Raw genomic sequence first — 144,179 nt, 5'->3', positions numbered from 1 at the left:
CTTCATAGAACTTGCCCAAGTTAAACTTATACATGTGATTGTGTGATCACAATCTGTCTCTTCCATTGGAGCATAATCTCTTTTTAGGAAGGACCTGGATCTTTGTTTGCTCCTAAGGTTTCTGTGTGTCAAGCACAGAGCTTGTAGATGGTCAGTATTCAACAGGTACTAGTTGAATAAATAAATTGATCAATGAAGGAATGGATGAAGCCTACTTCCTCTTTTAGATGATAACTGTCTCTTTCACTTTTCTATTTATCAACTTTTAGATGCTTTCCATTCTGTCCTATGAAATCTCTTCCTTCCTGGCTTCCTTGAATTCCATTGTTCATCCTAAGAATCCTACAATCCTGGTGGTTAACAAGCCAGGGTTTATAGAGACATTCCTCAAGTGCTTGTTCTCAAGAGAGGGGACCAGTCTGCTTTTGTAACAATGTGTAATTGTCAAGAGCCTCAAGGAAAGAGAAAAACACAGCAGATGGAATTTAGAGCAATGTTCCCTTAGTGTTGCTTTCTGGGTATCAGGGGAAACACTGGTGACATGTCTGTTTTTAAATTCTCTTAGAAAGTTCCATGGCCAACTTCCCATTGACTTTTTGCTATATCTCACTACCTTATACTATTTAGATGAATGAAGATTTTTAAAAATTCTTGTTTATTTAATTAACCGAATCCCACTTGTTGCCATATAGATTGTTGAGGGTTCAGGGCCCAGAAGCAATGTGATGAGGAAAGGCTAACACTGGTGCAGAGAAAGTGTTTTGAGCCTAAAAGCTTTGAGAAAGTTGAAGGTACTGTGGCCTGGGCAGAGGGTCTTTATCAAACGATAGGAAGTTCAAAGGCACAAGGGGTCTGGCTTAAATCTAGGGCTGACTCTCTCTGCTGGACGAGGAAGTAGAGTTCAAATGAGAGCCTGCTTGGCGGAAGGGGATCTTCCTTACTGATCCAGGAAGGGGACCTTCCTGATCCAGGAATCAAATACAGGTCTTTTGCATTGCAGGCAGATTCTTGACTGTCTGAGCCGCCAGGGAAGCCAAAATTATTGGCTGGGATCTACTAAATTTGAAACAGTGTTCTAGGCCCTTTGAATGTAGCAGTGGATGACATGGTAAAGTTCCCCCTTAAGGAGCATGCCAGGGTGTATCTGTGTGTGTGTGTGTGTGTGTGTGTGTGTGTGTGTGCACACGCATGTCTGTGCACATACCCAACCCTGGTATTTGCAGCTCTCTAAATCTGCACCTGAAACATGGATTCTCATCTGGATTTCTGCACCCTTACCTTCCATATGTCAGAATAGCATGGTGTTTGGGACAAGCACGAGGCCAGGCATGAGAAGAGCTGGTATCCATCCTATGTTCTGTATGGCCCAGCTGGGTCACCTTGGGACCTATACGTCACCTCTCTGAGCCCCAGCTTCCTCTTTTATGAAACAGAAGGGTTGGAACAATGGCCTACAGCTGTAGAATTCTATAGATACATTTACTGTGTGTCTGACTGTGTACGGATCTTCCCTGTAGCTCAGATGGTAAAGAATCTGCCTGCCATGCAGGAGACCTGGGTTCGATCCCTGGGTCAGGAAGATCCTCTGAAGAAGGGAATGGCAATCCACTCCAGTATTCTTGCCTGGAGAATCCCCAGGACAGAGAAGCCTGGTGGGCTACAGTTTGTGTGGTCACAAAGAGTCGGACACGACAGAGCGACTAACACTGCTACTGCTGCTGACTATGTGCTGGGTGCCTTCGTGGTGTCTCACTGGAGTTCATTCTCTTGTTTATTTCTCTGCAAATTTGATGTCCTTGATTTATAGATGAGGAAACTGAAGCCAGAGAAGTGGAGTTACTTGCTTAAAGTCACTTAGCAAATTAGTGTCAGAGTCAGGATTAGACCCATTAGACTGGACTATCCATTCAGTGCTCTTTGTCATCAGCACAGCTGACCCTGCTCCATCTTGCGGCCCTCACCCCGTCGTTACATCTGTTCCTCACCCCACTCCTGTGCCTGCCGTCATCAGGGACCGCAAGGTGGGTGGCAATGGAGGGAGCCAGAAGGTAGAAGTGGAGGGAAATCCCATCAGGATTGGCTACAAGACTCTTAGAGCCATCCTGTTTTTAATACCTGTCCCTGCAGCTTATTCCATGCTGGTACCAGTGAGTCAGAGAATCAAGGGGAAAGGAGAGCCCAAGTCGGAACTCTGAGCAAGTGGAAACAGGATTTCATGTAAGCGAATCTGACACTCAGTGATAGGCATAATAGTTTGAACTGCGGTGCTGTTAAAGACTCTTGAGAGTCCCTTGGACTGCAAGGAGGTCAAACCAGCAATCCCAAAGGAAATCAACCCTGAATATTCACTGGAAGGACTGATGCTGAAGCTGAAGCACCAGTACTTTGGCCACCTGATGTGAAGAACTGACTCATTGGAAAAGACCTTGATGCTGGGAAAGATTGAAGGCAGGAGAAGGGGCCGACAGAAGATGAGATAGTTGGATGGCATCACTGACTCAATGGACATGAGTTTGAGTGAGCTCCAGCAGAGAGTGAAAGACAGGGAAGCTGATGTGCTGCAGTCCATGGGGTCCAAAGAGTCAAACAAAACTTAGTGACTGAACAACAACATGGCAATGAAGAGCAAATAGTCAATTGTTACATAAGTAGGATTAGGATTGGCTTTTAAAGTTCAAGCTAAGCACTGGTCTTTTTAGAAAAAGATTTGGCTACAATTGGAAACTTTTTACATTCAGTTTCCTCTTTCAAGTTCCTCTCATGCTAGCTCTCACCTCTCCTGATTGTGTGTTCTTGGGCAGTGATTCCTTCAGTCCACTGTTGTGCAGTTTCATTACCTCTAAAATGGGCACAATAAACAACTTCCTGGGGTTCTGGTCAAGATTAGATATTATTTATGTAAACACTTGGTAAACAGCAAAGTGCCAGACAAATGTTTGTTACCTTGATGGACATTATGCCATCCTAGCTGCTGGGAATATAAGAAAGAGGACACATGCCTGGCCTGTAAATTGCTATTTTCTTGATGCCCTTGTGGTTGTGGCTGGGTGGATGACTTGAGTGTTCTAGGATCAGGGCCCCCAACCTTCAGGATCTAATGCCTGATGATCTGAGGTGCACCTGATGTAACAATAATAGAAATAAAGTACACAACACATGTAATGTGCTTGAATCATCCTGAAACCATCCCCCCTGCCCCAGTCCATGGAAAAATTGTCTTCCACGAATTGAATCCTAGTGCCAAAAAAGGTTGGGGACCACTGTCTAGGTACTGCAGGTCACCTAGTTTCCTGTTTCTCTCACCCCCAACCCCCTTGTTTAATGTTACGCAAAGAGCATACCGAGTTGATTTAAGGGAATATCTTCTTTTCTCCCATGCAAAACTCCAGTCTCCTAGTGTAGATTTTCCTAACAGCATATTTGTCAGTAACTGAGGGCTTAGAAGAGAAGCACAACCTGAGTGGATGCTGGTGTGGGCTGCTGACTGGGAGATGCCCCCAGGGTGGCCTGGCTCAGGGCAGAATAGGAGCCAGGAACCTTAACTACCTCCACCCAGGTGTAAGGGGTGAGTGTGGCAGAGACGGGCCGTTGGCCACTCATAGCAACCTCACTTCTTCCGTTATTCAGAGAGAGCTGGGTCTGAGCTGAGCACATGACCGCCAAGCTCTGTTACACCTCGGTGATAGCTGTGCAAATGAGTTCTGTGGTGTGAGCAGAAGTGATGCTGGGTGCAGTTTCTGGGTTGTGCCCTTAAAGGGACCAGGTCTTTACTCAGTCTCCCCCTCTTTCTCTAGGCTGGAAGCCTGACGTCACAGCTGGAGTAACAGTGGGAACTTGGACTGTAAGACCGAAACTGCCTGCGGAGAATGGCAGATCAAAAGAGCCAGTGTTCCCAACACCACAGGGCCAATGTGATTAGTAATGAAGTACTTACCCATAGTCTGTCACACGAGGGAGAGATATGTTCTAATTTGCTTAAGCCTCTGTTATTTTAGCATTTGCCATAGTAACTGTCTCTTAATCCAGTGAGAAAGGGTATTCTGTGCCCTGGTGAAGAGAGACACCTCCATACACCATGGGAACCAGTTGATGAGGTTGTTGTAATTTCATGGAATGAGCTCAGATGCTGACACTGAAAGGCTACTTTGGCATTGCCATGTGATAATTTTTCGGGATGTTGTAAACCTCTGTATCTGTTTCCTCATCAGTAAAAATAATAACAGACAAAATGGTATCGCTTTCTCATGTTTTAAATTGAGCCCCATGGCTTGCTTTAGGTGCCACACATTGTCTGGATTACGTAAAGCTAAGAGGTCTTAGGTAAACATAATAAGATTATACATCTATAAGCTTTACTATTTGATTTTTCCTGCTCTAACTTCTTGTTTACTTTAGCTACTTATGGGCCTTGTCCCTCTCTGAGGCTTTGAATGCCCCCAAACAGCAATCCCCAATCTTTTTGGCACCACGAACTGGTTTTGTGGAAGATAATTTTTCCACGGACCAGTGTAGGGTGGGAGGTGGTTTAGGGATGATTCAAATGCATTAAATTTAGTGTGCACTTTACTTCTATTATTATTACATCAGCTTCACTTCAAATCATTAAGCATTAGATCCCATAAGTTGGGAACCTAGTTCAAAACTGAGCACATAATAGATACTTAATGAATGTATTGAAGACATAGCTTATCTCTAAGTGGTAATACTTTTATCCACAGAGTGACATTTTATCTTGATTTAAAAATTTTTTACTGTTAACATACATAACAAAATTGACCATTTTTATCATTTTAAGTGTACAGTTCAGTGACTTTAAATCCATTCACACTGTGTAACCATCACCACTATCCATTTCCAGAATTTCTCCACCCTTCTAAATAGAAACTAAATGCCCACTAAACAATCACCCCTCATTTCTCCCCTCCTCCAAGCCCCTGGGGAACTACTCTACTTTCTGTCTCTCTGATATTGCCTATTCTGGGTACCCCATGCAAGAGAGGTCATGCATCATTTGTCCTTTTGTGTCTGGCTTATTTCACTCAGCATAGTTATCTCAAAGTTCATCAGTGATATAGCACATGTCAGAATCGCATTCCTTTTTAAAGCTGAGTAATATTCTATTGCACGTAGATGCCGCATTGTGTTTATCCACTGATATGCTTTGGTTGCTTCCACACAAGTGGACCACTTTGCCTGTTGTGAATAATACTGCTTGAACATGGGTGTGCAAGTCTTAATTTAATGGGTTTTTTTTTTTTTTTTTTGGCTGTGCTGAGTGTTCGTTGCTGCTCGTGGGCTTTCTCTAGTCATGGAGAGCAGGCTTCTCATTGTGGTGGCCCCTCTTGTAGGGAGCTCAGGCTCTAGGTACGAGGGTTTCACTGGTTGTGCTGTGCAGGCATATGGCATCTTCCCGGGCCAGGGATTGAACCTGTGTCCCCTGTATTGTGCATGGATTCTTAACCACTGGACCACCAGGGAAGTCCCTTAATTTGATGTTAAAGCAACAGTTTGGACTTCACATCTGGAGTGAACACCCATGTTTCCCTGGGGTGGGACAGCACTGGGATCGGCTCCAGTGTTTTTTGTTGGAGGCTTGCTTGGGATATTGACAGAGTCTTGTGGATGCCTAGACACAACATCTCATCCCTGGCACAGCTGTGAGAATGTTCACAGAGTGCAGCCATCTCCTCACTTTGTATGGAAGGATTCTGAGGGATAGAGGAAACACAGGGAGGGTGACATTAGCGTGGATGGGCACAAAACGTGTTGGCGCAAGTGAATCTGTCCCTGTCCACTCCGGGGTATGACGTGTCCAAACTGATCTCGGAGGACTGGATGAAGCGGGCAGTGGGTTTGATTTATTGAAGAGTCAGAGGTTGGTGTCCAAGCTCGAGGTCAGCCTTTTGTATCCTGGAATGGTAAGTGCTGCATGTGTTTGGTTGATAATCCTTTGGTGGTTGGCTTGCTGGTGTAGAAGCAGAAACTCATGACCCTGAAGCCGTGTGACGGCAGAAGAATGCCTGGGGAAGGCGGCCATTACTCTGGTTCCTGAGAAATGCCATCAAGAGGATTCTTACTTAGGTCACAGGGCTCCAAAGACACAACTCCCCAGGCCTGCAGGTTTTATACCAGCTGCCAGCGAATTCTCTAATCCGTGTCAACAGAGAAAGCACTGCAGGGCCCTGGAGTCTCTCGTGTTGATCCTGGTGTCTGTGAGATCAGATTCCGGGATGATGGGATTTTAAATGTCTCTGAGTCTCAGACAGAGTCAACTGAGGACAGAACAAGCAGGTGTTCTTGTATGACCTTGGTTTTGGGATCTGTCTCTTTGGGTTTCAGTCATTCGGTAAAAATTCAGATCCTTTTATGTGTCGTGGTTGTAAAATGTGTTTATTGCTTGTGAGACTGTGTAAAAGGCCTAATAAGATACACTAAGAAAAATAAGAATGTTGGCCTATTAGGAAAAAAAGGACTTAATTTTCATTTTTTTGGTTAACTGTAGAAATACAAGAGTTTATGGAACATTATAGCTCCAAACCCAGTGCCTGGGCTGCAGTTTTGTTTTGCTTGCTGGGTTTCTAAAAAATTAATTAGCTCTTTTTCTTTTTAAAATTATAGTTTATGTACAGTATTATGTAAGTTAACAGGAGTAGAATATGGTGATTCACAATTTTTAAAGGTTATACTCCATTTATAGTTATTAAAAAATATTGGTTATATTCTCCATGTTGTACAATATGTCCTTGTAGCTTATTTTGTACCTAACGGTTTGTAACCCTTAATCCCTTACTCCTACATTGCCCCCCCCACCCCTTGCCTCTCTCATATTTCTCATTTAAAAAAAAATTTTTTTATTTGGCTGCATCTGGTCTTACTTGCAGCATGGGGCTTCTCTCTAGTTGGGGCGTGCAGGCTTAGTTGCCTTGTGGCATATGGGATCTTAGTTCCCCAACCAGGTTTCAAACCCACATCCCCTGCATTAGATTCTTAAACACTGGACCAGAAGGAAAGTAACCCCCCCACCCACACACACACCTTTCTTTTTTAGTTGCAAAAGAAATATGTGAATATTGCCTTAGCCTAGGAAACAAGAGCTTAAAGAAAAGCTTAAGTGCCTCTGGTTCGTTGGGAGGTACAATGCCAAGGTGGCCGGAATGAGGGAATCGGATTGTGGAGCCTGGAAGGAATGGGGAACAGATATAAGGCGGTGTGTTACTACTCAGAGACACAGAAGGTGGCTACCGCTTCACAGACGGGTCTAGCCAGTTTCTCAGCCCCAAGTGGTAGCTCTGGACGAGATGTGCAGAAACATCACACTCTGGAGCAGTCCCTTGGGGGATGAATGAGGAATAAATGTATTTGTTGACACTTTCCCTTTTCCTGTCCTACACGGTGAAGTTCACCTTCAGGACATTATTTCTCCTCATCCCCAGATTGCTTCCCTCTGACCCTTAGCAGCTGCAGAGAAGTGAGACCCCAGTGGGTGGTACTTCATCTGAAGCGGTGGGAGGAGCCAGCGATGCTGGCCCTTTAGTTCACCTGGGGAACCAGCGTGTCACAAGGGCAGCAGGTGAGTGGGGCAAAGCACCAGAGATCTGGGAGAGAGATGAAGCCGGAGGATTCCAGGCAGCCCCTACGATGTATCAATACAGACACGGTAAACACCAAAGCAATACTAAAGAGGATGCAATAAATAGGTTTCCCTTCCATTGCAGACCTTCAAGTCACTGTCTGTAGTTTGCACCAACATCCTGTGTGTACAACCTTCATCTGTGTTGATGAGATTGTACCAGAATAAGATTTTGCTGCTTATAGCAAACCTTCCAAATATGTGGCTTAAGGGAGATACAGGTTTATTGTTCTCTGTCTTATAAACATCGGAGGAAGCTGAGAAGGTAGGAAGAAGGCAGACGGGCAGTGGCTTCCTAGTGAGCACTTCCACTGTGCTGAGCATGGCTTCTGTCCTCAGAATTGCTTTACATTTTCAAAATAGTTAGTGGAGCTCCAGCCGTTTCCAGGCCAAAAGGAAAAAATAAAGAACAAAAAGATGTGCTCTCCCAGCAGAGTGAGTCTCATTTAAGCAGTTTTCTCAGAGGCCCTGCCTTACGGTGTCCACATATCTCAGTGGCCATCCTTAGCTGCAGTAGAGGCTGAGAAATAAGGCCTTTTGGCAGGAACCCTGCAGCCCGGAATAAAATCATGTTTCATTTAGTGAGAATGAAGGAAAGAGTGAGAACTGGGTGAACTTCTGGCAGCTTCATTTTACACAAATTCAGCACCTTGCATGTAAAAATTTAATGCATCTTGTAAGCTTACTTCCTTGATTTGAATACCTGTATTGCATTCTATTGTGTAGAAATACTAAAATTTATGTAACATGTCCTCAGTGGCTAGATATTTAAAGTTACTTCCCATATTTTAGCTATTAAAAACAGTGTATATATACATATATATTTACTCATTATTTGAATCTATGTCCCCAGGATAGATGTACAAATGAGGAATGGCTGAGTTAAAAGGGTAACTGTATATTACATTTTACCATATATTGTCACATAGCTTTCTATAGTGTTGGCATTAAGTTCCCTTCTACCCAACAGTGAGTGAGTGCTTATTGCCTTTCAGATAAGCACTGTGAAAATAATACAGATAATGTATCATTAACCTTTATGACTTCCTCCAACTTGATAGGTAAAAATGGTATCCTATCAATTTAAATTTTATTCATTGTGACATTAACTTTTTAAGTGATAGTGTAAATTGTCATTTCTATCTACTTCCTTGTCCTAAAGTAGTTTAGATCATAAATACCATGAGTGGGTATTTGTATTACTCTTAAGATTCACAAAGAAAGATTTACATTTTCAAAAAACAAAGATTTACATTTTCAATTTGCAACCCATTCTAGTGGATTAAAAATTTTTGCATATTAAAAAAATAACAGCTTTATTGATATATAGTTCATATATGACAAAAATTCACTCCTTTAAAATGTACAATTCATTTTAGGGTTTTGGTAGAGTCACAGAGTTGTGCAACCACTTCTATGATCTAATATCAGATTTTCTCCATCCCCAAAAGAAACCCTGGACCCTTATGGATACTAAGGGAGAAAAGGGAGGTGGACTAGATTAGGAAATTGGGATTGGCATATACACACTATTGATACTGTGTGTAAAATAAATAACTCATGAGAACCTACTGTCTAGCACAAGGAACTCAGTGCTCTGTGGTGACCTAAATGGGAAGGACATTAAGAAGCGAGGGGATATGTATACGCCTACAGCTGATTCACCTTGCTGTTCAGCAGAAATTAACACAACGTTGTGAAGCAACTATACTCCAACAAAATTAAAATAAAAAAAGGAACCCCGGACCCCTTAAGTCCCTCCTCACCCCTTACCACCCACAGTCACTCATCTGTTTTCTGTTTCTGTAGATTGGGCTGTTTGTCTATTCTGGACACTTGGTGTAAGTGGAATAATACAGTATGTGGGTTTTTGTGACTCGATACTTTCACCAGGCATAAGTGTTCTCAAAGTTCACCCATGATGGAGTATGCGTCATGCTTTATTTTTTCTAAAATATACATAATACTTATTTTAACCATTTGTACATGTACAATTGTATTAAATACATTCATAGCATATTTAATGCATTCATGACTATCTATACCCTAGACTTTTTCATCATCTCTAATGTCAGTTCTGTAGCTGTTAAACAGTAACAGTAACACCTATTTTTTACCTCCCCCAGTGACTGGTAACCTCTGTTCTACTTTCTGTCTCTCTGAATTGCTTATTTTAGGTACCCCATATAAATAGAATCATGCTGTAGTTGTCCTTTTCTGTCTATTTCACTAAGCATGATTTTTCAAAGTTCATCCTTCTTTTTAAAATTTATTTATTTTTAATTAAAAGTTAATTGCTTCACAATATTATGTTGGTTTCTGCCATACATCAACATGAATCAGCCATAGGTATACATATGTCCGCTCCTTCTTGAACCTCCCTCCCACCCACCATCATCCTTTTGTAGCATATATCAAAATTCTTTTCCTTTCTGTGGCTGAATAGCATCCCTTGTGTGTATATAACACAGTTTGTCCATGGATCTGTTGTTAGACACTGAGATTGTTTCACCTTTTGGCTATTGTGGATAGTGCTGTTATGAACATTGGTTTAAAGATGCCTGTTTGAGTTCCTGCTTTCAGTCCTTTCGGATATATACCTAGCAGTGGAGTTATGCTTTACTGTCTTTCCTTTATTTCTTTCTTTACTTTCTTTTCTTTCTTAGACACCAGAAACTGTTTTCCACAGTGGCCACACCATTTTATATTCCCATAAGCAGTTCACAAAGGTTTTAACCTCTCCACATTCTCACCAACGTTTGTTATTTTCCATTAAAAAATTACAGCCATTCTAATAAGCAGAGGTGTGAATTGAGGTGTGTATTTTCCTAATGACTTAATGATTTGAGTATCTTTTCATGTGCTTATTGGTCGCTTGTGTATCTTCTTTGAAGAAGTGTTCAGATCTATTGCACATTTTTAAATTGGGATATTTGTTTTTTAGCTGTTGAGTTGTAACTGTTCTTTATCTTTGTAGATAGAAGCCATTTGCAAGCTGTATGATTTGTAAATATTTTCTCCCATTCTGTTTTTTTCTAACTTTCTCGATTGGTGTCCTTGAAGAATTAAAATTTTAAATTTTGATGAAGTCCAAGTTATTTTTTCTTTTGTTGCTTGTGATATCATATTTAAGAAACCATTGATTGCTTCATCTACGATCATTAAAATTTATTGTGTTCTATTATAAAAATTTATAGTTTTTGATCTTATAATTTGTCTCTAATTTGTTTTGAGTAAATTTTTATATATGATGTGAGGTTGGGGTGAAACATTCTAAAAAACCATTTTTATAAAAGAAGTTTTTCATTACACTTAAATGGGATATATCCTCTTTTAGTTTTAGCTCATCTTCCTTCAACAGAGTTCTTCACTCACATTTTCAACTAATACTTATTGAGCAACTGCTTTGTGTCAGGCCCCAGTATAAGAATGCAAAGGGGAATAAGGACTAGTTTCTATTTCCAATGAACTAACAGCGGAGAGGGAACACAGATGAGGCAACCAACAGTTAGTGGATGCTATGGCAACAGGAGGGGCGCTTAATTCATCTTGAAAAGGTTCAGGGGATGTTTCTTTGAAGAAATAATGATGGACTTGAGCATTGGAGAATGAGGTCAAGTTTGTCAGGTGGAAAACTGCCAAGGGAGAGAGATGACATTCCAGGTGGAATCGAAGCACATGCAAAGAAAGTCTTGGCGCCCATGAGGAACTGTGGTGTGTGTGTAGGCATGAACATGAGGTTACTGTTGTGTGAAATACCGTATTAGGGGTCTCTGTTACAATTCTGCCAGCAAAAATAGGAAGCTGAGTAGACTTCGTTCCTGGAGACCTTTACTATTATACAGTTTTGAGTGAAGTGAAGTCGCTCAGTCGTGTCCGACTCTTTGCGACCCCATGGACTGTAGCCTACCAGGATCCTCAGTCCATGGGATTTTCCAGGCAAGAATACTGGAGTGGGGTGCCATTTCCTTCTCTGGGTGATCATTCCGACCCAGGGGTCAAACCCAGGTCTCCTGCTTTGTAGGCAGATGCTTTACCCTCTGAGCTACCAGGGAAGCCCCAGTTATGAGAGGCTCAACTAAATCAGAGACAATGGATATCAAGCAAGAGGTAGATTCAAGGAATATTTCAGAATGTTAAATTAATGAGAGTTGATGGTAGATGAGGTTTGGCCAATCAATGAAAAGGAAGAGAGGCCCAGGATTATAGCTTTGGGGAACCTGGGGATGTACAGGGTATAGTTAATTCACTGAAATGATGAATTTAGTTAGGGACCTAAATATGGTTTGTAAACATCTACATATTTGAGCTTCCCCAGAGGTGCTAGTGTTAAAGAATCTGCCTGCCAATGCAGGAGACCTATGAGATGTGGGTTTGGAAATATCCGCTGGAGAAGGGAATGGCAGCCTACTCCAATATTCTTGCCTGGAGAATCCCATGGACAGAGGAGCCTAGCAGGCTATAGTCCGTAGGGCTGCAAAGAGTTGGACACAACTACAGCAACTTAGCATGCATGTACTACATTTTGAAGTAAACTTGGGTCAGGTTCAAAACTTTCAGAAGGCATCAAAGAAGCTTATGTGTTCTACTCTTCCTACAAAGCCCTATTCAATTTCTTCCATTTGAACTCCTGAATAAGGAGTTTCTTATACTATTTCTTATGCTAACACATTGCTGGATCACACTTGCGTGTGTTCCTTTCCTTTCCTCCCTCCCTTCATCTTTCCCTAATTCCCTTCAGTTTGTTGTTTGTTGTTCAGTCACTAAGTCCTGTCTCTGCATCCCCATGGACTGCAACACACCAGGCTTCCCTGTTCTTCACTATCTTCTGGAGTTTGCTCAAACCCATGTCCATTGAGTCGATGATGCCATCCGACCAACTCATCCTCTGTTGTCCCCTTCTCCTCCTGCCCTCAGTATTTCCCAGCATCAGGGTCTTTTCCAGTTTGTCGGGTCTTTTCCAGTTTGTCAACTCTTCGCATCAGGTGACCGAAGTGTTGTAGCTTCAGCATCAGTCCTTCCAATGAATATTCAGGGTTGATTTCCTTTGGGATCGACTGGTTTGATCTCCTTGCAGTCCAAGGGACGCCCAAGAGTCTTCTCCAGCACCACAGTTCGAAGGCATCAAATGTGTGCTATTGCAATGGGGAAGGAAAGAGAAAATGCAGAACTTCCCAGCACTGCTTTTTCACTCCCTGGGTTGTGGTTCCTCTGTTTATTGGCTAGCTTGCCAGATCCCAGTGGATACAAAGGAATTTGCTTTCCTGCTGGTTCCCCTGGTTAGAGCGCCACATGGAACAAGCAGATGCCTCATAAGGAGGAAAAGCTGTTGTTCGAATAGGAAATGTGGATAATTGGCATGCTTCCTTCATCTGCCAACGCTGCCCTGAAAACAAGCCTTCACAGAGTGCAGCTCTTCCGCAGTGCAGCTGTGGCTCCCAGCACGCAGAGTCTGTTCTTTGGGAACTAGAAACACATTGATCAGAGCTGTAAGAACTGATGGCTAAAAACAGTCTAATTGCATATGTCATCTGACAGTTCACTCGGCGGGGCTGTCAGGGTGATGATGGAGGTTTTTGCTGCAGGTTTTGCTTTCTGTGACCCCAGTGTTCAATGGCAAGATTACAGACCCCTGGGCTTCATCCTCAGGCCCAAGAAACCCAGGGGAGCAGGAGTGTCAGTGCATGTCCATCTCATGCAAGCTGTTTGGGGCCGGGGAGGGAAATTTAATTTTGTATTTTCCACAGCACTTTAGCAGCATTCTTTCAGGAGAAAAGGTAATTCACGTCATTCACCCAAGTGTTTTCTGGGAGGAGGACTGACTCCCTCTTTTCTGGGAGGATGACTGACTCCCTCTTTTCTGGCTCACCCTCAGGTGAGCTTGCTGGGCTTGAAACTGGCCATTGGGCGACCACTTTCCCAGGAACTCTAGAGAGAGTGGACACATGACTGCCTTCTCCTTGGTGTCAAGGGAGGTCTGAGGGGCCAGCTGATGAGGGGAGAGCCTGCTTTACTTTTGGGCCTGGGACAAACACTGACATTGATAGCTGCCCAGGAGCCTGAGGGGCTTCCCAGGAGGCTCAGTGTAAAGAATCCGCCTGCCAATGTGGGAGAGGTGGGTTCATCCCTGGGTTGGGACTGTCCCCTGGAGGAGGAAATGGCAACCCACCCCAGTGTTCCTGCCTGGGAAATCCCTTGATGGAGGAGCCTGGTGGGCTGCAGTTCATGAGGTTGCAAAGAGACACGACTGAGCAACAGAGCACCGCCTCTCGGGATAGGCCTGTTGCCTGAGTAAAGAACCCCGGAGAGGCTCGGGTATTATAGAGCCAGGTCGTAGGTGATGTCGTTGAGGCTGAAAGTAGCTTATCTAAACTGAGCCAGGCAGAATTCCAGTTCGGATTTGCGCCCAGAGCCCATATTATTCACCTTGAACAGCTCTGCTCCATAGAGAGACAGGCCAATGCAACGGGTTTGTATAACCCAGCCTGTGTCATTGCCTTCAAGGAGTTTCCCATCTGGCTGCTTTAGCATGGGGAGTCGGCCTTCGAAGCACAGCCTGCCTCAGGGCTGTGGTGCTAGTGGGCTGGGGAGGAGCCAACCCTGAGAGAGGCTGTGCTGATGGGGGGCTTCTTGGAGGAAGCTGACCTCACTGTGGACTTGGCTGAAGAGAGGGAATTCCAGGGTGGTGGGTGCTGTGAGCTGATGGCTGGAACCCTGTTTAGGAATGAGCGACTTACTCTCTCAGCTGTTGGGTGTGCTATATGAACATGGCCCTCAGTTGATGCCCACTAGTGATTGCCTCAGCTGAAGAGGACTGTGTCACTCACTGACTCACGGGCCCATCTCCTTCCAGGGGAAGTCCAGGCCCAGTGACTGACCATGGCTGGGTGATAGGCCTGGTCGTTTTCCCCAGCTTGCGACAACTCAGAAGGTTAGCTCAGCCCTCAAGCTCTCTGTAGGGTCAGCCGAGCTCCTCCTTGGGGCTACAGCAGAGCTCAGTCTTTCTCTTTCCTGCTCCCCTTCCCTCATCCTTCCCCAAGTGATTTGTCTCCATTGGCTTCTTGGAGAACCTCACTTGTGACATCTGGTTTCAGATGATAACTCGTAGCTCTGACTGCAGCTGAGTCTACATGATTCTGACCATTCCCTGGGTGTTGTGTGGTGAGAGGGCAGAGATCAGTGTGGAATGGGGATGGATTAGTTAGTAGCCCCCAGTGGTACTAGTAGTAAAGAACCTGCCTGCCGATGTAAAAATGTAAGAGACAGAGGTTTGATCCCTGGGTTGGGAAGATCCCCTGGAGGAGGGCATGGCAACCCAGCCCAGTATTCTTCTCTGGAGAATCCCATGGACAGAGGAGCCTGATGGGTTACAGTCCATAGGTTTGCAAAGAGTCGGACACGACTGAAGTGACTAACCACACATACAAGAGTCCACCAGTGTATGGTCTTACAGGACTTGGGTCTGTCCCCCGCCACCACCTTGTAACCACCCCCTTAAAATTCTTGTCTGGGAGGAACATGTTCTTTAATGCAGGTTGGGTCAGAGCTGAGTGTGTGTGTGTACTTGTATGCGGGTGTGGTGGGGCAGTGGCTGGCAGTGGTGCCCAGAGGGCTGGAGGAAGCACCATCTTCTAAATGCCTTTGTGGCTGCCTGGAGAGAGGAGCAGAGCGTGGAGAGGCAAGTTGGAAGGGGAGTAGCTGAGTACGAGGTCCACCACTGAGTGGGAAGGGGAATTAAATCTGGGAGGGACACTTAAGTAGTCTCAGTGTTTCTAACCTGCACCCACTTTTGATGGATCTGTAGAGATACCTTATTCAAAAGGATCACTTATGTGTATGCAGGACACAGAGCCCAGTGCCTGCAAATCTCCAAGCAGGGGAGTTCCATTAGGATTGATTTTCTGTAGTCAGGATAATGAAAGCAGCTTTGTGCATAAAAAATTCTAATTTGTAGACCTGAGACTCCCCATTGGAAGTGCTATCTTAGCATTGAGCACAGTAGCCTGAGGCTGTCGATGCAAACCTGGAACATCTGTTTGGCAGCTCCCATCGTGCACGCCAGTGACAGGAGGGTGCACACCTGACAAAATCTCTGGGCTGCCTCATTTGCCTGTGACTGTATACACACACACGTACACACACAGACACTTGGCTTGTCTATAGCCGTACACACACCCATATACACACACTCAGTCTCCAGTGAGTTTTCTGGGGGCTCTCTGGTCAAGTTCTCATGGAATTGTCCAGCTGGAAGATCAAGACCCAGAAGGGAACTGGATCCCATCATGGGGGACTGTACCCTTCTCTGATAATGCTTCTAACCCGAGAACCTTGAATCTGAAAGGGTCTGACCTGGCTTCGTGAATGCATGAGGGCCTATTTCCTTGTTTCTTCTAGTCTTTAAGGCAGCAAAAGAGCTGGTGTACATTCTTTAAGGAGGTCACAGGCTCAGAGCTAAGTCTGAGAAAGCATTGGCTTCGTGTCTCAGGCAAGTCCTAGCAGCAGCAATAGACAGGGCAGGCTGTGGGAAGAGAGACTGGTTTGGATACTCTGTGATCCATCTGACCAACCAGTGGTCACGAGGAGCCGAGCTGGTGGCAGTGGAACTGGGAAAGAGGGGATCATCTGAGACACACAGGAGGCAGGGTGTGTGGGCGGTAGCTGTGGGGCCAGCAGACAGAAGTCCGGTGTCAGCCTTGGGGGAAGGATGGCTGATAAAGCCATGAAAAGGAACTAGGAAATCAGTTCTCACAAACCTATGAGACAGGCTTCAAAAATAGATCTGGTTTCAAATTCTAGCTCTGTTGCTATAATACTAGCTGTGTGGGAGCCATTGCATAGACAAGTCACCTCGTGGAGACTGATTTGTTTTTTAGTAAAGGAATGGTTTCTTTCAAAAACATGTATTTACTTATTTAGCTAGCTAGCTGTTTCAGGTCTTAGCTACAGCACGTGGGATCTTTGATCTTCATTGTGGCATATGGGATCTTTAACTGTGGTATGTGGGTTCTAGTTCTCTGACTGGGGATGGAACCTGGGCCCCCTGCATTGGGAGCTTGGAATCTTAGCTACTGGACCACCAGGGAAGTCCCTGTTGTTTTTTAATTGTAAAATCTAGGATAACAATAATAACTTCATAGGATTTTTTTTTTTTTTTTGCAAAGAATACTCTGAGTAAGAAAATATCAGGAAGCGTTTACAGTAGGTCAGCACACATCACACTCAGATGGGACTGATTGGATAGGGTCTGATTAGCACAATTGATGATGATGTAGTGGGGAGACATCTTTCAGAGGACAGTTTTAGTTGAGCTGCTCAGGGAAGGGACGACTCAGGGAGGACTCAAGGGTTTACACCAGGGTTTCTTCAGGCCTTTCCTTTGATGTTTACAAAGTTCAACTTTCCCAAGTACAGAGATGAACTGATTTAGGAAACATTCTCTTATTTTGCAGAGTCGATACAAATTGCAAACATGAATACTGTTGATAATCTCTTGCATACTCACATAGTTCAGTTTAGTTCAATTGCTCAGTTGTGTCTGACTCTTTGCGACCCTATGAACCGCAGAACACCAGGCCTCCCTCTCTGTCACCAACTCTAGGAGTCCACCTAAACTCATGTCCATTGAGTCGGTGATGCCATCTAACCATCTCATCCTCTGTTGTCTCCTCCTCCTCCTGCCCTCAATCCTTCCCAGCATCAGGATCTTTTCAAATGAGTCAGCTCTTCGTATCAGGTGGCCAAAGTACTGGAGTTTCAGCTTCAGCATCAGTCCTACTAACGAACACCCAGGACTGATCTCCTTTAGGATGAACTGGTTGGATCTCTTTGCAGTCCAAGGGACTCTCAAGGGTCTTCTCCAACACCACAGTTCAAAAGCATCAATTCTTTGCCGCTCAGCTTTCTTTATAGTCCAACTCTCACATCCATACATGACTACTGGGAAAACCATAGCCTTAACAAGATGGACCTTTGTTGACAAAGTAATGTCTCTACTTTTTAATATGCTGTCTAGGTTGGTCATAACTTTCCTTACTTACATAAAGTTGCAATTTTTTTATTACCATTATAAGAACAGTCCAGATTTTCATTCAGCTATTTATTGAGGTATCATTGACACATAATGTTAGTTTCAGGTGTACAATGTCATGATTTGATGTTTATCTGAACTGTGGAATCATCACCATAATGTGTCTAGTTAGCATTCATCACCATTAACAGTTACCATGTTGTTTTCTTTTGAGAACTTTTAAGGTTTACCCCTTACAACTTTCAAATATATGAGACAGTATTCTTAACTGTGTTGACCATGCTGTACATAATAGTCCCTATGACTTACTTTATCACTGGAAATTTGTGCTTTTTGACCCACTTCACTCATTTTGCCTACTATTCCTCTGCCCCCCACATCTGGCAACCACCTATCTGGAAAAGGTCAGTTTTCATTCCAATCCTAAAGAATGCTCAAACTACCACACAATTGCACTCATCTCACATGCTAGTAAAGTAATGCTCAAAATTTTCCAAGCCAGGCTTCAGCAATAAGTGAACCATGAAGTGAACTTCCAGATGTTCAAGCTGGTCTTAGAAAAGGCAGAGGAACCAGAGATCAAATTGCCAACATCCGCTGGATCATTGAAAAAGCAAGAGAGTTCCAGAAAAACATCTATTTCTGCTTTATTGACTATGCCAAGGCCTTTGACTGTGTGGATCACAATAAACTGTGGAAAATTCTGAAAGAGATGGGAATACCAGACCACCTGACCTGCCTCTTGAGAAACCCGAATGCAGGTCAGGAAGCAACAGTTAGAACTGGACACGGACCAACAGACTGGTTCCAAATAGGAAAAGGAGTATGTCAAGGCTGTATATTGTCACCCTGCTTGTTTAACTTATATGCAGAGTACATAATGAGAAACGCTGGGCTGGAAGAAGCACAAACTGGAATCAAGATTGCCGGGAGAAATATCAATAACCTCAGATATGCAGATGACATCACCCTTATGGCAGAAAGTGAAAAGGAACTAAAAAGCCTCTTGATGAAAGTAAAAGAGGAGAGTGAAAAAGTTGGCTTAAAGCTCAACATTCAGAAAATTGAGATCGTGGCATCTGGTCCCATCACTTCATGGGAAATAGATGGGGAAACAGTGGAAGCAGTGTCAGACTATTTTTTTGGGCTCCAAAATCACTGCAGATGGTGACTGGAGCCATGAAATTAAAAGACGCTTACTCCTTGGAAGGAAAGTTATGACCAACCTAGATAGCACATTAAAAAGCAGAGACGTTACTTTGCCAACAAAGGTCCGTCTAGTCAAGGCTATGGTTTTTCCAGTGGTCATGTATGGATGTGAGAGTTGGATTGTGAAGAAAGCTGAACACTGAAAAATTGATGCTTTTGAACTGTTGTGTTGGAGAAGACTCTTGAGAGTCCCTTGGACTGCAAGGAGATCCAACCGTTCCATCCTAGGGGAGATGAATCCTGGGTGTTCATTGGAAGGACTGATGCTGAAGCTGAAACTCCAATACTTTGGCCACCTCATGTGAAGAGTTGACTCATTGGAAAAGACCCTGATACTGGGAGGGATTGGGGGTAGGAGGAGAAGGGGACAACAGAGAATGAGATGGCTGGATGGCATCACCAACTCGATGGACATGAGTTTGAGTAAACTCTGGGAGCTGGTGATAGACAGGGAGGCCTGGTGTGCTATGGTTCACGGGGTTGCAAAGAGTCAGACACGACTGAGCGACTGAACTCAACTTAACTGATTTGGTCTATTTCTATGAGGTTTTTGTTTTTGTGTTTAAGATTCCACATATAAGTGAGAGCATTTGGTATTTGTCTTTGACTTATTTCACTGAGCATAATGCCCTCAAGGTCTATCCATGTGGTTGCAAATAGTGAGATTTCGTTCTTTTATATGGATGAATAATATTCCACTGTGTGTATATGTATATAGATACCACATTTCTTTATCCATTCATCCATTGGTAGACACTTAATTTCCATGTCTTGGCTATTGTAAACAATGCTGCACTTAACCTAAGGATACATATATCTTCTTGAATTAGTGTTTTTGTTTTCTTTGAATAAATACCTAGAAGTGGAATTGTTGGATCATATGGTGGTTTTAAGATTTACTCCTCACAACTTTCAAATATATGAGACAGTATTCTTAACTATAGTCACCATGTTGTACATAATAGTCCCCATGACTTATTTACTTCATAACTGGAAATTTGTGCTTTTTGAGACCCTTCCCTCATTTTACCTACTCTTCACTCCTCTATTTGGAAAAGTTTGAGAAAGATTGATATTAACCTTTCTCTGAAGGTTTGATAGCATTCCCTTGTGAAGCTGTCTGTTCCTGGACTTTTGTTTGTTGAAAAGTTTTTCATTACAGATTCAATCTTGTTACTAAGAATCAGTGTAATCAAATTTTTGAACTGTATGTGATTCAGTCTTGGTAGGTTGTATTTTCTAGGAATTTATCCATTTCTTCTAGGGTGTCAAATTTGTTGGCGTGATTTTCATAGTTGGCATATAAATTTCATCCTTTGTATTTCTGTGGTATCAGTCAAACTCTTCTTTCATTCTTGATTTTAAGTCCTCTTTCTTGGTGAATCTAGCTAAAGCTTTGTCAACTTTATCTTTTCATATATGCCAGGTTGAAATTATTTTGTGTTACCATTTAATAGTAACTGAGATTTTTTTTAATGGGAGTTAAATGATAATGAAAACTTACTGTTTACTTAACTAGAAAGTTCAACAGTATTATTAAGGATCCAAGAAATTGTTGGTTTTTGTTCTTAAACTTGTTGCTTCATGTTTACAATATGGTTGCCATAGCATAAAGCATCACATCTACATTCAAGACTGAACAAAAGGGAATGTTGCCGCACCACTGAGCTTTGTTCTCTGTATCTTTTTTTTTTTTTTTTTTTTAATCTAGGAAGCAAGCATTTTCCAGAAAAGTCAGCAGAGTTTCATTGGCCAGAATTAGATCACATGGTCACCTCCAGGGGTTAAAAAAGACAAAAAAGGAAAAACTTGGCAAAGAGGAGCAAGATTACCTGATAATCACTCCCTACATTAGTGGGGAGATTTTCAAGCAGCTGAGATTTTGGAATAAGATTTTTGGCAACTAAAACTTCTGGTTTATCCAGTGAGTTATTTAACTGTAGATTGGTAGATAATCTCATGGTTAAGTAGGTAGCCTTTCTGTTTTCTAGGGCATAAGAGAAATGAAAGATTTTTTTTGCCTTTTTGGTTTCCTAGGGGCTACAGAAGCTTTAATTCCCTTTCATTTTTTTAAAAATTTCAATAAATAGTAGATCTCTCTAGGTAATGACTAAAAATGACTGGTGGACTTCAATATTGGACTTTGTTGTTGCTTTTTAAATTTATCTGAGTGCAGCAGTGGGCTCAGTTGCACAGGAAGCTGGAACAACAGGAAGGAGGACAAAGAAGCCAATTCCACCCCGTGCAGGAAGGGGCTTGTGCAGTAGTGATTAGCAGCTGCCCCTTTACTGCCTTCGGGCCTAATGGCAAAGCCTAGGCTCCTCCTTGTAAAGAAAACCTTTCTTGACCCTTCATGGAAGACAACTTAAGCATTCAGAGATAGTTACAATAGTTTATCAAGTTCCTTGTTATAAAATGAATTTAAAAATTGTGCATTTGATGTGATATTCAGGGACCTCAGACTCAGTGATAAAACAAGTTATTAGAGTAACTTCAGAAACCCCTGTATTAAAAAAAACCCCAATTGGTGAAATGAATGACAAAGTAGCAATTTTTTTGAAGAAAGGAAAATTTCACATATCTCAAAAAAATCTTCTGAAGATGGATAGTGGGGATGGATGTACAGTGTGAATGTACTTAATGCTACTAAATTGTATACTTAAATATGTCTAAAATGGTAAATTTATATATAAATTTATATATAATTTAAATATATATAATTTTGCTGCAATAGAAAAATCTCAATGTAGTTTTGTTGAGGGACTTGCTCTAATGAATAGGTAGAATAATTTGTGAGTGTATGTGTGTTAGTCACTCAGTCATGTGCAACTCTGTGACCCCGCGGACTGTAATCCGCCAGGCTCCTCTGTCCATGAAATTCTCCAGGCAAGAATACTGAAGTGGGTAGCCATTCCCTTCTCCAGGGGATCTGCCCAACCCAGGAATCGAACCCACATCTCTTGCACAGTGGGCAGATTGTTTACTGTCTGAGCCACCACCAGGGAAGCCCTGAATAATCTGTAAAGAGAAGAGCAAACAGTTGCGTATCAGTGGGAGTCTTCTCTTTACACTCAGTTGGTAACTTGCTTACACAGTGTTCTCTTGCACTTTGGACCTCTATACCCAATACCATCCTCTCCATTGGGCGCATCTTACCAGCACCTCAGGTCTCAAACAAGTACTCAGTTGCTCTATCTTGAAACCTGGGTGTCATTCTTGTTTTTTTTTTTTTTTGGTAGAAATTTGCTAAGGGAATATTTATTAAGAACATACTTCCACTTTTGTCCATTTGTATTCTACTATACCACTATTTTTTCTCAGTTTTACATCATTTTAATGTTTTTTAATTCACATATTTAAGGTACATAATTTGATGAGTTTGGACATTGGTGTATACTGGGGTTATTCCTGAATCCAACTTTTCCCTTACCCTCCACACCCAATCAAACACCACTTCCAGTTAATTCTGTCTCCTTGGTGTTGCTCTGATCTGTCCAGTTCTCTTCACCTCCACAGTTGCCACTCTAAGGTATATAAGGAATCAGGAACTCTTCTCTTCTAAGGAGCTCCTAGCATTCATTCTGCCATCACTTATCCTAAATGTCTGAAAAACATTCAGTGTGTTCAGATACAAATTGTTTTGTTGTGGTAAGACCATTTAAGATCTTCCCTCTTAATAGATTTTAAGTGTAAGATAAAGTATTGCTATCTCCAGGCAAAATGTTGTACAGCAGATTGTCTAGAACATCTTTGTGTGTGTGATCATATTGTATTTTTTAAAAGAATATTTTTAATTGAAGGATAATTGCTTTACAATATTGTCTTGGTTTCTGCCATATATCAACATGCATCAGCTATAGGTATACATTACATATGTACCCTCCCTCCCACCTCCCACTCTACTCCACACCTCTAGATTGTCACACAGTTGGGGTTTGAGTTTCCTGAGTCATTCAGCTATCCATTTTACATATGGCAGTGTATATGTTTTCATGCTACTCTCTCCATTTGTCCTACCCTCTGCTTCCTCTCCTGCGTCCATTCTGACGGTCTGTTCTGAATGTCTGCATCTCCACTGCTGCCCTGCCAATAGATTCATCGGTACCTAGAAGGTCTTGTTTTACTGAAACTTCATACCTGTTGATTAGGAATCGTTTTCTTAACCAGGATAGATAATCTATTGGCTTTCTTGGAGCCATCATCAAATTGCTTGGCAATTTTTACAAAGGCACTCAGCCCTAATTTTTGCCAAATGAAAATGATTGATATCTAAGCTTCTAAAACTATTGAAAACTTCTTACTCTTCCACAAAATATTCACACTGCTAATTTAGCATAGTAATATTAACACTGTAAGACCCCTCAAAAAAAACAATCGGGGGAGGTCATATCCTCACGGCAAGTTGCGGAAGATGGCTACCTTATATTAGTGAGTGATTTGACCAAGCGGGCAGGTTATTTCAGTTTTATTAATTCACTCATTAATCTTACTGAACATATGTGTATACCAGGTACCATTGGGGTAGAGACATGGGACAAATACCCCACCAATGAGGAGCACACAGCCTTGTAGTGGAGACAGATTTGAAAACCAGATGATTTAGGCAGTGAAGTGCTAACAATCAAGCAAGGTGGTCTGGAGACACAGGAGTGACATTGTGTGGAGCCTGGGAAGGCTTCCCAGATCTGGAACGTAAAGAAGATCTGGATTTGAGATCCAGAGCTGCCTGCAAATCAAGCCCTTTCCCCGTTTCAGCTAAGAATGTAATCAATGTGGCAGGCACTGGATTTTTAAAAATCTCCTTATTTTAATTTGCATTTCCCTGGCTGTCAGTCAGGTTGAGCACCTTTTTACATTGTGTAAAATGTAAAATTGTAAAATACAATGTGTATTTTCTATGTATTATCTATTTTTACCATTTGTGAGAAATCTTAATGTTGAAAGTAAACTCTGTGACAGATAGAGGACTTGTCTGATGCTGATTGTAGGATGGATTTTGTAAGTCCTATACTCATCTCCTGACAAAAATTAGGATCAGGATGTTTTCCTAACCATCCCCCTCACTGCTTCCTGCCAGTATCTGCCTTCTCTCTGATAACTACACTTCCTCTTCTAGCCTGGTGGCTGCTGAAGAAGGTCAGCTGGACACGATGAAATCTGTACGTGCATACACTGTCGTTGTCTTTAACTGCACATTTTCTGCTTCTTTCAAAATGAGGGGAGAAGGTCTACACAGATGGGCAGAGGGAGTATGTGTAGGCTTGCAAATGTGAGCGCTGTCTGACAAAATGCATTTTTGAGTGTGCAAGTCTTAGAAAATGAGGTCCAATTTCATATCTGGTTTGTGAGAAATATCTATAGATAAAATACTGTATGGATTTTTAGAATGCTCTCATTCATGAATTAGAAAGTGCACTGCCTTCAACCTCAGAAGTCAGTGTTTCATTCCAGTTAATCCTGAGGACTCAACCATCCTGTGGTCTTCTTGCCTGATGGCAGCCAGAAGGACTGTGTCTGGTGCTCTCACCTCTCGATGGCCAGAGGGCAAAGCTGCTGAGATGTAGGGGAAGGAAAGTCCAGGACTTGGGAGTCAAAGGCTCTTGGGTGGGAGTCTTGGCTCTGCTCTCTATCAGCTGTGTTTTGTTAAACAATTCTCTTCAACCCTCTGGACCTTGGTTTTCTTATGTGCAAAATGTGGAGCACTTTGTAGGTTGCAGAGTTAGTTTAAGGGTCAAATAACATGATTGCTGGGGCTTGCCTAGTGGCTAGTGGTAAAGAATCCACCTGCCAGTGTAGGGGATGTGGGTTCTATCCCTGGATCAGGAAGATCCCCTGGAGAAGGGGATGGCAACCCACTCCAGTATTCTTGCCTGGAGAATCCCATGGACAGAGGAGCCATAGGGTCGCAAAGAGTCGGACATGACTGAGTGACTGAACAAGGGCAATATAATTGCATTACACGTTAAGTATGCAGGTATTCTTTTTCATTCTTCTTTCTTCTCTTGAGGACACCATACACTTAGCCAAGCAAAGGGCTTTGGCGGTGGTTGGTGCTTGATACTTGTGTACTGCTTGATCCATACAGCAGTTGTTCTCAAAGTATAGTCTCCTGGCCAGCAACATCCTACCACTTGTCAGACATGCAAAAACCTGGACCTACTCCATCAGAAACTGTTGTGGGCTCAGCAGTGTTTGACTAATGCGCATTAAAATTTGAGAACCATTGGAAGTCTCCTGCCTGCCGTGGTCATTACAGTACGAGATTTGGGAAAAAGGAAAAAATAGTGTGTGTGCTTTAATAATACAAAAGCTATTTAAAGTCCCAGAAGGGGACTTCCATCTAATGTCAGATTGTCTTTAAAATAGTGAATTAAATGTTACAAGCAGGAGTGCTGTTTCCTGTTACCATTTGGAGGAAAGCACCCAGGTTTAGCTTAATGCAGGATTTGAGATAAGCTCTCTGGACTTGGATGATCACTTAACTGGAGCAGATAACTTCTTGCCCTCTTTTCTGTTCTTTTTCTTATAAATATTAATGACAGAACTTATAAACTAATGGTTGCTACACTAACTACTCAGCTCTGGGAGATGCAACATGGTATTTTGCCATGCTGTTATTTCTAATTAAATATATTTTAATTTAAAGGCACAGCCATTTGCCTGTGTTCCTAACCACAATGATTAAACATAGTAGGCCCATTAACATACTTCTGGGTATCAGTGAAAATCTTGATAGTCTACATGCATCAGGAAGCTCGCTCCTACAACTAAGAGTGAATCAAAGTGGCCAGCCTTTTTCAAGCTTGTTTCTCATACATCTTTGTTTTTTTTTCCATTTATTTTTATTAGTTGGAGGCTAATTAGTTTACAATATTGTAGTGGTTTTGTCATACATTGACATGAATCAGCCATGGATTTACATGTATTCCCCATCTCAATCCCCCCTCCCACCCTCATACATCTTAATTGTACCTTTTTATTATACAATAGCAGACATTAATGAATAATTGTACCTACTGTATATAATGAGTGTTTCATGTTATTAAATATTCCTAAGCTGCTTATGAGAAATGAGTCAGTACTCATCACTGTACCATCTGATGGTCATTATGAGCTTTGATTTTTGAGTTCCCTTTGCTTTTGGGAAGGAACTCTTTTAATTGTTTAAAGTACAACTGATTCTATATGCCAAATACATTCCTTAGGGCAGGACCTGATACTTAAGGATCAAAGAATTTCAACAGACTTAAACATCAATGATCTTTAAGAATAAAACAATTTAAGGGATACAAACTTCATTTTACACTTGAAGAAGTAGATAGCTTCCTTTTTAGAGAACTGCAAAATGGGACAGAAGGGAGGAATCTTTGGTCAGATAAAGAATAAAGAACAAGGAACAGAAAAATAGAAAATATTTAATTGAATAGGGCCGTGGAGTCACCCTTGTGAGAAGGGTGAGAAGACCCAGGTTGACTTGGTGGTTGGTGGACTGAGTGTGTATATTCATTTATTTCTTCCTTTTGCTGTGCTGGGTCTTCACAGCCATGCAGGCCTTTCTCTAGTTGCAGGGAGCAGAGGCTGCTCTGGTTGCGATGCACAGGCTTCTCGTTGCAGAGTGGGCTTCAGTAGTTGGGGCACTAGGGCTCAGAGGTGTGGCTCCTGGGCTCTGGAGCACAGGCTCAACAGTTGTGGCACATGGGCTTAGTTGCTCTGCGGCATGTGGAATCTTCCCAAACTAGGGATCAAACCTGTGTCCCCTGCATTGGCAGACAGATTCTTAGCCACTGAGCCCCCAAGGAAGTCCTGGGATGAGTATATATTGCATTTCTGATCAAATGGCGCATTTGCAGGGACCAAACTTCTAGTTTTGGTTTCCTGACTTAGTATTCCTGGCAGGAGGGGCTCCATTTTGGGCCAAGAGATTTATTGATGGAGTAAGTGCAAATTGCTAACAAAGGTGAGACTATTAAGTTAGTATTACCTATTATACACTGAGTCTAGTAGGTGCTAGGGAGCTGACTGAAATCACCTACTTTGATTAATAGATAAACATTATGAGGCAGGTTTTATTGTTCCCATTTTACAGATACCAAAACTACCCTTGAGGGTCCCAAATGGACATATGATGTTTGATGCTGGCATAGCCAATGAATATAGGGATGACCCAAAAGAGTGTGGCTGGTTTCATAAAACCGCATCCGAGGGAGTGGCGGGCCTGATGTAAAGCCTTCATAAGTTTCTCCTCCTGACTTCAAATCCTCAGTTACGCTGAGCTGTTTGCCATGCCGCACTGGTGCACTGTGTGTGTCTAAGCTCGCCCCTGGGATGGGGAGACGGATAGGAAACCCTGATGCGGTCAGCTGGAAAGGAGAGCTGGGGTTTCCCAGGGCACCGGTCAGCGTACCGAACACACAGGCGGCAGGAAAACTCCTGAGAGCTTGGAGTAGAAGAGCAAATATTAATAGTTTCCAGTGCTTCCTTTAGAATTTACTGAGGTAGTCTTTGGAAGTCAACACAAATATGGATAGATTAATAGTCTGAGTGAAGCAATGAAGACTTAAAAATACCATCTGCTAGGATCTTTTCTGGTTAGTACTACCCCTTTTGTGAAGGAAAAAATGGACATGATTATTAGGGGGAAAAATGGAAAGATCTTAGAAATATTCAAAGCTGAGGTGGATTAGATGGTAAAGAATCTGCCTGCAATGCAGGAGACCTGGGTTTGATCTCTGGGTCAGGAAGATGCCCTGGAGAAGGGAAAGGCTACCCATTCCAGTCGTATTTTTGCCTGGAGAATCCCATGGACAGAAGAGCCCGGTGGAATGTGGTCCATGGGATCACAGAGTTGGACATGACTGAATGACTAACACTTTCACTTTCAATGGAAGAAAGTCAAATTGTAAAAGTAAGGAAATATTGGGAAATGTTCATAGTGCACACTGAGAAATTAAAAAAATGATTAATTCCTCACATTACTTGTATCCTGACAAAACCAGTTGGATGTAGTTGACACCTGGGTCAGGAAGATTCCCCTGGAGAAGGGAATGACAACGTACTCCAGTATTCTTGCCTGGAGAATCCTATGGACAGAGGAACCTGTGAACTATAGTCCATAGTGCCACAAAGAGTTGGACACAACCGAGCAACTAAAACCAAGCACCACCAAATCTTTTATTTGAATTCAAATATATTTCATTCTTTGGTGCTTTCCTGTGTTGAGATTTTCCAAATTCTTGTTTGGTGTCAGTGGATCTATGAGTGATGATAGACGCAAGTGATCTGCGTTTTTCCTTTTGAATAATGTGTGGATTTGTAGGTGTCTAACCTCCCCTAACTTTTAAAAAATTATTTAATTTTGACTGTGTCGGGTCTTAGTTGCGGCATGCAGGATCTTCATTGTGGTAGGCTTCTCTGTAGTTGTGGTGTGTGGATTCCGGAGCATGTGGGCTCTATAGTTGTGGGTTAGTTGCCCTGAGATTTGTAGGATCCCAGTTCCCTGACCAGGGATCAAACCTGTGTTCCCTGAAGTGGAAGGTGGATTCTCGACCACTGGACCACTAGGGAAGTCCCAAATTATTAATTTTTTAAGGCCTCACTGGGCAGCATGTGGGATCTTAATTAACCTGTCCTAAGTTTTATTTGGCCCAATTATCTGATAAAACTGCTTTTCAAGTGCCATGTATAGTTCTCAGGTAATGGGGCTGATCATCTGTTACCTCCACAAAGATGCTATGTTTGAGCATCTTCTTGGCTTTTTTCACCTTATAAGCAGCTACCTGATCTCTAGGCATTTGTTCTAGTGGTCAGAAGAGATTGTTAAGATGTGCTTAGAACATGAGACAGAGGATGAGATGGCTGGATGGTATCACTGACTCAATGGACATGAGTTTGAGCAAGCTCCAGTAGATGGTGAAAGACAGGGAAGCATGGGGCGCTGCAGTCCATGGGGTTGCAAAGAGTCAGACATGACTGAACAACAGAACATGAGAAAACTGGACTTTGGGCTTCTTCTCGCCTTTGCTTCTACTTTTCCAGCACTAGGGTCATGACACTTACCAGATTCTTTCCTTTCAAATATGTGCTCTAAGTGGCAGGACTGAACTAAAGCCCTTCGTTGCTTTTCTGTAACCAAATAACATCATGAATTCCATTGAATATTCAGCATTGTTCTTGATATTTCATGAATGAATTTGCCTGGGGTAAGAAAAGACTTGTATTGGGTTGGCCAAAAAGTTGACTTGGGTTTTTTTCTGTAAGATACGTAATGGAAAAACCTGAATGATCTTTTTGGCCAACCCAACACATCATCACTGTAGTCATCTTCCACTGAATTTATCTCTGCCTCCACATCTTCTCTCAAATTCTTCTCAAAGGTTGGGCTAATACTCTTCACCACAGTAAGTGAACAGCTTTATCAATCACTGACTGATCAAATCTCAGGCCCTCATTTTTGTGTTAATTCTACTAACACTTGACCTAAATCAGACTTGGGGTTCAAGACAATACCAAGGCAATTTTATGGGATACTGAGATCAAGGGTCAAAAGAACATGATGATTTATATCTAAATCTTTTAGGCTTCTATTTGCGATTTCTGGGTTAATCCTAGAAATCAGGTTCAAACATACACCCACAGCAGCTTCATTTATAATGTGCCTCTTACTCCAAAATACCAAGCAAGTTTGCATTTAAAAGCTAAACTTTTATTATTAATATTTAGTATTTTTTAAGATTCAAAAATAAACATGTAAATAACTTACTAAAAGTTATGAAACTTTTACATACATTTAACATTTAGGATTTTAAATACATTTTCCAGAACTTTTTTAAAAAATTGAGAGTATAGTTGCTTTACAATGTTGTATTAATTTTTGCTCTGAATCAGCTATATATATACATAGATCCCCTCCCTCTTAAGACCTCTCTCCCAAACCCCGATCCCAGCCCTCTGGATCATCACATAGCCCTGAGCTGAGCTCCCTGTGCTAGCTACATTTTACACATGGTAGCAGCAGCAGTCAATCCCAACCTCCCAATCTGTCCCATCACCCCCTTACACCATCTGTGTTCACAAGTCCATTCTCTACATCTGCGTCTCTATTCCTGCCCTGGAAATAGGTGCACCATTTTCTAGATTCCACATATATGCGTTAATATATTTATGTTTTTCTTTCTGACTTACTTTTGTATGACAGACTCTAGGTCTATCCATAGCTCTACAAATGACCTTACTTCATTCCTTTTTATGGTTGTGTAATATTCCATTACACACACACACACACACACACACACACACACACCCACCCACACACCCACCCACCCACATCTTTTTCCATTCATCTCTTGTTGGACATTCAGGTTGTTTCCATATCCTGGCTCTTTAAGTAGTGCTACAAATGAACATTGAGGTGTATGTGTCCTTCTGAATGATGGTTTTCTCAGGGTATATATGGGATTGCTGGGTTATGTTGTAGTTCTATTTTTAGTTTTTTTAAGGAAACCCCATGCTGTTTTCCATAGTGACTATATCAATTTACATTCCCACCAACAGTGCATGAGGGTTCCCTTTTCTCCACACCCTCTCCAGCATTTGTTTGTAGATTTTTTGATGATCCGCATTCTGACTGGTAAGATTTGCATTATTTTTCTAATAATTTGCATTTTTCTAATAATTAGGGATATTGAGCATCTTTTCATGTGCTTCTTCACCATCTCTATGTCTTCTTTGGAGAGAGATTTATGTCTTCCACCTATTTTTTTGAGTAGGTTGTTTTTTTGATATTGACCTGCATGAGCTGTTTATATATTTTGGAGATTAAACCTTTGTCCATTGCTTTGTTTGCAAATGTTTTCTCCCATTCTGAGGGTTGTCTTTTCATCTTGTTTATGGTTTATTGTGGGAAAAATCTTTTAATTAGGTCCCATTTATGTTTTTATTTTCATCACTCTAGGGGGTGAGTTGAAAAAGATCTTGCTGTGGTTTATGTCAGAGTGTTTTTCCTGTTTTCCTCTAAGAGTTTTATAGTGTCCAGTCTTACATTTAGGTCTTTGATCCATTTTGGGTTTATTTTTGTGTATGGTGTTAGGTAGTGTTCTAATTTCATCCTTTTACATGTAGCTCTCCAGTCTCCCCAGCACCACTTATTGAAGAGGCTGTCTTTTCTCCATTGTAAATTCTTGCCTCCTTTGTTATAGGTACGTGGGCTTATCTCTGGGCTTCCAATCCTGTACCACTGATCTATATTTCTGTTTTTGTGCCAGTTACACTGTCTTGATTACTGTAGCTTTGTAGTATAGTTTGAAGTCAGGGTGCCTGATTTCCTCCAGTTCGGTTTTTCTTTCTCAAGATCCTTTTGGCTATTTGGGGTCTTCTGTGTTTCCATACAAATGGTAGAATTTTTTGTTCTAATTCTTATGAAGGATGCCATTGGTAATTTGATACGAATTGCATTGACTCTGTAGATTGCTTTGGGTAGTGGAGTCTTTTCACAATACCAATTCTCCCAATTCAAGAACATGGTATAAATAAATAATACTTAGTATTTTAAGGTTCAAAATAAATACACAAATACATTTCTAAAAGTTATGCAACTTTTAAATACATCTAACATTTAGGATTTTAAGTACATTATTCAGAACTTCTGATAGGCTTCCATAGTTGCATCTACTGAGTAGCACTCAGGAACTTATGGAAATGGGCTCACGGAACCCACACTGTTACCCTGAATTTCATCATATTGTCTGCCTTTTCGTGGCTGATAAGTACGACAGTGTGGAATAACGCTAGTCAATATACTGAAATGAAAAAGCATAATATGTAGAGTCACAGCTGGAACTCTCTTACAAATATTTACAACTTTTTGGCTACATAACCTTAGGCAAGTCAACCTGCAGGAAATCTTTCATAGGGACCTTATAAAACTCTAATGAGATAAAGAAGTCCTTTGTAAAGCAAACGTCACATTCTCTACTAAAAATCACATTTCAGTGTAGAGAAGGAGGTCCGTTAAGTGTGGCCTTTTATATTCACAGAGAGAGAGACTCAGTGATTACCACTGAAGAACGTCCTATGACCTGTGGCATAATTCACCTTTATAAAGAGCCTTTAGTGGGATCTTACTGTATTTTTAAAATTTGAGACACACAAATTAAATTTTTTTCCCAGCTCCTCCAATGAGTAAAAGCTAACATGGCCAAAGCAGTTTCTCTGTGCCAGATACTATCCTAAGCACTTAATGTAAATAAGTTCATTTCCTCCTTAGATCTGCCCTGTGAGGTCGGCGCTATGGTTCTGCCCATTTTACAGGGGGGCACAGATTATCGAAGAATCCACAATCAATCACAACCACAGGCAAAATTTCATCCATACTGTTGTGTTAATCAGTATTCACTGCATTCTATACATTTTGATATTTTCTCTTACTCCCATATATCAGACCCCTATTGAGAGAGTATCAGTCCCTACCCTGATATTTCAGACTCCTATGAGAGACTCCTAAGTACTTCTCCAGTACTTGGGGAAAGAAGGAAATGTTGGACACAGATAATTCATAAACCTGGGTTAATCAAACACAGCCTGCTGAATTGTTACACTCTCGTGGCGGATATGCCACGTCCATGGTGCCTGTGATATTGCAGACACGAGTCTACATATTCTTCCAAAGTCTGGAGTGGGTGGGCGGGGGCTGTGTGTAATCAGAAGCCCAGGGAGCTGCTCACCATGACTCTTGAAATAGTTATTGTGTGAAAAGGGCACATCGAATATTTTCCAGATTTCCCAACCACACAGTCTTCACGCTAGCTTTTGGCTTCAGCCACCAAAATCTGTGGTTTGGACATGAATCTGGAGTCGGTAATTGTTCTAGCACCCTGTGCTTCTCCTGCCTGCTCCAAAGTAGTCTGTTCTGTGTTCTGTTCCTGGGGGATTTGCTAGGAGAGGAATCATCTGAGTTGGTAAATCTGTTAATACCTAGAGCTAATAACTCTGCACATTATGTTTGTGGGGGTCTTTGATACCTTAGCTCACAATAGGAGTGACCAATTTGGGATTTAAAGGCGCTGTGGCAGCTTCCTGGGAAGCTGTTCTTCTAGAGAAGCCCTTTTTATTATTCCTCATAGGCTGCTTGCTGAGGCATCAAGTCAGTGAGGCCAGCAGCCAGTATGGCTTCAAAAGCTGCAAGTTCTATTTGCAGCAAGTTTGTTCAAGTGTAAGTTTATTTAAGCTGCTTGTACCTAAGCTGGAGAAGGCAATGTCACCCCACTCCAGTACTCTTGCCTGTAGAATCCCGTGGATGGAGGAGCCTCGTAGGCTGCAGTCCATGGGGTCGCTAAGAGTTGGACGCGACTGAGCGACTTCACTTTCACTTTTCACTTTCATGCATTGGAGAAGGAAATGGCAACCCACTCCAGTGTTCTTGTCTGGAGAATCCCAGGGGCGGGGGAGCCTGGTGGGCTGCCGTCTATGGGGTCGCACAGAGTCGGACACGACTGAAGCGACTTAGCAGCAGCAGTACCTAAGCAGCAGGGCTAGAGTAACATACCGCTTTCTCTGGCCCACAATGGTCAAAAAACTAACTGCAGAGTGCCCGTGCAGGAGATTTACTTCAGCCTGACGTTTTCCTTGAAAACAGGAATGGACTTAAAACCTGGGATAAGGCACTAACACAGTTAATGACTCTGGCTGGTGGCTCAGCTGATAGAGTCCGCCTGCCAGTGCAGGAGATGCACGAGACACGGGTTGATCCCTGAGTCGGGAAGATCCCCTGGATAAGGAAATAACAGCAACCCGTCCCAGTATTCCTGCCTGGGAAATCCCATGGACAGAGGAGTCTGGCGGGCTACAGTCCATAGGGTTGCAAAGAGTTGGACATGACTGAGCACATATACAATGAAGGCAACGAACAGAGCCAAGAATCTTATTTTGCAAAATTACTTGAAAGGCCCAAGGTGAAAGAAACATAGAGAAAAATAATGGTGCGGCACTGTGTCCTTCTGCCAGGTGGATTCTTTGAGCACTGTGCTGGCCCCCCCATTTCTATTATTAATTTTTCAGCAGATCTTTCAACACCATCACCATCAAAAAATTCCACATAACTCAAGACAGTAATTTACTCTTAAAGGAAACACACCTGCAACTTTATTAATAACCAACTTTTTTTTTATTAGAGCAGATACAGTTGTGAAAACTGTACATTATACATTTTGGTTTCAAGGATTATAAATAACGGAACTCGCAGGTAGGGAGTTCTTTTTCACAGCAAGAAACTTTAAATAAACAAAGTCATGTTTTATTAAGTACATTGGCAGACTTCATGTGCTGTCCAAAATGTAGAGTACAGTATAACAACCCATTAGAAAGAGCCTTTCATGTAAAATACAGCTGTGCACATTTTAGAAAAATACCAACAATTTGAGCTTTGTTTTAAAAAAGCTTATAAATCATACATATATTTATAAATGGAACCAACATGCTCACTTTATAAACATATCCTTTATTATCTGTTACCCATTATTTCCAAAGCATTACACATTTGAAATAAACACTTAAGATTAAATATTTTATTTCATTTTTTTAAAAAAAAATCAGCTTTCCCAGCATCAAGAGCTATGGGGTTAGGAAGGAGCAGTGAGAGTATGGAGACAGACACAGGAACTGAAACGTTTCTTGGGTAAAAATGTACTTCCTAGATTTAAAAGTCAAAGCAAAATGTAAAAAATAAATATACAAGTTGTAATTTTCATTTGCTCTCTTTCTGCTTTCTTCTTTATTCCATATTGGTCACACCCAGGAGTTTCAACATATTGTACTTCTGCAAAAAACACCACTGGGTTACTACCCTGCAGGTGACATTCAGTCCACATCTGTGCTAACATATGACTTCTCTCTTCTGCATCGAAACGGTAGCAAATAAGGTAAGAAAAATCTGATTAAACCATGCAGATCATGAAAATACTTAGGAATAGCTCCCTCTCTCTCCTCAATATTTTACCAAGATTGAATGGATAACTTTCCTCCCTTGATTTTCTTTTTAAATAATTATATAAAGCCCACATAGTTTCTCTAAATAAGCATGCTTCTGAGTAATAAAGAATAAATTATAAAACAGCAAAAAAATCCGTTTATGTCAGAATAACAAAGGACTGCAAAAGACAGATACTTAAAAATTGTCTACGCCTTTAAAGTGTGAAATAAAGTTACAAAAGGACTTTGAAAAACACGAAAGGCATAAAATTGAGAAGCACTGATTGAACAAAGCTTTATGCTCTACCTGAATGTATTCAATGAAAATTTGTAAGTTGTGGGGAAAAAAAAAAAAGAGAAGAGCAGTTATTAATAGCATCTTGCTTAACTTTCATGGGAATTAACATAGCCACTGACAAGATTTTATTTGGTTGTTAAAGTACGTCAGCAATGAAACTGAATCCTTTGAACACTGATTACTGCAACCCATGCAACATTTTGACTATACTTCTTAGAATTCTGTTGTCTTTCAGCTTTTAAAATTTAGCACCTCTGAAGTGCATAAATAAATTCATCTCAGTAGTGTTAAAAATGTTTAAGTGATTTCTTAGGTATAATGCCTTCAAATTGCTAAATTTTAAATAGCCTTTTACAGGTTTAGGAAGACTAAACATGACATGAAGAATGATGTATTGCTATCAAAATAAACACTTTCTTCTCTAGAATTCTGTTGTTTTCTTTTCCTCGAGATGCGACACGTGTGCCTCCTCCGGCCAGGACCGCACGCTGTAGGTGACCACACATCAGATTTAAGTAAACAGCAGAAATGAACAGAACCGTGCACAAGCCGACAAAACCTTCTCTCCCGGGACGTTCCAGGAGATGAGAAAGCAGCAGGTCGTGGCATAAGACTGGTGAGTGATGCTGCCGCCTACTTCCTCTACTGAGACGGGAGTGAATGTTGGAACCATGGCCGCAGCAACACAATCCTCCAACCGCATTCCTAGGGCGGTCGTTTGTTTCCCCAGCTCCCTACTAGCAACGTCAGATGGTAAAATAGTAAGGCAGCTGTTGACTTCCGTCAAAAAAAAAAAAAAAAAAAAAAAAAGCAGCTCCATATATCTCCAGTTTAGTCACACTCTGCTAGGACAGATGGAGTAGCCACTGCCAAGAACTTCGCCGGATGGGGCTGCTTCAGCAGATGTTAAGAAAGAATGATTATTAAGTTTTGCTCTCCAACATGGTTGACTGCTTCAGCTCCCAGAGGACCCCATAGCCACAACGCCTTCCCAGGGGGGACCGGACAGGTCCTCCGGCTGAATTTTCCATCTTTCTCTCTCTCTCTCTCGTGAGCCCATCCTAATTCCAAGCCTCCTTCCCTGTGTCTGAGTCTGCCTGGAGTGTGCCATTTAAAGGGCTGATGACACCACTGCAGAGGACCGTGGGCTCACACCACTAGTTGTCATGACTTCACCGAAGGGTCAAAACAGTGATATCATTAAGTAACTATGTTGAATCACATTCAGGCGCAGCCAAAATTAAATTGAAGGACAATGCACGGTTGTTAAAAAAAAAAAAAAATTGTAAATCTGAATAGGGGAAAAGAATGTGATAGATTGCGATTTTATATAGAAATTAAGGCTATTCTTACCTTTCCTAATTCCAATCAAGTTAGAAAGTGAACAAAAAGAATGGCCAACCCGATATTCAACAGCATGACGAGGATGATCATGATTGAATTAGGGCCCTGGAAATGAAACAGAACAAAATAGAAAATTTCTAAGTGTCACTTTCCCACGTTAATAGCAACAGTTAAATCAGCTCACAAAACCAATTACCAAAAATACTTAAAAAAACACAACACAGCTGCAGGTCCACATAGTCAAAGTTACGGTTTTTCTAGTAGTCATGTACAGGTGTGAGTTGGACTATAAAGAAGGCTGAGTGCCTCAGAATTGATGCTTTCAAACTGTGGTGCTGGAGAAGACTCTTGAGAGTCCCTTGGACTGCAAGGAGTTCAAACTAGTCAATCCTAAAGGAAATCAGCCCTGAGTATTCATTAGAAGGACTGATGTTGAAGTTCCAATACTTTGGCCACCTGATGTGAAGAGGTGACTCATTAGAAAAGGCCCTCATGTTGGGAAAGGTTGAGGACAGGAGGAGAAGAGTTTGTGAGAGGATGAGATGGTTAGATGGCATCACTAACTCAGTGGACCTGAGTCTGAGCAAACTCCAGCAGACAGTGAGGGACAAGGAAGCCTGGCATGCTGCCATCCAAAGGGGTTGCAAAGAATTGAACATGACTTAGTGTGTGAACAACAGCAACACAGTTGCAGTAAATAAAGCATGAATAATGACAACAGTTCTAAAAGATATAAACTAAAAATAGCTATGTTGTATTTAGATGGAGTCATCTCTGAACTTTCACAGAAAAATGAATCTAGTGTTGATTAAACCTAAAAAATGACTTAAAAAATAACTGACTTCACCTTAAAACACTGGGCAACTGTCTGGGTGAGACAGCTCACCATAATGGGTTTAAAACTGATGGGAATTAAAGATGCATTTTTGTTAGGTAGGGTGTAATGATTTCTAGGAAGAAATCATTTCCTCATCAAGGCAGCTGCAAACAGGAGAGTGAAATCTGAAGGATGGTGAGGCTGCTCTGGCAAAGTTCAGGAAAAACTCAGGAGGAGGTTCTTTGACTCTTGTTTTCTCTGGTCGTCTTTTTGGATACCATCCCTTCCTTAAGGTAAAAACTACAAGTGGGAAATTGAACCCTTTCGTTAAATTACTGTGCAAGATTTTTTAATTTCTCTGCTCACAGCCACAGTATTTCAGAAATCAAGTTATATTTTAACAAACCACAGAATCCTATTTTGGTTAAGTACCACTATAATAAATACCACACAGTCTAAAGTGCCACAAATTTACTTTTTTTAAAATACAAAACAAAACCGTTGTATGACCCATCTGTTTAGATCTGGTTGTGCTTGGCTATCTTTACTATAAAGAGGCATTCTTGGTATTAACTATTAAAATAGTGTCTAATTCTTAAGTGGCATTAAAAGTGCTCTAAAACTTGCCGTATAAGGAAGGTGGAGGAGGTAGTTTTATTCTCATTTTACGGACGAGGAACCAGTTGTACTATAGTTGATTATCCTACAGTGAAACTGTGTCATTCTTCAGATGCTGTAATGATGTGATTTGCAGAGGGTGGTGAGTGAGTAAGGGAGGCTGGAACTGCCAATGGTTAGTGCTCATCTCACGGGGTCCAGGGCTTGAGTCCCATGTCCTTCAAGGAGGCCTCTTTTCTGGATGAGGCCACATCCTCCCTTGTAGAGGTCAGAGTGTCTCCTCTTTCTGTGTCCTAACACTTCACACCTTACTGTCCTTTCTTGTTAACTGCCATCTTTTCCCCAGACTGACTCCCACAGGGGTCCTCTGTGTTCACCACCATGTACTCACACATAAGGGCTGTCCAGTTCATCCAGACAACCAGTATTTAATGAGAACCCACTTTCCACTTTTCCAATACTATGGATGTGGTGGCTGAATACTGTATTAAATGAAGAACAGGGTGATTCATAAAATCAGGGTGACAGAGAAGAGGAATAAAAATGGGTGTTATAGAGGGATTCTTAGAAGAAAAAGCCTAGTTCCTACACTCCAAGCAAATGGGAGGAAAATAATTCTTTACAGTGATTATTAGTTCCATTTTACAAACCTCAGAGAAGGTAAGTGTCTTGCCCAAGGTTACTCAGCCAGTTTGAATAAATTAGAACTGAGATTAAATAACTTTGGTCTGTTTACTTCAGAACTACATGTTCTTCATCTCTATTAAAGTCACAGGCCTTAGTTTAAAAATAATTTACCATCAACTTCTTTAAAATGGTATTTTCATCTATATCCTATAGTATCAGAAAAACATCAGTTCTTGATAATGACCAATGGGTCTTTTAGAATAGTTGTGTTCTAAATTAATAGCAGAGTACTAACCTATGTAACTCCTCAATTATGGTTAGCTTACAACATGTAAATAATGTAGGGAAACTCTTAGAAAATAATTGATGATCTTTCAACATTATTACTCAGGCAGAGATTACGGAAATGCTATTAATATACATACTGAATAGACTTTGCTCACTGAATGTGTTTAGATTTTCTTAGGAATGTGTTAAGAATTCTGGGATCCTTTCAACTCTTTTGGATTAGTGGATTTCATTTCATAATTCCTCCAGACAGTGAGTGATCAAGAAAGAAGACAAGGGAAAGTAACGTCAAACCAATACGATGCAAAGTTCAGTGACTTACAAGGGACCCTGAGAAAGCAGAATGATAGAGAAAGTACCTTCAGTAACCGTGTGCCTGGACCTTTCACTCCCACTCTATGAGTCTTTAAAAGGTTCCATGAATTTATCTAACTTTTTGAATTGGTCAGTATTTTGGGTTTGTGTATATTTATACACACATAATTTCTACTGAATAAGTATTTCTCCCATATATATTCTAATATACACATATATTTATCCTACCAGTATAGCTCCACTTATAAAGCTAATTTCTACTGAATAAGTATTTCTCCCATATATATTCTAATATACACATATATTTATCCTACCAGTATAGCTCCACTTATAAAGCTATTTTTAAAGATGACTCAATTTACGTAAGAGTAAACGGGCAATAAAAGGCTCAAACAGCCAGGTAAAAAAATTAAATTCTGGGACACTATGTTTAACAGGTGGATATCAAGACATGACCTCTGTGCTCATCAGACACCTGGGCTGGGTACAGAGTGGAAAGCTTTAAGGTGAAGCCTCATAAATATGACTGCAGTGGCCAGTTGTAGCTTAAAATAGCAAAAAGAAAAAAAGTCAGCCTTGCTTTTGAAGACTGACTGAGACAGGTGTAATACAAGAAGCAGGGCAGAGTACTAGTCTTGATTAGAAGAAACTTTCAGGCAGTTAGAAACTAATGTGCAGGAAGTCAAACTATGGAAAGAAGTTCTAACTCAAGAATTTTTTTCTTCAAGAGACTATCACTCATTTAAAATTATGAAGAATTTTCTGAAGAGTTAGTACAATTTGATAAACTTCAAGCTTCTCCAAAAACATGAAAAGAGCAAAAGTTAATTATATGTGTTTACTGTGTGTGTGTGGTTCAAACCTGATCTAACATGGCTGCCTTAGGTTTTATAACAATTCAGAAGAAGCGTTGGGTAAATCTCAAATTTGGAAGCTGATCAGTGTAACTGCTAAGAGAAAAGTGTGGGCTGTTTTCAGGAGTTGAGTCTCCTAACTAGAAGACCCCTCACTAGTCTCTTTGATCATAAGGTTCTCAAGATATCTCCTTATTGCCTTCTACCCAAGTTGCCATATTGCAAAAATCCTACAAAAATCTTGGCATCACATAGAATGTACTTTCCTGGGACATGAGTCCACGTGCAACTACTGCCCACAGGAGTCACAGACTGGAAGAAGGTTGTAAAGTAATCCCTGCTGTGGCTCCCCTTCTCCCACGTGTTAGCCTGTGTCCCTGAAGATTCTATTTCTAGGAATCAATACCCAGGGTGATCCTGAGGATGAAGCAAAACCTACTGAAAAATATTTATGAACGGTTTATGCTCCAACCAGTGTTGAGGTGAACTTAATAACAGTCAGCGCTTTCTGAACACTTACCCTATGCGAGGCACTAAGACCTTTACAAGGATCAACTTACAACCACTGATATTAATCTTCACAACCCTTGATACAGGTACAGATGAAGAAGCTAAGTCACAGAACAGGTTAAGAAACTTGCGTAAAACTCAAAGAGCTGGTAAGTAACACAGCTGGGATTTGAACCTATGGTATCTGGCTAAGAGGCCACACCCTTAGCTCTCAGGAAGCTGGTTGACTACAATTCTGCAAATTGTTTGGTGATTCTGACTCAAAGTGGACCTCTCACACTGTCTCACAAAGAGGAACTCAGTTTGGTTTCCCCTCTAAGGTCTGCTTTAGTGTGAGTGTTTCTGCGAGTTTCCAAGTTGTTATTCGTAAACTTCTAACTTATACACTGTCTTAATTTCAAAATTGTAGTGCTCTTTTGTTTTAAAGGTCATTCACTGATTAGGATGATTCTGTCACGTTCCTAACTCCCTGTGAAGAAAACAGTTACCAGGGGTATGAAAGGCAGCTTTCTGTTATCAAGGAAGGGAAGGTTAATTGTTAAACAGGGAGAGAGAGAGTGAAGTTGCTCAGTCATGTCTGACTCTTTGCGACCCCATGGACTGTAGCGTACCAGGCTTCTCCGTCCATGGGATTTTCCAGGCAAGAGTACTGGAGTGGGTTGTCATTTCTTTCTCCAGAGGATGCTCCTGACCCAGGGATCGAATCCCGGTCTCCCACATTGTAGGCAGACGCTTTACTGTCTGAGCCACCAGGCGCCAATTCAGCCCTGACTTCCAGCTCCTAACAGAGGTACAGAGCTGCTGGCTGCCTCCTATTCTGGGGTGTCCAAGGGAACCCTAGAGACCAGCCTGCAGAGCTTCACGATGCCTGGCTAACTCCCAGAAGCCGAATGTTCTGCACATCCATGAAACAGATGCTGTTTCTAAACAAGAAGGCGCTAATTCACCAAACATACCAATCAGTAACAGTTTATTACAGGTAAGAACTAGGTAACTCACCTAATGTGAGGGACACCGGGGCATAAACTTTCCCTTAGGGAGTTCTTAAAATCAACTGAACCCCACTAACGGGTACCCAAAAGGTATAAACAATATAGCCTTGTATTGTCTGAATTTTCCTCTTGTAAATTAAGCAAACTAATGCCAATGTATATGGGAAGCTTGACTAACCCTATGGATAAATGCTGAAAGCCAAAAGGGAAGTTATCACATTTAACAAACTCAGTAGTGATAACATTAACACATTTAGTATCAGAATACTGATATATCAATGTTAAAAAAATGCTTACTGAACAGTGAGTCTCAAAACTACTGTTTTGAAAACCATGTATCTATATAAAAGCTTGACTCTTGGAAAGTTAATCATGTTAATTTGATTAATTTAGATAATTAAAAAGGTGAGAATTTAAATAAGGTGGGAACCCATGTTAATAGATATTAGCAAAATAAACCTAAGAAATTTCAAACATAAAAGTTGAAAAATGAATTTCAGTGTTAACCCTATGAGTAGACTGAACAGACAAAAGTAAACTGATGGTTATCTTCTCATTGGCCAAAATATTAATCTACACCTTTACGCAAATATGTCTCAGAAATTACTAGTCAATACTGGGTCAACTGTGGCTTCTTCCCTAAATTACAGTCTTTTCCAAAGCCATATGACCAGGTCAACAATTTAATAGAATTTTAAATCTTACTGAATAAGGATATTGATATCTATCAATGAGAGCTTTCTGGTTGAATAATAGAAACAGTAAATGGTCAAGACTCATAATAAAACTAGCATCTATGAGAAAACTGAAATTTTAGAAAGATTTACTCTCTGAGGAATTAGAAAACCAAAGTAACTTTCTTAACCAATTGAAATTTTTCACTTCTTATACAGGAGAGAAATAGTTCTTAAAAGCCTGGCTATTAAATAAAATCCAAACTAAACATTTATGAGAATAATTCACAATAGCCAGAAAAGACGTTTTGTTGAAAGATGCTGACTGTCGTTGGGGTGGAGTCTAAAGGTAAGTTAAGAACTTAGCAAACGGCAGTGGAACTCTCCTCCTGGGTAGAGCACAATGGCCGGCCTCTGGGCCAAGGTGCATGATTCCTTCCCAGCCCCAGCAGTCAGCTGCTGTTACAGGCTGCCCGTTTGTGTCCCCTGCCCCCAAATTCACACAATGAAGCCCTAAGCCCTGGAGGATGGACCTTGGGGAGGTGATCGGGTCATGAGGTTGGAGCCCTTTGACGGTATTCGTTTCCCCTTTCTTAGCCCTGCGCGGACTCAGGGGGAAGGTGGCCCGTGGTCCATGGACCAGGCAGTGGGTTCGCACCAGACCTCAGATCTGCTGGTGCCTTGATCTTGGGACCACTCAGCCTCCAGAACTGTGACAAATAAGCGTTTGATTTTTAAACCACACAGTTCAAGGTATATAGTTTTTTGTTACCACAGCTGGAGCTGATAAGACAGCTCCCATGAAGCTTACCACCACGTGCTGGTAAAGGCTTGTGAAACTGGAGCTGGGACAAGGTGGTCACGTGAGTCCACCTGTCGGAGGCCGCGTGAACATGGAGGAAATGCTGCTTGGAGAGCCACTGGTGCTAATAAACGCTACCCTTCAGAGCCCTGGGCTCCTTGTCATCAAGGCGCCGATCTCCCCTGATGCCACCCAGAAGAACCCAGAGGAGCAGAGGGACAGGGAACCACGTCTCGTACAACTTACTGAATTGGCTTCTTTTTCCAAAGTAGGGCGCGCGTCGCTGCTCGCTGGGTTCTTTGGTATAGCAAGTTCAGACTTCTTAGCTTTTGGCTCAGCTTTGCTTTCTTTGGCAACTGGTTTTGTCACAGATTTAGGGGGACTCCACTTGTTGGGTGACGGCTTGTGCACCAGTGCCGAGGAAGACTGGCTCGACCCCTCCTCCTCCGTGTCCTCCGGAGGGTGCTGGGGGGCGTTCAGTTTCACGTAGTAGCCGTGGTACTGAGAGTGCAGCTCCCCGTTACTGGGGTTGGGGACGTGGTGGCGGCCAGAGTACTTGGAGGAGGGCACGGCCGCCCCCACCTCCTTCGGGGGCGCCTTGGAGGTCAGGGGCTTGTTGACGGCGGCCGTCACCTTCTCCTCAGCCGCGCTGCGTTTGTCCTGGGTGAGTCGTGCCCCTGAACTGGGGTTCTGCTTCCGTGCGGGCTTTGGGGAGGGAGAGCGGCCTTCTCTGGGACTTGGCTCAGGGGACTCTGGGGGTGTGGTGCCTTTGCGGTAGAAGTGAGGCGATTCCTTTGGTGTGGGGGGCTTTTCCGGGACCTTGTCTTCGGGATTTTCTTTAGCATCTACACCTTCCTGAAATCTCTGTTTGATATAATCTGGGCCTGGGGAGAAAGTGGACAACAGAACGGGAGGTGATGAAATGAAAATAAGGCATAAAGGCTTATTCCTCTCATGGCTACAAACATACATATATTTGCTAAATCAACTTAGCCTTTCCTCTTTTTCCTTAAAATGTATTTATAAGGCTTTGACTACACACAAGGATGTTTCATGCCCTGGGAGAAAGATTAAGGTGATATGTACTTGCCTGGAGAATCCTATGGACAGAGGAGCCTGGCAGGCTATGGTCCACAGGGTTGTACAGATTCAGACACTACTTAGCACACACACACACATATGTACCATTAATTTACACTATTTTGATACTAGCCATAAAAGTGAAACAGTCCTGATTTCCCATGTAATTGTACTGTTCCCTCCTGCTGGCAGAATGGAGAGGCAGAATTCATATGGATGGAGCACTGCTGACAGTACCATAATTAATCTGCACATTCACATTACATGGTATAACTAAAATACAAAGTATATGCTCATACACAAAAATAAACTGACTCATGCTTAATATTTACTATATTAGAACACTTAAATATATTAAAAGAGTATTTAATAAAGCATCTACACTGGAGAACATGCAAATAACCATAATGACCCTTCATCAAAGGAGCATTTAAACCGCCCAGTATGAAACAAACACCAAAGTGTAGGTTACACTTCACAGGATAACTTACTCAGAGGCCCTTCAGAGTCTGGCTTTGCATCGGCCGCGTTTCTGCAGGCATCAGAGTTAAGACAAGCCAGTTATCTTTGGCTCTGCGGTCTCAAGACTTTTTTACTGAGTACTTTAGAATTGTTTAACAATCACATGTTATTTTTATAAAAAAGAATCCTGTTTTTAAAAAGGGACCCTGGTGCATTGTTATTTTATGGGCAGGTTTTGGGGGAGAGTAAGGAGAACTTGCACCACAAGACTGTCCCACCAGCTGTGAGCGCTTCAGGAGGCAGCATCCAGAGAAGGAAGTCTCTGCAGACCTCAGATGTGCTCCAAGGCAACGCCCTTCTGCCCAGGCACACTCCCCTTCCCCAGTAGCCTCCCCTGTAGAGCCTTTGGCCACGGCTTCACCCAGCCACCATTTCTCATCAAAGGAAATCAAATCAAGGTCACCCAGTCCAACTGGCCCTCTTCTCTGCAAATGGGAGGTAGCTGACTGTATCATCTCTGGAGTATCCAAGGAAGAACTCACCCACCAACTTGCTTATAGGGACTGACCAGCTTTTGTCAACTCCAGAGCATTGCCTCTATTAACTTCCTTCCTGCCTCCATGCCCAGCCCTCACCCCAGGTGGGGCTGAAAGACAATTATCCTTGATTGTTAAAAATGCATACTACTTCCGTCAACAGATGAATGGATTAAGGAGAGGTTTAGACACACAAAACTGACAAAAGAATGAAATTTTGCCATTTATGGCTACATGGATGCTAAGTGAAATAAGTCAGAGAAAGACAAATACCATATGTTATCCCTTATATGTGGAATAAAAAAATTTGACATATAAGGGATAGCGTTTGTCTTTCTCTGACTTATTTCATTTAGCATCATGAATATGTGAAACCAGCAGACTCACAGGTACAGAGAACAATCTTGTGGTTACCAGTGGGGAGGAAGGGACAGGCAGTGCAGGGGTGGGGGAGTGGGAGATGCAAACTATAGGTGGTTAAGACAGGCTCAAGGATGTACTGTACACCAAGGAGAACATAGCTAATATCTTGGAATAACTGTAAGTGAAAAATAACCTTTAAAAATTGTATAAAAATAAATTAAAAAAAGTAAAGCTACTACCGACTAGTCACTGCTCTTCCTGTGACGATCTGAATAATTATTGTGAGATGGCCATTTATTATACAAGGTGTTTTCCAAAGTGTTAAGCCTCACAAGTGGGCAAGTGGGCATTATCCTGATTTTACTGATATAGAAACAGCTGCAGTGGCTGAAAAACCCAAAGTCACACAGCTCCTGTGGATCCTTAAGATAAAATATCACGCAACATGTAATATATTAAGCCCAGAAACGAGAATTCCCAAGGGAATTCCCATTTATAGGTTGCACTAAGGGATAAAAGCGTAAGAGTTCTATCTCACAGTCCATCCTGCAGAAGATAAAGCCACCACTCAGCGCTCAAACTTCCCAAACAGGTCAAGATCACATGCCGACAGTTGAGACTTCCTTTCTAAATTTAAGGTTTAAGTACCCTCTTTACAAAACTTGGCAATTTTCTTTTAAATCCACTAAATATGGCAGGATGAATTCTTGGCACAGAGAAAGGTATCCTGCTTGGATAGCCCATCCCTTCTCCAGGCGAATCTTCCCGGCCCAGGAATCGAACCAGGGTCTCCTGCACTGCAGGCGGACTCTTTACCAGCAAAGCTATCAGGGAAGCCCAAAGAAAAAGAGGCAACTGCAATTATTCAAAAGGTGCCACTTTTCTCTCCAGCTCCTTCCTTGAGGCTCTGACTAGACCGTTACCACCAAGAGAAAGATGTGTAAGCAGCAGTCCTGGAAGGAGATGCTTTTCAACAGGCTTGCCCTGACTTTCAAAAACCCACGAAGAGAATTTACCCTGGTTTTTCACGGAGAAGTCCCTCATCTACTGCAGACTTAATTTTATACAACACCCCCTCCGCAGTACGCTGATGGCATATTTTCTCTCACCCTTCAATGCCACATTTCATCAGACTTCGGTTTCACTTGTGCTTCACTTTCATCCAATTTTAGAGCATAAGTGAAATACCCATCTAGGCATAGTAGTAAGTGTTCCGTGCAAAGGTAATTAATAGTCAAGACTCTTAAAGCCAATGGATTTTCCCCTTAGTCACCTAACCCTGAGACACAAATTACAAAGTACTTTCAATGTCTTCAATCTAAGGGGTAAGTGCCAAAGTTATTTTTGCAGATCTATCTTAAGATTAAGGCATATGAAAAGCTAATGTCTGACTTAAATACACACACCAAAAAGAACAGAAACAAAATAGACTCTGGCAGACGTGGCTAGTTATACATTCTTAAAGTTGGGAGAAGGGAGTCACAGAACCACAGGAAATAAAGCTGTCACAAAGCCTGCGTGCTTCAATTTGAAAATGTGAGACTGGAACGGCGATACTTAAGAGTTTAGGGTTTATCTGGGTAACCAGTGGTCTCACCTGCGTCTACTGTGGAAAGCAGAGGAGAAGCTGAGATGGGAACTGCTTTGACAGGTCCCAGCAACGTGACAGCTGCCAGCGAAGGATGAGACTGCTTAAATGCTAACAGCGGCAAGAGGTGGTTTATTTTGGAGGAAACTCGGTCAATTCAGTGATAGTGGGTCCCAGGAAAAGAATTTTTGTAAAAAAAAGTGATATGCTTTAGTTATCTGGAAAAAGAACAAAGACCTATAATACCTGAATACAAAGCCTAGTTTCAAATGTTCTTTGTAAAAAGTAAATAGATCTCCCCCTACCTCTTAATTTATGCCATTAAATAGGCCAGGCTGAGACTGATCTGGCTCTGGGAGGATTCTGTATCAATGGGCTTACAAAGCTATATTCTGGATTCCACTGAACGTATTTAATATGCTTATTAACTCTTAAATACCAATCTAGCCAACTCCTTTAGATCTGTAGACCTCTCATGCATTGCTTCTTATCTTAAATGTCTTCAGAAAGGCATTTTTTATTTGTGCCCATCTTCTCAGACATGGTTTTCAGGCGTATTCATTCAGTTTTATCTACAGGGCTTCTGACGATACTCAGAATCTGTTGAGCTCAAAGAATTTCCTAGCACCACCTTTCAGATTAAAAACAAGCAAACAAACAAACAAAAAAACCTCCCAGCTTTACTACCCATTAAAAATTGGCTGGATGAGAAAATAAACGTACTTCAAAGCAGTGTTCCTCATGTGCTGCCTAGCAGAGGCATGTGAGGTGCGATTCCCAGAGAATTTAGTAAGTCCTAATTGAAGCCTAGAAATCTTGAGGCTTAATAAATGCTCCAGGTAACTCTAATGTAGCCAGAGCTGGCATTTAGAAGCACGGCAAGTTTGGGATGGACATGTACACACTGCTATATTTAAAGCACATAACCAACAAGGAACTACTGTAGCGCACAGGGAACTCTGCTCAATGTTCTGTAATAACGTACATGGGAAAATAATTTGAAAAAGAAGAGACACATGTATAACTGAATCACTTAGATGTGCACTTGAAACTAATACACCGTTAATCAACTATACTCCAATATAAAATTAAAATTAAAATAAATGAGAAAAAAAGACACCAGGGTGAGAGACCCTGAAATAAAGACTTCTGATTCCACACACACACAATTTGAACAGTATGGCCAGAAGTATGCTGACGAGAGCCAGACCTCACTCCACCCTTCCTCACCTGCATCCAGCTGGAAATGGTTCCAACATGGCATAGTCAACTGGGGACTGGCCAGCTAAATGAGGATATAGATGTAGATTTTCCAGAGTAAGATGAAGTGCTTTTAAAACAAAATATTTAACACAACGTGGAGGGCAGAAGTTTTTCCTGGACAATTTTCTTGGAAGGCACATGGTGTGCCTGCTACATGTTCTGTGTAGTAATGTGTGTCCGCGCTGTGATGCCAGCACCACAAAGCTGATTAGATGCAGTGGTTCATTAAAAAGACGGGTCAGAATATCGCCAGGGAGGAAATGATGACAAGTGTTAAGAGTTGTTGCAGTCAGCACTTTGGTCTGTTCTTATAGATGGTATTTCTGAGTCCTTAAGGGGTGTTTCTGGGAAGAAGTCAGAGACAGGTCACCTGCTAACTGACGTGCCACACAACACAAAACGCCAACGCTGAGCACAAGTCAGGCCCCCACACCGAGAGGCTATGAGCTACAGTTGGCATGAAGGCTCTGAACAGATACAGCACATGGAAAATAGTGGAGCGTTCAGCTAGTTCTTCACAGGTGAGCCTCGGTGAAATGGTGGGGGCCACCATGAAGACCCCCCGGGGCAGTGCACATGCTTTGTAGCAACATCAGAAGTCATTACATGGAAATTAGATATTTTTGAGGGGGACTGTCAATCACTAAAAGAAGACCAGATTAAAAGGTTTTTAAAAAATTATACAACTGATGGCAGATCACTATTCTATGTGGAAAGAATGCCACTTTCCCATAGGACGTTAGGGTCCATCCATTACTGTACTGCAATTTCTGAGAACACAACCACAGCACTCAGGTCTGCAAGTCGTAGGACACTCAGCCCGGGGTTGTGCACATGGCGGGCTTTCAGTGTCCGTGTGTGTCGAATGGGATACAGTGGGATACACAGGTGGTAATAACCAGAAGTCCCATGCATTGCTAATTTTTCATCAACTAGTAGATTATTCCATTTCCCTTTCTCTATGAAAAAACATTATTCCAAATTTTGGGTCTGTAAAGTGAATTTAGAAGTTATCTATTCCAGGAAACTTTTTTTTTTTTCTTAACAAAAAGTTCATATTAATAATGTATGTTAGTGTGTCTGGCTCTTTGGGACCCCATGGACTGTAGCCTGCCAGGCTCCTCTGTCGGTGGGATTCCACAGGCAAAATTGGTGGAATTGTTGCCATTTCCTACTCCAAGGCATAGACAATTCTTAGGACGTCTAATTCATACCAGAAGTGTGAGCTTAGTTGACACTGTCTCAAAATAACCTATACCAAAAGACTTCACTTGAAGCAATCAACATATTCTATGCATGTGTGTGTAACATACATGCTCTTATACCATGAGCGCTTGTGTTTCCTTGCCCTCACAAATTCAGATGTTGAGGCCCTAACCCCCAATGTGATGTTACTTGGTGGTGGCACCTTGGGGAGATAGTTTAGCTCATAAGGGGAGACTCTCATGAGTCTCATGGACTTAATGTTCTTATAAAATCTGGAAGAGACACCAGAGTTCTCATCCTCCAGGTTCATGGACTGGGGAAAGGCTGTCTGCCAGCTGGGAAGAATCACCTGAACTCAATCATGTTAGCATCCAGATCTTGGAATTCCAGCTTCTAGAACTAAGAAAAATAAATGTCTGTTACGTAAGCCACCATGTCCATTGTATTTTGTTGTAGCAGCCCAAGTCGACTAATACGCATGCTTAAACCCAGGAAGACGAAGCTTGTGAGGCTGTTGCTTGGGTCACCTCCCAAGAGGGCTCTACATAATATAGTCGCCTATACTATGTATATATAATATACTCTACGTAAGTATAGTCTACATAATATAGTCACATTCGATTTTTCCACCCATGACCAGTCACTCCCACAACTGATAAACATCACTTGAAATAAAAAACAAAATAAGGCATCTTGATGGAAAGGAAACTGAAACAGTGGGGGCAAAGAGCCATACACAGAGTTTCCCAATTACCCTTCGCCATGTCCAGCTCCCCACCACCTCCTCCGTGACCATCCCAAGTCCTGTCTCGGCTTTCCTGGCTCAGAAAGCCAGTTTCATCAGCCCTTTGAAGCCGCGCCATCCCTCAGGGCCGACTCCCATCGCCGAAGCTCACAAGACTGATGTGTGACACCAGAAGACCGATTCATCAGTTCACAATGAGCGAGGTAAATGTCACAAAGGCCGGGACCAGCACTGATGCCACCAGGGCATGCTCTCCCCACTGGCAGACCTCCACGAGAAGCTTGACCAAAATTAGAAGGTTACTGGTGACGGCGGAATCAAGACAGAGGCATGAGATGAATCAAGAATCCAATGCACGCCTGTTGCATCCATTTCCTCACTCAGATGATCTTGCCAACAGAGCCATACACGGCTGGCTACCTCTCCCTGCGTCCTTCCCCATAACAAAACGTCCCTGCCAGTGCAACAATACTCCAAGGTTCTGGCCACAGCATCGCTCTCCTCTGGATAGCGTTCATGGACACTGCCTATTTCTGCCTCTGTGACTCTTTTTTTAAATACTACTTTGGGTGACCAAGTCCTGGTAAGTTCTAATACACTAAATCAGGTTATAAGGAAATCTTGCTGAACCACAGACATAGTACCTATCATGAATGATCACTTTATACATTCCTGTGCTGTCTCAAGGGCTCATTTTAACCCTCAGTTGTTGCTGTTCAGTTGCTAAGTCATGTCCGACTCTTTGCTACCCCATGGACAGCAGCACGCCAGGCCTCCCGGTCCCTCAACCACCTCCCGGAGTTCGCCCAAGTTCAAACCAATTTAACTCTCAGAGGGCAATCTTATTTCTAAGTTCTGGGGTTATGACTCACTGTGTCACTCTTACTCATGGCAATTTAGATTTCTGTATGTGAATGCAATTATCTACACACACATTCATGTGCATCCATTTGAATGCTTTTTATTATAACCAATCCCTTTGAATGATAAAGCTATCCTGCATGACCACATTTTAAAATATTTATTTATTTGCCTGCACCAGGTCTTAGTTGCCAGGATGTGGAATCTAGTTCCTTGACCAGGATTGAACCCAGGCCCCCTGCATTGGGAGCACAGAGTCTTAACCACTGGACCACCAGGGAAGTCCCTTTTCCGTAGTTTTTAATTGAACTGTAGAATCATACAGATTTGAGCTAAAAAGTATAAAATTGAATTAAGATGGGAAACTTCTGAAAATACTGCCAGCTCCTGAAAAGAGGTAACTTACCATGAAAGTTCAAAATATTAGCTATGACAGACATCCTTTTTTCCAAGGGTTAACGACTTCTATGCACAACACATCCATTCCCAACAAAGGAAACATTTGTATTGGGATATGTAAATGAAATGTGCAGTCTGACTCAGAAAAAGTACTTGAAAGCCCTTTCAGAAATGTCTATCCGATTTGATCACCCTGTGAAGAATGCACAGTGGAAAGCATGAGTTATGCTCCCTTGAGAAGATCAATAATACTCAGTGAAGAAAAGGCTTTTTATACAGTTGCTGAAGGTAGTGCTGGCTGTGGGTCAAAGGGGATTGCTGCCGTCCCCCCTTAGCTCCTGTCTCAAATAGACCCCTTGTCATCTCATGCTACTCTGATGTATTCATTACTGAGGGACAACTGGCTTGTGTGACGCTGTTTTAGCTACGCAAGGGTGGAATGGCATTTTCTCACAATATTTTCCCCCCTCCTCCAATGATTTCATGTCACAAAAGGCTTTTAAAAACCTTTTAGTCTGAAAAATTGAGATGACCTCCCCTATCACTTACCTTCTGTTAACACCTACTGGCAATCTCAGGGACCCCATCCCCAGTGAGGAGTGAACAAGGGAACCGAGAAATCACCATCTGCAGACAATAGCGAGTTTGTTTGCTTCCACAGCAGCTCAAGGCTAGGGCTGCTTCATGAAGCTGCTTTGTCTCCTGATTGCCCAGCTGCTCCCAAGAGCATCACTGCTGCAAAGGGACAAGAGGGCCCCCCCTGGGTGGCTGAACCCCCTCTTCAGCTCTCACACCCTATAACAAGAAGTTCCCAACGTGCTTAGATCCAGGGATGTGGGAATTTCCAGAGAAGCCTTTATTCCTACCCCCCAAAATGGAAAATTTCCCTTTCCTAATAAAACAAGTATGCATGAAATGATTTCAGTTGACCCACAGATGGGACACAAATGAAAATAAAACACAGCACAAAGGATGCACATGAAAGAAAACATCCATCGCCACTGGTTTCTCCCTTGAACCAAGTACAGAACTAGTCTCTCTATAGTAACTCAATCACTCTGCAACTGAACCCAGGCCTGTCCCAAAGCGCTCTCATAAAAACTGAGTCTTGTTAACAAGACTGTCTTTTACTGTCTTTTACTTTTACTGCCTTCAGTAAAAGTAAAAGTCTTTTGCCTTTTACTGTCTTCACCCTTTACAGAAAAAAAAATCCTGTCCTTTCTTTCTCATTCACTCATGCAACTTTCTGGTCAACTTTCTAGCTTTCGCATGGAAGCTTGCACTTCTGTACACTGTGACTTACCTTGTTCATGTAGTCACACGGATGCCCTGTGGGTTCCAGTATTTTATCACCCTCACTGGAACCAAACAGGTATTGGACCCACGTGTTGGGCAGGGTGCTAGTTATCCAGCTTGATTAACAGAAACCAATGTGGAAAAACTCTTCATCAAGAAAACAAATTTTGATACATAGAAATTAAGAACATTTCTTTTAGTCTCTTTGCCTGGAAACCTATTGATCCCTTGAATCAACAGGAAGTTGTTTCTAAAACAATGGAGAAACAACAAAATGGCAATCGCCACCTTTTCCTAGAACACATATTAAACATATCCCTATAACATCCTATATTAAAGAAAGGGATGGAAACAGTGTACTACGAAAGCTCTAAGGAGTGAGTTAAATATTTAAACCTACTGTAAATTATCTCTTTACTGCTATGGTATAATGTTTGAGAGGCAGATGATCTGGGGTGATTTTGTGTGTGCGTGGTTGTCCCTTTCATTTCTTCTATCATGACATACATTCTCCTCTTAGTCTGTGCAGAGGCAACTGTCTTTAAGTGGTGCATTTCTTTACATCCTTTGAGGTGTATGAAAAAAAATAGTCTAGTACATACTGGTTTGTTTGCTAATGTGATTGTTACAGGTGCCTGATTTTGAGGTATTTGTTTTAGCACCTGTGACGGACGTGAACACACCAACACAATTTCTTAGATCCTTCTTTTAGATTCTCATCTTGTTTATGCTATCAGTTGCAAGTTTGCTGCTCTGGGTGGGAGGGGAGAAGGCGAGGGAGACGCTCTGGGGAAGAACAAGCCAGAACTCCAGCACCAACACTCAAAATTGACTTCAGACATGTGTTACTCTAACTTCCCAATTTTTCTGCAATCCCGCTGAAAATCAGGGGGCACAGATCTTCAGACTATAAAGAAAAGCAGGCGAAAGGAAACCAGAGGCCACGTTCCCAGCTCCCCCCCATCGCAGCAGGTCCTACCTGCTCCTACCCGCACCAGCTCCCCACCCCCGACCACCAGCATCGCAGGGCCCACCTGGCTGGTAGAAGTCCGGCGACAGCTCTCGGGCCACAGCTCTCGCGATGTCACACTCCTGGCGGGCGGCCAGCGCGGCCTGGTCCGCGGCGTCGGCTTTGGCTCTCGCGTGGGCGGTCCTACGGGAGCACAGAGGGTGGGTCAGCAAGGCCGGCGCCCCGGTCATCACACAGGACCCGCAAATGGTCTACGGAGCAGGCGGGGCGGGGAAGCAATGCCCACGGTGACCGTGGCCCCACGCCTGCCACAGGAGGTTCCGCACTCATTCCACTGTGAGACGTCAATGATAAAAAAGGCGGATGAACACCCGTGAGTTGCCTCGGTCTTTCTTGCAAGGCTGACGAATGTATATGGAAGTTACGCGCAGCTTAAGGCAAAGCTTGCTGTTCAAAATGTACAGGATCAAATCCCCTACTGACTTTGGCCGGGGGTGGGGTTCTCCTTTTCTGTCCCCCAACCATGGAGAACAGGACTGGATCATGCGAATTAGTATACAGTCCATGGATTTAATTTCTCTGGTAGAGTCAATGTAAAGATTTGAGTAAGAAAGATCTGCCCAGTGGTGTGCTAGTAAAGAAGCTCTCTGGGGAAAAAAACAGTAAAACTCTGATCTGTAGCATCGACTGACTGACTGTTTTAAAAACTAAAAAAAAAAAAAAAAAAAAAAAAAATTTTTTTTTTTTTTTGGCCATGATACACACCATGTGGGATCTTAGCTCCTCCACCGAGATTAAACTCCAGCCCCCTGCACTGGAAGTGAGGAGTCTTAACCACTGGACCACCAAGGAAGTGCCAGCACTGGCTGATTTCTGTGGTGTATTGAAGACATGCTCCCAGCACGGCCAGGTCATGCTATCAGTGTGATTTGCTGAATGTGTAGTTGGGAGCAGATCTACACTGTGGGCTCCCCTCTGAGCCTGCCGGGACAATGTGCCCAGGAGGGTTCCAAGAAGCCCATTTAGTTGCTTTCTAGGCACATTTCTTGTGTGAAACAAAAAAGGAGGAGAGAAGTGGCGCTGCAGAGGAGGAAAGGGGTCTACCGCTTTCAGTCCACCCCTTTCTCCCTGGCCTGATTCCTTACCCACTGAAACCTCTGCTCTTTCTAGAGGACTAGGGCTGGGAGGAAGGAAGCAGGGGGTTCCTCCCAGCCCTCGTGGGCCTCCCTGTAGCAAGACTGACGGAGACTGACATCTGCCTGCCCAAGAAGAGGGGCTTGGAGGCTGCGACTGGGTCATCCACTTCCAAAGGAGATCTTGTCCAATTGGTATTTAGATGACGACCCTGGGCACCTACTTCTTATAATTTTATAAACTTCCTATTTCCTTTTATTAGTGCTAGGCAGGGCTATAATAACTAGTAGTAAAAGCTTAAGAAGAGTCTAAAAGAGGTGACTGCACTCATTTCAGAGAAAGCAGGAGAGGAAATGTTGGGAAATGGCATTGTGTCCTAGCCGGGGAGGACAGGGTCTGACCTGAGGACTTGGGGCTAAATGCTGGAGGCCCCATTCTCCAATTCCCTTCTCCAACTCCCTGCTCGCATCTGTGCTCTCAGGCAGGGGCCCATTTCACTCCTCCTTAGGACCTAGTTGAGCCTGGAGGCTTGCTGTACTATGATGTTAAGTATCATGGAGATTTTTATTTTAGGGATTTTTTCCCCTTAATTTTGGTCCTCTACTATATTCCTACCCCTTCATGTATCACAGCCTTGTCATGGGGAAAGGGCTTGTGTAACTCAATGAAGCTACGGGCCATGCTGTGCAGAGTCACCCAGGATGGACGGGTCATAGTGAAGAGTTCTGACAACAGGTGGTCCACTGGAGGAGGAAATGACAACCCACTCTAGTATTCTTGCCTGGAGAACACCATGGACAGTAGGAAAATGCAGTAAGGTAAGACCTTGGGCCTCCAGGTTAGGAAGTGTGCAATATGCTACAGGGGAAGAGTGGAGGGCAATTACTAATAGCTTCAGTAAGAATGAATCGGCTGGGCCAAAATGGAAATGACACTCAGATGTGGATGAGTCTGGTGCTGAAAGTAAAGTCCAATGCTGTAAAGAGCAATATCGCATAGGAACCGGGAATGGTAGGTCCATGAATCAAGGTAAATTGGGCATGGTCAAGCAGGAGATGGCAAAGATCGAACATTGACATCTTACAAATCAGTGAACTAAAACGGACAGGAATGGGTCAATTTAATTCAGATGACCATTGTATCTACTTCTGTGATCAAGAATTCCTTAGAAGAAATGGCTTCAAGCTAGGCTTCAGCAGTGTTTGAACAGAGAATTTCCAAATGTACAACCTGGTTTTCAAAGAGGCAGAGGAACCACAAAATCAAACTGCCAACTTTCAGTGAATCATGGAGAAAGCGAAGGAGTTTCAGAAAAAATCTATTTCTGCTTCACTGACTACACTAAAGGCTTTAAATGTGTGGACCACAACAAACTGCCAGAAAATTCTTCAAGAGATGTGAGTACCACATGACCTTATCTGTCTCCTGAGAAACTTGTAAGCAGGTCAAAAAGCAACAGTAAGAACCAGACATGGAACAATGGACTAGCTCAAAATTGGAAAAGGAGTATGACAAGGCTGTATACTGTCATGTCACCCTGCTTATTAAACTTATATGCAGAGTATATCATGCAAAATGCCAAGCTGGATGAATCACAAGCTGGAATCCAGACTGCCAGGAGAAATATCAACAACCTCAGATATGCAGATGGTACCACTCTAATGGCAGAAAGTGAAGAGGAACTAAAGAACCTCCTGATGAGGGTGAAAAAGGAGACCACAAAAGCTGGTCTGAAACTCACCATTAAAAGACCAAGATCCTGACATCAGGTCCCATCACTTCATGGCAAACAGAAGGAGAAAAAGTGGAAGCAGTGACAGATTTTCTTTTCTTGGGCTCCAAAATCACTGTGGACTATGACTGCAGCCACAGAAGTAAAAGATGGTTGCTCCTTGGAAGGAAAGCTATGGCAAACCTAGACAGTGTATTATAAGGCAGAGATTATCACTTTGCGGACAGAGGTCTGTATAGTCAAAGCTATGGTTTTTCAGTAGTCGTGTACAGATGTGAGAGTTGGACCATAAAGAAAGTTGAGTGTCAAATTGATGCTTTAAACTGCGGTGCTGGAGAAGACTCTTGAGAGTCCTGTGGACTGTAAGGAGATCAAACCAGTCAACCCTGAATATTCACTAGAAAGACTATTCCTGAGGCTGAAGCGCCAATATTTTGGTCAACTGATGGGAAGAGCCCATTCATTGGAAAAGACCCAGATGCTGGGAAAGATTGAGGAAGAGGAGAAGGGGGCGGCAGAGGATGAAGATGGTTGGACAGCATCACCGACTCAATGGACATGAGTTTGAACAAACTCCAGCAGACAGTGGAGGACAGAGAAGCCTGTTGTGCTATATAGTCCATGGGTTGCAAAGAGCTGGGCATGACTTAAGGACTAAATAACAGCAACACCATATTCCCAAGGCACAGAACACTGCTTGGCACATAGTATTTATTAAGGGATCATTTCATAAAGAAAAGAATGAAGGATATTTTCTTAGGAACAGCTTGGTAGTCACTTAAAAATGAACGGATTGACAAAACTACAGAGACAGTAAATAGGTCAGCAGTTTTCAAGGGTTCAAGGTGAAAGCAGGTGAGGGATGAACAAGTGGATCACATGGAATACTTAGGGGGCTGAAACTATTCGGGATAATCCTCTAAGGGGGGGATACACACATCATACTCTTGTCATAACCCACTGAACTGTACAAAGAATGAACCCTAGCATACAGTACAGACTTTATAGTTAATATTAACATATCTGCATGGGTTCCTCAATTGTATCAAATGTACCCACTACTGCAAGATGTTAGTAACAAGGGGAATTGGGTGTGGATGTGGGCAGAGGAGGTATATAGAAACTCTGTACTTCCTGCTCAATTTTTTCTGTATACTTAAAACTGCTCTAAAAAATAAAGCATATAAATTAAAATTGAATAAATCAAATTCATCAGAATGATTATTTATGAATTACAGAGGGTATTTTAGATGATCCCTGTTGACAGGGAATGGCGACGAACCCCCATGAGGAAGCCAACACTGATGAGGCTTCAGGTCCATGTGTTGGGCCTGAGACTCAGTGGATGCCCTCTCTTATGCTCTTTCAGTTTCTCAGAACCTCAGCTCTTTTTTGTCCCCAGAATTATTTTCCATTTTATCTGCTATACTTAGCTCGAGCCTAATTATGTCTAGGTACCATAATTAATGAAGCCACAAGAGTACAGTTATCCTGCCCTATAATAAAATCTGCTAGCCTTTCAATGATAAACTTACAAAACTCAAGTAATATTTATTCTGACTCAATCACAACCCACCACCATGGAGTCAAATAAATGGTGGAAGTATTTCCACTACTTCTACAGTACGCTAAACTGGAAAACAGACAAACACAGCTTAACCTTTCTGTAAATATATTTTGGAAGCACTGCATCAGCGAAGCCTTAACCCTTTACTACTCGTTCTTTCCTGTAAGACAAGGGTGGTGGGGGGGGAGCTTTTCCACCAAGTGCCCCCCCATGTCAGTGCTTCTGCATGACTGCCATGATAGTCAAAACCACAGTCAAGCCTGAAACCAGGTGTGTGCCCAGGAGCTTCTGGTAATCCTGGACCTGACACAGAAAGAGAAATAGAAGAGAGGGACTTCCCCGGTGGTCCAGTGGTTAAGAATCCACCTGCCAATGCAGGGGACACGGGTTCAATCCCTGGTCAGGGAAGATCCTACATGCCGTGAGCAACTAAGCCCGTACATCACAACTTCCGTGTGTCCGGAGCCCGTGCTCTGCAACAAGAGGAGCCACTGCACCGTTATGAAGAACAGCCCCCCCACCCCCCATGGCAACTAGAGAAAGACCACACACAGCAATGAAGACCCAGTTTAGCAAAAAATAAATAAGTAATTTTTCAAAAGTAGTAGAAGAGAACAGGAATCTGAGTTTGCTGTCATCAAAAGTGCTGTGGGGTCGGGCCATTGATACATCTTGATTTTGTCCAGGGGAAAAATCTGGGCTTGACCCCGGTTCACGTGATTCATGTGTTCCAATCTCAGGCTCAGTTCTCGAGCAACACACGATCCCTTTAGTCAGTAAGACACGCCAAAATGCCATCGTTCGTGGGTTGGTGGTGGGGGGTTGGTGCTGGGAGAGAAGACAGGTGGAAGCTACTCAAAGTGGATGCCTGGCTGCTCCCAGGTGGCTGTTCACGTGTAACACATACACATAAAGAAGGAGCACGCACGCATGCCCAAGAAGCTTTTGTTTACTCCAAAGACTGCTGACACCCATCAATCTTCAGACCCTCAGGAATCTCCTGATACCATCACCATCATCTATACTTTCTCGTATCAAATGCAGCAAAAAGTAAGGGGAAAACACCATCTCTCAGGCATCAGCGGTTGACTTTGTTTTCGGGTCCTACTTTTACCAATAAACCAGTTTTAACATGTAGAGAGCTACTATTTTGGGGTGAAGAGTTATGGAGAGTTCTAGGTCACTGGCATACTGGTACAGCAGGTATGTGACCCTCACCCAGACGTAAGCTCTGCAAAGGTCACTTGTGAACAGCCCAAACAGTAACAGTGGAAGTTCTGAATGTCAGGCATGATTGTACTCAGACCTGAATTACAACTTGCTGCTTTCCAATAAGTAGTAGTGTTAGTCGCTCAGTCATGTCCGACTCTCAGTGACCCCATGGATCACAGCCAACCAGGCTCATGGAATTCTTCAGGCAATACTGGAGTGGGTTGCCATTTCCTTCTCCAGGGGATCTTCAGGGATCGAACCCGAGTCTCCTGCACTTGCAGGTGGGTTCTTTACCGTCTCAGTCACCAGGGAATTTGATGAGAATTTTTTTTCCTTTAGAGACTAAAATATGTGTTTCATGAACTTTCAAGTCATCTTACTCAGAACAAAACAATCTGGTTTTCTCAATTTTTCTTAAACATTATAATGTTTTTACAAGAAAAAAAAAAAGAAAGAAAAGCACATAGACAATGCATGGAACACGCCCAGCACATGCATCTACTACTAATAAGGTACATGCAGGTCCCTTAGACAGCTGTTCCAACTTCGTTCCATCTTTTATACACCTGTTCACTGACGTAGCAGATAAAGATTTTAATCTAGAATCAACCAGGATTTGGCTAAAGGTAAAACTGTATAAGGATTTCCCTGGTGGCTCAGAGGGTGAAGCATCTGCCTGCAATGCAGGAGACCCGGGTTCAATCCCTGGGTTGGGAAGATGCCCTGGAGAAGGAAATGGCAACCCACTCCAGTATTATTACCTGGAGAATCCCATGGATGGAGGATTCTGGTAGGCTATAGTCCATGGGGGTCACAAAGAGTAGGAAACGACTGAGTGACTTCACTTCACTTCAAAACTGTATACAGTATTTATAGTTTTCTATTTCTACTGTTTACATTTTCTTCCCAACAATAAACTGCTTTGAAAAAAAAAAATGCTGATTTTGATGTGTCTTACAATTTGTGATGTTCAAAGTGAAGTTTCCTGATCTGACTCTGAAAATTTGATGGCAGAGGCTGTCATCTGATTGGTTCAGGAGCTACACATGTAATCTGCTTTGATTGCCACATACTTACAGAAAATTATTAGCAGTATTTAAAAACCAGAGTAATTGAGGGACTCCTCTGGTGGCCCAGTGGTTAGGAATCCAGCTACCAGTGCAGGAGACAGGGTTCGATCCCTGGTCTGGGAACTAAGATCCACATGCCGTGGGGCAACTAAGCCCATGCGCCGCAACTACCGAGCCCACACACCCTAGAGCCCAAGCTCCGTGACAAGAGGAGCCGCTACAATGAGCAGCCCGCATGCTGCTGCGAGTGAGCAGCCACCGCTCGCCACAACTAGAGAAAATCTGCAGCCGTGAAGACCCTGTGCACCTCAACAAAGACCCGGTACAGCCCCAAATTTTTTTAAATGTTAAAAAAAAAGCAATTGTACATAAGACACCAGATCTTAGTTAATGGCAACTCTATTTCTCCAGCTGCTCAAGTCCAGACCCTGTAAGTCATCCCTGTTGCCTCCCTTTCTCTCACGGGCCACATCCACGGTCAGCAAAGGCGGCTGGCAGGACCTTCCACACATGCCTTACCCCACCACGTCTACGTCTCATCACTGCTCCTGGCTGGGTCGCATCTCACAGGTTCCTGCAAAGGCAGAATTGATCTCCCTGCATCTGTCCCTGCAGTCCACCATTCCACTTCCCTTTTGGTTCCCTTGAAACTGCCTGCCAACCACCACCAGCCTTTCCTGGGTTATAGCATCACGTGCAAGAAAATGCCAACAAATGACCAGTTAGCCTTCCTTTTGGGCTGTGACATTATTCACTTATGACAGGTAGCCTTGCAAAATCCAGTTATCCTGTGTATACAGTGTAGTCCTTCTTAAGAAGAAATCAGTGTGTTAAGCAAGGAATACTCTTGACATGAACAAGAAATCGGTGTTTCCACAGCTCTCAGCTGAAAAGCAAAGGCGTGATGTCTAAGTTCCTGTATCTGAAAGCAACTGTTTTCTCAGTATCGATGTGCTTCTCCTCTCAGACCAACCTGGTGGGATGCAGCATATACGCCTGCTAAGGCACAGGTGGGGCCCTGAGCTGCCCCTCCCGACTTCTAACTTCCAGCCTTTCACACGCAGACCTATTCACTGGCGTAGCTGCTGATGGTTTAATCTGCAATGGGCAGAGTCAGCAAAAGCGCCTCAGTAAATGTGGTTTGGAAAGACTTCTTCTCAATCTTTACACTCATTAGTTCTTGAATGTTAATTTTCTTCCAAAGTTGCCTTTTTCTTTTGTAAAAGGCAGGACCAGGAATAGTAACTTCGAGACTGTATTCTTAGGTCCTGGTTTAGAACAACTGAACCAGCATCAGCAAATAGTTCTCTCTTCTGCCAGGGCAGTTCATTCCTTCCTTTTCTAAAGGCATTATCAAGTTATATAGATAGAAAATGTAGCTTAAGGCGTGTGCTATCGCCATTGAAATGTGGCATTTGATATTTCAAGGGCCCAAAGTCTTGCAGAGGTATGATGACACGGGCTTTGAAAGCGTGGGTAGCCAGAGACCAGGCTGAGGCCAATCTAGTCACAGATGGTTCCCGTACATGAGATCATAAGTTTTAAACCACATTACATTAGTGGCCTTAGAGATGCCACCACAGAAGCATAATTCATATCAAGCCCTTGGCCTTTTATGAAGTGGAGATAGGAGGATGAACCAAGATACCCAAGATAGCCTATGAACCAAAATTCATATGAATCATGTGAAATGTTGTCCATTACGTGTATCACTGTCATGTTCTTAAAGATCTAGGCAATGTATTTGCTCTTAAATTTAGTGCCAGGAAAAATCTGGTCTCTGATGACATACTGGTGTGCATCCTTGCATCATAGAATGAGAACCACATTATCTATTGTTTCTCTTTTTGTTACAGCTACTGGGAAACCTGGAATAAAATTATCGTCAATCTATGTGTATGGTTATCTTCTCTAACGACATGGCTTAACATTCCCTGGTGTCAGGAATGCTCTTATGTATGTGACTTATAAGGTGGTGAAGGTGAAGTCGCTCAGTCGTGTCTGACTCTTTGCGACCCCACGGACTAGCCTACCATAATGCCCTGCAAATCATTTTTGGAGACTGGTCGGATATTGAAGAAAGATTACTGAATCAATAAGCTCTTATTATACTCAGTTTTCTGAACTCCAGTCCCTGACAGTGTGTGAATGCTTAGGGACATATGTGATTTACTTGGGGACAGAATAGCCGACCATGCAGTTTCTTTTACAGATTTTTTTCTATATCCAGAACATTTTCAAGCTTGGAAAATAAGTCCTCATTCTTAAGTACATTACAGGCTCTATTCCCTAACATTTTATCAAACTTAATAAGCTTAAAGGTTATATTCTCCGGACAGGCCAAAAGCACATTTCTAATCCTGGAATAAGCTGGAACAAGCTAAATAGTTGGCTATCTTCTACTTTATTCTGGGTTTTAATAAAATTTATCCAAAATTTACCTTGCTGTGTAATTTACACATTAAGAAAAATCTGGTGTAAAAACAAATTTAAGGGATGTTTTATTCTTGAAGTAACGTTTAGAGAAAAGTCCTTTTAATGAGTGTTATTCTACAGTTCAAACACATTACACTAAATAAGACTAAAACTTCATTTTATGGGAGAAAATATTTGCTGATCATTTATCTGATACTTGGATAGTATCCAGAATATATAAAGAACTCTTACCACTTATATAGTAAGAACAACAATTAAAAAATGGGCAAAGGACCTGAACAGACATTTCTGCAAAGATACACGAATGGCCAGTAAGTTCATGAAAAGGCATTCAACAACACTAATCATAAGGGAGATATAAGTCAAAACCACAGTGAGATGCTACCTCATACCCACTAGGATGGCTACTATTGAAAAAAAACCACTCAAGGTAGCAAGTATTGGCAAGGAAGCACAGAACTTACAAACCTGGTGCACTGCTGGTGGGGAGGCAAAACGGTGCAACTGCTGAAGAAAAGAGTATGGTGGTTACCCCCACAATGAAAAATATAATTGCCATATGATCCACCAATTCAACTTCTTGGTATATACCACCCCAAAATTGAAAGCGGGGTCTCAAAGAGATATCTGTACTCCCATATTCATAGGGGCATTATTCACAAGAGCCAAAAGGTAGAAACAACTCAAGTGTGCATCAATGAAAGAAGGGATAAATGAAACATAGCCTAATCATATGTGGAGTGTAACGTGTGTGGGCTGAATCATGTCCAACTCTTTGTGACCCCCTGGACTGCAGCCTGCCAGGACCCTCTGTCTATGGAATTTTCCAGCCAAGATTATTTGAGTGGGTTGCCACTTCAGATTCCAGGGGATCTTTCTGACCCAGGGATCAAACCCGGGTCTCCTGCCCTGGTAGGTGGATTCTTTACCACTGAGCCACCTGGGAAGCCCCACACGGAATGATGCTATGTGTGTTAGTCACTCAGTCGTGTCTGACTCTCTGCGACCTCATGGACTGTAGCCTGCCAGGCTCCTCTGTCCATGGGATACTCCTGGCAAGAATACTGGAGTGGGCTGTCAGAATAGCAATCTTAAAAAGGAAGGAATTTCTGATGCGTGCCATATCATGGATGAACCTTCCATGGAACTTAGTGCTAAATGAAATAAGCTAGTCACAAGAGGACAAACTTTGTATGATTCCATTCCCAGGAGGAATCTACAAGAGTCAACCTCCTAGAGTCACAAAGTAGAAGGGTGGTTGCCAGAGGCTGGAGGACGGGGAACGGGGAGTTGTTATTTAATGGGTATAAAGTTTAGTTCTGGAAAATGAAATAGTTCTGGAGATTGGCCGCATAGCACTGTGAATGCACTTAACACAGCTGAACTGTACATGCAAAAATGGTTAAGACAGTAAATTTTATGTTATCTGTATTCTACAATGAAAAAGCATCTAAAAAAATCACCCATGAATAAGTATTTCCAGAACATTCTATGTATTCAGAGAAGAGAAGACCAAAGGTTGGGTCATCAGATGAGACATTGCTTCACTAAGCCTGGCTGGGGTGAGCTGGGAAAGCTATGTCAAGCGAGGGGAATGGCGCTAAGAAAAGGAAGAGCCAAAGGATCTTTAAGGGAAGAAGTGTCAGAACTTTGAAATATGCAGGCAGCCTCCATATTTGTTTTGCTAGCTCTTACCATAAAGCCTGACACAGCGGCTATCCTCAAATACTGGTGGAATAAATAAATAGGTAAAGGGGCTTCCCTGGTGGTCTAGTGGTTAAGAATCTGCCTTGCAATGCAGACTGCAGAGGACTCGGGTTTGCTCCCTGAGCTTCACTGGTGGCTCAGATGGTAAAGAATCTGCCTGCAGTGCCGGAGACCTGGGTTTGATCCCTGGCTTGGGAAGATCCCCTGGAGAAGGAAATGGCAACCCACTCCAGTATTCTTGCCTGGAGAATCCTATGGACATTCATGTCAATGTATGGCAAAACCACTACAATATTGTAAAGTAATTAGCCTCCAATTAAAATTAAAAAAAAAAAAAAAAAAAAAGAATCCTATGGACAGAGGAGCCTGGCGGGCTACAGTCCGTAAGGTCACGAAGAGTTGGACACACTTCCGACTAACACTTTCACTTTCACAGGGAACTAGGGTCCAACATGCCACAGAGCAACTAAGCCCACACACCAGAACTAGAGAGTCTGTGGGCTGCAGTGACAGATCCCACATGCTGCAACTAAGATCTGAGACAGCTAAATAAATATATAAATACTTTAAAAAATAAATAAAATAGGTAAGAAGAAGAAAAACCTAAAAGATAACCCCAAGGTTTCCAACTTGGTATGCAGATGAACAGTTTTACTACACAGAGATGTTGTATAGGTGGGAAGGACAGACAGTTTGAAAGGGTATACATTCAAGCAGGATTTTACATGACCTAAGCATTTCAAGTTGGAAATGAAGGGCTGCAATGCAAAGTTGAGGGTCAAGGTGAGCAACAGCAATGTAGGCACATGATCACAGATGGTGGAGGAGTCCATCAAATGAGTAAGTCAAAAAGCAAAGAACCAAGGATGGAGACAAAATGTCCCAAGGACCTGCTGGAGGAAATGAAGTGAGAGGCAGTGGCGTATAGGTAGAAGGTGAACTTCCAACAGAACCCTTAAAATTTCCTGTTCTTGGGTAAGACCTATGCTCCTCTTAGGAATGAAGTGGGCCACATCTGAGCTTGTCTGAGGCAGCTGCACTGGCTGGCTGATTTGGAGGCAGCTGAAATGAGCCAGCATGGTTTAGAGTCTGAGCAAGGGGTCGTCTGTCAACCTTGCTCTGTACTGGAGAAAGGTGACGGTAGGTTTGTTAAGAACCCCCAAGACAGCAGTTCTAATAGGAAGGCCAGGGGACATCCTGGGTGCCCCAGCAGTTAAGACTCTGAGCTTCCACTCCAAGTGGTGCAGGTTTGATCCCTGGTCAGGGAACCAAGATCCCACATGCTGAGCAGTGTGGTCAAAAAAAAGTTTTAACAAGAAGACCACTGCAGAAACCAGTCCAAAGAGGGTCAGTGAGGAAGGAAGAGAGGAAGCAGGTGTAAGCCACATGCTGGTGACTTCTGACCCAGAAAGGAAGGAGGAAATTTGGACAGTAGCCAGGGGGATTAGCTAGGCTAAGGGAAAAGGCACTTTACTTGTATCCATGACAGCAGATCCTGTTGGAAGGTGGGAAGAAAGATGCTCAGAGAACAGGAGAAAGTGAAGACGCTTTGAGAAGGTGACAACTGTTGGAGTCGGGTCTTAGATGAAGAAAAATAAAAGAAACAGGGAAAAAAATGATGAGTTGATTCAGTGTTTTAAAATTATTTAAAGGATCCTAAGCTTGCAACCTGATCCAGTATTCCTGCCTAGAAAGTTCCATAGACAGAGGAGTCTACTGGCAAAGAGTCGGACTCGACTGAGCGCAGCACACAGCACAGCAAGCCTGAAAGAGGCAGACAGTGTGGACTTGGGAAACCAGACAGACCTGGGTTTAAACCCACTGATCACATCCTAGCTGCGTCACTTTCGCCTCACTTTCCTTACCTGTATAATGGCGATGATACTACTTTGTACAGTTGCTAGGGTCAGAACTGAGTTCTATAAAGTACTGAGGACTCATGCAGAGAGGGTATTTAGTTGATAAATGGCTATTATTAGTCTCTGGCTGAAATGCAGGGCTGGTAGGGAAAATCTGGGTGCTTAAAGAGGTGAAGATTTGGAATCAGCATTGTAAAAAAGTTCTAAGAAAGGAAAACTGGAATTGCGACATAGGACTGGGAGGATCTGATTTTAGGTTGACACGATTTTGCATCTCTCTCTCTGGCAGGGGTCTCTTTTCCAGGAGAAGCAGAGAAGGAAGAAGGGGGCCCTTGATGCAGGGCAGAGACCTGAGCAAGGAGGATGGAGATGAACCCACCTCAGAGCTCTGGGAAGAGAGGAAGGGTGCACTGCTAGTGGGAGACTCTGGACCACATGAAATACGGAGGGTTAAGTTAGGAACCACTGACCAATGTGAAGGCAATCAGAAAACTGTAAAGTCATATAAATGCACACTATTATTATAGTTTTAGGTACTTTTCAGTTGCTTAAAATAAGGCTTCTTTCCTATGACCAATTTCATAGAAATGGCCTTGTTTTGACTAAATCTCATTTACTACTGAAAGGGGTGGGCTTCCCAGGTGATAGTGATAAAGAACCTGTCTGCAAATGTAGGTAGACCTAAGAGACATAGGCTGGATCCCTGGATTGGGAAGATCCCCTGGAGGAGGGCACAGCAACTCACTCCAGTAGTCTTGCCTGGACAATCCCAGGGACAGAGGAGACTCATGGGTTACGGCTCCTAGGATGGCAGAGAGTTGGACATGACTAAAGTAACTGGCATGAATGTACTGAAAGGTGTATCTTTAGTTCAAGGTATCAGGCTTTTAGTCACAAAAGGTGGGTCAAACGATTTCAAAATGGATGCATATTCGGTAAAATGAAATCAGATATAATCATGACCACATTTCTTTTTAGTGTTGTAGTAGAAACATCTGGGTGTGCCTAAAAAGAACTTCAAAACCTTTGGGATCTGAGCAGACCCTGTGAGTAGTGATGAGAACCATCAGGTCAAGGCTGTTTGTATTTCCACGTCAGGGTTGTTATGCTTTTTGTCCTTTACCAATAGTCACCGTGGTGATAGATTAAAAGTATGACTAAGAACTAGAGCAATGTAAGACTATCTAGTGATCAAAACACATGCTGGCAGCTAGCAGAGTTCAGCCGAGTGACTAATGGACCCCACTGAAGGGTCACGGGCAGACCTAATTTCCTCTTCATGGGGCAGACGCCCACTTACTGGTGCTAACATGATCCCATTTCATAAATACTTAATCATGAAAAAAAAAAGCAAACATTATTCATGCCTTTAAAATGACACAAACTAGAACTCTTAGTTGAAACATAGTCTCTTAAGTAGTAAGATACCCATTTTATAAATTACCTAAAATGGCTCTCTAAAGATTCCAAATCAACCAGTTACACTTTGATCTGTCTAGACCTGACAAGAGTGACCAGTAAAGGCATCGGCTCCTCTGTTGGGCATGGGACGCTGAATATGAACTTGCTTGGGACTGGCTCAGCAAGCTGTTCTGCATCTGAAGTTCTGTCATATTCAAAATATGGGTTTGGAAGTTGTCGGGTTTAGGACACCACTGCTTTTCGAGGAATGACAAAGTAACAGGAGTAAAGCTATTCTCTCAGCAAACCAGTTTAACTCACTTAAGCTTTCCTAGCAGGAATGTTTCCTTGTAGGAACATTTGTAGGAACTGTAACTCAGAGACTCAACTGATTTCACACCTAATCAGCGACAGGACACAATCCATAGTTCCATTTTAAAAAACATACAAATGAACTTATCTACAAAACAAAAACAGAGTTATAGATGTAGACAACAGGTGGAGGGTTACCCTAGTAAGGTGGAGGGAGGGATAAACTGGAAGACTATGGATATACACTACTATGTACAGAACAATAACCAGTAAGAACTTGCTGTACATAAGAAATGTGTCCTCAGTCACTAAGTCGTGTCTGACTCTGTGACCCCATGCACTGTAGCCCGCCAGGCTTCTCTGTCTATTAGAGAGGGTTTCCATTTTCTCCCCTGGGGATCTTCCCAACCCAGGGACCAAACCCAGGTCTCCTGCCTTGGCAGGTGGATTCTTTACCACTGAGCTGCCTGGGAAGCCACAGGGAACTCTATATGCCCTGTAATGCCAATATGGGAAAAGAATCTCAAAAAGAGTGGATGTATGTGTAACTGATTCACTGTGCTGCACATGAAACTAACACAACATTATAAACCAACTATACTTCAATAAAAACTTTTTTTTAAAGAAAAAATCTTTGACTGCTTTCACTTCAAATTTTCAGTCTTTTGTTGCAACAGATACTGGGGACACTAATGTAATGAGCACAAAGGATTTACTTGACTTACGTTAACCTTCTAGTTTTGAGGAGATGACTCTTGACAGTTCTGCTTTGCCAGACAGATTAAAAACCACAGTTAGAACTGGAAGGGCCTTGGAGAGCACACGAAGTCCTTCCCCTGTGGTCAGATAATGACTCTCCCTTCTGTAGGAATTTAAAACTCAGAGAGACCAAGCAACAAATTCAAACTCACACAGCGATCCAGTGGGATGAACAGGCAGAGGCCAGGTCTCCAAAGGTTTAGGGCAAAGCTGGGTAGCTATGCGGTGGGGAGAGATTTCTGTATCGCTGTCTACAGATCTTGTTGTAGCAAATGTCCATGATCTAGTTCATCTTCAAGTTATAAACTTTCCTTTCTGCTATAAATATTCCTTCATACCCACAGTTCTTATAGTCATGCTTTCTCTTTATTGAGTCTACTGCCCTCCTTATTTCTCTATTATCTTTAATATTAATAGATTTTTGACTTGTACTGAAAAATGCAGATGAGGCGCTTTCTCCTCCTACATATTTTTTTTTTCTCCTACATATTTTTTAAACCAGTTTTGGCTGACTTTCAAGTGAAATGCAGCTTAGAAAACATCTTACTAAAGACTAGGGGGGGAAAAATTGGCTTTCATCAAGGTTATTCTTCAGCAGGAACATTTAGGTGGTGTTAAAAATACTGCAGATTCATCTAACTCATAGTTGCCTTCCCCAAACCACCAAATTAGTAATTAACGCCTCCAAGTTTAAAAGGAAATATCAGAAGATCATCTAGCTCCTCCTGAATTCTTAAAAAGTTTTCTTCTTTTTCTTATTTTTCCTCGTGGGAATCTTAAAAAAAAAAAAAGTGATCTTATCTGTTTTTAAGCATATGGCTGTGTTAAACCACGAACAGAAAACTTGCACCCCATGCTCAATGGATAAGATAATAGCTTACTTACCCCAGGACACTGGGAAAAACGGTGGCTGGAACAAATACATGAACCAGGATGGTTGCTTTTCTGCTCAGCACCTTTATATAACACTTGCTATAATTTGGACTGGCTTGGGGTGGGATGGGGCAAAGGCAGTTTTGAAGATGAACACATGTATGTTGAGACAAAAAAAAAAAAGTGTGCTTCTCCTTCATTAGAGACAGTGGTGGAAATGCAAGGCAGAATTCAAACAAATTAAGGAAAAGGGTCATGTTAAATTCTGGCTCAAATGATAGGAATCTTTTCCTTCATTCTTGACAGACTGTCAATGAGCTGCCTCAATAAAATATCCTTGTGGGACTTATAATACTTGGGTTATTCTTGACCAAGAGCCTGCTGTTGGCTTGAGTTTCTCCTCCAGACACTTTCTGATGAACTTTTAACCTTTACTTTTCCTCATAGTGGAATTAATGGACTGCGGGGCCTGGGAGGCGACGCCACGCAGGCCGGTGGGATGGATGAACCGCTGCAGTCACTGGGGAATGTGGGGTTGCCTTCCTGGATCCATTCCTTAGTGACAGATGCACTGATCCTAGCGGAAGTACCCCTCACCAGTCCGAAATTCAGACTGAGTCTCCAGAATGTTAAGAAGAATTCCAAGCACAGAGGGGACACTGCACATTCTAAGAACAAGGCAGAAAAATGAGGCTCTGAGCTCTGTTTGGGGCTTCCCTGGCGGCTCAGATGGTAAAGAATCTGCCTGCAATGTGGGGGATCCAGGTTTGGTCCCTGGGTTTGGGAAGATCTCCTGCAGAAGGGAAGGGTTACCTGTTCCAGTATTCTTGCCTGGAGAATTCTATGGACAGAGGAGCCTGGTGGGCTACTGTCCATGGGGTCTCACAGAGTCAGATGTGACTGAGCAACTTTCACTTCACTTGGCACTTAGGAAGGGGTTTTCTCTGAGGCCCAAGAATTCAAAGCCTACTGTCATCTTGTAAAGGAGAAAGCAGATTGAACTCGGGAGGGATAGGAAGAATTACCCACCAAACCCTCAAGTCTGCCCGCCCCCTGGCTGAGAGTGGCCCAGTGTCAGCATGAAGGTCCTGGGCCTTCCCCGCTGCTTCTCAGCTCTGACAGTTGCTGTCTACCTCCCAGAATGGGCTACACTTTCCAGGTCAGATTTCCTGAATGTGCTAAGTGTCAGGCAGTGGGAGGACTGCAGACAGTTTTTTCCCCCTTTCAGTAGTTTCAGCAGAATCACAGAATCTACTTAGAATGACAACAGACTTGATGAGTGAAGGATGTGCCCTTGTCTTACCGGTGCTAGGCAGTAGAAGCGTGAGAAATCCACTTTTACCTGAGGGCCGAGAACCTTGGAGCCTTCAGACTCTGGAGGATTCTGGTGGAAACCTGTAAAGTACGTTTATAATTCTGGACCCCAATGGACTGAAATGGACACAGTGGGGGAAGAGGCTTCCCATTCTTCACTCTGCTCTGACATGAATGAGATGGGGCAGAAAAAAAATAAAAACCCTCTTTATAGCTTCGTGTGCAAACCCTTTGGGTTGACCAGTTACCCTGAAAACGTACAGGACATTATCAAGGAAAGAGGAGGTTAATGAGAGCTGGTCATAAAGTCTAGAGCAAGCCCATCCCAAAGAGGTCGCCATTCCTTAGAAGGATGTGGGGATGTCTCTGCCCTCCAGTTTCTCCCAATGAAGAACTGGAATTGTCTGGAAAGTGTCATCTGTTCCAGAGTAAGGAGGAGAGGTAAGGATTAGCATCTTTCCATGCAAGATAAGGAAGTTTGAAGCTGGTGAGTGACTTGCTGCTCCGTGACTCTGTTTCTGGGAGCCTTTACTGACAACACTCATGTCCTGCTGTCCCATGTCTTTCTACTGACATGTCTCCAGGTTTCAGATCACGTGTGAACTTGTGCTCTCTAAAATAACTGCTCCTGGCCCGTCTTCTTTCAAGGCTGTCCAAACTCTCATTTCATGATCAGCTCCTAATGTCTGCTATAGCAAACAAAACCTCAATGTACTCAATGATCTACAAATGTCCAGAAATGCCTTCAAATTATATGCCATTCCAGGCAACACCCCCAAGTCTGCTTAACTCTAAATTCATTTTTCTTCTCCTACTTATTACATTGTCCATGTCACCATCCTGCTCTGACCCTTCTGTAACTCTGGTGGTGAAATGAAAGCTTTTTTTCCCCCTTCAATTTCTCTCTGGCAGGTGATCACTGTTGGCAACAGTTAATTGTAAATAGGAAACTTCTCTGCAATGTTTTTCTTAGACGTCACACAGCAGCAGCTCAAACGGGTGAGCCTGTACAGTCAGACAAAATAAAAAAGGTTCTCATGCTCAGAGAACAGGCTCTGTATGATTTCAATACCTTTAGACCATCAAATTTTTGCACCTGGTCTTAGGTCCCTGGATATGTTCTAGGGTCTCCTAGTTTTAGTCTAGGGGAACTTGAGGAGAATTTGTATCCTGCTGTTGTGTGAAAACTGTATAAATCTTAATTATGCTGAATTGGTTCACTGTGCTTTTCAGGTTTCTACTTCTACTTCTCTGTATGTTCATTCTATTAGTTTTTGAGAGTTTGATATTGAAACTCCAACTAAAAATCTTATCTACCCAAAAAACTGTAATATATATATAGTTGAACTATATATAACCTTGTTCTGTATTTTCTAAGTCTCATGTAAATGTGTCATCATATTTTCATAATTAAAATAATAATAATAATAAATTTTTACAAAGGTTCACATGCTCATCTAAGAGAGAAGGGTCTCTGTTACCCTCTGAACTCTGAGACACTACAGTAAGTCACTGCAGTCACACATTTTAACATGATAAATAACTTTTTGCTATTTAATTTTTAAAATATCTCTTCCATAGTGCTGCATAATTTCACAAACCAGCTTATCAACCATGGTTCTCAAGGTCTGAAATTTAGATGCTATCAGATGATGAATTCCTCATATCACTAAAAAAGTAGTGTTAAACGTCTGCTGGATAGGTTTAATGTGACAGTTAATTTGGGAGGAAGAATACAAAAATATATACAAATATATAATATACATACATTTCAGTTATGTGTATACTGATTGCATGGGCTATGAAATGTCTATCTGCACCAGCAAACGTTAACCACTGCTGAGCATCTTTTTTGGCTTGTTCTCAAAGCAAGTATCTATCTAACTATACTTACTCTCCTATAATGAAATGTGTCTTTGGTGTTGTTCAATCTCAGGGAACATGACAGGTGGAATCAAGAAAGACTAAAAATCAATCAACCAAACAAAAAATTTCAGGAATGAATAACTGAACCAAAATATTTGCTAAAACTCTTGTACTGACCACTATCACTGCTCTGGTAAACCAGTAAAGGGCTGTTCATCATATTTTCAAGTTATAATTGCATTATGTGCAGCACCAGGCTCAAATAAGGCTATTTTATATAGTTATTATGTAATTCAATTCATGGGCTAAAAACATCTGTGCCTGGAAAACCTAGCTGCAAGGGTTTTGTTCTTGACTTTTGATAAGATGTCACTAAAGGGGAATTCAGGGACCAGATTTTAGTTCTGAAATAATAATATAACACATTTGGAACAGCGTTCTACGCTGCTGAGTGTTTTCATCAGCCCTTTCTTTTGGACTCTGCACATTTACGCTGACCTGAAACTGAAGTTTTGAAGTAGGATCCCAGGGTGTCCTGTCTGCTGTTGTTATCTGAGCCTGCACAATCCATCTCAAAAGCCCATTTTCCCGTCCCTTAGCCATCTCCTGGCAGAGAGCCCCGTGCCCTGCCATTTGCCACTTGTTCTGGGCTATTTTAATTCTGGACAAGCTGTGGTAGTAGGCTATATTTAAATTGGCCTGCTCTGCGCAGAAACATGGCAAATTCACGTGGCACCTTTTCCCTTCTCGACATAATCCAATTGTGCTTTGGCTCCGAACTAGCTGCATGAGTCTGTGTCCTACACCCTGGCTTCACTCCCGCTCCCAGCGTCCAAGGTGTTTACCACCAGAAAGGTGCAGGTGAGGGGGGGGACTTCTGGGGGAAGGGAGGAGAGTTGGCTAGGACCCAAGGAGCAGTCACCCAAAACTCTTAATTGAGACACATGAACAATAATGAAAGAAAAAGGAAAGAGGCCTCCAGCTCCTGCCTGCATGCTCCTGGGATATTTGCAGAATGATTTCTCAAAGGCCAAGCTGCAGATACGAATTTTTATAAAACAAAATGGATCTACTCAAAGAGCCTTAAGAGAAACCGCGTGCCCATAAAAAGCCAGCTTTCTCAGGTTTCTGAGCTTTTAGGGAAGCCCAGTGGACATTCTAAGAAACACGTGGTTCTAACCTGTCCCTCCTGACTGGCCCCATTCCCATCCTGTCAACGGTCTATGCACTTCTGCGCTAGACAGAAGGCATATGTCCTTACTAGAGTCAAGCTCTTGCTTCAGAGAAGAACAAGCCAGAAAAGCCCCCTTAAAATCACTGAAAATTAAATAAAATGTAAAACCTTTCCAGAGAACTGCTCTTGAGGTTCTGTAAACTTTCACAGCTCAAAACTACCCGAAAGCCAGAATATACTATGAAGACTCTGAAGACAGTTAACTTTTAAGGGAATATTTTACAAGTTTAGGACGTCTGCCTTGAGACCTTAATGGACCAATGCTGTACTAACATACTCATTTTGCTGACAGTGGAATTAAAATCTAGACTAGTTAAAAGAGCCTCTTCATCTAGATGGCCTAGGGAGTTCAAGTACAGAAACCAGAATTTCTGCCTATTTACTTTTGAGATGTTTACTTTAACCACTTGGGCCATTAGACTTCACCTGTGGTCAGCTGAGATTTTACTTGATTTTTTTGCTGAACAAACTTGACTATCCAAGCAGGTAATAAATAAACAGACTTGGCCTCTCTTTTCTGGAATAAGCAAGAAAACCGTCTTAGAAATGTCATGTTAAAAAAGTATTCACCCACACAGACTTGTGAATTAATAGGAAACCATTTTTAAACCTCTCTAACAAAGGAGGGGCCCTCTGGTAGACTATTTGGTTACATACAGTCAGGGCTACAAGTTTTCAAATTTATCTACACAGTTGCAAAACAGAGAAGAAGAAAAGGGTTCAAAACAAGAGATGCTTGTTTTTACTAGAAGGCACACAAGTGTTACTGAATACCATTATGCTCTGAATATCATGGAAACACAACTCAAAATAAATCCCATATTACCCTGAGCGCTCTAAGCTTCTGGAGAGCTAGTTTCCAATTACAATAGACAAAATGCCATTTTCTTTCTCAAAGGAATTCCCCCAGGCTCCCTAGTATTCTTTCAGATAATAAAATAACCTAGTATCTTCTTACTTTTTTCCTTTTCCTAAAATACTGTTCAAACTCATTCTTAAAGGCAATACAACAATAAAAAAAAAATGTGAGGGACTCTTCACCACAACTACACACAACTACTCAGAATAAATCATGCATTTATGAGTCAGGATCAAGGACCGGCCATGGAAACGCTGCCAAGGGGAGTATAATTTTGGCTACATCACAACAGATAATGGGAGCAAAATGTCCCTAAAGGACCCTCAAAGCCTTTAATGTGATGGCTCTTACAGTTATTAGGACTTTCTTCACATAACCAGCTCTCCCTGCTCTGAGAACAGAGGGAAGCAAAAAAGCTCTTGATGAGATACCTTCTTAGGTCAGAATCGAGGCCAGAGAGACCAGTCTGGAATTAAAGAAATAGTGTAAATGATTATTAGCACTTCTGAAGACCTCTTTTTGATAACTTTCTAAATATTAATTAGCTATTTTAATAGCTTTTATTATATTGTGTGCTTCTCTGGATTATTACCAACTAAAACACATGCATTTATCTCATATACTCCAAGATAACAATGGTGGTGGTGGTGGTTGCTCAGTTGTGTCTGATTCTTTCGGGATCCCATGGACTACGGCCCTTCAGGCTTCTCTGTTCATGATTCCCTGGTTGGCTCAGCAGCAAAGAATATGCCTTTGATGCAGGAGGCCTGGTTCGATCTCTGGGTTGGGAAGATTACAATATGGATACATTATTTCTAGGAATGAGAGAGTAAACGCAAGTTGAGGGAAATTCTACCATATTTCTTAAGGAGCCTGCAAAAGGAATGAACGTTAGCAGACAAAACCACAGGTTTGTGAGTTGAAAAAAAAGCGGGGGCACACCGGCCAACGTCCGGGTTTGGAGGAGCAGCGGGTGAATGAACAGGACACGTCCCAGAAGTGTACACCAGCCATGGGCATGGTTCACACCACCTGGGTGATGGGCTAAAACACTGAGGCTGGGAAGGTGTGAACAGGGTGGCGACCTGTGGACTCTGCCCTCTGTGGCCTGGAAGTCAGCCCTTGTCTTGGGTCATTATACAATCTGATAGGACAACATACAAAGTGTAGGCTCCTCTTAGTTGATTCAATGATTCATAAGCTACACAATATGACCACTGGGAAAATATAAACATCTGGGAGATATATACTATATTAAGTTAAGCCAGCCTAACTTACAGGTTTCCCTGGTGGCTCAGATGGTAAAGAATTCACCTGCAATGCCGGAGGCCTGGATTCAATCTCTGGGTTGGGAAGATACCCTGGAGGAGGACATGGCAACCCACTCCAGTATTCTTGCCTGGAGAATCCCATGGATAGAGGAGCGTGGTGGGCTACAGTCCACGGGGTCACAAAGAGTCGGACACGACTGAGTGGCTTAGCCTAGCAAGTTAAGCCAACAGGTATCGGTATGATGAGGGTGATGATTACTGTTGACATTTATTGAGTGCTTTTTTATACTTCAGGTTCAACCTACATTATCTGTTCCAAGAACTTCCTGTGTAATAGCTCCTGCAATCCCCTGGGGATTACTAGTGAGTTAGTGCTGGGAGGCAATTTGCATGGAAGGCAAGAACTGTATCCCCCAACACCATCTTAATTGAGTCGTAGACTTTTCCTATGATAGTTGTTCTTTTCATTCTCTCTCTGAACACCAGATTTTTTCTAGTCATCTGAGTTACTAAAAGATGAACGTTCTCTCCCAATTATGATTAAATTAATATATACATTTTTCATTTGCCTGAGTGGATTCGTGTAGCTCAGATGGTAAAGCGCCTGCCTACAATGTGGGAGACCTGGGTTCGATCCCTGGGTTGGGGAGATCCCCTGGAGAAGGAAATGGCACCCCACTCCAGTACTTTTGCCTGGAAAATTCCAAGGACAGAGGAGCCTGGTAGGCTACAGTCCATAGGATCACAAAGAGTTGGACACGACTGAGCAACTTCACTTAGTGATAAACAACTCTTGGTTTAAATAAATGTAGAACGGACACTGTCAAGCAACAAGTGATTATTAGCTGCACTAGCTTTCCCTGTGATTTTGCTCCAAGATAAGGGATTTTTTTTTTCTAACAACATCTCCCTGGTAAGATGCTGAGGTGTTGCTGTCTTCCCTGGGATTTCAGCAGGTGACACACCCCAAACCCCTCAAAGTGGGCACCTTAGCCCCAAGCTGAATGAAGCTCTCTGCCTGCCGGGCCACCACGAGGCCACCTTGTCATCCATCCTGGTCTCTGCTGTCTCCCTCCCCACCTACTACCCTCGACGTTGTCCTTAGGTGTCTCAGCATTTGTGACAATCTGTTGGCACTGAAAGCCCGAGACCTCCACCGACAGCATACTGTTACAACCACAGCATGAATGTAATCCTTGGATTAAATGAGCATAATGGAAACTGCATGGTCTCCCTGGACTTGCTCTATAAATGTAGACGTATTATTTAGGATTCACAGACTTCAAAAGTGCCAAACTAAGAATATCTCTTACATCACACTGGAACACCCTCAACGTTGAGTTTCTTGCTGTTTGTCTTAAGCCCTTCCTATAGTGGTTACGAGCATGAGTTCTCCAATCAGACTGCCTGGATATGAATCATCTCTCACTGCTTGCCAGCCTGGAATCCAGGGCAAGTTACCTACACCCCTGGGACATCTCTGTTTCTTCTTACGTAAACCCAGAAGAGTGGTAGAACCAACCTTGCAGAGTTATTATGAGGACTACAGATGATACACGTAAAGTGCTAAAAACAGAAGACAGATAAAGCTGGGCATAGAATACTCAACACCATTATAGATAATGTCTATGCATTTAGCTAACTGAATAATTTAAAGAGATATTACGTTTCCACATAAGCAACATATTCAAACGGATCAATAAAATATAATAAAACTAATAAAACCAGGGAAGTCCCCCTCTTCCCTTATTCCTTACTCACCCTGATGTTAATCCAGCAGAGCTAGCTAGTGTTTGTGTTTTTTAAAAAGATTTTTCCAGTTATTTTTAAAGATATACAAGAAAATAGGAATACAAGTTTCTGTTTTCTCCTTTTCTATAAAACAGGAAGCAATATATATGACACTTTCACTTTCATGAAATGTAACCAGAAAACCGTGACCAAAGCATTAGGTATCATACTGTGCCAAATTACTGCACCTGTGACCTTCGTGAGGGTTGACAGTGATTGTAGCTACCCAGGTGAAGCAGGGGGGCCGGGGGTTCTGGTCAGAAGACCTGTATTTGTGTTCTGGTCCCCCCTGTGCAATGCTGGGCAGCTTACTTAAAAGTCCTGGAGAAACGGAAGTGGTTGTCAACATGCTTGTTGTGGGGCTATAATGAGGTACGAAAACTTAAAGGACACACACACACACAGCATTATTACCAGTTAGAAGCTGCCAGAGCCCATAAGGCCACTCTTTCTACTTGGGAAACACCTGCATGTGAGTGTGGAGAGTACACATCCCTATTCCCGATCCAGTATCTGGCCAGCCCAATGACTCTTCTTGTCAAGGGTCACAAAGGTCTACTTCTCCTTGAGGAATCAAGAGCTGGCATGGCCTGTGCTCTGAGCCATAGGTCAGCCTAGTCCAACTTTCCCAACATGGACTGGGTTCCCAGAGTTGCTCTAAACTGTGTCAACAACAGTTTCTACCTGACATGAGGTTTAAGGTCTGGAGATAAGTGAGAGGTACACTGGGGAGGAGAAGATGACACCAGAAGACTCTAGTGATTTTCACATCCTCAGAAGCAGCCAAACGTGTTCAGTCCTCTGAAGTGAAAGCGTCAGTCACTAAGTTGTGTCTGACTCTTTTCAACCTCATGGACCATAGCCCGCCAGGAATTCTCTATCCATGGAATTCTCCAGTCAAGAATACTGGAGTGGATCGCCGTTTCCTTCTCCAGGAGACCTTCCCGACCCAGGGACTGAGCCCACGTCTCCTGTGTCTCCTGCATTGGCAGGCGGATTCTTTACCTTCTGAGCCACCAGTCCTCTCAGAGAAAGGCTGATGGTTTATAAATATGATCATAAAGCCCAAACATCTTCTGATTAAACCTGGAATTATTAATCATGATATCAATATATTTCACAAAATGTGTCCCTTCTGTGTTCCTGACATGGTGGGCTGGAGCTTTGTTTTTTCATCTATAAAAAAGAGGAGTTAGAATGAGAATTCTCATTCATTCTTATATCAAAATTTGGCATACTTTTCCCCAACCATATGAAATCAGACAAACGTGCCTATGTTCTGGCTTGCAAGGACCTATCTCCATTTCCTCAGCTTTCCCTTGCCTCCTATTGACAGCCCTTCCATAAAACCCGAGAACTCCCAGGTCTGAAACTATAAGCTAAAGACCCCTGGGAAAGTAGAGCGTTCTAAAGTTCCCTTCTACCTGAATATTCAGTAACTGTGGAAGCTATACTTTTGTTTCTAGAGAAATTCCCTTATTATATATAAGTAAAATCTAGGTCTCTCTTTATTGCTTTTTAATTTTTCTTAAGAGTGATAATAGTCTTGCTACTAAACCTGCTGCTAAATTTTCTTTGGTAAAGAAAGTTAGAGGTATCAGATTTAAGTAAGACAGGTGAGTATACCTTCTAACTAAAACTTCCCTATAACTTGAACAAATAAAGCACCTTAAGTAATGGCCTGTACACAGCAGTCAAATCATCTGTGCACAGTGACAAATGAAGTTGTATGTCTTTTATAATCACACAGATCAAAAAGTCTAACAAGAGAGGTTTATACACATGATCATAAAGCCCAATCATCCTCTAGGATTGACGGGTGATTATTTTTGTAAGTGAATCTCTAACGCTAGGCACAGTCTTCAAACATTCTGTGATCTTCTAATTAATCTGGAATTATTAATCATGAGGTCAACATATGTCATAAAATCTGGAAACTAAGAAAGATCTCAAAGATCATCCAGTTCTAACCAAATGATCTGTGCAGATCAGAAAGTTTAGGCCTAGAGCAGTTAAGGTAACAAGACACACACATGTGCGTGTACAAACACACACCGCCCCCCCCCTCCCCCCAAGATGTATACATTATATGACCCCAGCCTTCCCAGCACCAGCACCCATGGGGACAGCATGGCAGAGGCCATGAGAAACACGAGCTACACAGGATGCAGAATACTAACATTCCTAAGTAGTTGGGGAAAAAATATCACTCCACTGGCCATTAGGTGGTGAAATCTGGGGACCATGCCATTCTCCTGGAATCATGCTCTGAAAGGTGGTGGTCTGTCTAAGTGACCACAGCAGAATCAGAACTGGGTAAGTTTCATGAAAGAGCCTGTACTTTCTTCCACATCATGAAGGAAAATGTGTGTGTGGGGAATCTGCCAACTTGTGATAACTGTTTACTTATTATATTGGTTTTTGTATTTAAGTCACACATAACCTTGATAAAATGAACTTTCACTAAGCTGACCGTTCAGATAAAAAGATTCTCAACAATTCTGCGAGCTACAAACAAAAAACAGGGAATTAAATGGCATCTCCAAACCAATTCTGCTACCACTGTCCTCCCAGGATCAGAATGTGACCAGTGGTCACTTGGGCATGTAAGGCTTGCCTTAATATAGTAGGAGCAAAACCCCTTCTGATCCGCCAGTGAGCCAATCTGGTGAAGAGAGCTGAAAATACTAAGTGGACACATGTGTTTACCCAATTATTTCAAGTGAACAGACCCAACCCAAGGACCGAACACACTGAAATAGCCCCATTCTTCTTTGGAAGCAAGCGTTTGTGGACAAGTTTCTTACTTAAGTTTGATAAGAACATTCTGTTTTCATGAGACGTTATCAAAGGCGTTCAGTGTTCTCTTGATCACCAGAATCCAAGTGCTCAGTCCTGGCTCCCCACGCCAGATTGCCTCCTGTCTATCCTGTGTGGCCAGTGGAACCGACCCCAAGCCTGACTTCACTCAGTCCACATTATCCCCTCACATTCCTCTTTTGATGATCTTATGTCGTGGGATAAATCTCCTTAAATGCAGCTGGATTCCCCCTCCTACACCCTGTCCTTTTCTCATAAGCCCTGATGCTGCCCACCGCCAGCCTCCGCCCTCCCAGGGGTGCACTGCAACTGCCATCCTTGATCTCAGGATGGGCTGGAAGACGGGGAGAGCTGACACAGAAATGACCACGCCAGCTCTTAGAAACCCTCAGAAACACACCTGGGGGGCTGTCTAACCCAGGTAGAGGTGAGGACACTTTCCTGATGTTCTGGAGTTCCCACTTACGGAGGGCTCACGATGCGTCAGGCGTTACACAAATTCCATCTCATATGTTAGCTCATTTAATCCTTCTGATGTTCCTCTGGGAGGTCTCCATAATTACTCCTATTTTTACCGATGAAGAAAACAAGGCTGAGAGAGGTTAAATAACTTGCCCAAGGTGGAGTCAAGACTTTCCCTGACTCCAAAGCACGTATTCTTCCCACCTGACAGGACCTTCAATTACAGAGTGTGAGTAAGTTCAGTCCCTCTGATCCATCTACCACCTTCTTTCAAGTTTTGCCTGCCAAAGACCCAAAGTATTATCAGGGAAAACATGTGACTATCTTATTCTCAAACAGAAGACCCAGTGGCTATCTGCCCAATGACGGAATGTATTCCAATCAGAAAGTGTTTATTTCATCTGGGTCTTTATTAGGATAGAGATGTCAAGAATACTCATGCTGTAGCAGTGCTCTAAACTGTAGAGAAACATTTTAAACAAAGAACTTTAGAAGAGATACGTCTGAATTTAAACAGGTACTGTAAGATTTTACAAAAGGCAGTTTACTGAACTGCATCTTGGCTTTTTAAAAGCTAGTTGATGATAACAATGCTTGTGATATGGGGTGTTTGAAGCAAGCTAAATGTCCATCACTAATAAGTCAACTGGTGAGTAAATTGGGGTGCAGGCAGAGACTGGTATGCCATGAAAGTCAAAGTGTTAGCTGCTCAGCTGAGTCTGACTATTTGTGACCCCATGGGCTGTAGCTGCCAGGCTCCTCTGTCCATGGGATTCTCCAGGCAAGAATACTGAGTGTGTTGCTATGCCCACCTCCAGGGGATCTTCTCAACCCAGGGATTGAGCCTGGGTCTCCTGCATTGCAGGTAAACTCTTTACTCTCTGAGCCACCAGGGAAGGCCTGGAATACCATGCAACCCTAAAAACCAATAGCCCAAGGGTTCATATGGCCAGTGGATAAATCTTAACACAGCATTCTCAAGGGGCAAAAATATAAACAAAACTTAAAGAGTTATATAGGAATGTTACTAATCTATTATGCATAACTACAAATAAAATCCACCACCACCTACTTGGGCTTCCCTGGTGACTTAGCTGGTAAAGAGTCTGCCGGCAATGCAGGAGACCTGGGTTTGATCCCTGAGTTGGGAAGATACCCTGGAGAAGGAAATGGCAACCCACTCTAGTATTCATGCCTGGGAAATGCCATGGACAGAGGACCTGGTGGACTACAGCCCATGGGTCACAAAGAGCTGAACACCACCAAGTGACTAAACCACAACCACAAATAAAATAAGCTGTGACTTGGTGCCATTCATATAAAGTAAAAAAAAAAAAAAAAAAAAAAAAAAAATTGAAGACACTTTTGCCATTATACAGAATCAATTAACATGTGATGAAAACATCAATTACTGAGAATTTCTGGAGGGGAAGGGATGGGCCTGGGTAAACAGACAAAGGGGAAGAGGAGAGAGAAGTGGGGCCCTGCATTCAGAAAGTCAGGACCTGAGAAGTGTGATTCCTTCAACCTTCTACACTAAGGGGTTCAGCAAAGAAGAGAGGAGGAGAGGGAGGGATGGGCGGAGGGCAAGGGGTGGGGCACGAGCGGTGACACAGAAGGAGACGCTCAGAGGTGCGGACCCCAGCTCACAGCTTTGCCTCCACTCCATCACTGTAGTCTTGAAGTTCTATTTCCTGGTGGTATAATACCCCGTCAGTAGTTTGGGGAACCTCCAATGTGCTCATGTGTACACAGTCACTCCTCAACTCTGTACAAGCAAGCCTGGATTAGACCCGGTTTGCAAGCTTGACTACTAACAGGAACTGAAAATGGCATTTGCTGGCATTAGAATTGGACCCTTGGACTGATTCCTATAAAAAATGCTGCTTTCTTTTTATAAATACACAGACTGGTAGAGTATAAACATTGCAGAACACAGAGACCAAAGAAATGAAGAGAGAGGTGAGCCCAAGATCAGGTGATCAAAAAGTCCCTCCTTTCCCCTCCCCCTGCGCCCACTGACTCCAAGGGTGGCAGTGATGATACCTCTCCTCCCCTGGAACCCCAGCCTCGGAGAGCCTGCCAGCCTCTCAACCTCAGGCCAGGTGGGGAGGTGCTGGGGTGGTGGGGAAAAAGCTGCAGGGAGTCAGGGCTGGTGAATGAACTCCTAAACAAACTCTCCACTGACACGTCACTAAAAATAGGTATGCTTACATGCATGACACATTTTTGGAACAGTACCCTGAACTGTCTCTTTCCTCCTCTCCAGGGACTTAACATCTCATACTCAAGCTTTATAGGAAATCAAACGCAGGTACAACAATGCCGAGCGTGGCAGGTAGGAGCTTCTGATGTCTGGGATGGATGCTCCTCTGCCAAGAAGCTAAGGAACTGAAGGGCACGGCCGGGCACCAGTATCAGCTGCTAGCCCGCATCCCGGGCACGCTGATAAGGCTCGCTGGGGCATTGCCTTATTTAGTCAGACTTCTGGGCCCGAACACCGGCGCCGGGTGACAACTGCGCATGCTACTCCCACTGCTCCTCTCTCGGACATCGGTGCTCACGCACCAATGACAAAAGGTGTCGCCATTATTTAAACAGCCCCTTGCCTTCTCCAGCAGCAGCTTTCTACCCAGAGCAATGGTAATGTTATCACCGAGAAACCTGAACCTCTTCACTGGGCAAAGAATTCCCATAAGGAACACTGACAACTAAATTCTAATTCTTAAGGCCTTCCACCACCCTCGATCCCAACACTGAACCAATTACACATGAACACTCTTATTGGCTAAACTGCTTGATTGTTGTAGCAAGGCATATTATGATTCTACTTGGCTAAACTGCCTTTTCCCCCATAAACTAGTATTATTACTATTTCTAACTAGGTAATTTTTTTAAAAGCGGCTTAAGTGTAGAGTCTCATACTTAGAAGTCAATAATCTGATCTGGACCTACTGTGCTTGGGTTTCCCTGATGGCTTAGCTGGTAAAGAATCTGTCTACAATGCGGGAGACCTGGGTTCGATCCCTGGGTTAGGAAGATCCCCTGGAGAAGGGAACAGCGACCCACTCCAGTATTCTGGCCTGGAGAATTCCATGGACTCTATAGTCCATGGGGTCACAAAGAGTCGGCCATGAGTGAGCAACTTTCACTTCACTTCACTTCACTTATTGTACTTTTTTGGGGGGGGGGGTTAAGCTTTTTCACTTATTGTACTCTTAACTGTGCCAATAAATATGAATCTTGTTTCAGTAGCTCAGGTGTGTCAGACTCTTTGCGACCCCATGGACTGTAGCATGCCCGGCTTCCCTGTTCATCACCAACACTTGTTTATCTATATACAAACAGGTGTATGTGCATAAACCACTATATGTGTTTAAACTGCTTTCTGCAAGAAATCTAGCACACAGGCAGTTTTAATTGCTTAGACAATGAGGAAGCTCTTTCTATACTGAGAAGGAGAATTCCAATACATACTGTTAATTAAAAAAAACACAGGGTAGGGAATAGTGGGGATTCCAGTTATAATCCTATATAATTCCTATATAAATTCTACATAATATATATAATTATATATATAATATGTATATAAATCCTATATAATCCTATATAATTCCAAGACCTAAAAACCTCTAAAAATCATAATTTTGGAAGCTTAGTGTTGAAATGTATCTGACAGTAACACCTGAATGTGACTGATGTGAGGCTATTTGTGGTTTTTATTTATCCCACTTTGGTGTGAATACTCAGTTTCCCTGGAGAATTAATTTCTTTTATCGCTTAGTGCTGCACAGATCCCCTGGGGGTGTTATGTCATTTATACTCTATGGACCATATTGCTTTTCTAAAATCCAATAAATTTTGAATTCTACAACCCATCTGCACCCAAAAGGTTTTGGAAAGCAGTTATGGACTTGTGGTATGTAACCATCTGTGTCAAAGGGAATAAAATGTATATCTGAAAAAAAAAAAATGTATATCTGTGTGTATAAATTATCAGAAAAAGTTTATGAAGTACTAATAACACTGGTTATCTTCAGGGAGAAGTGGTTAGTGGGAGTCAAGTGTGTGAGGGAGTTTATCACTCAGTCTGTTCCATTTTGTAACTTGAAACATTTGAACTGTGAGCATGTATCACATATTCAAAAAATAAAGAAAATTTAAAAAAATTTTAAATCACCCATTATAGGCATACTACAAGAACCTGGTCTATTTAAAATACATCCTATTGCCGACCTAACAAGTCTGGTCGGCAATGTTTCACACCCACTGTCAGTGGATCCCTTCGACCAAACTTCCTTGGTCACTGTGAACTCTGGTTTCTTTTTACGCTCGTCTTGAACATACTTCCCACTTTTCCTCAAAATACTGTTTGCAGTTTGTTTCTTAAATGAAGCTTTTGTCTCCCTAACCCAGCTGTAGTTACTTCGCTTATGTCTGTACATCTCTAAAATTCATGTAGTTGGCCAGATATGTTTGCTTATTTGTCCTTTTTTTTCCTGTTGTACTGGAATCTCATCAAAGTAGGGATAAAAAGCTTTAAAAACTTAACTTGGCAGTTTTTCTTAAATGAATGGCTAATTATACTGTGTATACATATAGGGTCTTCCTAATGAACCTTCGAGGGCCTGCCCAAATACTGATAAATATTAGCTAAACAGAATTAAGCCTAGAAAACAAAAACTACTTCACAAGAAAGCTTTATAATGAAAATAAAAAGGAAAATACAATCAAGGCAGGTTTCTGAAGGCTCAAATACCACCTGTAATGACAATTAGAGGTAGTGTTCTGGGATGATAGAGAACTATTCTGAATTTACAGTTTCCAAGAACTGATACATGCCCTGATGGTAAAGAAAACCCAGTTACATTTTGGTGTTCTTGCATGCAGAAGCAGTGACCTAATAATAAACGCTCTGAGTTGGGACTTCCCTAGTGGTCCAGTGGCTAAGACTCCGAGCTCCCAATGCTGGGGGCCTGGGTTCAACCCCGGGTCAGGGAACTAGATCCCACATGTCACAACCAACAGTTTGATTGCTGCAATGAAGACTTGACACAGACAAATATATAAATAAATATATATTTTAAAAAAGTTCAGTTAAAGAAACAAGCTATCTACTGATCATGATAAGTCCTGAGGACCTAAACTAAGAGTCAAAATCTTTAAAAAAAACCATAGGCCATAAATATAGAAGTAACCCAAATCCTTATCTTAGAATCCTTGAAATCATTTCAAAATGATTTCTGAAAAGGTCACTAAATTGCATTCATACACATACTCATTTTAACCATTAGTTCAGTTTCTCTCTTTTTTTTTTAAGATGGAAAGCAGAGACTTTTGAAGAAGAGTAAATTTCATCCAGTGAAGCAAAATTTCCCTGTATGCATTTTATCCAAGTCCATTGTTCTGGCATTGGTAACAAACTGTTGCATTTGAAACCATTAAAAAACAACAACAAAAAAAAAACCCACCCTGAATAAAAACTATATATTCTCTCCTTTTTATCCTTGGAAATTATTCCTACTACAGAAATTCACTTTCTCTTTTTAGGACAATTTTAAAAAATTTATTTATTTTTAATTGGAGGATAATTGCTTCACAATACTGTGTTGCTTTCTGCCATACGGCAACATGAATCAGCCATAGGCATATATATGTGCCCTCCCTGTTTAACACGGTTTTCTTTTTCTGGCTGAGCTGTGCAGCTTGTAGGATCTTAGTTCCCTGACCAGGGACGGTACCAGGCCCATGGCAGTGAAAGTGCTAAGTCCTGACCCCTGGATTGTCAGGAAACTCCCAAGAAATTTACTTTTAAGCCATGTTTATGTAGTCACAAAATAAAGACAGAATGTCTAAATAGTTTTCAATACAAATATACACTTGTAACTGATAACCACTGAATTTTTTTAAGCCAGAAAAACCTTGGTAAGAATTCTAAGTCACCATTCTCACCTTACAGATGAAAAAACCAAGTCCAGAGAAATCATAGTTTACTGGACGTGTTCGCTCTGCTATGCACCGTCAGGTGTGCAACTATTAAGAATGAACTAGACTTAGAGAAACTCGTACACACCTATGGGCGTTCCAGGTGGTGCCGGTGGTAAGGAATCCGCCTGCCGAGGAGGAGGCATGAGGGACGTGTGTGATCCCTGGGTCAGGAAGAGTCCCTGGAGGAGGGCATGGCAACCCACTCCAGCATTCTTGCCTGGAGAATCCCATGGACAGAGGAGCCTGGCGGGCTACAGTCCATGGGGTCACAAAGGAGACACGACTGAGTGAGCATGCACACACATACATGCTTAGAGCCTATTAAGTACTGAAACAAGAGGTCTGCACCTAATGTCAAGGGCGGAGAGAGGAAGACTGAGGGAGCTAGAAAAGGCAGCCGGGCAGAGGGGAGAGGGAGAGAGATGAGGGCCTTGGCAAGGACAGGTTTCATTGCTGTCCCCCACCCCCTAAGCCTTCTGTCACCCTCCTCGGCAGAATTTCAGCTGCACCCGCTCTAGTGTCCTGTAACCACTTGTCTGTCTCACTCAAAGGGCAAGGGCTGCCTCTGAAAACCCATTTTGTGGCCATGTGTAAGGCTGGCGTGGAGGAGGCTCTTGGTCAGCATCCATCAACTGGACTGGAGGGACACACATGACTTTATGGCAAAAACAGGCCAACCTAGAAGGATGGCGGATGCTGTCTTTGAGTGGAAAAGTAGGAGAAATGGGAAACAGAAGGCAGATGTGAGCAGAAGGCAAGAAAAAGCAAGAGGCAGAAGGCAAGAGATAATTAAGGAACACACACGTGTTCAAGGAAATGCTTTATGAAGATGAAACAAAAAGAAAGTTAAGTTTGTGGACAATTCTCAACAGAGGTGAATGGGGGTGTTATTCTTAACCCACCCTAAATAAACAAGTCAGGAAATGAGACACTCCTTAGGTTATTCACGTAATCTTTTGTTCCTACATTTCCGGTAATGCCTAGTAAATACTGTAACTGTGTAGAGCTGACTTGGCCTTAAAAAAATGACTTTCAAACCAGGCACTTCTTTTGTGCATGGAGTGGGAATGCTCCCTAAGAGTTTGTTCTGTGGCAAACACGGAGTTGCTCGGCAAGGGGAGTGGTTGAGATACCGGAAAGGAGGCTGCTGTGTAAATTATGAAAGACACCCACCAACCAACCCAAAGAAAGCCATCTACTCTAAAACCACAGGAACTATTAAAACAAGTGACCTTCAAGAAGTAAAAAAGAGATTTTCTATAGAAATCTTATTTGAGAAGATGGTGCATTTGTTTAGTCAGATCTGATAGTCATTTCTTTCTGGGATTCAAAGGACAAAAAGGGATCACCAGGACCTCACATAATTGCAGTCACGGCCGTAGGCATCTGTATCCATCACAGGCATGCCACCACCCACAGCATGGTCCTCTTCAGAGAAAGACGCTAACATCCATCTGCTTAGCAAGAACAGTAAGATGGTGTAGCAGATTTACAATGGTAACCAGAGCTTTGGGTTTTAAAGAAGGTGATACCTCCAAAGGTATTTCATTGAAAGGTGCACAAGAGGGACTTTCCTGGGGGTCCAGGGGTTGAGAACCCACCCTGCGATGCAGGGGACAAGGGCTCAGTCCCTGGTCAGGGAAGATCCCGCATGCTGCGGGACTGCTAAGCCACAGCTACTGAGGCCGCACACTCTAGAGCCCATGCTCCACAATAAGAGAAGCCCGAATGACACAGCCAAGACCCAGGGCAGCGCCCCTGCTCCAAAAAAAGTGCACAATAATCACCAACCTTCAGCGGCATTCCAGGAAGCAGGTACATGATAGGATGTTCCCCGTTGCCCTACTGTTGCCCTCACCTGCTTCTGCACCCTTTTCTCACACTCTTTGCTCTGTTTAGAACACATCCCCTCATTTCTGCTGCCCAAATCGTTCTAGTGGTTCAAGACCCAATTCCAACCCTCTCCCCGTAAAGCCTTTCCTGACGCTCCCCAAAGGATAATTCACTTTGCTCTTTTAGACGTTATGCAGAACTGGAAAGATTCAGAAAAACTACCGCTTCGATCCAGGCACAGACTCTCCACCTCGGATCACAGTGACCTGTCACATTCTACCATGGGAGTGTAAGCCGCTGGATGTGCAGGGTTATCCTGGGCTTCTGTGTGAACTCCTGGCAGTACACGCTCACAGAAGCGCTGACAGTGTTCACTGGGATAAAAGTGCGGGGGGGAAGCTGGATCTTCCATGAATTTTCACAGTACACGTGACACATGGGTCTGTACTGACTTCTCCCAATTTTTTGTTTTTCTGATGTCATTTTCCAAATGGCAAATGTACCCAACTTTATACGGACAGAAGAGGCTGGTTTCAGTTTGTCCCTCTAAAGCCTAAGCAGACACACTCAACAGAGGCTATAACAAAGTGGTTTTAATAACAGACATTGCTCGTTTTTCAGACACTTGTTTTTCTCTGATTAAACAGAGAAGTAGTATAAAAAGAATTTTTCTATCTAACTTTAGTTATTTTCTCATACTTTCAAGTCTGGCCGGTTTCTCCTAAAGCAATACGAGGCCGGAATGCAGAGATGCAAGGCGAGTAGGTGGGCAACTGTGTTGGAAAGAGAAGTTCAATCAAATCCTGTTTAGCAAGGAGAGACCGGGACAAAGACACAGGTGTTCTGCTCAAAGCTGTTTCAACTTCCCCGGCAGACAAAACACAAAGGAGAGCCAGGCTGGTCTCAAAAAAAACCTGCACGACAAAAACCTGTCTTTGTGGCTCCAGTCCACACACACCCCGGGGCAGCGGCCTTCAGGCACCTCACCCAGAGGCCTGGTCACGTCCACCACAGGCTGGGGGCTTTCTTCACGTCTGTTATGTGAAGAATTAGGAGAAAATCCTTCACCCTCTGGGAAAAGGATCTCCACAGACCTCTTTCTCAGAGACCTATGACTGCAATGCCTTTCCACTAAACCCAATAACTGAGCATGTCTATCACTTGAACTTCACATCAAAACCTTGGATAGTGCCTCGTGCATGGTAAGTTGCTTCAGTTGCGTCCGACTCTTTGGGACCCTCAGGACTGCAGCCCGCCAGGCTCCTCTGTCCATGGGATTCTCCAGGCAAGAATACTGGAGAGGGCTGCCATGAACTCCTCCCGGGAATCGTCCTGACCCAGGGACTGAACCTGCATCTCCTGCATTGCAGGCAGGTTCTTTAACAATGAGCCACCGGGGAAGCCTGGCTGGTGTCTCAAAAGGCATCATATCCTCAGATACGCCCAACAAGGCAGCAAGAGAACAACGTTACCGAAAACCTCACCCTGTGCCCCATGTTAAGAATAAAAGCACATACCTGCTTAGACTTGCTGGTGCCAGGAATCCTTCCAAACACCCCATCCCAACACATGGGAGTCCTCTCTCCAGCCCTGTGAGGAAGCGCTATTAAGCATCCCAACCAGTCCACAGATGAGAAAACTGAGGCTAGGAGAGGTAAAGATGTTTGCCAGAGACCACTCGGCTGAAAAGTGATACCCAAGACTTCCTGTTACTCCTACTATACAGGGTGCTGTACTACTATGCCATGTTACAGAAAGAATGCAGAAAAATTCTCTGGGTGAAAATCAGGCTGTCACGTCAAAAGATTCATGTGAATTGCTTCCCTCTTTCCTCCCTTCTGAAATTCTCCACAAGGCAGCCAGCTCACCTTCACCTCTTGCTTCATCTTCCAGCAATGATACCTGAATTAGAGTTGCCATGTGAGCCTTCTCTTCCCAGGCCCAGACTGACCCAAAGGAGGCAATGGCATTTTCTCAGAGCTCGAACTTCGCTTCAGAGCCAGGCACACACCACTGCCCCGGCCTGAGATAATGCCGTCAGAAACAGGACAAAAGGGACTCAACTGTTGGAAGATACCGGTGGGGACGGGGGCAGCAGACACTCATTCCCCATCACCCCACAGGGACTGGCAGTCCCTGGAGACACAGGGACTCTACCGAAGGCTGGTCCCCACTGCAGGCAGGGGTTGCACTTAACCTCTGTGCTCTAGCATACCTGGTTTCCCAGGCACAACGCAGGCCTGTCTGGTCCATCCTGGGGGAGCCATGGAGACAGCAATCTGCCAATCTTTTTTTTTTTTTGCCACACCAAGAGGCATGTGGGATCTTAGTTCCTCATCCAGGGATCAAACTCACGCCCCCTACAGTGGGAAGGCAGGCTCTTAACCACTGGGGAAGTCGTGGAACCTGCAAATGTGAGAAAGCTCCTCTGACCAGGGGAGAAGGCCGAGTCCCTGGAACCGACAGCAACGAAGCAGGTGGAGCCAAGTGGCTGGGAGGGGAATCCAGCAATGAGCCCCGGAGTCTCACCGGAAGCTGGCCGGTCACCACCAGAGAGGAGGGCTCCAGCCCTGGCTCTCCAGCCTCTCTCAGGCCGACCAGAGACACCTACCTGACTCACCTCTCCAGCTTCAGTTCCACCGGAAGCAGCTGAAGGCCATTCAGGTGGATGGGAGAGGAGCCGAGATGAAGCTGACCACAGGGAATGAAACGGGGCCAAGAGCAGCCTGGACGGATGCCCTGATTCCCACACCACTGAGTCACAGTGAGCCAAAGCGGGCGGCCAATGGAGACTCTTCACCTACCTCTCCTTCCCAAGAATCCCTCCTTTTTCGTGGAAAAACCCTGCTGTCGGGTGATGGTCCCACGCACTGCCTCCATCTCCACGGAGCTCTTATTTCATTTCCGGCCACATGGATAGTTGCCAGTGTGTCCACCTCTGTCCCTTGGTGATGAATGTCCGGGAGGATGGGGTCCTGTTATTCTCATTTTGATCTCTCCTAGAGCACCAAATCTCCCTTGCTCTACAGAGAGCATGTATTCGAGAGACAGTCAAAATGAAAACAGAACTGACACTAACATGAAAGCGTCACCATCCACTTTGCATTTAAACTGATGATCCTCGTTTAACCCTGGAGACAATCTTGGGAGAAACCATCACACCCCCATGTGCAGCTGGAGGGGCGTGAGGCCTGGAGAGGTCCAGTGGCTTGCCCGTGACATGCCACTGGCAGCACCAGGACACGAACTTGGACTGCAGTTGCAGCGTCTGTTTTCAATCACTAACAACTTGAAAGTGAAAGCGTTACCTGCTCAGTCATGTCCAACCCTCTGAAACCCTAAACAGTGTAGCCTGCCAGGCTCCTCTCTCCATGGGATTCTCCAGGCAAGAATACTAGAGTGGGTTGTCATGCCCTCCTCCAGGGGATCTTCCCGACTCAGGGATCCAACCTGAGTTTCCCTCATTGCAGGTGGACTCTCTACCATCTGAGCCACCAGGGAGGCCTACCAATAGCTTGGACTGCCTCTCTGTGCCCTGGAACCAGGTGGACATAAGTGACAGTAACATCTGAGCTGAACAAACAAGAGAGACCTCTCCACCCGCCAGTCTTCACCCTGACCTTTGCCCTGTGGTTTCCTCGGCTCGGAAAGCCCGTCATCCACTTTCTGCTCCTGTAAAGGCCAGCATGTCCTCTCCAATCTGCCCCTTGGTTCCCTGGGCTGTTAAGGACCACCTGTTGGGCTCTTACACATTCTGTCCTTTGGTACATCACACTGAGTAGTACCTGCCGGTTTTCTCTTCCGCCTTCTGCCCTAGCACATGAGGTTTCTCAGAGCAAGGGCTGCCTTTTCACGAAATTTCACGTGGATGTATTCAACAGCTGCTGGCTGTATCAGTTTTACCAGCTGAGGCCTAGGAAAGCAGTGTCACGAACCATAAAGACCTTTTAGTAAATGAATTTCTATTAAACTGAACAATTTTTATACAGTAATCTGAGCATAAAGATTTAAAAAATACATGGATGTAGTATTGTGGAGAAGGTAATGGCAACTCACTCTAGTATTCTCTCCTGCAAAATCCCATGCACAGAGGAGCCTGGCAGGCTACAGTCCACGGGGTTACAAACAGCTGGGCATGACTGAGCACACACACACGATAGAGGAACTGTCAGAAACCTGAGTGGGTCTTAGCCTGGTACTGAGGATTCTAAATCTCTAAGGAAGAATACCAACCTAAAGCTGACAGAGCAATCAAAACCAAGTATTTAGAGTGGCAACATCTTGACACCTGTGCCAGGGTCCATACAAGATTTAAAAACTGAATTGTTTTTAGTAGCTATATAGGATATATTGTGCTAAGTCGCTTCAGTCGTGTCTGACTCTGTACAATCCCATGGCTGTCGCCCACCAGGCTTCTCTGTCCATGGGATTCTCCAGGCAAGAATACTGGAGTGGGCTGCCATCTCCTCTTCTGGGTAAATATTTCTGACCCAGGGATCAAACCCACGTCTCCTGTGTCTCTTGAATGAAGGCTGATTCTTTACTGGCTGAGCCATAGGGGAAGCCCATTGTATATATTAATAAGCATCAAATAGGCCTCTAAAGTCTAAAAAGGACCTGCTTATGAAGATTACTTTCTTTCCATGTATGTAGGATAAAAAAATTCCGGGTATAACCCTCAGAGTTCTTACTGAAAATGGTTCTAGCTTGCTTTAGATTTGTGCTCAACTATGAAGAAAAGTATGGCTTTACAGCTCATTGGTTCAGTGTTTATTAAGTCAGACTTCTAAAGATTATTTAGAATTTAAGTGAGAAGAATTTCACACTAATCAGAGATGCAACAGATGGGAGAAAGGAGGAACAGAAAAATTGGGAGGAAAAAAGTCCTGAAAATGTCATAAGAAAATCTAGTTTTGCACAGACTACCTTAAGTTACTAAAGGTCTTTACACCTATTCAGTGCAGAAACCATAAATCTCTCAATTTGCCTAAAAATTTCATTTTTTTTCCTACAAAGATATTCCTCCTTAATTTCTATGACTTGAAAAGTTTAAACTTTCACATCTCTGGCTAATTCAGAGTCCGCATAGAGACAAAAATTATAAAGCGTGATTCAATGTAACCCTTAATGTTGAAAGAATAAATTATCTCTGAAGAGTTTATGATATAAACAATTTTATATATTTTTTTTTACAATTTTATATTTTGATTCACTTAAATGATCATAGTTTAATTAGGAATATTTTTCCTTTTCACATCATCCTGTTGTATGAGCATTAAGAAAATCTGTTGACACAGCAGAAGCAGTACCCAGTTTCTTCTCAACGGAAAAACCAGATGCTTGACAGTGACCCTGGCACCTCAGTAAGCACCTCCACACCTGCCTGTTTCTAGCAGGAGCTGTGATTTCTCAGCTGGTGGGTCAGACTCTGCTGAAGAGAAGGCTCTTCAAGCAGGGACTTGCCAAGAATATGCAGGAAGCCTGGACTGGACCCCTGGACACGTCAGCTCTTGAAGAAGAGGCGGATTTTCTATTACAAGTCAGAGAGGCGATCAAACGAAACAAATCCACAGTGAGTTAAGAGTGGGGGCCAGAGAAAGAAAAGATGTTGTTATCACTGTGTGTGTGTGCACATGCTTAGTTATTTCCAACTCTTCTGCAACCCCATGGACTGTAGCCGGCTAGGTTCGTCTGTCCATGGGATTTCCCAGGCAAGAATACTGGAGTGGGCTGCCATTTCCTCCTCCAGGGGATCTTCCCGATCCAGGGACTGAACCCATGTCTCTTTTGTCATCTGCATTGGCAGGCAAATTCTTTACCACTAGAGACACCTGGGAAGCCCTAGATGGTATCATGGAACATTATTAACACAAGACGAACCTCTAGCACTCTCTTGGTTTGGATCCTAAGCTGAACGCAAGTGCTCTTCTCAGGATTCCTAACTCACTCTCTGTTCTCTGTCCTCCCTACCGCACACAGGGAACATGCCCAGTAATGTCCTCCTACAGGTAAACCCGGGACGATAAGGCTGGGGCCTGAAATTAGCCACTGCAGAGTTTTCACACTGTTAAGACATGTATCTTCATGTAAGTCATGTGCTTCTTTTCTTTATTTTGCATACTTATTTTTTGTAACGCAGGTCACATTTTAACATAGTTTTAAAAACACTTCCAAATATAACTACGAATTTTAGCAGGAGAAATGCCTGAAACATGTACGATAATTGGTTACTAGTGTGTACTCTTTGCACAAGCAGTCGTGTCCAACTCTTTGCAATCCCACACACTGCAGTCCACCAGGCTCCTCTGTTCATGGGCTTTCCCAGGCAAGAGCACTGGAGTGGCCTGCCATTCCCTTCTCCAGGGGATCTACCTGACAGGACTGAATCCATGTTTCCCACATTGGCAGGTGGATTCTCTACCGCTGAGCCACCTGGGAAGCCTATAATTAGCCACTACTATATTATTTAAAAGAACTTTTTCTTGAATCCTTGGCTTACTTCACTGGATTTGTAAAGGTATAAGCAGATTTATTTTTCTGTTTGAGCATTTCATACTAAATGTAGTTTTCCCAGCTGATGATTATAAATAAATCCGTAGACAAAAGTCATGTTTCAAATAGGGAAAAAATGAAAGATGCCTTTTTCTAAGCATCTGGCAGAGAAAATCATGGATATTAATTTCATTCCCTTCTATGGACTTAGTTAAAGACAGCAGGCAGCACGAAAAGTTAATGAGTTAATGAGAACTATGACTAGGGTATAGCTAATCATCTAGATATTTTGATGACTAGTCTCTTAATAGAATAAAAATACGAGTGAAGTCAGTCAGACGGAGAAGTATCATATGACACCCCTTATATGTGGAATCTAAGAAGAAATGATACAACTGAACGTATCTACAAAACAGAAAGAGACTTACAGACAGAAAAATGAACTTATGGTTGCCAGGGGGAAGGTGTAGTTAGGGACCTTGGGAAGGTCATGTACACACTGCTATATTTAAAATTGATAAGCCAACAAAGACCTATTGTCTAGCACATGGAACTCTGCTCAATGCTACAGGCCATCCTTGGATGGGACTGGGGTTTGGGGGAGAATGGATACCTGTCTATGTACAGCTGAATCCCTTCACTGTTCATCTGAAACTACCACAACACTGTTAACTGGCTATACCCCAGTACAAAATGTTTTTGGTGTTAAAAAAAAGAAAAATTAAAAAACGAAACAGATTTGCTAATTTGATTTCTGACAGTGGAATTATGCAAATAGAGATGGTAGCTATAACCATAACCAAATCTTTTCCAGTATCTTATCTTAGTATAAAATAATTCCCTGCTTCCCAAACACGGGTCACTATTTCCGACACTTCCTAATAAATTTCTCTACCTCCGCCCTCTCTATCCATTTTCCTAATGACTTTGTTACAAATGACAACGCAAATCTTTGATTCTCACGCTGTCATTCCTTGGAAGCTCTTAAATGCACAAGGCTTCAAAGTGCCATTCTTAGAGAAATCTCATCTCTGTTTCATTCCTCCTTGAATGTCCATAAATTGAAAGCTCCTCCCCAGAGTGTCTCCATCATCGTTCACGGTCTAAGCTAACTCTGTGCTCTCAGCTAACTCTGCTAAGATCCTCAGAGCCTGGACTCCCTTCTACACAACTGCCTGGATACATGATGAGTTCTCCTCCAAAGATTTCAAGGACCCGGTCCTTTATGCCTGTACTGACTTATTCATGTCCTGATGGTGCTGTCTCAACTTCTGCTGCTTGCAATCCACACTGGGCACGGCAGCTAGAATCACTCTCCTCACATGTTGTCTTGCTCATGTTACTGACTTCCTCAGAACTCTGAAACACTTTCCACTTGTGTGTTGCGTAACACCTGATTGGTGCTTCTAGGCTCCTTTAACAGGCAGCGCTCCCCCCTTATCTAATTGCTCTCCTTTCTCTCCCACCGTGACTCAGCTGATCTCTACACCACTGCAAAGCAAAACACTTCGATTAAATATGTCACAGGGTGGTGCGAGATCCAGAAGGGGCCTGAGTGCATTTTTTTGTATAAACATTTGTAAGATTTCTCAAAAGGGGATGAAGCTCTGGAGTCTGAATCTGACAGCAGGGATCTATCCAGCAGTTCCAGCCTCCTACTTTCCCAGTGTTTTTATTTTTTTTCGACAAATCGGCAGCATTAATTTTTGAGGAATTTCAGGGCAACACCATGACTGCCCTCCCCAAATTTACTAACTTTCTGGATCACTGCTCCTGGCGGTAGGATGAGGGTGAAAGAGCCTTGTTTCAGGTTTTATTGACAATGGAAGTCGTTAGGGGACATGAACACAGAACATTAGATGATTAATAAGGCTATGAAAGATTACTCCAGCAAGCCACAGGGCAGTATTGCACACATAATGAGCACTGGTGATCTTCACTGCCTTCAAGCAGTTCTTTCTCTTCAGGTTGTGAATCATCAGATATGCTTTTCTTTCTCCAACTGGCAAAAATCTTTGTTTGCCTCTGTGACAAATCATGCCTTTGTGTCCCTTTAAAATGTTGCTCAGGGCTTCTCTGTGGTTCAGTGGTGAAGAATCTGCCTGCAGTGCAGGAGATGTGGGTTTGATCCCTGGGTCCGGAAGATTCCTGGAGAAAGGAATGGCAACCCACTCCAGTATTCTTGCCTGGAGAATCCCATGGACAGAGGAGACTGGTGGGCTACAGTCCATGGGGTCGCAGAGAGTCAGACGCAACTTAACAACTAAACAGCAACAACAATATGTTGCTCAAGGCTCAAATCCCTTATGAAATCACTCTAGACCAGTTCCATCTAGCACCAGACACACCAGTTATACCAAGAATCCCTACCTCTTTATTCAAGCTGCCTAATCTCTCCCCCTTTTCTCCTTACTGGGCCTTTCTTTAGGGCTGGCATTCCTATACATACATGTTTACATAGACACTTTATGGGGGATGTTTAAGACTTGTTTTCTTTATTTTGCTGGCTAATGCCTTGTACTTCCCTGGAAATATCTTTAAAGTCTTATTACTGGGTACCAAATACAGCAGCGGTCCTGTACAATTACAAATATAGCAACTTTAAAGAAAATTTCTAAACAATCAAGTTTAGTGACTGAACTTCCACGCCACAAAGTGAACGCATTACTGAAGATTACAAAGCAAAAGAAAGGGAAAACATTTAAACAAGCTATTCTTCCCCTTGTTTTCATTTATAGAACTAAACATCACTGACTGCTCACTTTAGAACCACATTTTAATCATTCCAACAATGAGTTGAAGGTTATTCTAATTTAGTGAGGAGTAAGAAGAATGGCCAAAGTACTGTACTTTGGCCACCTTATGTGAAGAGCTGACTCTTTGGAAAAGACCCTGATGCTGGGAGGGATTGGGGGCAGGAGGAGAAGGGGACGACAGAGGATGAGATGGCTGGATGCATCACCGACTCGATGGGCATGAGTCTGAGTGAACTCCGGGAGTTTGTGATGGACAGGGAAGCCTGGCGTACTGGGATTCAAGGGGTCACAGAGTCGACACGACTGAGCGACTGAACTGACTAACTAAGAAGAATGGCTTCCTTGGTGGCTACGGTAGTAAAGAATCTACCTGCAATGAGGGTGCCCTGGGTTTGATCCTTGGTCAGGGAGCTCCCCTGGAGAAGGGAATGGCTACCCACTTCAGTATTCTTGCCTGGAGAATCCCATGAACAGAGGAAACTGGTGGGCTACAGCCCACGGGGTGACAAAGAGTCGGACAGGACTGAGCGAATGTTTCAGTTTCAAGAATAGCATAATTTTGATAAGTGCTTTCACTGTCAAATTTATACAGTAACATTAAAAACAACAATAGCAACAAAATACTACTAGGATATGAGGCCAAGTAAAACCTCTTTGTGACTGCTTTATGAACAGTCAATTTATTTCCTTTTGATATCTGTAAGAACCATTTAGAGATTTTAATCTACTTCAAAAACCTGTATGGAATGGAGGCAGGGTGCTAACAGCTGACTGAACGAATCACTCTGTGCTCTTACTTAACTACTTCCTATGAGTACAAGTGACCTCCCATCAACTCTTAAGCGTGTGTGTGTGGTAGGAGGAGGGAAGGGTTGGATTCACATCTCCTCTTCCCCTTCAGGGCCAGTGCAGGGCTGAATGTGTGAGCGTGGAACATGCCTCTGACATGACTGAAGTTCACTGGCATGCTAACGGTGCTTCACAACAGCTTCGATTGTTGTTAGACACTCCTCACTACAGTTTTGCTTCTAACAATTTACACAGGTATGCATTTCCCCTTGCAATCCATCATCTTCTGACTGCGGACAAGTCTGGAGCTGGAAAGGCAAAACGTCACTGCTGTTTCACTAGGTTTACTCACGGGCTGAGTTCTATAAGAAGCACTGTTGGCAGAGTGATGGGGAATCGAGGCTCAAAAACAGGCAAAGGGAACTTCCCTGGTGGTTCAGTGGTTAAGAATTTCCCTGAAAATACAGGAGACACGGGTTCAATCCCTGGCCTGGGAAGATCCCACATCCTGAGCGGCCACAACTACCGAAGCCCCAGAACCCTAGAACCGTGGAGCCTCAACGAGAGAAGGCACTGCAGTGAGAAGCCTCCGCTTTCCACAACTAGAGAAAGCCCCCACACAGCACCAAAGGCCCAGAGCAGCCAAAGGGAAAAAAAAAAAAGCTGCCCTTTATTGAAAATGAAACAAAAAACAGGCAAAGTAGGTGAATTCACACACTGGTTGGAGACCCAGCCTGGGGCGTTCTGTGACGCTCTCGTCTTGTCTGCTTTCCCACTTCCTCACTCCCATTGTACTGGTGAGAACAAGACCTGGAACGATTACTTGTTCACTATGTTTGAAATAAATCACCCATATTCTTGGAATGAATGAACCTTTCTGCTAATGTGATTCAGGGGCATCAGAGCATCAGACGCACGTCTGAAGTCTGCCTCTGCCTCTCAGCCCCCACTTCCAGTTCTTCCACTTCTGCTCATTTTATCCCTTGCTTCGCTACTACCCCGACCCTTGACTGAGTTTTTGTCACCTCCACAGACCACGCCTCCAACCTTCACCCCACTTAAATCCATCTCAAAGGCAGACGGCTCCCTGCTCCAAATCCTTCAAAGACTTCCCAAGGCCAACAGTTGAAAACTCAGCTCCCAAACCTTTATGACCTCGTTCCTGTGACATCTCAATGTAGCACACGTGAGCAGGCTTGAGGATGACCTGGGCAGTCTGTGAAAGGCAGATCTCTGGGCTTCACCCAAAGATGTGCTAATTCAGTACCAGATGCAGGACCCGGGGTTTGTCAGCAGCCCTTGGTGTCTGCCCAGTGGTGGATGGAGCACACTCAGGGGAGCACTGCCCTTCCGTCCCACTGCCTGGAGGAACTCACTCTGGGCATGTTCCCTACACTCTGTCTTCCCCAAGATGCTCCAGGCAAAAGGAGCTTGCCAGCACCTGCTTCCTGCCTCATCTCCACAGCTCATGCTCAGCCCCACTCCCTGAAGACCCCACGTGTATTTGGTGTTCTTCCTCTTCTTCCATGTTTCCAGGTTTTTCTCAGAATTTATGATGTTATACTGACATTATCTGTTTACGCTTGTCTTCGACACAAGATTTGTGACTGCTGAATGAATAATATCTGTTAAATGAAACAATGGCAAAATGCAATACATGTCTGTGTGTTAAGTCGCTAAGTAGTATCTGACTCTGTGACCCTCTGGTCTGTAGCCCGCCAGGCTCCTCTGTCCATGGGATTCTCCAGGCAAGAATACTAGAGTGTGTTGCCATTTTCTACTCTAGGGGATCTTCCTGACCCAGGGATTGAACCTGCATCTCCTGCACTGGCAGGCAAGGTTCTTCACCACTGAGCCATCAGGGAAGACCAAAATGCAGTTCAGTTCAGTTCAATCACTCAGTTGTGTCCAACTCTTTGTGACTCCATGGACTGCAGCACGCCAGGCCTCCCTGTCCATCACCAACTCCCGGAGCTTACTCAAACTCATGTCCATTGAGTCGGTGATGCCATCCAACCATCTCATCCTCTGTCATCATCTTCTCCTCCCACCTTCAATCTTTCCCAGCATCGGGGTCTTTTCAAATGAGTCAGCTCTTCGCATCAGGTGGCCAAGTATTGGGAGTTTCACCTTCAGCATCAGTCCTTCCAATGAATATTCAGGACAGATATCCTTTAGGATGGACTGGCTGGATCTTCTTGCTGTCCAAGGGATTCTCAAGAGTCTTCTCCAACACCACAGTTCAAAAGCATCAATTCTTCGGCACTCAGCTTTCTTTATAGTCCAACTCTCACATCCATACATGACTACTGGAAAAGCCAAAGCTTTGACTAGACGGACCTTTGTTAGCAAAGTAATGTCTCTGTTTTTTAATATGCTGTCTAGGTTGGTCATAGTTTTTCTTCCAAGAAGCAAGAGACTTTTAATTTCATGGCTGCAGTTACCATCTGCAGTGATTTATGACTATATAGATCTGCTTCCAGACAGATCTTCCTTTAAGAGCCTATAGAGAGGATGTGGGTAAAGAAAAAAATCCCACCCCAATTTGCAAAGTCCAGTGCAGGCTAAAGCCCTGGGTTCTGATGGTGATGCTGCCTGGGATCCTCCCTTGCTAGGACATCTACTGGCCTTGTGACCTTCCTATGCCTTGGTTTCCACATGCTCACAGTGTTGCCATGGGGATGAGAGGAGACGACCGATGACAAGGTCACGGCACAGGTCTAGGCTCCAGGTAACTACTCAAGACACACCTGTTTGCATGTGGCCAAAAGGTAGCACCCCAACTGCTATTTTCACACCAAAAGGGGAAGGGCGCTTGCACTGATGCATGATATATATGGGGGAACTGCTAAGGAGTGTCTACACTGCTTCCATATCTGGCAACACTGCTGAAAAATTCACTAACTGCTCAACAGCTACCTTCGGTGTCTCTGAATCCACATGCTGCTCATGAGATTTCTTCTACTGTCAAAAATCATACCTTATAGACACTAGGAAGAATTTTTAATTTAAATTAAAATGTGATTTAGAATACTAGAGTAGGTTGCCGTTTCCTTCTCCAGGGGATCTTCTCAACCCAGGGATCAAACTTGCATCTCCTGTATTGGCAGGTGGGTTCTTTACCTCTAGCACCTCCTGGAAAGCCCCACTAAATATTTAAACATTCTGACAGTTTTTAAAGAATGCACAGTCATCTTCCCTTCAGCACAATACAATTCTTATATACTCTAGCATATATACTACTTGCATTCCTATTGTCATGTAACATTACACGTTTGGAGAGACATTTGATCAAGTTTTTCTATCTTAGTCCAGGCCTGCTATGGATCTTGAGGGTGATCACAAAAGATGAACAGGGGCTAGGCAAAGGAAAGGGGCCTGGGATGGAAGGCATCTCAGGCGGACAAGAGTTGCTTGTGCAAATAGCACAGGAAACTCTCTACCATAAGTGGCTCCGGCTGAGTTAAGTGCTTCTGGTGGGTCCCTCCAATTTGCTGCCCTGCCTTGCTCCCAGCTCTTGTCCTGGTGCACAGGAATCTGCCAGTTTCCCCGATCTTCACAACAGGTTTTGTTTCTTACCCATCTCTCTATTCCTAGGGCCCAGTGCCACGCCTGGACAGAGCTGGCACCAAGTAAATGTTTGCCAAATGAAGTTTCTGTAGCATAATTTCTGAGAGTGATATTTTGTTCCCATGTGTTGCCAAGACAGAAACAGGCCAACAGATCTTGCTCACTGGGTAGGTCCCTTGAATGCAAATCTTAGAAAGCATAAATTCACAAATTCAGTAACAGACATTCTGATACCTGCATTGCATTAAGGCAAAAGGCTCCCAAGCACTTAAAGTGAGAATTGCTTTACCGCTACGTCTTAAAAAAAGAGCTGTGTCTAGTATCATGTACAAGGAATTCTTCTTTCGTGGCAGGCCTCATCAATGTCTTTGCTCTTCAGGGCTAGTGTCTTGAGTTCTCCACATACAGTACAAACCTTTCTGAGTTCCAGGCCCATGTCCCCTTTTGCCTTCAGCGCCAGCACCTCAAAACTCAAGAAGTTAAAAAATTCCAGTTCTTCCTCCTCTCTAAATCTGAACTTTCCTCCCCTGTCCCTTATCTCCATAAACTGGACCGGCATCCATCCGGCTGGCCACGCCAGAAACTTGAGTCACTGAAGCGTCCTTTTTTGTTCTCTGCACCATCAACCAATCATCAGGTGCTCCTGAGTCAGCCTGGGAGACTTTTGCCCGTACATTCACCTCTTCGCATCTTCACTGCCATGGCTCAGCTCAGCCCGTGGGTGCTTACCAGGATTACTAGTTAGCCGATTACTACTTAATCTGTCTCCAGTCTTATTTCCTGCCCCTTCCACCTTTCAATCTCTATACCACCTCCCAGCAGAGTGATCTTTCTAGAATTTGATCATGTAATTCTTTTGCCTGAAACTATCAATAGCTCTCTCCTGTCTTCAGGATAAGGTCCAAATTTCTCCTTAAAAGTCAGAGAGCCCTTGCTTACTTCTCCACCTCATCTTTCAACACCACACCTAGTACCCTCTTTTCCAACCTTACCAAACATTTTACAGCACCCCCAATACACTGTGCCACCGTCCTTTTGCACTATCCGCCACCATCTTCTGTAAAATGTCTCCACACCCTTTAGTTCCCAGCTGGATACCACCTGCAGAATCTTGCCTCCAGCCCCAACCTATGATTAAGCTCCTCCTCAATGGACATGGGTTTGGGTAAACTCCGGGAGTTGCTGATGGACAGGGAGGCCTGGCATGCTGCGGTTCATGGGGTTGCTACGATTACATGATCAAATCGTCGGACACGATTGAGCGATTGAACTGAACTGAACTGATGTACTACCTGGATTTTCCTGGTGGCTCAGATGGTAAAGAATCTGCCTGCAATGCAGGAGACCTGGGTCTGATCCCTGGGTTGGGAAGATGCCCTGGAGAAGGGAATGGCAACCCACACCAGTATTCTTGCCTGGAAAACTCCATGGACAGAGGAGCCTGGCAGGCTACAGTCCATGAGGTCGCAGAAGAGTTGAACACAACTGAGTGACTCTCCCCCCTACCCCCCCACACACACTACCTAAACTCATAGCAAAGTGCTAATCATCCAATAGGTAACTGCTTTTTAAAATCTATACCAACCAGACACTGTGACTGAATTAGGCCCTAATCATAATTTTATATTTACACAATAAGAAATTGGTGAATATTACAAAGAGCAATCAGAATTAGAATTTCACTGAGATAAGAACCAAACCTTATAAATGGGCTGGTAACCAAGTATCTGGGCTTCCCAAGTGGCTCAGTGGTAAAGAATCTCCCTGCAATGTAGGAGACACAGGGGACATGGATTCAATCTCTGGGTTGGGAAAATCCACTGGAGGATGAAATGGCAACCCACTCCAGTATTCTTGCTGGGAAAATCACATGGACAACGGAGTACAGTCCATGGGGTCACAAAGAATTGGATGCAACTGAGCAACTGAACATATGCGCACACACAGAACCAAATATCTTTTCTGGGACTCTAGGCCAGACTGTTACCTAACGTGTTAACTGACAATGGACTGGGGTTAGAGGTACCACTCTTTCAGGGCATTTGAATCTTTTACAAGGCAACCTGTCAGTCCATAGATCAACTGACTCTGAAATCACTGGGATGAGCTGGAGAATGTGGGAACAAGTGACCAGGGCTGGTGGAGGGTGAATGAAGCTCCATCGTCTGACATTCCGCCATCCTCACTCTTGAATCCTAAAACCAAGCTCCATAGGATTTTTCATCATGTTTTGACTAGGAGGCTCCACCCCCATGAATCTCAAACCTTTCCCCTAACAGATGGAAGTAAACAGAAGAAATCTTGAAATACTAATTCCAAAAACCTTCCTCACCAATATTAAAAAAATGAAGCTGACAGAGATATCTAGACAAACAACTGAGATCAAAATTTGATTGACCTGATACTGTAAACAGGCTTCCCAGTGGCACTAGTAGTAAAGAAATCCGTCTGCCAAGGCAGGAGTTGCAAGAGATGTGGGTTTGATCCCTGGGTTGGGAAGATCCCCTAGAGGAGGAAGTGACAACCTGCTTCAGTAAGAATACTGAAAATACTAAAAATACGGAAATACTGAATACAGAAAATAAGGAAGATACTAAAAATACTGAAAATATGGAAAATTCCATGGGCAGAGAAGCCTGGTGGCCCCATACAGTCCATGGGGCCAAAAAGAGCTGGACACAAATGAACAAAATTAACAAAAATTTCACCTCATTTAAAGTGTTTTTTTTTAAAAAAAAAAAAAACAACAAAAAATATAACAAATGATGTGTTATCTCTAGCATAATTGATTGTTTAAAAAATACTAGAAAGTGGATTAATTGTATTTTACATGGCTTGAATAAGTTTCTTTGGGTGCATAGGGAAACTCTAAGAAGATTTGACTTCAAAGAGCTGTACTACTTTCAAGGCAACCTTGATTCCTCACACCTTAATTAAATTTCTGATAAAGCAGCTTATTCTGAGTTGAGCATATTATACGAATAAATATGAAACACCAACCGAAACAGAAGGGCAAAATTATTAAAAGCTGATTTGGCTGTCGTCTCAAGAGGCCATTGGACTAAAGCTGAGTGACTTACATAAATACCTTTGGCATTTGTTGGATCCTGTTCCTAAACACAATGTTCATATTTCATCTATAATAAGAAAAGCATCTCAAAGATTTGCAAGGCACTGGTCTTGCAAGCGTCCAGTTTGGTGTCTTGAGTAAAGTGAGATTGGCAGAGTCAGCTTAATCCATAATGGAAAGTTGTGAGCGGGGTGCTGGGGCCGCCTGGCAGCTGCGGCTCCCAGGCGTCTGCCCGCGAGGTTAGCATGTGCATAGAACCCTGCCACTGGCCCCCTAAACAGAGCTTCTCCAGGGCAAAGGGCGGGTTCACACAGAGCCCATGGGATGGAACTCAAATGCAATCACACCTTCAGCCTTACAGTAAACAGTAGAGTAGCGTGGTTTCCATCACAACCAAGTTGTACTAAAAAGTACCTGCTGCCTTCATTTTTCGTATCGACTGAATCAGTCAAGTGTCATATTTCACAGTTCACTGAGATGGAATCTGTGAAATCTGGACTGTCTGCAGCAAACTCAGATGTCAGCAATTAAAACCAGGCCAACATGTGTCCCCAAAACCTAGCTTCTCATCACCCTGGATTGTTTTTTTCCCTCCGGTTCTCACAGCTGGTTTTCAGCAAATAGGTCTCTGCAGAATTGACTCCCGCCTCACGTCCACTCACACCACACGCGGCACCCTTCTCCTCACCCTCCCCCCAGTCACAGCCGTGCCTACACCACTCAGGGTTTCATGAGGACTGTTTCTAATGGCTCTAGAGTGTGGGTAACTGTGCAGTCTTTCCAGGATGACAGCCCAAGACAGAGTTTCATTAAATTGGAATTACTTGGACCTACCTGTTAATCATGAAAACTCAGGTTCACCTCAATGCCCCAGGGTTTCTGAATGGGCCTGGCACTGGCAGGGCTGGATGAAGAATTTTTTAAAGAGAGATCTTTAGAAACGAGATGGCCTAAGAACACTTTATAAGGTGCGGGAAACAGTGTGTTCCCATGTCACGTGTAATGACCTGTTAAGCCACCAAGTTATGTAACGTCAGAGCCGAAGGAGAGGAGCGGGCGTGGGCCTGCTCTGTGTCCCTGAGTCTGGCCCCTAGACAAGCTCTACAGCCAGGCTCGGCCCTCTGTCCGTGGGCACAAGAGGGCTGACGCCGAGTCATCTGGGTGGTCTCAGCGGTCTCTCGGCACACCGCAGAATTCTCAGGGACTGCTTGGGCCCCTTAAGAAGTCCTGGCCTTGTGATAGGAAGGCTGTGTCTTTCAACAGCCTGGAGAAGAACGTGAGGAAATCAGAGCAGGCACCTCACTTGCTCCCATGGGAAATGGGCAATCTTTGGTAAAAAAGGAGAAACAAGTATTTAAAACTTTTCAAATGGGCAATCCAGGGACTTCCCTGGTGGGCCAGGGGCTAAGACTTCAAGCTGCCACGGCAGGGGACCGGGGTTCCCTCCCTGGCCAGGGAACCAGCTCCCACATGCTGCAACTAAGAGTTAACATGCCATAACTAAGACCTGCTGCAGCCAAGTAAAAAAATTAAAATAAAAAATAAAAACTTTTATGTGCAGTACGAAACCATAACACACATTAGGGTAATGGTGACCTACATGAATATACCCAAACAATATGAAGTCCTTGCCCTCTCATCTTCAGGATAGGACCTCGGTCTAGCCTAGCTTAACAGAAACACACATACCATTTCTGTGTTCATCTTCTCTTTGGTCTCAAAAAATCTAATCTGTTGACAGTATGCTGACTCCAAACCGACTGAGGCTTCTGGGAAAAGGGTGGTGTGGAGACAGACAGACAGACAGACAGACACACACACGCAAACGTCTGCACACAGGTGGTCAAGCTTGGCAAACTTAATTCCTTCCCTTTTGCTTAGCCCTATTGCTGCTTCCCAAGCCTGCCTTCTTAGTCTCCTATCAACCTTCCCTTTTGGGAATGGCACCCGAAAGGGCAACACACTTCCTAAAATGTTAACTAGACACAGTGATGTACAGGTTAAAGTCCCATGACACCCATTCTCTCGTTCAACCCTTAAAATGACCCTCCCATATGGAAAAAGTCAAGCATCAATACCCACTCATAGTAACTTTTCTGCACCTCAGAGCCTGCGTGTTTTAATCAAGCCTCTGAAATTTGCTTGTAGGGGGCTGGTGAGAGCAGGTGGACAAAGGGTGACAGACAGCAAAGGCAGATATGGAAGAACACAAGAGACACAACTAAAGAAAATGCCAATTTCCTCCTCTGTTGTAAATTCCCATATTTTAGGTGACTTCCCCACAAATTACTTTTTTAACAGACTGTTCATTAAAATGACTTACGAGGCATTGTAAGAAATTCGGCTTCCTATGAAAAAATCACTTTTCGCTAATAGTGGAAAATTAACTAGAGCCCCCATAGGAAAAAAAAAAAACTCATCGAAAAGGTAACAAAACTGTTTTTAAAAATATGATATGGCTACTAATATTACTGAAAATACATAAATACAGAAGATAAACTATAACAGTATCAATTTTCAAAAGAGAAAGAGAACCCTCTTGTCCAACAGAATTTAAGAATTTCAAACTCTTTGCCCTTCACAATCGCTTGGCAGAAACTGAGCTTTTTCCTATAATTGGTGGCAATAAATTTAATCTGGATCCATAACATGCACTGACTCATGGCTGATTTTGGGGTTTAATTACTAATAAGCGAAGCGTGAATCCAGTCAAGCAATCTTGTAAGAGACTGTTTCATTGATTTCATATTCACTTATTTGAATGAATACGAAAAATGACCCCAAAATCGCTGAACAAGAAAAACTTTCAAAAGAAAACAGCTGAATATTCAGCAAACTTAGATTTCTAAGAAACAATAAGCTCTTATGTTCTGCCTTATCACAAGTTTTGGGGATGTCAACTATGAAGGATGAGCCAACATTATTGCAGTTAGTAAAATCTGACTTCCTGGAAATTTCTCATCTGTTTAGGTAAGTGCTCACAGGTATTCCTGACCAGTTCATACCCATGAAAAAAGGAGTTAACAGTTCAGCTTAACCAGGAGCTCGTATTCCCTGGCTATGCTTTAGTTTTGACACTTTAATGATGTTGACCTAATTAGGGGAAAGGGCAGCTGTAATACACACCTTTGCATTTTTTGCACTTCCTTTATTGCCAGATTATACGATGATGAATTGTGAGAAGGAGGTTTCCTGCCTGAGAACTGCGGTTTCAAAACGTCCGGCAAAACGGAATTAAAAGCACTGGCAGCGTTCAAACCCAAAGAAGTGAGGATTTAATTCACTCATTCATCAAATATTTACTAGAGCTCTTATAAAAGTGCCCTGATCTAAACTGGCTGCTGGGAATTACAGATCTGAGCCCAGCCGCCCTCAGAGCCTGGCTCTCCAGTTCAGTTAGGAGAAAAATACAACACAAATATACTGAAACACAATCACCATGCAGACTGATTGTGGGGGGCGGTGGTGGTGGGGGGTCTGGTCTGAGGGGGATGCAGTGGGGTGGGAGGGGGCGGGGGTAGGGAGACCCTCTGTGAAGAGGGTTTAAACCAGAGTTGGGAGCACCCCGAGCAGCTGGCCAGCGGTGCCAGGCATGGGGAGGGATGAGTGAAGACTTTCCTGAAGGTAACTGTCATAGCTGAGTCATCCTGGGCACTGAGGAAAGAGAGAGTGGCATGAAATTGTAAGGTTATCTTTTTTCTAAAAGAAAAGTAGGGGAAATTGATTTTTCCCGTAGGATTAAAACAAAAATATTGTGTCATTTTAATACGTAAGTTCGAAACTGCCAAGTAGGGACTCCGATCTCTGGTCCTGCATATGGACACAGCAAGCTCACCAGACCCCTTGATCCTGAGGTCGTCCGTGTGCTATCTGGCTGCTTCCACGCCCCACCAGGGTGACTCCTGTGACAAGCACAGCAGGACTTGGCAGGGGACAGCGCATGGTCAAGGTGCTGCCATTACCACCGGAAGTGGCCCTGATGGTTGGGGAGAGGTTGAGAGCAGATGGTCCCACCCCACTAACCAGACTGTCCCATCAGTGACACTTCAGAGCGGTCCTGGGGGCCCCCCAGCCCACTGCCCAACTAGCTGCAGTGAGACTGGCCACAGAGTCAGTGGGTTATGGACACTCTCCCACTCAGCTCCATCCTCCCTTAGCTTTCTTTCTTCTGATCTGACACAATCAGACTACATAAACAAGCACTCTACGGTTCTCAATTGCTTTAGGCCTTTTCATCAAGCCTCTTTCACCCTTATAGCAGATAACTACTCTAAGGGGCTTCCCTGATGACTCAGGGATAAAGAATCCACCTGCCAATGCAGGAGACACAGGTCTGATCCCTGGGTCAGTAAATCCCCCAGAGAATGAAATGGCAACTCACTCCAGTATTCCTGCCCGGGAAATCCCATGGACAGAGGAGCCTGACAGGCTACAGTCCACGGGGTCACAGAAGAGTCGACAAAACTAAGTGACTATATGATGACGACAACTTTCTCTAAGTCCCAGATGCTACAAAGCTGTTTTTTTGTCTATGCTGCTGCTAAGTCCCTTCAGTCGTGTCCAACTCTGTGTGACCCCATAGACAGCAGCCCACCAGGCTCCCACGTCCCTGGGATTCTCCAGGCAAGAACACTGGAGTGGGTTGCCATTTCCTTCTCCAATGCATGAAAGTGAAATGAAAGGGAAGTCGCTCAGTCGTGTCTGACTCTTAGGGACCCCATGGACTGCAGCCCACCAGGCTCCTCCGTCCATGGGATTTTCCAGGCAAGGGTACTGGAGTAGGCTGCCACTGTCTATACCCCTTCCTAAATTATCTGTTCATTTCCACAGAAGTGTGGCTCTCAAAGGGTCACTTATTTGCTGTCTTTCAACCAGATGCCTCACGTTAAAATTCTTCCTTAAAATATTTTTCATTTGATAGTCATTTGAATGTCTCTCTTAAGGAATTATTGAAGTCAAGAGTTAGTGGAGTAAAAAAATGACCAAATGAGAAAAGTAAATGATATGACAGGGAGAGTGAGGTGATCCCAAGCAGTGCCTCAGTCTCTGTCTCCAGAAATGAGGAGCTTGAGATGTACAGGGCTGCTCCCCTTTCTCCCGAATGATTCTTTAAAATCAAGGTTGAGACACTATCTTAATTCCATGTGATGATTTTTACCCTCAAGACCAAGACAAGAGGGGAGCAAAACACTCTGTTAAATCTTATAAACATGGTACTTTTGGAATTAGAACAGAAAAGTTACAGGAGCCAGTGAATTATTAGCATCCCTTAAAGCTCTAACTCTAAATGCTAACCTGCAAGGAAACTCAGTATCTATAGACTGCTGCATCATTTCTATCATCTACTACCTCTTAGGTGAGCCTCATATTTCCTGATCTAGAAGGAATAAACAGGGGTCCATAATAAGACTTCAGAAATAAGCTGCTTGTGTTTCCTAGGACAATGCACCACTGCCTCTTCTAAGAAGTAAAGATCCAGAGATTTACCATGCTTTCCTGAATCTTTGGGCTGAAGTTGGTTGGTACCATGTCTCCTGATTTTCCTGAGCCGCCATTATTGGCGAGTATGACTGTTTTCCCTCAAAGGCTTTGCTACAAGCTAAAATAAGGTGATGGTACAAAGGTGGACCCATTTCCTTGGGATTTCAGAAACAAGCAACAATCACTATAGCACAAGAAATAAGAACAAAACAACAATAATTAACACTACCAGTCAGGCAAACTCAAGTGGTCAGTGACTATTAACCCATCATCTCCCTTTGCTGCTAATGGTGAACCAGTGATTTCAACAGTGGCCGCTGCCAGGAGTCTTAGTTTCTAGTTCTTATTCTGCCATCATTGGGGCAGAAAAAGGGGCAGGGAGAGAGTGTCTTTATGTTCTTAAACCTTTGATTATTTTTTAAAGACAAAAACACATTAAGTAAACAACAACTGCTAGAGGGGCCAGGAAGGATGGAGCAAGTTGCAAGTCTCTGTATCTGGAGAAGTCATTAAAGCAGAATCTGGAAAGAGGCTAAAACAGTGAAAGTAAAATATAAAAGGTTAACAGGGTAGTAAAAATTTTTTTTTGCCTATTGTGTCATTGAAAGAGCAGTTTTTTTTTTTTTTATTGTAGTAAGAATACTTAAGATGAAATCTACCCTATTAAGCATTAAGTGCCCAATATTTAGATTGTAAAGAATCTCCCTGCAATGCAGGAGACCCAGATTCAATCCCTGGGTTGGGAAACTCCGCTGGAGAAGGGAATGGTTACCTGCTCCAGCATTCTTGCCTGGAGAATCCCATGGAGAGAGGAGCCTGGCGGGCTACAGTCCATGGGGTCGCAAAGAGTTGGGCACAACTTATGACTAACACTTTCACTTATTTTTCACAGGATTATCTCCAGGCACAATGTGGTAGAAAGCGCTAGGACTTATTTTTGCTTAACGTGAAACTTTATACCTTGGAAGAGCACCTTGCAAATGCTCCCTCAGCCCCTGGCAACCACCATTTCACTGCTTCTACGTGTTAGACCATTACAGATCCTTCCTATAAGTAGAATTATGCAATATATTTGCTCTGTGATGGACTTATGTCACTTAGCAAAATGAACTGAGCATTTTTTAAAAAGCCAAGTGAAATCTTAAGAAGTAGTTAACTAGCTAGTTAGTACAAGGTCTTAAGATGATCGTTGATTATAAACTATTATAACACAATACTTGCAGACTATGCAACACCCTCCTCCTCCAAAGACTTTTGACAGAGAGACTGTGGCTAGCTATGACTTGGGTAAGAGTTTTATGAAACTGTTATAATCAGCGATCTTTGCATCACAACCTTTCATTATGTAGGTTCTTCCAATTTAAACTAATCATAAAAGTCAATAATTAAAGCGAGCATAAGAAAGTCATTTGCTAGAATGTCCCGCATAGGTTCATTTTTCACCTGCCAAGATTGAATTACCTCTTGTATATCACTAGGTGACAATAAAAGGGAAGAAGCCAAGAGTGCATTTCAAATTAGAGGCTAAAAACTAACAAAGAATATCTCTCTAGCTCTAAAAGTTAGCTGAGGGCCACGAAGGCTAGCAAGGTTACATGTGCCAAGTACTCTATCTACAAGCAACGTGAAAAACAAGTCAATGCAATGCTTAGTGATCACAGAAAACCATGATCTAAAATAAATGATGCCCAGCAGAGAAGAGAGGAAAGACCCTTCTGCAAAGTCTGTGCCTATTAACAGGCAATACTAACTTTAAAACAGGGTCAGTTTGGGATAGAGATGTAAATCTTGAGTACTTTTATATCTAAAAATATTGCAAAACACAAGACAGCCTCCAGTTTCCAGCGTGTTAGATACTTAAAAGTAAACAGTAGCCATAAAACAGGAGCATTTTTAAAAAAGAAATTTCAGACGTTTGGAAATATTAAGTTGAACAATATGAAATGGCCATTTTTATATATTAAAAGTCTGAACATCAGAAATTTCACGTGATTCCACCAAAGGAAAGGCAGGGCTTATTAATTTAATGTTAAGAATTAAAGTTTGAAGACATGCTACGAGTCTTTGGTTTCATAAAGAGGTTTACTTCAGTGGGAGAATACTACTAAAGCAAGAAAAGGATTTTCAATATTCTGTGCTAAACGTATATCTGAAATCACACAGAACTGGGGCCAGTAAGTATTTGCTTAAATAAGCCTAAGAATAAAGTGTTCCATGTATAACCAGCCTGTTTTCATGTTTGTCTAACATATGACATCCATCCCTAATAAAATTTTCTATTCCCAATCAATTTCTCCATCCTTCTGGTTGAATGCTTGAATCCAGCTATTAATGGTAAAACTTTAGGCGCATGGACCTTCTGTGCCCACATACCACCCCACTTCTCAATCTATTATTCACTGCTTTCTCCTACTCACTCCAGCCCTTCTCTACCGCTCTTTCTTTCAAACTTGGCACACTAACAGTCCCATCTGTCCGTGTCAGGCTCTCCCTACCCGCTTCCTTTTAATACACCAGTGCTCTAATCTTTCTTGCCTAGAATGGGGGGATTCTGCTGAGCCCCAGTCCCTCTGCCTTTCCCATGCAGGTGAGTTCTGTTGTTTAAAGAATGCTTGACGGATTTTGTCACATAACTCTCCATTTCTGCCTTATTTAGACCTTGATCACTTGCTCAAAACCAATTTCACGTAGAAGGCATCAATCAACAGAATGCGAATGTTATAAATGAGGATAATTTTCTAGGGAGGAGTTGTACACACCTGCAACTTTAATGTTAGAATAAAAAGGTTCACCTACACTGGGTAGGTTTCCATGTAGATGGATATTTTCTTTCCAGCACACGATGTACTATGTTCTCTCTGTAAGTATTTCAGGGGTACTTTTCTGTCTTTTTTAAAAAAGGTAACTTTCTGGACTCTGGGAAATGTACATAGGCCCTGAGTGAACTCCATCACGTTTCGTATTAAGGAAGTAAGGGGAAGGGGACCGCAATGCGCCTTCAACACTTTTTGAGGATGGAGAGTTTCAGAAGAGTTCCAGGTACATTTCTGCCTCATTCTATCGGGCTGAATCCTTTTCCACTTCTGGTTCTGGAACCTATGCCGCCAAAGGACTGACACACACAGATTATCTGATATCCTACCATTTCCAAAGACCCGGGCAGTACCACCCCTCCGGCGTTTACATACCTGGAGTTTGCTATTTCCACTTTGGTTCTTGCCATGGCGGCTGCCCGTTGTGCGCCTTCGATCGCTCTGTCCACCTTCTCCCTAGTTTTTGTATTTCTTATTGGTATCAGCTGCTTCCTTATTCCACGGACCAGAATATTATTTTTGTATTTTCCCTCTTCCTTGGAGCCGTCGGGAAAGACGGTGCAGCCGTAGCCGTGCCTCTTGTTGTTTGCCCACTCGCCTTCGTACTTCATGCCATTGGAGCGCTCGCTGATGCCGAAGCCAGTGCGCTTGTCGTTCTTCCACTCGCCCATGTAGGTCTCCGTGGTGGTGGCGTCCACGTGGTCCTCCACGGGGCAGAAGTCACAGTCGACGTCGCCAAAGCTGATGGTGGAGTTGGCGTCGCTGGAGCTGATCCGGCTCATGGCCGCGTCGCTGCGGACCGAGCTGCGCTTGCTGGAGATGGACGACTTGGACTCGGACTTGCGCAGTTTCATGCTTCCCAGGAGGGAGCCCCGGCGGAAGAGGCCGCCCTTCTTCTTGCCCGAGAGCTCGGCGTCGGCGTGAAAGTTGAGCACGAAGCCGCCGCGGGTGCCGGCCGGGCTGTCGGCGGCGGCCGCGGCGTCGTGGAGCACGCTGCCGTTGCTCTGCTCGCTGCGCAGCGAGGCCAGCGACGTGCGCAGCGGCGAGCGGATCACCGTGGCCATGCCGTAGGGCACGCTCTGGCGCACGCCGTAGCCGTGCCGCATGCCGCCGGCCCACTGGCCCTGGTAGGTACCTTCGAGAGAGCGCGAGAGAGCACAGCGTGAGTCCGGGGCCGGAGGGAGGCCGATCGGGGCACGGGCGCGCACTTGGAGAGCCCTGCGCGCAGGCCCGGGGACTCAAGGCCCAACCCCGCACACTGCCCAGTCAACTCTAAGCCATGCTTCGGAAATTCCCTTAGTGAATCCCCACCCTGAAGTGTCGTGTCTAGGCCGTTTCTGTAACTGTGTATCAGCTTTGGGGATACAGCTGTATCCCCAAACGAGCGTGCTGCTTACCTTTGGTAACACTGAGAGGAAGCCAGAGGAAAATTTCCATTCTTAACCCTATGGAATTCATCTCAGAGCAAAGGTGGGCCTGACAGTGCCCGTTAAAACTTTGTTGACACTATTTTTTGCAATGAATATTATGCCTTCTCAGGAATAAAATAATCTCTAATCTAAATCTACATAGGTTTTTCCGATAAGTGTTTTTTTTTTTTTTTTTTTTTTTTTTTGCCTTTCACTGAAAACATTTTACAAAGCACTGACTTCTAATACAAGAGAGTGATCATTAGAAAACTTTTCTCCCCTGAAATTAACACATCAAAACCCCCTTTGAGGAAGGCAGTGCAATAGCAGAGGAAGAAATGAGCTCTATTTGTGAGCTGTAGTTTTACTAATTTAACTGAAAAATGAAAGACTTAAGGTCTGGCAGTTTGACACTCCAACAAGCTCAAAGACCTAAAATTATTAGTGATCTGAATGCTTGGAACATGAGTTGTCAAACAAGTTTTCTTACATTTTCTTTCTACCACATCCATCATGTTCTTTTAGGGCAGGGAAAGCTATTTAATATTCAGGATTATTATTTAGTTTTGGGTGAACCTCTTTAAACTGAGAGGGATTTGACAAATAGAATATATATTCTGATTAGAGTGAATCATTATGAAAAAACGGGCAATTTGTTTTAACATTTTGTACTTCCAAGGGAAAAGGTCAAGATTTGTCCCATATTTGCTAAATTTCTGCTTTCTTCTGGTCATTCTCCTCATGGTTTCCCTAGCCTCTGCCACTGTACTGTGAACCACATCATAAACTAGAAACATTCTGAGGGCAGGCATTACTTCATAGGCGAACACAAAATTTCCACACTCCTAGCTATGTGTCCTATGGTATGCAGATGTTTGATGACTTAATAATAATAAATAGCTGTGGTGGCTAAAATGCATGCACTATTTACCCTTGGGAAAACTAAAATAAGGTCCGAGGAAAACTTCGACTCTTAACATTATGGAATTCATCTCAGAGGAAAGGTGTGTTTGACAGCATACATTAAAACTTCATCATCACCAGATCATTTTTTTCAATGAATATTATGCCTTCTCAGGAATAGGATAATCTCTAATTTAAACCATTTGTTTCCAGAAGTTTTTCTATTAAGTAAATTAGCAAAGACATTTAAAAATTAACCTGGAGCAACTTCCTAAATCATCTTAGGAGGAACTGGATGTTAAGATTAGGAACTTAGAATTTTCTCTTCTAAATTGAGTCCATTTCCTTTTGATTAAAGGCAAATTTTATATTAAACTAGCCCTCCAAAGAAGTTACATGGAAATATTAAGACATAATTACCTCTGTATTCTTTCTAACTCACAAATATTATAGAAAGTAAATCATAACTGTTTTGACGTCTTTCAGTTTCTGGTTATATAGAGTTACTTTGTAGTATACTTGTCATGAAAAAATTTCCATTGCATGGCATACATTTACTTTTAAAATACTGAGAAGTGCTGCTTACTGATTATTTCATGCACTTAAAAGTTAAAGCCATAGTGGCTCCCAAGTCAAAAGTTTTGATTAATTGCAAGACTACCATCTCTCTCTGTTCATTCTGACATATTTTTGGTATATAAATAAGACAGTAGCAGGGTGACAATGTCATATTGGGTTGGCCAAAAAGTTCATTCGGGTTCTTCCCCTATATATCTGACAAAAAGCCCAAACGAACTTTTTGGCAAACTCAATACAAACGGAGTCTGATACTGTGAATGTCATACTCTGGGTAGGTCTTAACATCTTAACCTGACATCTCAGAACTTCTGAGGAGGTGGGTGGGCCATGACTTTCCCAAAAGGATAAACCCCAAAGGATAAGACAATCAAATACAACATTTCAGATCAAGAAGCTTTCTACTCAGTATTAGCCATCTCCAAAACCACCACTGTAACCCAGAAGGGAATTGAAATTATTAGAAAATTGCAACTGACTTTCCCTTTGCCTAGAAAGATAAAAATGCAAGTTCTAAGATAAAAGTTATACAACCTGACTTATATGCACTAAAACAAACCACCTTATTTTAAAATATTTTGTTTAAATAAACAAGGAACACTATAATCATTCTCCTCTAACTTTTCTACAATTTTGCTAGAACAACTTCCAAACATACTGTTTAATATCAAGAAGTCCTTACACTTTTAAAACACAACCACACTATCTTAGGAAATGTTTAACACCGAGGGGACATTAACAACTAGTTTCCTTAATCTGCTATCTCCAAAATAAGACTAGTATTTAGAATTTCCAAAGACATATTGCTTGAAAATCTAAGTGGTTTAAGGCAACAGCAATAACTAGAAAGTTTAAGTTGTTACTTGACCGTAGTAGCAGAGAAGGCAGAACAATGGCATTGGCTGTATTCCCATCTTACCCTGTTGAGGAACAGTACATGGAAGAATTCCTCCATAGAATTGCTAGAAACTAATTTACAGTCAAAGTGTTAGTGATTCATCTGAAATTTAAAGTAGGTTTAGTTTAGTCACTGAACCTAACTGGGGGAAAAAGGGCCTCTTTTTCTTTATGAAGCAGGTGGGTTCCACCTGCTCCTTGCTGCTCAAAGTTCTAATTAGTTCCTCTCAGTTTCTTACATATGGATGCATAGTTCATAAGTTTAAAAAATATTTTTATGGATGTTCCATGACTTTTCGTCTGGGAGCTGATTTTCTAGATACAGCCATTTTCACTAAATAAGTTTGTAATGGAAGACTTCCAATTCAGAGAGAATTCCAGTCAAATTTAGATTTAATGTGCCAAATTTAAATCTACATGCTATGAATGAAAATGTGCATGGACAGAAATGCATATAATTAACACAACAATGTGTATTTCTAGATATATTCTAATAGTTTCATGACAGGTGAAAAAAACAAACCACAGCAGGATCCGAATTTTTACCAAATATTCTGGGCACCTAGACTTGGATTTTGGGAGCACTGTACTAACTATTCTTAGTTAATATTCAGGGGGTTCTATTTCAGCAACACTTCATATTCAGATGACTAGTAAAATAAACCGAGTGATAGTTGTCAATGGAATTACAACTTCCTTCCTCCCGAGTTTAACGTCACCACAAAATACATGCAATCAGATCTTCCTTAAGTCTGACAGAGGCTGCTAGGGATGGACTTGTGGTGGTGCAGAGGCAAGAAGTAAAGCTTGTGGAAGTGATCTGTCTTATTATGGCCAAAATCTTTGCAGGAAATAAGTTATAGCAATACACTTCCACTTAGACCCCCATTTTATGATACAGGACTTTCTAATTAACTGATTGACATGTGAAAGAAAGTAACAGTAAGAATTCAATAATGAGTTTTAGGAGTTCCCCCTGCCCCTTTCCTAATTGGTAGCTCATTAGTTTGTTTGTTTTTGTTTTATGGTAGAAAAAGAAAACCGCTGTCCTGTGGTGGTGCCAAATTTTGAGGTTTTTAAAAAATTCTTTTAAAAGTTAGTTTTAAAACAGGAGGCCAATTATCCATAGTCACCTTAGACACTTATTTGAGCTTCTGCAACATATAAACAGAGGACCTTTACTGTGCTATATATATTTTTTGATTGCTAGGTATAATGAATACTCTAAACCAAGAGATTTTGTTTAATGAGTAGTAACTTTAAAAGACGACTCATTTATTTTTAGCCTTCCAAATACTGAAGGACTATCCACCACCTTCTTGAAAGGTTGTAAAATAATGCACATGTTTGAAAGATAAGATTTGCATTCCACTTTTGAGCATGGAATTTAGTTATATTGTAGACCTGGGGCCTCTGATAAAATCCAGTCACAAGCTAACACATTTATATGGGTGTCAATGAAGGTGCTCTATGCCCATTGAGAATATTTAAGGGCCCTAATTAACTACTGTGGAACTTGAAACTCATGCAGCCCATATACAGTTATTAGAGACATTCCCCCCCACCCCACTTTTAATCCATGAGAACTATATCCTTTATTTATACTGTAGGATGAAAAGATGTCCTTTTTAGCCAATCCTACCATGCTGCCGGTTTGCATTTGAAACATGGCCCAAGTGTTCTGAGTAAGTGAAGTGTACAAATTGTGTAAGCTTTTATGTAAGCAGTTGCCTGACTGGGGTTGCACTGGGCTGGACAAACTTTTAATTGGACCCCTTTAATATCCTCCAGCTCTGAGCTGCGGAATTCCGAAATGTGACATTGCCTTCTACAACCCTTTTCGATTAATTATGATTATTATCAGAAAATGTGTTTTGCCAAAGCATAAGTCATTCGTCCTTCTCGGTTTATTACACAAGCAAATTCATCAGGTTTTGACACCTGTATCAATAATATATACTTTTCCTGGTTGGGGAAAAAAGTGTTGAGGGGGGACTCTGCCCTATTATATACAAAATTTCTTTTGCAAGTATTGGTAAATATTAAAATTAGGTGAATTTTGCTCACAGCCAGCATACTGTTTTCCATCACACACCTTAGGGCAAACCAGCGATTGCCTACTGCTATTCTCAGGAGTGAAGTAGCTGTTAATTTAGCTATTATAGGAATACACCTTTCAATTGTATTTTTTAAAACACAGACTTCACTGTTCGTTTCTAAAATGTTTTCCTGGTAATTTTTCCAGATATCTCCAGATCAACAATGACTACCTTCTTTTGATAGAAAACCGATACTTTAAGAAAGCGAAGAAAACAAGAAAACCCCGCATTCTTTGAAACCCCCCCCCCCGCCCCCCGCCCCCCGCATCAAGTGGTCTCTCCACTCCCATAACTACGATTACTTTCCAAATGCACCTCCGGTAAGGAACAGTTCCCCAACATCCTAGTTCTGAGGTTCTGGCTTCTATCTTTAGGCCACTAGAGGACCAGAGGCGAAATACGACTCCACGTGAAACCAATCCCGGCAGCGGTGCGCCGCGACCGCCAGCCTCCAAGCCCAGGGTGCTCGCTCACTCCACGGGAGTGGCGATTTCAAACCCGGCCGGGAGAGGGAGGGATCAGGAACGTAATGTGACGGGCTCAAGTGACAGCGTCCTCTTCCCAGTCCAGCCCTCCCGGGCGCGCTCCCTCCCGGTGGCAGCGCGGCGCTGGCGCCGGCCAGGTGTCTTCACGCCTTGTTCCCCCGGGTCTGGACACACCGCCCGCCCCCAGAACCGGGTCAGATCCAACCCCCCGCGCACCCGCCGCGTCCTAACGGCCCCTCCCGGGGAGAGTGGCCGCGGGAGGAGGGTGGGAGGCTCCCCCAGGTGTTTTGGCGGGTTTCCGGACACGTGCGCCTCGCGTCCTCCCCGCGGCCCCGCAGTCAGGGGCAAAGCCCTCCCCCAGCGCCCAGCTCGCGGGGCAGCCGAGCCGCCGGCGACGCCGCTCACCTCCGTCCCCGTAGGTCTCCACGCCGTACCCGTCCTGCAGCCCGTTACTCCAGGTCCCCTCGTAGCGGGCGGGGGTGCACAGGCTCTGCCGGACCCCGTAGCGCCCCTTGAAGCCATGTGACCACTCCCCCCGGTACATCCACTTGCCCTTCGTCTCCACCCCCAGCCCGTGCCGCTTGCCCTGCGCCCAGTAGCCCTGGTAGGTGTTGCCGCTGGGCCAGGTGTAGCCTCCGACCACCTCGAAGCCGTGCGACCAGGAGCCCGAGTACTCGCCCTGGCCCTTGGGCCCCGTGCAGATGCCATGCCCGTGCGCCTTGCCCTCCTCCCAGCCGCCGCAGTAGGTGCCGCCATCGTCGAAGTCGAACCTTCCGCCCGTCATTCGGGGGGCAGCCCCGGCGCGCTCCCCGCGGGGGCACGGACGCGGGCAGAGCTGGGCACGGCAGGGTGTAGCTCGGGGGTGGGGGCCCGGCGGGCGAGCTCACGACAGCGCCCCGGGCAGCTCGTGCCGCCGCTCGGCTCCAGTCCGACGCCGCCCCCGTCCTCCCCTCTTCTTTCGCTGCCGCCACCGCCGCCTTTCTCCTCCAACTCCTCCTCCTCCTCCTCCTTCGCCGCCGCCGCCGCCGCCGCCGCCGCCGCCCGGGGCCAGCGCCGCGCGCGAGAGGACAGCCCGGGCTCCGGAGCGGACCTTCAGCTGCTCCTGCCCGCCCACGTGAGCCGGGCACCGCCCCGCGCCCGCCCCTCGTCCCCTCCCCGGGCGCCGAGGCCCGGCCCCGCGGCGCTCCCCTCCCTTGCCAGCTCCCCCCGGCCCTGCCCCCAGCCCGGGAGCCGCCGCTTCCCCGGCGGGCGGGGGGACGCGGGGACCGCCCGGCGCTCCGGTGCCGCGTAGCGGGATGCGGGTGGGCGGCGAGTGTGCCCAGGGGCTCGCGCGAGTGCCCGCCTGCCTGGAGACCGAGGCGCGGGCGTGGAGGGCGGCGGAGGCTCCGGGGTGTGTGTGTGTGTGTGTGTGTGTTTGGGGTTTATCACCGTGCTGGAGCGCCTAGAAGTGCGGCCACGTGTGTGTGGAGGGAGAAAACTCTGAGGCGCGTTTGTCTGCATGGGCTTTTCGTAGTTGCCTGTTTTCCGGCATTCCAACTTGTGTACCGTGGCGTTTGTCATGCTCAGCTGTCACCGTGAATTAACATCCCCCGGATAGATGGTTGCATGTGAAAGAAGTCTGTGACAGCCTAGATATAATTGTGCAGAATGTTCTTTTACACCTACCCGTCTTGAAGCACATGTGTTTGCATTTCTTTAATGAAGATATGGGGAGGAGGGCAGTGCAGTTTGAAAAAGCGCAGAATACATGGGCTCGGTTTTTTGGTTTGTAATAATAAAGAGGATGTTTTTTAATCTGTCTTTGTAAGGATTTAGGTATTCGTGTCCACCTCAGAGCCTGCTCCCTCTGAAGTCTCCTATGTTCTTCTAACAACCCTAGGAATTCAGCCCGGAGCTGTGTACTCAACAGGCAGACGGCTCAGTCTGTGTATGTTGTCTGAGTGTCTGGAATCTACACCTGGTACCTCTCCACTGGCACCCACAATTTGAGAAAGTGAATAGAAGCTTTCAAGGAGGAACATGGTAAGTAAAACACTGCTCTAAACTTACAAAGTCTGTGACCTACAAAACTGGGGACAGGTGTCAGCTGGTCTGCTTTCCAGCTACAACGCTGCTTGGTTGAATTCAGTGTACACAACTCTTTTAAACCTCTATTTCATCATCATCCAAATGGGAATGTCAAGATTTACCTTTCACTTTCTTTCTGTTAAGTAATAACTGAATTTATTGTGGGGGCAGCGTCCAGCCAAACATGAGAGATTTGTTAACAGGCGAGTTGAAACGTCAGCATTGCCTCTGGGTAAAAGCAGGCACTAGTTTCAACCTCACCCTTAAAATCCCCATGGGAGACGCCTCTCTGTGGTGCATAGCCAGGGTCTTAGGTTGGCCTTTCAAGGACTCTGCTCTGCACAGTATTTATGTCCCTTAGACTTAGAGGCTTTTGCATGACAGAGTAAGCACCAGAGGCTGCCAAGGGTTCTCTCACTAGGTACTGATAATCAGATAAAAATATAAGGACAGGTGTCAGGGAAGGCAGCAAGGAAAAAGGAATCTAAACCGCACAGAAAAGGAACTGAAACTGACTTTGATTGGCTCTAGCTCAGGACTGGAGCTGGCCTTTCCTGCTTATCTGGCTGAAATAGTGAAAGAAAAATCTCAGTTTACACAGAACCAAATCACCAAAGAGGATTAGAAACCCTCATCCATGGCGCTGCCTACAGAGTTGCCAGGAATAGTGCTTACCCTAGTGGCCTGAAATAATTACGCACCTTGCTCAGCATCTTGTCCCCGGACTGGGGATTGATTTAGGCCACTGGGAAAACGAGGGCCCAGGATTTCGCAGCTGAACCATAATTCCATTTTTCTGTTACAGGCACACCAGGATCAGGAGCTACTGTAGACATTTCCATCTATTTTGGGGTTCTGTTTGATATGAGACACTGTGATTGCTCAGGTCAACATACTTTTTTTCCCCTCATTTTTGAACTGGCTCTCTTTGTAGAACAATCTTTGTTTCTTTTCCTTTTTGATTTTTTACCCACTCATGTGTGTCAGGATCTACATACATGAATATTTGAGGTTTAAACTTTTGTTTACAAGCATGGTAGAACCATTTAATGCTGTGTGTGTGTTTGCATGTGTGCACTCAGTTGTGTTTGACTCTTTGCGACCCCATGGACTGTAGCCCGTCAGGCTCTTCTGTCCATGGGATTTCCCAGGCAAGAATACTGGAGTGGGTTGCCATTTCCTTCTCCAGGGAATCTTCTCCACCCAGGGATCAAACCCGCGTCTCTTGCGTGTCTGGCATTGGCAGGCGGATTCTTTATCACTGTGCCACCTACTCTTCCTAATTAACTCTCAAGCAGATGATGGACTTTCTGAAATATACAGCACAGAGTAAGTTTCTGGCTTCTATAATAGATGTGAAGTCCATCTATGGTAGATGGACAAAGGGTGGTGGTATGGATACTTCCTGGGAGAATATGGAGATTTGAGGATGACAAAAGATATGACCATTTATCCCTTAATCTCTTCCTCTTGCTATCCCTAATAGATGTCTTCCTTGGAAAGACCCTTCATTAAAAGAAAGACTCCACCACCCGATGTCTGCTATTAAATTTCAACTAATCAGTCCTAACTTAACTCTGCCACTGACTCTCTTTGTGGGTGAAAATTAGTATCTAAGTTTTGGTAGCTCACTGAGCAATTTTTGGCAAAGTAACCACTCCAGCCGCGCTCCCATTTGCCTGCTGCCGTCCTGGTGGAATGTTTCTCCAGTTTCACTGATGTGTTCATTAATGTCAGTGTTCACGTTCGATGGTGGTGACTGGAGAAGACGGAACAAGAACCAGGAAGAGAAAGAGGTGCTGACAGTGATGGCACCGCTCATAGGAGCAGTAGAATAATGCTGCAGTTCACCAGCTGGGGTTAGTAATGTCCTCATTTTCCCTCTCACTCTGAATCTTTGCCCTGGATAAGGGGGAGTTGAATTTAGCTTTAAGAAGGGATTAGTAAGAAGAGAATGTGAATGTTGGTTTGACAGGTGGGGTGGGGGAGGCCACTAAAGCCCAGGGGCCAACAGCCACGCTAGCTCTTGGTTTTCCTCCATGTTCAAAACCCAGCGCTAGTAGGTTTCCATTCTAAAGAAGTTTATAACAAAAAGTGAGCCATTTGAGTGTGAATGTTACTAACAACATGATGGTGAGGATATTTGGCTTAGAATCTTATCTTTTTTTTTTTAAGCTGAGGCTGTGTTTAAAATTTCATTGGTGATTTCCTTTTATTTACCCATTAGAATTATTGAGAATTTTTAATAAAACTACAAATGACAGAAAGCTGACCTGGAGGTGTATGTTGTCTAAAGTGTGTTTATTGATTCAAAGTGTAAGAGAGCAAATAGAATTAAAATTACTTAATTTATAAGTCAAAATTAGTATTACTACTGTAATATATAGGATGGATAAACAAGTTCCTACTGCATAGCACGGGGACCTATACTCAAGATCCTGTGATAAACCAATATGGAAAAAAATATGAAAAAGAATATATATATATTTATATATATGTATAATGGAATCTCTTTGCTGTACCGCAGAAATTAGCACGACATTGTTATTTGTAAATCAACTATACTTCAATAAAATAGAGGACTGCATGCATGCTCAGTTGTTGGAAGTTGTGTCTGACTCCTGAGACACAACGGACTGTAGCCCACCAGGCTCCTCTGTCCATGGGATTCTCCATGCAAGAATACTGCAGTGGGTTGCCATGCCCTTCTCAAAATAGAGGATTACTAGCATTGTTATAATAAAGCATTCATGAAAATTTAAGAAATTTTCCCACAGTAAATGCAGAAGTTAAGAAATGTAGCCAGAAACTTTGTAGACAAGATGAAGTCAGAAAAAGAAGCAAATGACAAAATTAATGATTTTCAAAACTTTGAAGGAAATTATATTATGCTAGATTAGGTACTAAATTCTTTACATGCATTAATTCATTTAAATCTCATAATAACCCATTGGTTAATACTAGTATTATTACCATTTTACAGAAGAAAACCTGGAAAAGGGAATGGCTTCCCACTCCAGTATTCTTGCCTGCAGAATCCCATGAAGAGAGGAGCCTGGCAGACTACAATCCATGGGATTGCAAAGAACCGGACACGACTGAGCAACTAACACGACGACAGAAGAAAATAAAGTTTAAGGACAATTTTGTGCCCAGGATCATTCGAGGTAGAAATGGTTGAACTGGAATTTAAATCAAATCTGTCTGACTCTATTACAAGTCTTTACTGGCGTGTGGGTGAGAGCTTCCAAATGGGGGAGGAGGCAGGTTAGGTGGAGACCGTAAGGGGTGGTAAAGATGACCTTTTAATTTTTTAGAACAGCTACCTGGATAATAGTGATGCTGCTATTAAAGAAATGGTGGAAGAAGAGTAAATTATAGAGGTTGGGGAGATAGGTTCATATCGGAACAGATGATCCAGAAATATATCTTAGAGATAGATGTTCAGTAGGCAGTTGTTAATACAGGTCAAGAACAAAAAGTAAATTAGTCAATAAGTAAATATAGTTGTCCTCAGAATCTGTGGAATATTGGTTCCAGAACCACCCCTTTCAATACCAAAATCCACAGTGTTCAAGCCCCATATATAAAATGGCACCATATTTGTATATAACCTATGCATATCCTCCCATATTCTTTAAACCCTATCTAGATTTACTTATAATCACCAATATAATGCAAATGCTATATAAATAGCTACCAGCATGCAGCAGAGTCAAGCTTTACTTTTTGAAACTTTCTAGAATTTTTTTTTCCCAAATATTTTTGATCTGTGATTGGTGGAATCTGTGTATGTTGAGTTTGATGCAGCATAAGGAGGGCCAACTGTGATCTGTGAGTTCTGCTTCTGGAAGCTGTTTTTCAGTAGCCCCTCCCTTTGAGACTTGTACTATTCATGTTAGCCCACTCTTTAGGAAGCCAGAAACTTGCTCTGTGCTGTGTATTTCAGAAAATACATCTCTAGATCAGTCTCCTTGTTCATCCAGGACCAGTGGCTTATCTGCTCTTCCCCCACCTCCTGTCACTTCCACTGTCCCAGGCTACCTCAACCTGGCCTCACCATCCATTGCCTTTTTCAGCATCATGGCCTTTATCTTAAAGCCCTCATACACAGCCTGGGACTTTCTCTGATTCAGACACAGGTCAGTGCTGAAGACTAGAACTTGACAATCTCACTCGTTGACAACGCTCGCTGGTCCTTCCCATTCACTGAACAAGCATGGACTCTTAGCAAAGTCTTCACACCTTTGATGCCCTTCATGTCTTCCTGGCCCTTCCCTATCCTGCCTGAAGAACCCTACTGCATCTTTTCCACTGCATTTTCCTTTCCATAGTGACCTCCTCATTCATCTGCCTGCCCAGCCCTCAAGCCTGAATCAGTTTCTCCTCCCTTGCTGATAGAAAGCCCCTTCTGGGGATAATCACAACATATACCAGTTGCTATTGCAAATCATGGGTGGCAAACCTCAGACCAACCCCTCCACACTGCATGACAGATCTCTTCCCAGGAAACTTCTAGAAGCCCATTACTGTCCTCAAGCCCTTCTCAGCCCCAGTTGTTTCCTACTTGTCTTCTTCCTCCTGGAGAAAAAGTGGTAACCCATGGGAACACCTTCCCTCTCTTAAACCTTCCACTGGTTCTCATTTTCTTCCTTTCACCACCACCTCATCCCAGAGGCAAAGATGTCCTTTTTCCTCTCCAAGTTTTAGGTCAATTCCTTCTCTTTTAAATATACTTTAATTTCTTTCCTTCCATCCAGTAGAGGTACTCGTATGTCTACCATGTTAAGACAGCCTTTATTTCCTGGTCCCGCTTTCACCTCAAGTCTCCTGTCCTCAAAACTTCACACCTCCTTGAATGAGTAGATTACGTTCCTCCCCACCTCTCCTCATGCCACTTGTGGGTTCTACCCCCACCAGTCTAGGGCAGCTTGTCCAGACATTAGTGAGTCACTCAGTCATATGGTCCCCTTGGACCATAACCCACCAGGCTCCTTTGTCTATAAAATTCTCCAGGCAAGAATACTGGAGTAGGTTGCCATTCTTTTCTCCAGGGGATCGACCTCCCAGTTGACAGCTACAACGGCACCTCTTCCATTCTTCTCCTGCTAGGAGTGGCAGCTGCAAATTTGATACTGGTGAACACTTACCTCCCTCGGCTTCTATAAAACCCACATCTCTTAGCTTATATCTCCTCTCCCACCCTCTCTTCTCCCACTTCAGCTGTCTCATTCCCTGTGTGTTTTTCTTCTGATCCCTTTCTAGTCTCCTTAGGCTATCTTTTGTGTTCAAAACACTAGCTTCATGGTGTCCAAATTTTGTGTAATTACTGGATACTTGTTGGCTTATTTTATACAACTAGGCAATCCTGCCCTAGGGGCTAAGAGTCTAATTTAGAAATAGTCTAATTCTGATACAAAAACATCAGCTGAGCCTCATTTAAGTCTCAAGGGCAGTTCTTCAGTTCTTCCCATGATTTGTCCCTTGTGGTCTCTGCCTGTTTTTCCTAGTGGGCAGAGGTCCACTGGACTTAGACAGCTTATGTGTCCAATGACGAGGCTCACAGGGGGTTCAGGAAAGGTCTAACAATGAAAAAGGTAATAACAGATTAAAGAGAGACTTAAAATGCATAGTGGGCTTCCCTGGTGGCTTAGATGGTAAAGAATCTGCCTGCAGTGCAGGAGACCTGGGTTCGATCCCTGGGTCTGAAAGATCCTGTGAAGAAGGAAATTGAAGGTGATTTAAAGTAATGGAAAGTTTTCCCATACTCTTAGATTGGAAGAATTAATATTGTTAAAATGGCCACACTACCCAAAGCAGTCTACAGATTTAACGTGATCCCTATCAAACTACCCATGATATTTTTCACAGAACCAGAACAAATAATCGTAAATTTTATATGGAATCACAAAAGGCCCAGAATTGCAAAAGCAGTCCTGGGGGAGGGGGGCGCAGCGGAGGGGAAGCTGGAGGCGTAACCTTCCCAGATTTCAGACAATACCATAAAGCTACAGTAATCAAAGCAGCATGGAATTGGCACAGAAACAGACATCTGGGTCAGTGGAACAGAATACAGAGCCCAGAAATAAACCTAGACACCTAGGGTCAATTAATCTTTGACAAAGGAAGCAAGAGTATATAGTGGAGAAAAGACAGTCTCTTCAGCAAGTGTTGGAAAAACGAGACAGTCACATGTAAATCAGTGAAGTTGGAACACTTCCTCACACTGTATGCAAAAATAAACTCAAAATGGCTTAAAGGCTTAAATATAAAAGGATACCATAAAACATTTAGAAGAGAACATAGGCAAAACATTCTCTGATGTAAGTTGTAGCAATGTTTTCTTAGGTCAGTCTCCCATAGCAATAGAAATAAAAGCAAAAACAAACAATTGGGACCAAATCAAACTTAAAAGAATTTTCACACAAAGGAAACCATAAACAAAATGAAAAGACAACCTACGAACTAGGAGAAAATATTTGCAAATGATGCAATCGACAAGGGCTTACTTTTCAAAATATATAAATAGTTCATACAACTGAATAACAGAAACCCAAACAGCCCAATCAAAATGGTCAGAAGATCTAATTAGACATTTCTTCAAGGAAGACATACAGATGACTATTAGGCACATGAAAAGATGCCCACATCACTAATTATTAGAGAAATGTAAATCAAAACCACAATGAGGTATCACCTTACAGTGGTCAGAATGGTCATCATTAAAAAGTCCACAAACAATAAAAGTGCTGGAGAGGGTGTGGAGAAAAGCCCTTGTACACTGCTGGAGGGAATGTAAATTGGTGCAGTCACTATGGAGAAAGGAATGGAGTTTCTTTAGAAAGCTAAAAATAGAGTTACTGTATGATCCACCAGTCCCACTCCTAGTATATATCTGGACAAAACCCTAATTTGAAAAGATACAGGTACCTCAATGTTCATAGCAGCACTTTTTGCAATAGCCAAGACATGGAAGCAACCTAAATGTCCATCGACAGATGAATGGATAAATATGTGTTACATATATACAATGGAATAATACTCAGCCATAAAGAAGAATGAAATAATGCCATTTGCAGCAGCATGGATGGACCTAGCGATTATCATACTAAATGAAGTAAATCAGACATAAAAGGGCAAATATATCATTTGCATGTGGAATCTAAAATATGATACTAATGAACTTATTTACAAAACAGAAACCAGGCTTACAGACATAGAAAACAAACCTCCCAAAGGGAGAGGGGTAAATTAGAAGTCTGGGATTGGCAGGTACAAACTGCTCTACATAAAATAGATAAACAACAGGGTCCTGCCATAAAGCACAGGGAACTATATTCAATATCTGAAAATAACCTATAATGAAAAAGAATATGAGAAAGAATGTATATACATATAACTGAATAACTGCTGTACACCAGAATCTAACACAGCATTAGACATCAACTACACCGCAATTTAAAAAGTTATTTAAAAAAAGAAGGGAGGTGAACAATGTTGCTGAAAGCACAACTAAGGAGTAAGTAGTTGCCAAGTGACTGATCGTTAAAGGAGATAATAAAACAGAATCCATTATTAGACGGGAAAGAGATGTATAATATAATTGGGGAATGAATGGTTCCAAGAGATCTGAGATGGGATTTGAAACAACGGCTGATAATAGAAGAGGCGGCCCCCTGACTGAGCGCCACTGGGGAAGGCCGCATCCTTGCCAAGTGCTGCAGTCCCAGTCCACATACCACCTCGGCACGCACACCTCAGAGACCTGGTGGATTCTTCAGATACTGACTGCATTCCAGATAAAACTTCAGTTCCTCTTCCTTGCTTTAAACACACTCTAGAATGTTTGTCATCATGTGCATCTCACTTTTCACTTTCACATGGCAAGCACTTTTTAAAGCTTACTCAGGAGGAGGAACGCTCCGGGGTGGGGGGGTGCCTTGGGGGTGCACAGCTCAGATCTCCCTCCCAGAGAACCTGCAGTCCAGAGGGAACTTGGCAGGCAGCCTCCAGCTGCTGCAAGTTCAGATCTGCTGTGGTGTTCAAACCAAGTCCATGCTCTGCCCGGGACAGCCCCTTCAATGTAAAGGTAGGGCTTCCCTGGTGGCTCAGTGGTGAAGAATCCGCCTGCCAGGGTGGGAGACACCGGTTCCATTCCTGATCTGGGAAGATCCCACGTGCTGCAGAGCAATTAAGCCCGTGTGCCACAACTACTGAGCCTGTGTTCTGGAGCCCGGGAACTGCGACTGCTGAATCCATGTGCTGCCTACTGAGCCCGAGCACTTAGACCCCGAGCTCTGCAACAAGAGAAGTCGCCACAGTGAAAAGCTGTCTACTGCAGTTGGGGAGTAGTCCCCATTCTCTGCAACTAGAGGAAAGGGTACACAACAACAATGACCCAGCACAGCCAAAAGTAAATAAACACATATTAAAAAAGTAAAAGGCAAATGGCTGGATCTCATAAACTCTGATATATAACTCCCCCCTGACCCCAGCCCACCCCCCAGAAAAAGACAGAGGGGAAAAAAAAAATGCAGAGCACCTTGTAGGCCTCCTGGATTCTGGGAGCTGTACCACACTTAGAAACAGCTCCAATCTACATGCTGAATGACATGGAATGAAGGCTGCCGGTTTCAAGAGGGCTCAGAGCAGGAAAGCATTTTGCAGGAGGCCGGGTCTGTGGTACTAGCAGCCCTGCCTCTTGGGCCATATCATCAGGCAGATCCTTTGGTGCTAGTGTTTGGTGTAGGTGGTGAGAAAAGATGCAATGTGAAGATTGTGGCAAGGCCCAGTGGAGAGATCACAATGCAGGTCTATGGAGCTCAGATGCAAGGCCATAGAATCTGCAGAAGAGAATTATAGAATTTTTGAGGAAGTTACTTGACTTTAGCAAAATTTTTAAAAAAAGAAAAAAAAAAAAAGAAGGAATGCTTGACTGTGGGATAGAAAGTGGCTATTACTTTAGAATTTCCCACTGTGAGCTGGGTCCTGTTGAACCTGCCAAGACAAAGTTGGACGAAACCATAGCACACATAAAGGGTAATGGTGACCTGCAGAAAAATACCCAAACAATATGAAGATGGACAAATCCAGTTGCCATCTGTTGTAAGATGAACATGGTATATCCAGGATCAAGATGAGCAGAACCAAAGGACACAAGAAAGCTGCAAGAACAGGTTGCCCAGAGCCCCATGTGCCCTAAGATTTCACTAAATCCCTTACCCACCATCACCTATGGGAAGGCTGGGGTTCCACTCGACCAGTTGAAGGAGGAAGAGAAGCCACACTTGGTTTATCGATGGACAGGCTATTATGTGAATGAAGTTGAAAATGAATGAAGGCTGCATTATAACTCCACACAGGAGGGGTCTTGAAAATATTCAGAGAGGGAAAATCTTTGCAAGGGACACAGCCGTGAGTGCTGAACCTGGTCATCTATTTTATGGGAAAGGAAAAGTGGCCTGAGGTGGGGACATATGTAGATTTCTGAGCAATGACCAACAACCTGGCCATCTGGTCAGAGGTCTGGAAGGGAGAGGACTGGAAGGTGGTAGAGCAGACATGTGGATGAACATGTGGGAATGGGCATTGAGTGTGAAGAGTTTTGTGCTACATGTCAATGGCCTTCAGGAAAGGGACACTGAAAACCCAGGACTCTTATCTCAGTGGGACTGCTTGAGCTGGGCCGTTCCTTCTCAACACAGGCCTCCTCTGTCAGGCTTATATTTTCTGTGCTCCCCACTGACCTGGCTGAAATGTTCCCCATTGACATTGACCTGGCCAGGCTACACAGCAGTTTGAGTTCCCCCTACTGAATTAAGCTTTCTTCCCTCTTTCCTTTCATAGGTTTCAGACCTGTGTTGTGACCCAAAGACTCTGCCCACCTACTCCTGATTCCTTTGGTCTTATCCCTCACATGTGTCCACCCCAGTATATCTCTTGTATGTCTAATTCCATCCAGACATCTGCTTGTTGGAGGCTCTCAACTGATACACCCAGTGATCTTTCAAAAATAAGCACATACATAAACATGTTTACATTTATAGGTGGGCCATGGTCAAAGAGAGATGACAGTCTGCTGTATTATTTGAAAAGTTACATGCACCCCTATGTTCATAGCGGTACTATTCACAAGAGCCAAAATATTAAACAACCTAAATGTCCATCACCAGATGCATTCATAAAGAAGATGTGGTACATATACACAATGGAATACTACTCAGTCATAAAAAGAATGAAATAATGTCATTTACACTAATGTAGATACAACTAGAGATTATCGTACTAAGTGAAATAAGTCAGAGAAAGCCTGATACCATATGACATCATGTATATGCGGAATCTAAAATATGTCTACCAGACAGAAACAGACTCATAGAGATAGAGAACAGACTTGTGGCTGTCAAGGAAAAGATGGTGTAGGGGAGAGGATGGACTGGGTATTGGGGATTGGTAGGAGCAAACTTAACAACAAGGTCCTAATGTATAGCATAGGGAAATATATTCAATATCCTGAGATAAACCATAATGGAAAAGAATATGAAAAAATAATATATAGGTTTGTATAACTGACTCATTTTGTAGTTTGGCAGAGATTGGTGCAACATTGTAAATCAACTATACTTCACTAAAAAAAAAAAAATAAAAAAAGAAAGTCTGCTTTAAAACTTAACAAAATTGAATTGATAATCAGATTTTTATGGTTCTTAAAAAAGAATGAAGAAGCTCTCTGTGTACTGATATGGAAAAATCTCCAAGATCTATTAAGTGGGTAAAAGCAATATACAGAATAGTGTATGTAACCTGTTGAATTTTTCTGCACTTCAGTTCAGTTCAGTCACTCAGTCGTGTCTGACTCTTTGCGACCCCATGAATTGCAGCAGGCCAGGCCTCCCTGTCCATCACCAACTCCCGGAGTTGACTCAAACTCATGTCCATCGAGTCGGTGATGCCATCCAGCCATCTCATCCTCTGTCGTCCCCTTCTCCTCCTGCCCCCAATCCCTCCCAGCATTAGAGTCTTTTCCAATGAGTCAACTCTTCGCATCAGGTGGCCAAAGTATTGGCGTTTCAGCTTCAGCATCAATCCTTCCAGTGAACACCCAGGACTGATCTCCTTTAGGATGGACTGGTTGTATCTCCTTGCAGTCCATGGGAGTCTCAAGAGTCTTCTCCAACACCACAGTTCAAAAGCATCAATTCCTCGGCGCTCAGCTTTCTTCACAGTCCATCTCTCACATCCATACATGACCACTGGAAAAACCATAGCCTTGACTAGACGGACCTTTGTTGGCAAAGTAATGTTGCTGCTGTTTAATATGCTATCTAGGTTGGTCATAACTTTCCTTCCAAGGAGCAAGTGTCTTTTAATTTCATGGCTCCAATCACCATCTGTAGTAATTTTGGAGCCCCCCCCCAAATTAAAGTCTGACACTGCTTCCACTGTTTCCCCATCTATTTCCCATGAAGTGATGGGACCAGATGCCATGATCTTAGTTTTCTGAATGTTGAGCTTTAAGCCAACTTTTTCACTCTCCTCTTTCACTTTCATCAAGAGGCTTTTTAGTTCCTCTTCAATTTCTGCCATAAGGGTGGTGTCATCTGCATATCTGAGGTTATTAATATTTCTCCCAGCAATCTTGATTCCAGCTTGTGCTTCTTCCAGCCCAGCGTTTCTCATGATGTACTCTGCATATAAGTTAAATAAGCAGGGTGACAATATACAGCCTTGACGTACTCCTTTTCCTATTTGGAACCAGTCTGTTGTTCCATGTCCCGTTCTAACTGTTGCTTCCTGACCTGCATTCGGGTTTCTCAAGAGGCAGGTCAGGTGATCTGGTGTTCCCATCTCTTTCAGAATTCTCCACAGTTTATTGTGATCCACACAGTCAAAGGCTCTGGCATAGTCAATAAAGCAGAAATAGTTTTTCTGGAACTCTTGCTTTTTCAATGATCCAGCGGATGTTGGCAATTTGATCTCTGGTTCCTCTGCCTTTTCGAAAACCAGTTTGAACATCTGGAAGTTCACAGTTCACTTATTGCTGAAGCCTGGCTTGGAGAATTTTGAGCATTACTTTACTAACGTGTGAGATGAGTGCAATTGTTGGTAGTTTGAGCATTCTTTGGGATTGCCTTTCTTTGGGATTGGAATGAAAACTGACCTTTTCCAGTCCTGTGGCCCCTGCTGAGTTTTCCAAATTTGCTGACATATTGAGTGCAACACTTTCACAGCATCATCTTTCAGGATTTGAAATAGCTCAACTGGAATTCCATCACCTCCACTAGCTTTGTTCATAGTGATGCTTTCTAAGGCCCACCTGACTTCACATTCCAGGATGTCTGGCTCTAGGTGAGTGATCACACCATCATGATTATCTGGGTCATGAAGATCTTTTTTGTACAGTCCTTCTGTGTATTCTTGCCACCTCTTCTTAATATCTTCTGCTTCAGTTAGGTCCATACCATTTCTGTCCTTTATTGAACCCATCTTTGCATGAACTGTTCCCTTCTGCACTTGTATCTATGTAAAAACCTGTAGGGAAGGATGGGCTGGGGGAGAACCCTCTAAAGATACAAATTAAGGGGATGGGAATGGCCATGCTCATTAAAGAACATTTTCATTTGTTTTTATCTTGCAGCTTGAAATTGTGCTACCTATTAATAACTACATTGAAATGTCAATCTTCAACATTTTTGCATGTTACTATTTTAAAAGTCAATCCTTTATATGTTATTGAACATAACTTCCCTTTGGCATATGAAATAGTAACCTATTTACAGCAGTGAGTGGATCTGATAAACTTAGACAGAAGAAAGAAAGATAGTGCTAAGTCATGTCTGGCTCTTGGGATCCCATGAGCTAAAGTCTGCCAGGCTCCTCTACCCATGGGATTCTCCAGGCAAGAATACTGGAGTGGGTTGCCATTTCCTTCTCCAGGGGAACTTCCTGACCCAGGAATTGAACCCAGGTCTCCCACATTGCAGGCAGATGCTTTACCAACTGAGCTACATGGGGACCTAATAAACTTAAGGACTCTCTAAAACTTAGTCTCCCAGATGGTAAAAAACTGCGTGATCCAGATAGCTGGAGCAATTTCTGACTCACCTACTGATGGAATAATTCATAGCTTCTCTGCGTGAGTGTGACAGAGTGGACATTTAGAGACTTCCAATGGTATACTGAAAACTAAGATCATGGCATCCAGTCCCATCCCTTCATGGCAAATAGATGGGGAAACAATGGAAACCATGAGAGATTTATTTTGGGGGGCTTCAAAATCACTGCAGATGATGACTGCAGCCATGAAATTAAAAGACTCTTGCTCCTTGGAAGGAAAGCTATGACTACCCTAGAAAGCATATTAAAAAACAGAGACATTACTTTGCTAACAAACATCCATCTAGTCAAAGCTATGGTTTTCCCAGTAGTCATGTATGGATGTGAGAGTTGGACTATAAAGAAAGGTGAGCACCAAAGAATTGACGCTTTTGAACTGTGGTGTTGGAGGAGACTCTTGAGAGTCCCTTGGACAGCAAGAAGATCCAACCAGTCCATCCTAAAGGAAATCAGTTCTGAATATTCATTGGAAGGACTGATGGTGAAGCTGGAACTCCGATACTTTGGCCACCTGATGTGAAGAACTAACTCATTTGGAAAGGCCTTGATGCTGGGAAAGATTGAAGGCAGGAGGAGAAGGAGATGACAGAAGAAGAGATGGTTGGATGGCATCACCGACTCGATGGACATGAGTTTGAATAAGCTCCGGGAGTTGGTGATGAACAGGGAAACCTGGTGTGCTGCAATCCATGGGGTCACAAAGAGTCGGACACAACTGAATGACTAAACTGAACTGTATGCCATTGTATCAGTCCCGGTATGGTTGCTGAGCTGAATGTGTTGCTACTTCTGTAAAGAAGTATGCACCTCCATTTCCTTCCTGAATGTTACAGCCCACGCTAAATTATGCCTCATTTCCACCTCCGATTCATACTAAATATTCCTTCAGTACAGATACTTCATTAAAGTGCAGGTAAGAGTTCCTTGGCGAGCATTTTCATTGCTTGTCCAAGCTCCACTCTTCCCTGGCAAAAATCTCTTGAAGAGGCTCAGTCACATACATTCTGAGAGCTTCCCCTACATCCTAATGTATTTCTGATGAAGAATCATGTCTGGAGGACAATTTTCCAAACTCCCCTGATGTCAGTCATCAGGGGGCACTTGTTAAATAAGCACATGCCCAGGTCTCTCCCTTGGTGAATTCTGCTTCAGTGGGTTTGAGCTGGAATCTGTGATTTTAGTGAATACTCTGAGTCTTCAGGGAAACATTACTGTAGGGTCATGTAGCCTCATGTAGGCTACCTTAGATTCCATAAACTGATAAAATGAATTCAAAGTTTCCTGATACTAGTGATCCTATTATTAGTTTCTCATATGAATTCTTCCTCAAAGTGCTTTAATAATTGTAAACAATCTGCCTCCTTAGCACAGTAGGTAGCGTGTCAGTCTCATAATAATTGTAAACAATATCCTCCACATTGTTTAAAAGGCAAAATTTAAAAGTCCTATGCAAGTGAATGCTTGCTAAGGGTAAGTGTACAATAGACAGTGAATCATTATCAGTAAAAGAAGTCATTAATTAGGTGACCTTGAAACCCAGAACTTAACAAAAATCTGATAACTCTAAACCAAAGCAGTTGGTGGGCTTGCGGTCTCCATTCCTTTCCCAGTGACTTTGGAGTATAATCCTGTATTGGTCATATCATTTGTAACTATTTTCTTCTGTAGGTTGTCCTTTTGTTTTAGCAATGATTTTCTTTGCTGTGCAGAAGCTTTTTAGGCTTTTTGGCTTTTATTAGGCCCCATTTGTTTATTTTTGCTTTTATTTACTTTAGCAGACAGGTCCAAAGAATTACTGCTGAGATTTATGTCAAAGAATGTTCTGCCTGTGTTTTCCTCAAGGAATTTTCTAGTGTCTCCTCTTACATCTAAGTCTTTAATCCTTTTTGAGTTTGTTTTTGTATGTTGTATTAATGTTCTCATTTCATTCGTTTATATGTATCTGTTCCAGTTTTCCCAACATCATTTGGTGAAGAGATTTTCTTTTCTTCATTGTATATTCCCGCCTCTTTTGCCATAGAATAACAGACCATCGGTGTGTGGGTTTTATCTCTGGGCTGTCTGTTCTGTTGCACTGATCTATGTGTCTGGGTTTGTGCCGGTCCCATGCTGTTTTGATTACTGTGTCTTTGTCGTATGGTCTGATGTCAGGGAACACGATGCCTACAGCTCTGTTCTTTTTTCTCAAGGTTACTTTGGCAATTTGACATCTTCTGTGGTTCCATGTACATTTTAGGATTATTTACAATAAAGTGACATGTTAGCTGAACTCTGAAGGATGAGGAGGAGATGACCTGGAAATTAAATCGGAGATCAGCTGGAGAAGAGGAAACAACTCTGGGGTAGAAAGATCTTGACACAGTGAAGTAACTGAAAACAGGACAGTGTGTTTGGACTCATTGAGCAAAAGGGAGAGGATCTTGGTAAGAGATGGTAGAGAGGGCGGCAGCCACCAGGGCCTTGTGATCTAAGAGCTTAGTAAGAAAGGATGACGGTCTAGCCACTTCCCCCATAGCTCAGGGTGGGGCAGAGAAAGGAATTGAGGAAGAAGGGTAGTATTGGAAAGAAAATATGAAAAGGGTATTAAAACCAGCCCCTCATTACAGCTTCCCCGAAGCAAGATGTAACCCCCCCCCCCACTGCTGCTACAGAACAGTGTTTTTCAAACTTGAGAAATGCATCATAGTTTTTGAAGACAAGCAAAAACTTATCCAGACCTCTTGCCCATGCTGGTTTCAATAATTTTATATGTATTTATATATTCATTATGTACATGTACTTAAATATATAAACCATCAGATAAGTTATACCTCTGTGTGCTTGTAATTTATTTACAACATAAAACCAACATAAATTAAGAACAAGTAATTTTGAAATTAGCAACCTGAATTTTATGCGACAGATGATGTTTTGATGAAATAAGATTACTGCTCGCATTAAAAAAAAATTTTTTTTATAGCATTGCCCAAGGAGTCACAGTTTCTCCTGATTCAGTAAAGGCATCCTGCCAGATGCTGTTGAGGACTCGTCTATAGGATTTCTTAGGAAGTCTTAGTACAGAGTACTGGCACACCATTTGGCTATTACTTGATGGATATACATCATTTACATATGAGGTCTGCCTCTCTACTCACTTAGAAACAATTAAAGTAGAAAGAGTCAATGGCAATGTCTGCCTGAGCATAAACACAAGCTTAACCACCAAAGCCAAGTGATTGTCCAAAGAGATGAAAAATCTAGAGAAAATTACCAGACCCCTTAGGATACATGAGTGAACTCCCATAGGAGTTGGAAAACAGTTTCAAATATGAGAGCCAATTATCCCCAGAGACTTCCTAGAGGAGGGGGGGAAAAAGGACACTATTCATCCTCACATTGAGCCATGGAGACAGAATAAATTGTTCCTTCCAACATTCTAAAAAGGGATCAGTGGAATCCAAGGTTTGGTAGGGTCAAGAGGGATCATTAAGATTTGAGTGTAAGGAGAGACCAACCTGGGTGCGGTCACAAGTTCCCGTGGTTCCCGCTATGGTACTCAGGACAGACAAGATTAGAAAGAGGCGTCTGAGATGTCTCTGCCTCCTGGCCAGTTGGCTGAAAAAGGTTTAGAGCATTAGCCTCCCAAGTCAGGTGCACAAACCTATCCAATGGGGTGTGGGAAGAAATTATTAAGAGCCCTGGGAGACCTAAGCCCCTATCTCTGAGCCTCTCTTTACCAAAATCTGTGTAAAATAAATCAGGTTTTCCTGTTGGAACTAGAGAAACCAATCTAGGCTCCAGGAAATGAAAATATCCCAATGTTTAGGAAGGCAGACTTGGCTGAGATGCATCCTTCTGGTTCTCATGGTCCGTCACTGGGTTTCTGGGTCTAGTGTGCAAGTGGAAGAAAGGTTTCCTTGCCAAGCTGGTTCTTAGAACTTGAAACAACAGCTTCCACTTTGGCAACGCTATTGCAGTACTAGAGCCCTTCGTGTGGAAGACAGGGAGGGGTGCAGCGTGTCAAAGAAAACACTGATGTGTTACTGTCGCATTGGAATCTGGGGATAGTTAAGACTGGGTTTTTTTGTTTATTTTTATAGAAGTGTGTAAAAATATTCAAAGTTTAAAAGTTGCATTTGAAGTTATGATTGTTTCATGTATTCATAGTACCAAAACGATTGTACTGAAAGTGATTTCTTTCTGTTATAAAGTTTTAATTTTACATAAGTCAGTTACTCAAAATAATTTTTAACCCTTAAAAAAAAAGGTGGGGTGCTCAGTTGCTTTAGTTGTGCCTGACTCTTTGCAACCCTATAGACTGTAGCCTGCCAGGCTCCTCTGTCCGCGGAATTCTCCAGGCAAGAATACTTGAGTGGTTGCCATGCCCTCCTCCAGGGGATCTTCCCAACCCAGGGATCCAACCCACGTCTCCTGCATTGCAGGCAGATTTTTTACCCACTGAGCCACCTGGGAAGCCCCCCAAAAGGTGGAAATGTATACAGTTACTAACAATGCCATGGAAGTATTTCCTATCTCCTAAGGAAAAGTAAATTTCTTATCAGAATATCTGGTTGGACCTGTAATTTAAATTAGATAGACAAAAAAAAAAAAAAAAAAAAAAAAAAGAGTAGCTCCCAAAGAAATTTGAGTAGGGGCTCTGTAAAGCTGAGAACTCTCAACAGTTTGTGTAGTTTACCAAATGCAAAGAGCAGCCAATAAAAGAAATGTGCATTTTCTGATAAGGTAGAAAATCAGGTAGTGTATCACTGTAAGTTGATTAGGTTAATATATATGAAATGTCAGCCAAAGCTTTACTGTTTCAGGGTGTTAAAGTCTTTCACCTATCAATAATATCCATTGCTTCAGAGAGAGGGGTGGGCACGGTACGAAGAACTAAACTTGAAACTCAGCTTGAAATCAAATTTTAACTTAAGAAAAAGATGCCAAGCCTAATATGGGTACTATTCAGGCTTTGCTGAGAAAAAGAAGTCATTTGTGGGGTTCCCCAAAGTTATCCACTGGGGACTTGAATACAAGGTACTTACTGTGAAACATGGATTAGAAAGGATGTAGGCTATGATATCACCCCTTGGTGGCTCAGATGGTAAAGAATCTGCCTGCAGTTTAGGAGACCCAGGTTCAATCCCTGGGTTGGGAAGATCTCCTGCAGAAGGAAATGGCAACCCACTCCAGTATTCTTGCCTGGAGAATTCGATGGACAGAGGAGCTTGGCAGGCTATAGTTCATGGGGTCGCAAAGAGTTGGACATGACTAACACTTTCATTTTCAGGCCATATCAGAGCAGTTTGGAGAAGTCTGGGAGAGGATGAATGGGAGTGAAAATTCTAAGACGTATCCCCAGGTATACAGAGACTCAGAGGCGGAAGGCTTGCATATTCTACTTCTCTCCTGGATGTCTGGGGAGAGGGGTGGCAGCACCTCATCAGAGAGTTGGAAGAAACGCTGGACAGGCATGTTAGGACAGAGGCATGTTAGACATCAGTGGACACTGATGTGGACCAGGTACTTGTTCCCCAGCTGCTGTGAATCCTGGCGGCTAAAGCCTCACATCTGGCTGGTATTGTTGTTTAGTTGCTAAACTGTGTCTGCTCTTTTGTGACTCTATGAACTATAACCCACCAGGCTCCTCTGTCCCTGGGATTTCCAAGGCAAGAGTACTGAAGTGGGTTGCCATTTCCTTCTCCAGGGGATCTTCCCGACCCAAGGTTCAAACCCACATCTCCTGCATTGGCAGGCATATTTACTACCACTGAGCCACCAGGGAACCCCTCCCCACTCATTGCCCTTAGCCGAAGAAGGCCCCTTAGCTCAAGGTCAGGTGAGCTCACTGAGCAGCACATATCCAATGACTAGTCCACCGTGGGCATGTAAAGTTCTAGACCCCATGTCTCAATTGGAACAACTATTAGAGTCCCTCCCAGCTCAGAGATGCCAGCAAAATCAGTTTCTTTCCAAGTCCCTGGCAATCCTCACTTCTCTTTCTGCTCAACCCAGCTTCCTGCACTCTCTTACAAGTGTTCTGGAGAACATTTGCCAATAAACCTTTTCTAGGCGAATCCCAAAGTCTGTTTCCTGGAGAACCTTAACTACAACAGGTCTCCTAGGTCTCTCTAGCCCTGCTGCTTGGGGGTTGAAATATGGAGGAAACCACAGATGAGTTCCCCTGACTCAATGCTGGTGAGAATTACGAGCAAGTGGATTGCTCATGGGTTTCCTTCGTATGGTGAGAGTTAAGGTTTTAGGTGGATGTCACAAAGGCAGGGACTGGATGGAAGACATGGTTGAATGTCAGAGGATCAGTTAGAGGCCAGACAGAGTCAGCATTGTGGGGGAGGGCTGGGGTGGCCACGCACTGCTGGTGCCTGACCATGCTGGAAGGACTGGCCAGTTACGAACCCTTCAGCATATGCAGCAAGGCCAGAGGTCAAGTCTCAAAGATCCAGCTGCACAAGACACCTTGTGAGAGACCAGTGAGGACCAGGGGACTGTTTTCAAACCAGATGCCCTTCTCTTGAGGTCAAGCGAACTGTACACCAGCAGAAAATGAGAGTCATTCCGCACCCTCCCTACCACCACCAGAGGGAGGGGGAAGAGTGACTGGATATTTCTCCAGAGATCTGTATTCTATGAGAAGGACTGAGTTACACCAAAAGGGACAAAATTAAGAGTATTTTCCACTATCGGTGGTAATGAGTCTTCAGAACTGTTAAGTGGTCCTAGAGAAATAAAGGAGTTCCATTTTTACATAGCTGAGGTGTGATGGTCCAGAAATATGCAACTAGAAAGAGGGAAGAAAGACCAAAATCATATTAGGGCAAAAAAGCCATAATTGTGTTATGTGTATGTATATAAGTGAAAGTGAAAGTGTTAGTCGCTCAGTTGTCTGACTGCAATCCCATAGACTGGCAGCCCGCCAGGCTTCTCTGTCCATGGAATTCTCCATAGATATACACGTGTGTCTGTGTATATGTGTGTGTTCATCGCTTAGATCTGTGTCTGACCCTTTGTGACCCCATGGACTGTAGCCAGTCAAGCTCCTCTGTCCATGGAGTTCTCCAAAAAAGAATACTGGAGTGGGTTGCCATTTCCTTCTCCAGGGGATCTTCCTGACCCAGTGATGGAACCCAGGTCTCCTGCATTGCAGGCAGATTCTCTACCATCTGAGCTACAGGGAATGTACGTGTCACTTTCTTAAGAAGAAGAACCAGGCCTTGTGAGGGCTTTTACTGAAATACTCCTATAGTTTATGGACATTTCAGGTGAAAATTAGCTGAGCTGCCAGCTGAGAGTGCACTTTAGATACTACCCTGGCTATTGGAAAGGCATTTCACAGGGAAACAGTCAGAAACCTCCCAATCTGGAGCACAATTGCATACTGTGATTTTGAGAGTGAACAGACAGTTTGAAGATCAGCTACAGTTGAGCCAAAGGAAATGTACTAGAGAGAGGTTAAATTTCCCTGCAGGTAAATGACAGCACAGCTCCTGTCCTCAGGCTTTTAGTTTTTGTAACTGTGTTTACATATGTATTTTTCTCCTATTTAATTCTCACCACAGCTCTGGAAGGCGATTACTGCTATCATCCTAATTTTACAGAGGAAGTGGAGGCTTAACGAGGTCCCACAGCAGCTAGCCAGGGCTCAAACCCAGGCAGCTGGCTCCAGGACCCATGCACCTACCTCTGCAACCCGCTGCCTCCCCTGGAATGTTCTGCTGCCTTGTATGTGACAGAGTAGAATTGCAGCAGAGCACATGAATCCGAAGAGTCATTTTAGCAAAGCCAGAGATAGAACTGTCGCCAAGGGCAGACGATGGATCATCCAGGTGAGCCCAAACACAGAGTGCTCACGAGTTACAGTGGAAGATTTGACCCATCGGAAATGAATAGGGGTCAGTGGTAAAGACAGACTCCCTCTCATTTGGTGAAGCGTGTAACACATGCGGTAATTAGTTATTTATGTACCTAAGTTCTTCATTTAGAAAGTCTGTATATAGTTACTTTCTAGGAGCCCTGTCACCTGTGCTCTGCACCATTGTATCCTTAATAGGAGTTTCTCTGGCTTGTCAATTAGTCCCTTTAGCGTCACAAAAGAGGAGTGGCTTAGTAAGGAAGAGTCTGAGGCAAGCAGAAAGCTTCAAGTGTTCTGGTAATATGTGGACACTCCCAAGACGCAACAGTGGAAAATTCAACATTTGCCAAATTTCCAAGCCATGTTTATCAGCCAGATCATCTCCCCACCACCTTTATTCATGTTTTCTTTCTTTAGCAAAGCTGCCATCAGTAGCAGCTTATGGTAACAATGGGATACTAGTAGTACACGTTTAAAATACAGAACCGCAGAATTTATAACTTTTCGTGCCGTAAAGCAAATAGGTTCAGGAATACTTCAGAACTTCTCGTTTTAACTTTCCTCCTGATA

General features: G+C 43.2%; 1 protein-coding gene across 4 annotated transcripts; it reads right to left on the bottom strand.

The window, feature by feature from the left end:
- Positions 1–34,003: 34,003 nt before the first annotated feature.
- Positions 34,004–121,620, bottom strand: JPH1 (junctophilin 1). Of its 4 annotated transcripts, none has more exons than XM_065903146.1 (6): positions 120,983–121,620; positions 114,584–115,343; positions 53,802–53,920; positions 43,215–43,852; positions 36,481–36,576; positions 34,004–36,335 (listed from the first exon to the last, which is right to left on the bottom strand). In XM_065903146.1, the coding sequence occupies exons 1-5, from the start codon at positions 121,359–121,361 to the stop codon at positions 36,496–36,498; spliced, it is 1,977 nt and encodes a 658-aa protein (XP_065759218.1). In that variant the 5' UTR covers positions 121,362–121,620; the 3' UTR covers positions 34,004–36,335; positions 36,481–36,495. The 4 variants fall into 4 exon arrangements, with proteins under 4 accessions (XP_065759218.1, XP_065759219.1, XP_065759217.1 ...); XM_065903147.1 differs by having other exon boundaries at positions 34,004–36,021; XM_065903145.1 differs by having other exon boundaries at positions 34,004–36,018.
- Between the last annotated feature and the right edge of the window lie 22,559 nt (positions 121,621–144,179).

The sequence above is a fragment of the Muntiacus reevesi genome, chromosome 12 (assembly GCF_963930625.1).
Source record: "Muntiacus reevesi chromosome 12, mMunRee1.1, whole genome shotgun sequence".
Lineage (NCBI taxonomy): Eukaryota > Metazoa > Chordata > Mammalia > Artiodactyla > Cervidae > Muntiacus > Muntiacus reevesi.
The sequence above is the reverse complement of the archived record's forward strand: the minus strand, read 5'-3'. Positions and strand labels throughout refer to the sequence as shown.

What these genes read in the sequence shown, in the direction of transcription:
- JPH1 (XM_065903146.1), bottom strand. Translation starts at nt 121,361, where the DNA reads ATGACGGGCGGAAGGTTCGACTTCGACGATGGCGGCACCTACTGCGGC. An exon ending in GGAGACCTACGGGGACGGAG is followed by an intron (nt 115,344 to 120,982) that starts GTGAGCGGCGTC and finishes GCTCTCTCGAAG; the next exon opens with GTACCTACCAGGGCCAGTGG. An exon ending in TGGAAAAAGAAGCCAATTCA is followed by an intron (nt 36,577 to 43,214) that starts GTAAGTTGTACG and finishes TTTCATTTCCAG; the next exon opens with GGCCCTAATTCAATCATGAT.